This window comes from Anguilla anguilla, chromosome 19, assembly GCF_013347855.1.
Source record: "Anguilla anguilla isolate fAngAng1 chromosome 19, fAngAng1.pri, whole genome shotgun sequence".
Taxonomy (NCBI): Eukaryota; Metazoa; Chordata; class Actinopteri; order Anguilliformes; family Anguillidae; genus Anguilla; species Anguilla anguilla.
Window position 1 is genome coordinate 4254095 of NC_049219.1, and position 144179 is coordinate 4398273.

At 43.1% G+C, this 144179-nt stretch overlaps 3 protein-coding genes and 4 long non-coding RNA genes across 12 annotated transcripts; 5 read left to right on the top strand and 2 right to left on the bottom strand.

Moving 5' to 3' along the window:
- Positions 1 to 4661: 4661 nt before the first annotated feature.
- LOC118218883 (NLR family CARD domain-containing protein 3-like) lies at positions 4662 to 26227 on the top strand. Its single transcript, XM_035401610.1, has 12 exons — positions 4662 to 4844; positions 5330 to 5440; positions 5749 to 5859; positions 6785 to 6895; positions 7381 to 7450; positions 10741 to 11035; positions 12340 to 14116; positions 16385 to 16555; positions 17589 to 17762; positions 24212 to 24373; positions 25289 to 25335; positions 25585 to 26227. Exons 1-12 carry the CDS (start codon positions 4786 to 4788, stop codon positions 26211 to 26213), a joined length of 3717 nt encoding a protein of 1238 aa, XP_035257501.1. The 5' UTR covers positions 4662 to 4785; the 3' UTR covers positions 26214 to 26227.
- LOC118218968 lies at positions 21076 to 21643 on the bottom strand. The gene is made up of 2 exons (XR_004763612.1): positions 21554 to 21643; positions 21076 to 21367 (listed from the first exon to the last, which is right to left on the bottom strand). It is a non-coding gene; the product is annotated as an uncharacterized LOC118218968 (long non-coding RNA).
- A 10912-nt stretch (positions 26228 to 37139) lies between the features above and the next one.
- On the bottom strand, positions 37140 to 42797 carry LOC118218969. Its single transcript, XR_004763613.1, has 4 exons — positions 42715 to 42797; positions 40726 to 40793; positions 40268 to 40385; positions 37140 to 37607 (listed from the first exon to the last, which is right to left on the bottom strand). It is a non-coding gene; the product is annotated as an uncharacterized LOC118218969 (long non-coding RNA).
- Positions 42798 to 42837: 40 nt separating this feature from the next.
- LOC118218958 lies at positions 42838 to 68534 on the top strand. Of its 2 annotated transcripts, none has more exons than XR_004763602.1 (3): positions 42838 to 42965; positions 43894 to 43980; positions 68501 to 68534. It is a non-coding gene; the product is annotated as an uncharacterized LOC118218958 (long non-coding RNA). The 2 variants fall into 2 exon arrangements; XR_004763601.1 differs by lacking the exon at positions 68501 to 68534 and adding an exon at positions 48389 to 48588.
- Positions 68535 to 71273: 2739 nt separating this feature from the next.
- LOC118218947 (Bardet-Biedl syndrome 10 protein homolog) lies at positions 71274 to 82566 on the top strand. The gene is made up of 3 exons (XM_035401725.1): positions 71274 to 71314; positions 80546 to 80760; positions 82446 to 82566. Exons 1-3 carry the CDS (start codon positions 71276 to 71278, stop codon positions 82465 to 82467), a joined length of 276 nt encoding a protein of 91 aa, XP_035257616.1. The 5' UTR covers positions 71274 to 71275; the 3' UTR covers positions 82468 to 82566.
- Positions 82567 to 88037: 5471 nt separating this feature from the next.
- On the top strand, positions 88038 to 116706 carry LOC118218901. Of its 5 annotated transcripts, none has more exons than XM_035401644.1 (18): positions 88038 to 88142; positions 88476 to 88539; positions 88652 to 88806; positions 89205 to 89263; positions 90140 to 90233; positions 91566 to 91832; positions 96709 to 97011; positions 100147 to 100398; positions 101419 to 101766; positions 102496 to 102617; positions 103132 to 103231; positions 108333 to 108470; positions 108969 to 109159; positions 111142 to 111293; positions 111680 to 111937; positions 112970 to 113156; positions 114567 to 114675; positions 116573 to 116706. In XM_035401644.1, the coding sequence occupies exons 3-18, from the start codon at positions 88713 to 88715 to the stop codon at positions 116689 to 116691; spliced, it is 2793 nt and encodes a 930-aa protein (XP_035257535.1). In that variant the 5' UTR covers positions 88038 to 88142; positions 88476 to 88539; positions 88652 to 88712; the 3' UTR covers positions 116692 to 116706. The 5 variants fall into 5 exon arrangements, with proteins under 5 accessions (XP_035257535.1, XP_035257533.1, XP_035257536.1 ...); XM_035401642.1 differs by having other exon boundaries at positions 88047 to 88142; positions 103012 to 103231; XM_035401643.1 differs by having other exon boundaries at positions 88059 to 88142; positions 103012 to 103231; positions 112970 to 113123.
- Positions 116707 to 131078: 14372 nt separating this feature from the next.
- LOC118218971 lies at positions 131079 to 133984 on the top strand. The gene is made up of 3 exons (XR_004763615.1): positions 131079 to 131123; positions 133059 to 133125; positions 133957 to 133984. It is a non-coding gene; the product is annotated as an uncharacterized LOC118218971 (long non-coding RNA).
- The last annotated feature ends 10195 nt before the right edge of the window (positions 133985 to 144179 follow it).

The window sequence follows — 144179 nt, forward strand, 5'->3', positions numbered from 1 at the left end:
TTATCGGCGTTTTTACTATCTGGTTAGCTTGCTAAGATGACGCGTGACTAGATGACACACTCGCTTGCAATAACGCGTTGGCTATTGACACAGCATCATATAGTAGCTAATATCATTATCTCAGATAAAAAAACAAATGTGTGATGCATTCAATCACCGTTTTATTTTGGCTGGTTATTTATTTGAGAATACAGCGATGTCCTCTGGAAATGTAGATCCTACGCTGCTTATGTGCTCACTGCCACTTCATAAAGGCTTGCTAGCCAGCCAGCTAGCTTGCTAAAGTGAACCAAATATGTTAGTTAGCTCGCTCGCTTGATAATGAGGATTGATAAACATAGTGGTCGTATAAACGCATTTAATTAAAAACTTTCACTAAGTATACATACCTTTATTGCGGCAATCGAATCTGTGCAGACAAGTCTTGCAGTGGAGAATATTGGATGAGGCACAAGACAAACGTCTTATTACAGAAGTAGCGCGTCAGCTGCTGCAGTTCACACTTGTATTAGAGCTTTCTCTACTGGATAATTCTAGTAAAAAGCAATTACAACGTTCGAACAGACAAGTACAGATAAATAATCAATGTTTTTTTTTGTTTATTATACATATTTAAAAATCGGGACACATCGGCTGCATAACTGCCGATCCCGATGTCCTCAAAAAAGTCAAATAATGGCCGATATGTCGGCCAAACCGATATATCGGTAGGGCTCTAAACAGCACAGCCCATAAGCACAGATCAACAAAGACTTCAGGATCTGGAAAGATTGTGGGTGGAGGAAGAGTCTAAGATCCCTCCCAATGTGTTCTCTGGTCTTATAACACGTTATGTATAAAGACTCAGTGCCATTATCCCTGCGAGGGGAGGGTGCACACAGTACCAAATACAGGGGTGCCAATAATTGTGATGCACAATTTTTGTAAAATTGTTGTATCATCTGAGAAATGTGTCATTTTGGTAGTTTCCATTATATAATTAAATATATTCCATATGTTGGACAATGAAAATATACCTCAGCACTGGTGATCTTTATATTCAACGGTCTTAGTAATTGTTATCTCATAAAAAACACGTTTTCAACGTACAAAAATGCCAAGTTACTAAAAAGTATTGATATCAAAATGACGCCAAGTTACGATACTACAAACAATATAGGCTATCTTGCCTCACCGAAATGACATAAGATGTATCTCAAAGCAATGCTACCCAATATTTCCTCAGTTCTTTCAAGTCACTTGGCCCTGTGTATAAGCATGCACTACATGAACAGGCCAAATATATGTGTGGATGGCTCTCTCACAGTCAAGATTGATTGAATAGGTGTGTGTATGTCCAATTTGTATTGGTATGTAGGCCTATGTATTTCGCTGCCCAGGCTTTCTGTTGCGTGAATGATAGTATGTTTCTTGGTACAAGTGTGTTCGTGAATGTGAATGTAAGATGCTTGCCAGGGAAATGTCCCCATGCGGATAAAGAAGTTCTCTATGTATGTATGTACAATATGTGTTTTACATGCAGTATTTATTGTACGTAGCAAATATACAATAACTTGCACATGTACTCAAATTCAGTTCAGAAGCAAGTATAAACATGTTTTCTGGAGAAATGTGCTTCCTGTCGTTGCTCAGCAGCAGTTCTGTACATTAATTAATTTATACATTAATTTCAATGTACAATGTTCAATGTGTTCCATGAGGCAATTCGAAATATTTGTCTCTTTGATCTGACAGAAAGTTTGCATGACATTGAGAAATGGTAAGATTAGAAAACACAGGGCCAAGTGACTTGAAAGAACTGAGGAAATATTGGGTAGCATTGCTTTGAGATACATCTTATGTCATTTCGGTGAGGCAAGATAGCCTATATTGTTTGTAGTATCGTAACTTGGCGTCATTTTGATATCAATACTTTTTAGTAACTTGGCATTTTTGTACGTTGAAAACGTGTTTTTTATGAGATATCAGTTCTTTTTGCAAAGCGTTTTATTATGAGAGTGAGAAATGCGACCCTGCAAGAAACGGTTGTGGATTATGGCTATCGTTGTGTGAATCTGTACAGTCTGATGAGCGTGTACCGTTCAGCAGTTTCGGTTTGCTATATATGTAAAACAGTGGCTGTGAGATAGGATGCAGTGGCGTAAGCGTAAACGCATCAGGAACGCAGATGGAATATGGTATGTACTCACGGATTTGACGTCCATCCAACGAGCCTTGACTGACAAAATAATCAACACGCCCGTAGAATTATAACTCCCTAGGTCGCAACTTGTGTAGCCTTCTGTCCTGCTCCGTTGTCTGTTATTTCGTGGAGATGCACTATTAGTGTTTGTAAGGTTTATCCTTCTGTCCTGCTCCATTGTCTGTTATTTCGTGGAGATGCACTTTTAGTGTTTGTAAGGTTTATAAGGCATTTTGATAGGCTAATCTGCAGGTAGGAATCCTCTTCGCCGTTTTGCTAAACTAGAACCGGAAAACATGATAGTGGAGAATAGGAGCAGACGCATATGTCCCAGCAGGCTTTGCATATGAGAGAATAACAACAGTGCGAGAGAAATTAAAATGAAATTACGAAATTCCGTAGTTGAAACAATATGTTTTTAGCAGAATGGGCATGTAGGTGAAGGTTGACATGATCACGGAGTATAGTGCGAAGTAAATGGAGTGACCATGAGCGAGCTTATATTCCTTATCAAATGGTATATATAACAGTCGGTATTGAACATTGGTTGTTGAAGTGGAGGGTCAAATAACATTGCACACATTATTTACCTGTAATGTAATCTATTGCACGAATGTGTTTTTCTCATGTTCAGTGCTAGTAGTTATACTTATGAGTGAATCATGATTTTAAATGTAATGTTTTAATGCGGAGTTGCAGAACGTACATACGTAGTAATTGTGTGTAGCCTATGTGGCTAGATAGAGAACAGGGCGAGGTAACATGAATGTAGAAACGTGGCGTTTGCTGATATTAAGGTTTTGTACGGTAGCCAAGTGAAGAAATATAGTTAGTAGAAATGGCACAGTGGTGAACTGGTGTAACTTTTAAATAAAAGGAATACATTTGCGTCATGAAATGCACATGGGTGGCCGTGAGTGAGTGAGGTTTACCAGTCTGTGACTTCGTTAGCTAATGCCATAGCTATGCAATGCGTGAAATATCATTAGCGAACCTGCCGGTGGTTTTAAAGAAGAACACAAGCCAGTAAGCACAGAAGAGCTTCCGTTGAATCCATATGGCTTAGCAATATTGTAGCCGGTTAATAACTGAACGTACAGACGGTAAGTCATAATGCATATATCTTAGCAATATTGTAGCCGGTTAATAACTGAACGGTCAACGGCGGGTAGAAATGGTGCAAAAGCAATAATTAAGAAGTAGTAGACAATTATTAGTGAGGATCGAAGCAGGTTAAAGAAACGTGTTTCAAGCTGGGCTTGAATATACGACCCAGTGTTCCCAAGCCTGTAACCTTACCCACTAGGCCACGGATGGATTAGCTGTTCAAATTGCGGAGTTGCAGAATGTACATAAGTAGTAATTGTTTGTAGCGTATGTGGCTAGATAGAGAACAGAGCGAGGTAACATGAATGTAAAAATAGAAACGTGGCGTTTGCTAATATGAAAGTTTTGTACGGTAGCCAAGTGAAGAAATATAGTTAATAGAAATGGCACAGTGGTGAACTGGTGTAACTTTTTAATGAAAGGAATACATTTGCCGTGACTTCGTTAGCTAATGCCATAGCTATGCAATGCGTGAAATATCATTAGCAAACCTGCCGGTGGTTTTAAAGAACACAGGCCAGTAAGCACAGAAGAGCTCCCGTTGAATCCATGTGGCTTTTAGCAATATTGTAGCCGGTTAATAACTTAACGGTGAACGGCGGGTAAATATGGTGCAAAAGCAATAATTGATAAGTAGGCTAGTAGACAATTATTAGTGAGGGTTGAAGCAGGTTAAAGAAACGTGTTCTAAGCTGGGCTTGAACCTAAGACCCCATGTTCCCAAGACTGTAACCTTACCCACTAGGCCACAGGCGGACTACCTGTTTGAACGGGAAATGTTTCAGAATAAAAATGTATGGGTATTTTTCGTGTGTATGCGCGTTTTTGATTGGGTCGTGTACGGCAGATTTGGCTGGTGTCAGTGAAATGTCCAATGGGGAGACATGTTGTTAGTGGGATAGGCGGCAGGAAAAATAAGAATGAGAAGAAGAAGAAGAAGAAGAAGAAGAAGAAAGAGAAGAAGAAGAAGAAGGAGAAAACGCAAAATCCCCTTAGTTTGGGGCTTTATTGTGTGGACATGTGAAGTTGTTTATGAATTCTGTCTGTTGAAATGGGGTCAGAATGTACAGAATTTAATGTTTTTAAGGGCTGAGTGTCTGTGGCTGTTGTGGTTATTTCTGTGGGGAACCCTGAAAAGTGCCAAACTCTCGGTGCTGTATAGGTATGGGGGCATGCCCCCGCCAAGGCGTAACTTGGCGGGATGGCATACCTGCCATCCCAATATTCAACGGTCTTAGTAATTGTTATCATGGGTGCAGAACATTTTGGAGGGAATTGTATTGCTGTACAAGTTTATAGCTCAGTTAAATTCCAGATTTGTCCCTGTCTGTTCTGTGAGATCTGATGTATGTGTGTGTCTGTGTGCATTATTATGTCTGTGCGTTATCATGTTCTTCTTGTGTGTATTTACAGGTCTGCCAATTTGGGTCAGAACCCACTTGTGAATCTGATCTGGTGTGTTCAGGTGTCCTGAGACAAGAGGCGCTGTTTCTCAAATGAGTTCCTCAGAGGAGACCGAGACTGACGATGGAACCCACGGGCCTGCGAGAAAGAGGTAAAAATGCATGAACAGGGAGTTAATGTGCTGTGAATTAGAGCTGCAGTAAGAGGATGAGTTTAACTGGAAGCTCTGTCTCCATGTGCTGTGAGTTGGAGCTGCAGTCAGACGATGAGTTAACTGGAAGCTCTGTTTCCATGTGCTGTGAGTTAGAGCTGCAGTAAGACGATGAGTTTAACTGGAGGCTCTGTCTCCATGTTAGAGCTCCAGTAAGAGGATGAGTTTAACTGGAAGCTCTGTCTCCATGTGCTGTGAGTTAGAGCTGCAGTAAGAGGATGAGTTTAACTGGAAGATCTGTCTCCATGTGCTGTGAGTTAGAGCTGCAATAAGAGGATAAGTTTAACTGGAAGCTCTGTCTCCATGTGCTGTGAGTTGGAACTGCAGTCAGACGATGAGTTTAACTGGAAGCTCTGTCTCCATGTTAGAGCTCCAGTAAAAGGATGAGTTTAACTGGAAGCTCTGTCTCCATGTTTTGTTCACAGGGTTCGGGTAGAGAGGGCTGGGTCACCTGTACCCAGCTGTCTGTCTATGAAGAGTGACCGTTCAATGAATCATCCATTCAACTTAAGAGGAGAGGTCACAGGTGATCAAAGGTAATGATCTACGATTGTATTGAATTAGACCTGCAGCAAGAGGATGAGTTTAACTAGAAGCTCTGTCTCCATGTGCTGTCAGTTAGAGCTGCAGTAAGAGGATGAGTTTAACTGGAAGATCTGTCTCCATGTGCTGTGAGTTAGAGCTGCAATAAGAGGATAAGTTTAACTGGAAGCTCTGTCTCCATGTGCTGTGAGTTGGAACTGCAGTCAGACGATGAGTTTAACTGGAAGCTCTGTCTCCATGTTAGAGCTCCAGTAAAAGGATGAATTCAACTGGAAGCTCTGTCTCCATGTTTTGTTCACAGGGTTCGGGTAGAGAGGGCTGGGTCACCTGTACCCAGCTGTCTGTCTATGAAGAGTGACCGTTCAATGAATCATCCATTCAACTTAAGAGGAGAGGTCACAGGTGATCAAAGGTAATGATCCACGATTGTATTGAATTAGACCTGCAGCAAGAGGATGAGTTTAACTGGAAGCTCTGTCTCCATGTGCTGCGAGTTAGAGATGCAGTTAGAGGATGAGTTTAACTGGAAGCTCTGTCTCCATGTGCTGTGAGTTGGAACTGCAGTCAGACGATGAGTTTAACTGGAAGCTCTGTCTCCATGTTAGAGCTGCAATAAGAGGATAAGTTTAACTGGAAGCTCTGTCTCCATGTGCTGTGAGTTAGAGCTGCAGTAAGAGGATAAGTTTAACTGGAAGCTCTGTCTCCATGTGCTGTGAGTTGGAGCTGCAGTCAGACGATGAGTTTAACTGGAAGCTCTGTTTCCATGTGCTGTCAGTTAGAGCTGCAGTAAGAGGATGAGTTTAACTGGAAGCTCTGTTTCCATGTGCTGTCAGTTAGAGCTGCAGTAAGAGGATGAGTTTAACTGGAAGCTCTGTCTCCAAGTGCTGTGATTTAGAGCTGCAGTAAGAGGATGAGTTAACTGGAATCTCTGTCTCCATGCGCTGTGAGTTAGAGCTGCAGTAAGAAGATGAGTTTAACTAGAAGCTCTGTCTCCATGTGCTGTGAGTTAGAGCTGCAGTCAGACGATGAGTTAACTGGAAGCTCTGTCTCCATGTGCTGTGAGTTAGAGCTGCAGTAAGAGGATGAGTTTAACTGGAAGCTCTGTCTCCATGTTAGAGCTCCAGTAAGAGGATGAGTTTAACTGGAAGCTCTGTCTCCATGTGCTGTGAGTTAGAGCTGCAATAAGAGGATGAGTTTAACTGGAAGCTCTGTCTCCATGTGCTGTGAGTTGGAGCTGCAGTCAGACGATGAGTTAACTGGAAGCTCTGTCTCCATGTTAGAGCTCCAGTAAAAGGATGAGTTTAACTGGAAGCTCTGTCTCCATGTTTTGTTCACAGGGTTCGGGTAGAGAGGGCTGGGTCACCTGTACCCAGCTGTCTGTCTATGAAGAGTGACCGTTCAATGGATCATCCATTCAACTTAAGAGGAGAGGTCACAGGTGATCAAAGGTAATGATCCACGATTGTATTGAATTAGACCTGCAGTAAGAGGATGAGTTTAACTGGAAGCTCTGTCTCCATGTGCTGTTAGTTAGAGATGCAGTAAGAGGATGAGTTTAAATGGAAGCTGTGTCTCCATGTGCTGTTAGTTAGAGATGCAGTAAGAGGATGAGTTTAAATGGAAGCTGTGTCTCCATGTGCTGTGAGTTGGAGCTGCAGTAAGAGGATGAGTTTAACTGGAAGCTCTGTCTCCATGTGCTGTGAGTTAGAGCTGCAGTTAGAGGATGAGTTTAACTGGAAGCTCTGTCTCCATGTGCTGTGAGTTGGAGCTGCAGTCAGACGATGAGTTTAACCTGAAGCTCTGTCTCCATGTGCTGTCAGTTAGAGCTGTAGTAAGAGTATGAGTTTAACTTGGATGCTATGTCTTCATGTGCTGTGAGTTAGAGCTGCAGTAAATGAGTTTAACTAAGTTGTGTCTCATGATTTATTCACAGGATTCACTGCTCACTTGATTTAAGTCGTTCAGATGAGATGAGTTCAGATAAACTGTTCTCTTCAAAACAGGTATGATATGTTCTTTTTATATTTTAATATTTGAAGTTAATATGACTTTCAGACGGTCAGATTGAATATCTAATCAGGTTTATTAAAGTTTATAAAATGTGCTCTGGCCCTCTTTGGCTCACAGATAGACCGGATTCCTTTTTAGGATCCATAAACGATGGCAGTGGATGACTCCAAACAGAATGTTTTAAAGTTCAAAGGCTTTATTTGTCACATGCATGAAAATACTTATAGTGAAATGCTGGTGCGACAAACTCCTTGTAGACTGTGCAACATAACGCTTCAATAATAATTATATACAGAAAAAATAAATAACTAAATAAATACATAATAATAATATAAAATAATATAAGATATGAATACAAATTAAAAGAGAGAAGAATATAAAGAGCAGTTATATAAAAAAAAGCGAGCAATACAAATAAGTATGAAAAAGTAAGTCCTAATATAAGTCCTAAAATAAGTCATAGGAAGTAGTGCAACCTATGATATATCATACAATAAGTACAAGAAAGAAAAAAGAAAAATACAAAGTAAACTGTGGGACGGTAAGGTGCTGCAGTGTACATAGAGGTAAAGGTGCTATGTGCTTGAGGTGAAAATACTATTTCAGGACAGTTGTCCAGGCAGTGCAGTTAAAAGCACTGATGGCCTGAGGGAAGAAGCTCCTCCTAAGTCTCTCAGTGCTGGTCCTGTGATTGCGTAGGCGTTTGCCTGACCACAGCAGCTCAAACAGTCCGTTGTTGGGATGGAAAGAGTCCTTCCTAATCCTCTTTGCTCTGCTTAAGCACCTCCTGGGGTACAGGTCCTGCAGAGTGGGGAGTGTTGACCCCATGGTACGCTCAGCCGACCGCTCCACCCTCTGCAGGGCTCTCCGGTCCAGAGAGGAGCAGTTCCCGTACCAGACGGTGATGTTCCCCAGCAGGATTCTCTCAATGGTTGCAGAGTAGAAGGTTTTCAGGATCTTCTTGGAGTCTCTGAACTTCCTCAGCTGTCTGAGGTGATCCAGGCGCTGCCTTGCCTTTCTCACCACAGTTTCGGTGTACAGTGTCCATGTCAGGTCCTCTGTGATGTGGACACCGAGGTATTTGAAATTTATCACCCTCTTTACCAGTGACCCATTGATCTGTCATGTGTGTACAGGGAGTACAGCAGAGGGCTCAACACACACCCCTGGGGGGCTCCAACACACACCCCTGGGAGTGAGGGGGTTTGAGGTGTGCTTACCCACTTTAACCACCTGGGGTCTGGCGGTCAGGAAATCCAGTATCCAGGCACAAACGGTGTTCAGTCCCAGGTCAGTCAGTTTAGCAGCCGGTCTGGAGGGGACTATGGTATTGAAGGCTGAGCTGAAATCAATGAACGGCAATCTTACATAGCCCCCCCTCTGTTGTTGAGGTGAGAGAGTGGCATGCAGAACTTGACAGACCGCATCGTCCGTGGATCTGTTGGGGCGGTAAGCAAACTGCAGAGGGTCCAAGGTGCTGGGGAGAGAGGAGCCGATTTAGTCCTTGACTAGCCTCTCAAAGCACTTCATCACCACCGAGGTGAGTGCTACCGGGTGGTAGTCATTCAGGCAGGCTGGGGAAGCGTTCTTGGGTACAGGGACAATGGTGGACCTCTTGAAGCATGTGGGGACCACGGACTGGGCCTGGGAGAGGTTGATTATGGTGGTGAACACAGGAGCCAGGAAATCAGCGCAGGTCTTGAGGACTTGAGATTCCGGAGATTCCGTCTGGCGCTGCTGCTTTCCTGGTGTCCACACGTTTCAAGGCTCCCCTCACATAGTGCTCTGACAGGACAAGTGAGCTTGCAGCTCCAGGGGGGGAACTCGTGTTATACACGCTAACTGTGCTAGCCGCCGGGCTAATGTTAGCATTGTTAGTCTTGAAACGTGCATAAAAAGAGTTCAGCTCCACTCTGTCCTTGTAGCGATGCTTTGCATCATTGATTGCTCGCTTCAGCCTGTAGGACACCGCCTTGTACTCCATCATGTCCCCAGACACCAGTCCCGCGTTATAGGCAGTGGTGCGTGCGTTCAGAGCAACGCGGATGGATCTGTCACCCCACGGTTTCTGGTTAGGAAAACACTTAACTTTCACCGTGGGGATAACTTTGTCCACCACCGTTGTAATGAAGCCGGTCACCACTTCCGTAAACACGTTGACGTCATCAGAGGTGGACTGGAACCTGTCCCAGTCGACGTCATCCAGCGCGTCCTGTAGAGTGGCCTCTGATTGGGCGGTCCAGCGCTTGACCTCTCGCGACACCACCTCTTCCCGTACCCTCCGTTGTTTGTATTCTGTTATCAGGAAGATGGCGGCATTGGTCTGATTTGCCAAATGATGGTAGAGAGGTAGCCTTGTAGCTCTCCTTGAATGGTGAATAGCAGTGATCACGTATCTTGTCCTTTTGGGTAGGACATTTGACATTTGACATGTAAAAGTTAGGCATAACTTTTTTAAGGTTTGCCTTGTTGAAGTCCCCTGCCACGATGAGGGCAGCGTCTGGGTGCTTGGTCTGTAGTCCGCTTAGCACATCATGTAACACCGACAAAGCCTTGTCGTGTCCGCTTGTGGTGGAATGTAAACGGCCCTAGTGATCACTGCGGAAACTCCCGGGGCAGGTAGAATGGACACTCAGCACTCGGTTTGAATAGTTAGCATTAAAAAATGTATTGCACTGAGAAACTTAATTCAACTCAACAACTAAATTATTCCAGGGAAATTCGTGATTCATCACAAGTAGTGTCCCTAAAAAACATAAATCAGGAGCAAAAGCTGCATTTCAAATATAGGCTTTAGACCTGTTGCATGTTGTGTTCTAAAGTATCTTTTCCTGTTCTGGCCTTCCTACAAGAGAAAACATGAGACATTGCAGGCATTTAGCAGTCACTCTTATTCAGAGCGACTTACACAACTTTTTACACAGCATTTACATTGCTTCCTTTTATACAGCTGGATATGAACTGAAGCAATGCAGGTTAAGTACCTTGCTCGAGGGTACAACAGCAGTGTCCTACCTGGGATTCAAACCTCTGACATGACCAGCGCCTTACCCATTATACTACACTGCCACCCATAATAAAGCAAGGCTTTGTTTCCATGGCACTGACACAGCACACCTCTTCATGTGTTTATTTCACACTGATACAGCACACCTCTTCATGTGTTTATTTCACACTGATACAGCAAAACTATTCATGTGTTTATTTCACACTGAGACAGCATACCCATTTCATGTATTTATTTCACTCTGATACAGCACACCTCTTCATGTGTTTATTTCAGTCTCTCCTGCGCACTCTGATGAAGCTGAAGAAGACTGAAAAGTTGAAACTGTTTCAGAGCCATCTGAGTCAGGTTTGCCCAGAATGCTTACATAGTCTTCCTGAAGATCCTTCTGTACTGGATATGCACCCAGAATGCACTGAGAGAGGGCAGGAGGATCCTGAGGCCCTGTACATAGTTGAGAAGATGCTGGAGACCTGTGGCATTGAGGGGTCTCTGAAGATCACACTCCATATCCTGAGGAACATGAAGAAGAAGGATGTCACTGACGCACAGGAGAGAGACAAGCAGCACAGTAAGAATTTTCTCTCATTGCTACTGTGGCCATTAGAATGCTGAAATGAGTTTAGTCAACAAATATAACAGAGTACAAAATAACAGAGTACTGATTTATAGTATTCACACTTTGATAATAGTGTTTTACATCAACAGTCTTGCATATAAAAAACATCACACACAACATGTACAGGAAGGCATTTCAATTCCAATATAGCATCCAGCAGTAATAATGGGGGCAATCAAATGCACATGAGATTAAATGTTTCCGAAAGACTTTAAAACCAGGAGCCTTGGGATCAAAAGCCAGTTACTAAACCACTGTCCCATCAGACTGACTGCCCTGAGGTTTTATCCTGGATTAAAGAGCACCGATCATAATAATTATAAGATAATTAAATTACTGCATGACCCATGAAGACCATATTTACCATAAAGACACATCATACTATGAACAATTAAGAAATTGAATGTTTAAATGGAAATGAATCTGTGGCAAAAGAGGGCCACCCCTCCTAAACCAAACACACTCACGGGAGACACTGTTTCCGTTTCTTAGCACTTCCGTGCTATTTTATTTAAGCTCTTGGCTTTTCTTTGTACAAGCAGTAATAACAGGGCTTTTTCTCGCCTTCTCACCGGCGCTCCTCTCGCTCCCTCCGGCTTCCGGTCGTGCTTTTAAAAACCCCAGGCTCACTGTTGAAAGCAATCAGAGGCAATCAGCGCAATTAAACAATTAACAATTATCGGCGCTGATTACCTCCAGCTGACAGTTGTGACGAAGGATCCGAGAGCCGCTCCTCTCACTCTCTCTCTCTCTGCAGCCGACGCTCAAACCACGCCCACTCCACCACAGAATCCTTTTTATGTTTTCATTGTTGTGTGTACAACAGTTTGTGAGAAGTGTGAAACACTACTAGAGGTATGGGCAACACTTTACTTGAAGGTGCAGTTATACCATATAGGGCATATCTTCATGATACATAACAAATAAACCTTGCTTGTTAATTTCACAATGTGTCCTCATGATACAGAATTATTTCATATTAACAGAAGAGATGTAACAGGGCTGGCCTTGTTTCACATGTGTAATCAAAAATATTGTTAACTGTTCCATGTTTCCTACATTGGCGTTAATCAGTAATAACCTCTTGTTACCAAATTAGTTACAGTTTATCTACATAGGTATAGCTACAACTTAATGTGCAACACTTTCAGAGCTGTGTAAAACATTGTGAAAACTTTCTGCGTAAGTATGTTTTGTCTATTTCTGTTATTTTAAACATTGGTTCTCATATTTCCTCTCCTCAGATGAATTCAAAGAAAATGCCCAGCAGGCACTGAAAACTCATCTGAAGAAGAGGTTTGAATGTATATTTGAAGGTTTAGCAAAGCAGGGCCACCAGACCCTCCTCAATGAGATCTATACAGAACTCTACATCACAGAGGGGGGAAGTGGGGGGGTCAATGATGAACATGAGATCAGACAGATTGAGATAGCATCCAAGAGACAAACCACACATGAGACTGCAATCATCTGCAATGACATCTTTAAGCCTTCACCTGGACAAGAGAAACCAATCAGAACTGTGCTTACAAAGGGCATCGCTGGCATTGGGAAAACAGTCTCTGTGCAGAAGTTCATTCTGGACTGGGCAGATGGAAAAGCCAATCAGGACATTGATTTCATCTTCACTCTTCCTTTCCGAGATCTGAATCTGAAAAAGGAGAGAGAATTTAGTCTCATGGAACTTCTGCAGCAATACTTTCCACAACTGAAAGAGATCAAAAGTTTTGAAGATGATGAAGTCAAAGTTGTGTTCATCTTTGATGGTCTGGATGAGTGTCGACTTCCTCTAGATTTCCAAAGCAATGAGATTTGCTGTGATATAACAGAGTCATCATCATTGGATGTGCTGCTGACCAACCTCATTAAGGGGAATCTGCTTCCATCTGCCCTCCTCTGGATCACCTCCCGACCAGCAGCAGCCAATCAGATCCCTCCTGAGTGCGTCCACCAGGTGACAGAGGTACGAGGATTTAATGACCCACAGAAGGAGGAGTACTTCAGTAAGAGAATCAGAGATGAGAAAAAGGCCAGCAAAATTATCTCACACATAAAGTCATCCAGGAGTCTCTACATCATGTGTCACATACCAGTCTTCTGCTGGATTTCTGCTACTGTTCTGGAGACAATGTTGGATAAAGTGAGGGGAGACCTGCCCAAAACTCTGACTGAAATGTACACACACTTCCTGCTCATTCAGACTAATGTGAAGAATGAGAAGTATCATGGCCCCAATGAGACAACCCCAAAGAAAATGTCAGCATCAAATACAGAAATCATCCTGAAACTGGGGCAGCTGGCTTTACTACAGCTGGAAAGGGGCAATCTGATATTCTATGAAGAGGACCTCAGAGAGATAGGCATTGATGTCAGTGAAGCTTCAGTGTACTCTGGGGTGTGCACAGAGATCTTTAAAGAGGAGTGTGGGTTGGGTGAGGAGAAGGTCTACTGCTTTGTGCATCTGAGCATTCAGGAGTATCTGGCTGCCTTGTTTGTGTTTCATTCATGTGTGAATGAGAACAGAAATGTACTCAGAGCAGAAGAATCAAAACCTCGCAGTGACGGAGTGCAGCTGTCTGAGTTACACAGGACTGCAGTGGATCAGGCCTTAGCGAGTAAGAATGGACACCTGGACCTTTTCCTCAGATTCCTTCTAGGCCTCTCTCTGGACTCCATTCAGACTCTATTAGGAGGAATACTGACAAAGACAGGAAGCAGATCAGAGAGCATTGAGGAAACAGTATTGTTCATAAAGGAGAGGATCGAAGAGGAATCTTCAGCAGAGAGGACCATAAATCTGTTCCACTGTCTCAATGAACTGAATGACAACTCTCTAGTGGAGGAAATCAAGAATTTCCAGAGAACTGGAAAACTCTCTAATGAAAAGCTGGAACCACACCAATGTTCAGCCCTGGCCTTTATGTTACTGATGTCAGAGGAGATCCTGGATGAGTTTGACTTGACGACCTACAACACATCAGCAGCAGGTTATCAGAGACTGGTACCAGTAGTCAGGCACTGCAGGAAGGCCATGTGAGTATGGTGTAATAATTAAAGTAGATAGTGACAGTATGTTTTTATAAACACTTCATAGTTAAAGTGAAAATAGAATACAATAAAATTGTCAGGCAAGTGAGAATTATGATTTTTGAGTCAAGCTGTTTTAACAGATTGTGCCCTCATTTAATGAATACAGAAGTACCATCAAATGTAAAAAATGTATCCAACATGTAAAATGTATTTTATTAGATTTAATTTACATATTATCATTAAAGATACCAGTTATTAAATAATTAAATAATGGTCTGATAGCACAGGGGTTTTAGGCATAACTGCTATATTTGCTATTTCTGTATCATAAGTTAAGACCAGATCAAGAGTATGGCTATGAGAATGTGTGGACTGATGTATATGTTGATCGAAGACAGTAGATTCAGTGATAGACAAGAGTGCTGATCTGAGAGGATCACCTTCACTATCCATGTGAATATTGAAGTCCCCTACAATTACTACTTTATCTGAATGAACAACCAGGCTGGAAAGGAAATCAGCAAACTCAAGTAAAAAGCCACTGTGTGGCCCTGGTGGCCTGTATACAATTGCAAGGATAAAACTGACTGCTTTTTTGTCTGGATGTGCAAAACTGAGAACAAGCACTTCAAAAAAGTTACATTTGAAGCCGGATTTCAAAGTAGCAAAAAAATTAAAATGATATACAGCCGCAACACCACCGCCACAACCCGTCAGACAGGGAACGTGAGTATAGCTGTAACCAGGAGGGGTGGATTCATTTAAGGCAATATACAGTTTTAAGCCAAGTTTCAGTTACACATAAGATTTCAACTTGGTGATCAGTAATTAATTCATTTACAAGAGTTGCCTTAGGGGCTAGTGATCTGATATTAATTTATCCAATTTTTAGCTGAGTTTGGTCAGCCGCATTATTAGTAGAATTACAAGGTCTGATTTTTTGCAGATTAGGCATACAACCACCCCTATGGTCTTTATTGAACTAACATTTGTCCTTAACTTTGACTTGGACAAGTAAACACAAGTGTCACTTATTCTTATCTAACTCAGTTTGGTAAAGTAGTTTGAACTGTGTTTGTGTAGAAAAAAGAATCCCTTCTTTTAAATGTCATTCAGTTAAGGACAAATGTTGATTGAATAAAATCCATGTTTTTTCAAAAGGGGGGAAGAATCCCCCTTTTATCCCTAGTCCATGCATAGATAATTTGTGAGTGGGAGATGACCAGAGAGTGCCTGCTCCATCTGTACCCCTCTTAAGAAATAAGATGAGAGATTTTTTCAACATTATGATTAATGTAATGCTGGGTTTGGTTTGGGAGAGGCAAGTGTGGTTATGAATGAAATGTTTGTGTTACTGTATTGTGCGATTAGGTCAGGCAGTAAATGCACCATGTTAGAAGGCCAGTAGTGCCACCCTGGTCTCTGCTTTATTCTGGTGTAGGCTGATCCAGAATCCAATAGTGCCTATAGACAGAGTGAAAATAGGAAGGTAGAGGAATTGTAGGATATAAGGGATGTCAGGGTGAGGTCTTCTCAGGGGACTGTTAAAGTGCCTGTTTTTGAGGTAATTCGGTGGCTTATCTCAGGCTAAAGTCTGGCCTGTACAAGGTTCTGAAGTTTCCTAAAGCCTGGAAAAAGCTACACGGTGTCTCCTTGGACAGCACCATCAAATGTCTCACTATTCCAACAAAAGGAACTCAAAGGGATCATTAACAGTTCCTACATAGCTTTGGTTTCACTACCTGGTTATATGTAACACCAGCAGAACAGACAGACTGCACTACATGGTTATATATAACCTCAGCAAAACAGACAGACTTGCACTACAGTACCTGGTTACATGTGAACAGATCACTTTTTTGCATTCTTGTTTCTAAAGTGAATCTGGCTTTTGCTGTGTATTGGCTTGCAATGCTGTTTCTCACAGTTACCAGCAAAAGTAAAGAAGCAGAGCCTAACTCACTATCCATCCTGAAAGATGTGTGTTATTTCTTGCATCTTTACTTTTGGTTGTATCTGTGCCAAATGTCAGAAGAAAGGGGGCCATTTGGGTAAGAATTTCATCTGTAGAACTGTCAGAGTTCTGTCCAACAGGACGTCTAATTCTCAGGCCTAAAGTGCTGCAGTTTGAGATTGTAGCAAAATCATTTTCCTCGGAGTATCAGTAACTTTAAATCCTCAATATCATTCTTCATCACTCAATGTGATTTCTGTTACATTGCACTTATCAGATTTTACAGTATACAATAATATATCAACTTTCTTTTGCAGACTGAATGGCTGTGGCCTCACAGAGAAGTCCTGTGAAATTGTGGCCTCTGCTCTTCAGTCATCAAACTCACCCCTGAGAGATCTGGACCTCAGCAACAATAACCTGAGAGATTCAGGAGTGAAGCTGCTCTGTGCTGCACTGAGTCCAAACTGTAAACTGCAGAAACTGGGGTGAGTAGTGCTGTGTAATTCAACAGCAGTTGGCTTTACTTATCTTGCTAGGCAGAGGGTCATTATATAGCAGGGACACAAGGATACTCCTCACTGCTATATAGAGCACCATGTCATTATATAGCAGGGACACAAGGAGACTCCTCACTGTCCTATATAGAGCAAAGGGTCATTATATAGCAGAAACACAAGGAGACTCCTCACTGCTATATTGAGAACAGGGTTATTATATGCACCTTTAGCTGCTCCAAACAAAACTGGCACCAACCCACCATACTGTCCATAGCCCAGCTCCCAAACACAATCTAAAAGCACCCTCCCATAGGCTTGGAAGCTAGGCCTCTTATAGAGCCCATGGTTAGGTAATGGGCCACAGCTGATGTGATTGCAGTGAACCACAGCTGCAGCTATACCCGTCTGTAGGGCCGATGCTGCCCCCTGGTGGACAGCACCCCAATTCCCTTCCTGGCATCACATGTTAAACAGGCAAAAGCTTTGAGGATATGCTGTGAAGCACTCAGAACAACACCAATTAATGCATTACTAATGAGATGGGAGAAATACCACTGAGGCATAGATGGATAAAGCTTGCTTTGCATAACTGGATTAAGTTTAAATGATCTAGTGTAGATCACCCTGCTAAGCATCCTATTGATGACACATGGGAAGTGGACATGCAAGGGCAGAAAGAGGAGAAAAGCTCTTATTAATTGTGCAAGTATGCAATGGGGAAAGCTACAATTAGAGGGGAAAATACATGGCTCCTTCAACCTGCTGGTCTGTCATCTCCCCATGGCTTCTTCTGGATCCTGTAATAGACCTAGCTGTGTTAGAAAAGAACAGAACTGACACAGAGGGCCTCTTACAGTAAGTTCAGCTGAAGCACAGCTGCAGCAAGTGTGGGGTGGATATCTGCAGATCCTCAGTATCACTCTTCATCACTCAACATGATTACTGTTACATTGCACATATCACATTTTACAGGATATTGCACTATTTAAAAATACAATAATATATTAACTCTCTTTTGCAGACTGAATGGCTGTGACCTCACAGAGAAGTCCTGTGAAATTGTGGCCTCTGCTCTTCAGTCATCAAACTCACCCCTGAGAGATCTGGACCTCAGCAACAATAACCTGGGAGATTCAGGAGTGAAGCTGCTCTGTGCTGGACTGATGAGTCCAGACTGTAAACTACAGACACTGTGGTGAGTAGTGCTGTGTACTGTGTGACCTTAACTAAATAGAATTAGTGATTATGGCTCTGTGCAGTGAAATATAGGGTTGGCAGGTTTGTGGTTCCTGACTATAACGTAAGGTTTCAGTGGAGTCTGTAGTATCAGGTCACAGGTGATGACTGAATGCTGAATGCATGATTGACATTGTAAAATATTGACCACTTCAGTACAGTAATATGTTTCACTTCTATCATAACATAACAAAAATAACATAACATAATGACGAGAATAGGCCATTCAGCCCGACATGCTCGCCATCTTCCTACCTACCACATAATTTAGTTAGACCCAAAATTTTTCACCGTGCCTTTTGGCACCGTAATAATACATTTTAAGTGTTACCTTTTTTGTCAGTTCCCATACACATTGGTCATTTCTTAACACGTTATTGTAAATGAATGTAAACAGGAATAAATGTGCAGATAAATGTTTTTTCTTTATTTAAATGACAGCACAAACAAGAAATTGCAATAACCTCAATTGTTTAAAAAGTAAACTTAAAAAGTACTGATGTTTAAAGTGCTTGACAAACTCAAGTTAATAAATCAAACTCAAATAACTCAAATAAAAGTGTGCGCTGCTCCGGAGGATTACAGGGCGCGGTTTCACACATACACACTATTGATGCGCTCTGACGTCATCCCAATCCACATGTACGCATAAATCATCCACCCGCCACCCACCCGAACAAATTATTTTCTCTGATTTAGAGACCCGCACCCGATTACACATTACCGCTATTTCTCATTATTTCGCAGCTGTTGCATATGACATATCCAGCACTTGACTCGTCATTCACTAAATTGCACCCACACGGAACTTTTCTGCCCTTCCTTTTTTTAATTCTCCTTTTTTAATTTTCTCTCTGATCTTTTTTGCCTCCATTGCTGCTTAAGACAAATGGACGCCGCAATTGGCGCAACGAGAGTCTAGTCTGCTAATTCGCGCCTGACGAAAAATGAAGCTTAAAATATGTTCACATTTTAGAGAATGTAATTAATATTTTCCTCATTAATGATGTATTATTTCACCCACCCGCAACCCATCCGCTATTAATCAGAATGTTAATTTTTATGACTCTGCTCGCCCGATCCGCAGATTAACCGTGGTGCCCGCGGATTTCACTGCGATCCGCACATCACTAATACATACATGCCTTATTTTTTTCCACACCCGCATTCAGCGAAGAAGAATATCAGGGTCAGAGCCAATCAGAGGCAGAGTAGGGACAGGTCTTCGCAGAATGCGGGTGGGGTAAAAAATAACGCAACACACACACAGACAGACCTGCTAAATATCAGGCGCACCGGTGCGACCAATGAAAATGTTTAGTCGCACTTGACAGATTTTTGGTCGCATGTGCAACAAAATGGTCGCACTCTGGAGCCTTGATTTATACTCACTACTATCCCAGCATCCTGTTGGCTTTTTTACTGCAACAGCACAGTGCCTAGAACCTGAAAGGTTTTGATCAACTATTACTCCCAAAATTGAGCACATTCCAAAGTCGTTCTTCCCGAAGTTGGGGCGACATGGCTCAGGAGGTAAGAGAGATTGTCTGGCAGTCGGGGGGTTGCCGGTTCAAACCCCGCCCTGGGCGTGTCGAAGTGTCCTTGAGCAAGACACCTAACCCCTAACTGCTCTGGCGAATGAGAGGCATCAATTGTAAAGTGCTTTGGATAAAAGCGCTATATAAATGCAGTCCATTTACCATAAAGTAATCTAGCCTGATGTTTTTATTTCCCACATGTACATGGACACTGAGACGTGGAGAAACCTTTCACAGGGTGATGTGAAGGCGATTTGTGGTCGTGTGCATGTGCAGGAGTCTAGTGACAGTGATGTGTACTTGCCAGACAAACTAGGTGTTCCAGCAGAAGGTGTTCCTGAGCTGTATGCTTTTGCAACTCATCTCAATTCGGGTCAGCTAGAACAGTTCACCCGAGAAGACGCAGCTAGAGGACAGTGTTCTCAGGGTAGTTAGAGAGGCTTTGAACACAGGTCAGTGGCCAGCAAACTAAAGCTGCCGCGGTTACTGCATTACCGTGGTAACGCAATCACGTCACGTCCACCGCAGAGTCAAGCTGATCACCGCTTCACCGCTGGGTTTTGTTTTTTTCCCGTTTATTTTAGGCCAATTGTTTATGTTCCAATTTTTACTTGTAAAAGTTGTGATCTGAAATAAATGCAATGCAATTTTTAAGATAATTATAATTATAATTGTGTAGCCTATTTTCTTCACTCCATGTGTTCGAAAGTTTACACTCACAGTTGCGCAGTTAACGTTCTGATCGGAGAACGTGTTACCCAGAACGTGCTTTGCAACTGTTGGCTACAGAAAGTTTTCGCTTCAAATTAGGCTAAAAACATGGATCGTGTAGCGAAACCCAACGTTACTTCATCTGTTTGGGAACATTTTGGCTTTGAGCCCGATGAACATGGAAAGCCAAATAATTTGGATGAGGCAGTGTGCCGCATTTGCAGCAAGAAAATCAACATCATGTGAGGAAACAGAACAAATCTAGCATCGCATCTTAGGACCACTCATCGTCCGTTATACGATGCAATGAAAGGCACCCCATCTACCTCGGGAGGTACCGGCTCGGCACTACGTCAGTTAGGAGTCTCAGAGGCATTTGCCAGAGTGACTAAATACAACCGGGACAGCAACAAGTGGCGAGCACTTACAACAACTGTAACAAAGTATTTGGTTGTGGAGATGGTGCCCTTCCGGACTGTAGGAAAGCCATCATTCCGAGCTATGCTTCAGTCCTTCGACAAGCAGTATGAACTGCCGGGCAGAACCTATTTTTCGGAAACAGCCATTCCAGAAATGTACTTGTAAAAAACAAAATCGTAGCCCGGAGGTTTAAATTATAATTTTTTTTATGGCGGTTACCGCAATGGTTTGAATGGCTTCGCTAATTTTTGCGGTAAGGAAAAAAATCACCTGTCCATAGCCACGCTCCCAAACACCATCTAAAAGCACCCTCCCCTAGGCCTGGAAGCTAGGCCTCTTATAGAGCCCATGGTTAGGTAATGGGCCACAGCTGCAGCAATACCTCTCTGTAGGGCCGATGCTGCCCCCTGGTGGACAGCACCCCAATTCCTTTCCTGGCATCACATGTTAAACAGGCAAGAGCTTTGAGGATATGCTGTGGGGCACTCAGAACAACACCAATTAATGCATTACTAATGAGATGGGAGAAACACCATTGAGGCATAGATGGATAAAACTTGCTTCGCATAAGTGTATTAAGTTTAAATGATCTAGTGTAGATCACCCTGCTAAGAATCCTGTTGAGATCTCATGGGAAGTGGACATGCAAGGGATTCATTGTTAATTAATTATGCTGCAACATGATGAACAGACAAACCAACTAATAAATAACTCTCCAGTGCAAAGTAAAGTTTATCATAAACTCTTTTATGTGGTCCTGTTCTTTTCCCTTCTGAAGTTATCCCAGCATTATTCTGCAGTTCCCGTTGAATGTCTTCCCTTTTCGATCCTGTTATGTTCCCTTGCTCTGTGAGTCTGCGTGCATGTCTTAATCCTGCAGGTGGAGCTGATTGCTCTATCAAAAATATGCGATCTGTTAGTCACGAAAAGACTGTTTACGATTACATACATTTGGATCCTTTGATATGCACAAACATTACAGCACCCAAAAAATACTTATGGTAAAACAATGTGCTTTCATATCACCAAAACAAACTTTTATTTGGCAATATCTCCCAAAATGTTTATCTAAATTCCTTACCTTTCGTTGGAGAGAAAGCAAGGGTCATTCTGAGTGTTTATCCTGAAATACGTCACTCAAGCTGCACTACCTAACCAAAAAAATAAAATCTGTGTTACGTTTTGCCCCGCTCTGCCCAACTAATGTAAATGTGGTAAAAAGCAACCGGTGTTGAAGCAAGGCATGTACAGTGAATCTACGTACTCTGGTATCGATCAACCAATGGAAATATTGTGACACTATGACATATTTTCATTGACAGCCCCCTCATTAACATATGGATGAAAAAATACAGAAATAAATATATATATATATACAGACATAAATTAATCAAAACATAAATAAGGAAATAAATATATACAGAAATAAATGAATCAAGCAATAAATAAATATGGAAATGAACATACACAGAAATGAATGAATCAAGAAATAAATATGGAAATAAATGCAAATACCCATTTGTCAGATTTTGTCTATTAATTTATTTCTGTGTACATTCATTTATTTTTACATTTTCTTGCTTTTGTTTTTATTTATTTATTTATTTATACATTCATTCATTTATTGAGTCATTCATTTATTTATTATTTTTACATTTTTGGTCCTCCATATACCTGTAGTACCAGTCAATGGCAATAATCAGTTGTGGTGTTTCTCTGCAGCCAGTAGATGGCGCTGCAGTGTATTTCATTTGCCGCCTTGGTTACATTATTAGATGAAGATTGAATGTTTTTAAAATATAAAGATGTTTGTAGACTGAAGGTGAGGTAAAGTACACCATAGTGATCATACTAGTGCTGTTTCTTGTGTTTGCAAATGAAATATGTTTGCAATCATGTTGTGTCCCATGTGATATCATCACAACATGGAACAGTTTTGTTAATGAAATCCTTGCAGGAAGCCCCCAACTTTGAGTTGAATTGGCTCCTTATTTTTAGTTATTTTTTGTTAATTGAGCGAAGTGATAACCTTTTTTTTGTGGATTAGTCAGAATACTTTATGAACGTAATTAATATAAACTCTTCCTGTTTTTGTGTGTACTGTGTACATCCCAGGAATGCTCGTACTGTACAAATAGGAAATTCCACATGTATCTGCTACCAAGGTGCACAATGTGACAATTAGCAGTGAATTTCAATTGTGTGTGTTTGTGTGTGTGTGCACGTGCACGTATGTGTGTGTGTGTGTGCATGTGTGTTGTGTGTTGTTGTGTGTGTGTGTGTGTGTGTGTGTGTGTGTGTGGTCTCTCCACAGGCTGGGTTGGTGTAATCTCACAGAGGGCTGCTGTGATGTTCTGGCCTCAGTCCTGCGCTCTCCTCACTCAGAGCTGAGAGATCTGGAACTCAGAGACAATGAGCTGCAGGATTCAGGAGTGAGAGCGCTCTCTGCTGGACTGGAGGACCCACACTGTAAAGTGCAGAGACTGGGGTGAGTACAAACACAAACCCCTTCAATCAAAAAGGGTTCCAATGTGACACAATACAGCACTAATGATAATAATGACTAAATATAGCACTGATATTACTAATGTTTTTAATGTTAAAATAGACAAGAGAGTTATTTTTCTTCCTCTTGGTAGAAACACATTTTAAATCTGACATCAGTTGGGGAAAAAACTTTTTTTTGAGAAGCGTCAAATCGTTTCTATTCATACAATCTTCAAAATTATGAAAATTAATTGAATCTGTTCAAATTTAGTTTAACTGGTCATTTTCTTAAATAGGCATGATTAATTCCAGAGCCCTGTTATTTTATATTGAGCTGTAGAAGGGGTTTGACACACACAGCCCTGTTAGTTTATATTAATGTGTGTAAGGTGTGTAACACACTGCTATGTGTCTGACACACACAGCCCTGTCAGTTTATATTCATGTGTGTAAGGTGTGTAACACACTGCTATGTGTTTGACACACACAGCCCTGTTAGTTTATATTAATTTGTGTAAGGTGTGTAACACACTGCTATGTGTTTGACACACACTGCCCTGTTAGTTTACATTAATGTGCTGTAAAGTAGCACACTGCTAGGTGTTTGGCACACACAGCCTTGTTAGTTTGTATTAATGTGTGTAAGGAGTGTAACACACTACTATGTGTTTGACACACAAATCCCAGTTAGTTTATATGAATGTGCTGTAAGGAGTGTAACACACTACTATGTGTTTGACACACACAGCCCTGTTAGTTTATATTAATGTGTGTAAGGTGTGTAACACACTGATATGTGTTTGACACACACAGCCCTGTTAGTTTATATTAATGTGTGTAAGGAGTGTAACACACTGCTATGTGTTTGACACACACAGCCCTGTTAGTTTATATTAATGTGCTGTAAGGAGTGTAACACACTGCTATGTGTTTGACACACACAGCCCCGTTAGTTTATATTAATTTGTGTAAGGAGTGTAACACACTGCTATGCGTTTGACACACACAGCCCTGTTAGTTTATATTCATGTGTGTAAGGTGTGTAACACACTGCTTTGTTTGACACACACAGCCCTGTTAGTTTATATTAATGTGTGTAAGGAGTGTAACACACTGCTATGTGTTTGACACACACAGCCTTGTTAGTTTATATTAATGTATGTAAGGTGTGTAACACACTGCTATGTGTTTGACACACACAGCCCTGTTAGTTTATATTAATGCATGTAAGGTGTGTGTGTCCTCTCTGCAGGCTGTCAGGCTGTGGAGTCACACAGAGAGGCTGTGATTCTCTGGCTTCAGCTCTGTGTTCAAACCCCTCACACCTGAGAGAGCTGGACCTGAGATACAATCACCCAGGAGACTCAGGAGTGAGAGCGCTGTCTGCTGCTAAACTGGACACACTCACACTGCTGTAAGTACAGAGAGTTTCCACACTGCACCTCACACACACACACACACACACACACACACACACACACCTGAGAGAGCTGGACCTGAGATACAATCACCCGGGAGACTCAGGAGTGAGAGCGCTGTCTGCTGCTAAACTGGACACACTCACACTGCTGTAAGTACAGAGAGTTTCCACAATGCACCTCACACACACACACACACACACACACCTGAGAGAGCTGGACCTGAGACACAATCACCCTGGAGACTCAGGAGTGAGAGCGCTGTCTGCTGCTAAACTGGACACACTCACACTGCTGTAAGTACAGAGAGTTTCCTTAGTGCACCACACACACACACACACACACACAAACCTGAGAGAGCTGGACCTGAGACACAATCACCCAGGAGACTCAGGTGTAAGAGGGCTGTCTGCTGCTAAACTGGACACACTCACACTGCTGTAAGTACAGAGAGTTTCCTTAGTGCACCACACACACACATGGAGGGGGGGGCATGGAGGGCACTGTACAAACCAGCGTTACTCAAGAGAGTTTGGGATCTCCAGTGGAGGGTGCTGCACGGGATCACTGCAGTAAATAAGATGTGGTTGTTGTAGTTAGGGGTTTGATCAGGGACACAGTGATGGTGGAGTTTCAGTATTACAAAGCAATGGAGAACCTGAGTGTGTTTCAGAGTGTGTGTGTTATAAGGGTGTTTTATGTTCAGTGGAGGGAGGGGAGATATTTTTGCACATGGAGCAGGGTGAGTTAATGGAATAAGTTTCCTTTCTGACAGATTTGTGTTTTTTTCATATGATCGTGGTTTTGTGTTTTATTGTGCCTTTGTTTTTATATATGTGATGTCATTGGTGTGTTAAGCGTGGAAATAAAGGATGGTTAAAATTCAAAATTCTGTTCTGCTGTTCTTACAGTGTGGACCATGGAGGAGAGAACAGGACCAAACCAGGACCCAGGAAATGTGAGTCTTTATCACTGTAACACTTTCCATAGATATACACTCTGTGTGTGTGTGTGTGTGTGTGTGTGTGTGTGTGTGTGTGTGAGAGAGAGAGAGACTTCTCTCTTACACACATAAACACACAAACAGAAACACACATGTACACAAACACACACACACATGTACTATGGCAGTCCTTTCTCTCTCACACACATAATAAGGTGAATATTAATAATGATAATTAATCTCATTAATGTCTCTGGTGTGCAGACGGCTGTCAGCTCACACTGGATCCAAACACAGCGCACAGAGAGCTGTCTCTGTCTGAGGGGAACAGGAGGGTGACACGCTCATCGAGGAGAGAGCAGCCATATCCTGATCATCCAAAGAGATTTAAGCGTGTGCCCCAGGTTGTGTGCACAGAGAGTGTGTGTGAGCGCTGCTACTGGGAGGCTGAGTTCAGTGTGTCTGAGGGGGGAAGGGTTGATATAGCAGTGACAGATAAAGGAATCAGCAGGAAAGGACAGGTTTATGACTCTGGGTTTGGACTGAATAAAAACTCCTGGATTCTGCGGTGCTTTGATGATTACGGTGACTCTGATAAACTCAGTTACTCTGTCTGGCACAATAAGAACCGAACAGACCTACCTGCCCCCCCCTCCCCCTACCACAGAGCAGGAGTGTGTGATGATGATGATGATGATGGTGGAGGAGTGTGTGTGTACAGGGTAGGAGTGTGTGTGGACCGTCCGGCCGGCACTCTGTCCTTCTACAGCGTCTCTGACTCTGACACACTGACCCTCCTGCACACATTCCACACACACTTCACTAAACACACACCCCTCTGTGCTGGATTTTATGTGTGGAGATCCTCAGTATCCCTCTGCCAACTGGAGTAGAGACACACACACACGCACGTGCACACACACACACGCATACACACACACACACGCACGTGTGCACACACAAACATGCACACGCGCGCACACACAAACATGCACGTGCACACACACACACACACTCATGTACACACACACCACATTCATATACCCACTGACACACACACACACCACACACACTCATATACACATACACACACACACACTCAGATACACATAGACACACACACCCACACCTACACACACACATACTCTGACACACACCCTTTCTCTCTCACACTCACACTCATGCACACGCACTCACACACCTATGCACGCACACACTCGTGCACACACACTCACACTCTTACACACACATACACACCCTCTCACACCAAATCACTCACACACCCAGTCACACACATGCACACACACACACCTACACACATGAACACACACAATCTCTCGCACACATTCACCAGTGCACTCTCACGCGCACACACATGCATGCATATGTACACACGCTCATAACCGTATGCACACACACTTTCTCTCTCTCTCATACTCAGTCACTCATACACACACACACCCTCTCTCTCACACACACACACACTCACATCCACACACATTCACACAAACGCACGCACACACACACAAACTCATGCACTCACGCACACACACACAAGCCTGCAGAGACACAAACACGTGTCAATACACACACTTCTCAGTGTCCCTCTCCTAACTGGAGTAGAGACACACACACATGTGCGCACACACAAACATGCACACACACACACGCATACACACACACACACATGCGCATACACACTTGAACACATGCACACACACACACACATGTATATATACACACGCTCATGTACACATACACACACTCAATCACACACACACACACTCACACACACACACACATGTATACACACACACACACTCATATACACACACACACACTTATATACACACACACTCATATACACATACACACACACTCAGTCACACACTCACACACATATATACACACACTCATATGCACCTAGACTCACACACACGCACTCACACACCTACACACCCTCTCACACACCCAGTCACACAAACACACCCTCTCTCTCTCACATACACTCCATCACACACACACATGCTCTCACACACACCCTTTCTCTCTGTCATGCACACGCACTCACAAATACATACACTCATGTTTACTCATGCACACACACTCACAGACCTATGCACGCACACTCTCTCACACCCAGTCACTCACACACACCTACACACGGACACACACAATCACACACACACACGCGCGCATGCAAACATACACACGCTCATACCCGTATGCACACACACACACGCTCATACCCGTATGCACACACACACACTCTCATTCCCATACGCACGCACGCACACACATGTATAAACACACACATTCTCTTACCCATACGCACACACACACACACACACACACACACATACTCATGCACTCACACATGCACACACATGCATACACATACATGCGTGCACACACCATATACACATGTATACACAAACATTCTGACACCCATACATACACACACACACACGTATAAACACACACACATTCACAAAGGCACTCTCACGCACACACACATACGTACACTCATTCTCTTGCACGCACACACTCAAATACACAGTCACACATTCCCATACGCACGCACGCACACACATGTATAAACACACACATTCTCTTACCCATACGCACACACACACACACACATACTCATGCACTCACACATGCACACACATGCATACACATACATGCGTGCACACACCATATACACATGTATACACAAACATTCTGACACCCATACATACACACATACACACGTATAAACACACACACATTCACAAAGGCACTCTCACGCACACACACATACGTACACTCATTCTCTTGCACGCACACACTCAAATACACAGTCACACATTCACACAAACGCACGCACACACACTTTCTCTTATCCATACACACACGCACCCGTGTGTACACACACACATACTCATGCACTCAATCATACTCTCACACATGCACACACACATACATGCGTGCACACGCACACGCATTCTCTTACCCATACACACACACAATCCGGGCACACACATACTCATGCACTCACACACATACACACACATGTTCACATCCACAGTCACTCCCACAAATGTACGCATGCATGCACACACATTCACAAATTCACACACACAAACACACTCTCACCCAATCACACACACACACACTCATCGACACACTTGCAACCTTCCTTGACCAATGCCTTACCAGTGCAATTTCAGCTGTGCCCAATATTATATATATATGTGTATATATATATATATATATATAAAACCTTAGTACAGCCTAACCCCTGTACATAAGAGTATTATCTTTTAGCAGTTCAGGTTAAGCACTTGCTGTCTAAATGTGATTTTTTTACATTTTAATACATTTATATTGCAAATGTTCAAGGTGTGTTTATGTACTTTTATTAAAACATTAATATAACATTGAGAGTAATAATGCCAAAAGATGGCAGGGTAAAATGTTTTTGAAGTAATAATTCTATCTCCTGTATCTGCATCTTTTTTAAAAGAATCCAGTGGCAAACTCCTCCACTTAAATGTGCATTTTACTAGTTTTTACAGTTGCTTTCATTAATTTTCACAAGAGTTCCAATGTGCAAATTTCTGTTGGCAAATGCAGCTGATAGGGAGAATGCAGAATGATCACTGCAGTGTACTTATTTCCTTTCATTACTGTAAACAATGATGGATTGAGTTTCCTTATTAATTCTTTTATGATTGTTTTTTTTTTGTTTCTTTTTTGCTTTAATTTTCTGTATTTTCAGACAATAATATGGAATGATTAAACCTGAATTATAAAAATATCGAATGTTTTGCTGTTATGATTTATTATTGTGTGATGTATTGAACTCCTGTGACACAGTAGTACTTATTTCATATTCTGTATGGGATTATGTTTGGGCTCAATTTGAGTAGATCAGCATGGGGCTAAAATCTGCAGTTGAAGCAATGACATTCATCTACAGTAGTGGAAATAAAATCCATTATAAGAGAAGTTGTGGAGTGTCTGATGAATGCTTGCTTCTGTTACTGTAGTGTAACCACAACTCAATACATTCTGAAAAGTCACTGCTTGTCTATTGAGCTGGTATGTTTATGTTACCTCTCAAAGAAATGGTTTTCCTGTAGGTTTGACCTGGATCTGCTGCACATCAGTTGAATGGATTAGACCACTAAGCCAAAACCAGGGCAGAAGTGTGGTTTGCATGACATCCAGTCTCTGAGATGTTCCTGAGACCCTACAGTTTTTCTCATTTTTTCAGATGCATTTCTGATATCTGCAGTCACACATTACAAATGCATTACAGTATGTTATGATTGCTTTGGCTCAATGTGGAAAACTCAATTTGCCAAACTGACTGGCAAAATTCTTACCCTAAGACACTAATTGCAGTACCTGCCCACAAAGTGCACAACTCTAAATCACACTCAGTTTTCACAATACAGTCGTCTCGTATTAGTACAATGTTCCAGTGATTATTGCTAGACATGCGGATTGTGAAATGAAATCAAGATGTTTGCAATTCTGTCTCATCACTTCCAGCAACATTGCCCAGGTGAGTCGCATTGCAGCACGATTGGTAATCCCAACATAAAAGGCTGTTTTACAGCACTACATTCAGCAGTGTCTGACAACATGGAGCAGCCCAATGCAGTTGGTACTGACGGACGTGTCGTGGCTGAGGCTGTGGCTGAGGTTGTGGTCAAGCAGGTAGAAGAAATGCTGCTGTATTGAATGAATTTAGAGTCACAGTGATTGACCATGTCATAAATCCAGGCATAACAATGGGAGAAGCTGGAAAGAGGCCAAACTTTAAAATGTCAACAGTGGCATCTAATAAGAGCTTTTGCACAGAACATTGATAAGCCAATAATTTACTGCAAAATGTGATACTGTAATTACATTACAGGATTGTTGTATTGGTGTCATTTTATATTATTTCTGTTCTGTGACGAGCCTGTAAGCCATGCTAATCATTTTTATTAGAGACCGCGCAACTCTGTTTATCCAAAATGCCGGCTTATTCCACATGGGGGAAAATTGCGTTTGTGTTAGGTATTTGTGTGGCAATGTCTGTTCTGTCTGAATAGAACACAAAAGCTGTTTTTCATGCCGGAGGAAGACCTTTCATAAGCAGCTCTGACATGCAGTCATATGAGCGCCCAAGGGGGATCGCTAGAGAGCGATGAAACGCAGATCCCTGTCTGACTGAACCCTCCCGTACCCTGGGCAACACAGTCGTGCGTCGCCTTGTGGAGCTACCGGCCACAGTCGGCACTGGCACGGTTCGGATTCGACCCGAGGCCGTGAGGCTCATCCATGCACCTCAGCATGGGGCCTTAACCGAATGAGCCATCCAGCAGCCCCAAGCCTAATTTCAATAAAATTACACCTTACCAGCATCTATAAGAAATGCTAACTACCATACAATATGCCAAATAATCTCTGAATTGATAGGAACCACTCAAAGCAGGTACATGAGGCAGACAGGAAATCATCAGGTCAGACGACATGTTCCCACTGTAACAGAATTTAGTACAATATGCACCAGGGAAATACCCACTACACAGCATGCAGTGGCATTCTCCAAAGACTCACTAAGTTATCTCAGTCTTGATAGTAGTTTATAAGCATCACACCTCATATGGTCACATCTCACAGGCATGAAGGCTCTGTCTGTGGTCACACACGCATGTTACATCAGTAATTAGGCATCTCAGCACACAACACAACAGCACACTATAGTGCCTGGGACGGGGGCGGTATGTCACCATGGTGGGTGCCAGAGCATTTCGGGTCCTCTCAGGAGTGCACTCGGGACGGCCCTGAGCTGCATTCCATCCTCCCCGTAGCTCTCCATCGCTCCTCTCCCTCATCGCCATGGTAACTGGGAATGTGGAGACTGGGACGAGGCTGCAGGCCTAGACAGAAGTGGCCAGGAGTGCATACAGAAATACAGAAACATACACTTCCCTTCACTACCTTAAGCCTCCAAGCAGCTGTACACCGCAGAACACAGTCTGAAGTGCATTAATCACTGCAGGTTTGCCACTGAATCTACAGGAACTGAGGCAGAGCAGTGAAAGAATGGGCAGTGATTCACTATGTGTGCTCATATAGACATGAAAACTGTTTCTCTGATCGATCAAACATTGTCTGAATTATTTGTAAAACATTTTAGTTCACAGCCATATCTGCTGCAATTACTAAGGCATAAGTACACTTATGTAGTTGTGGAAATGACTGAGTTTTGGTCTGATGGGCACTTCCTCACTTGAACCAGAATCCACTGTTTGGGCTGTTCACAAAGGCCGATAACAGAATAAGCACAGCAAGTACATGAAGCTGTAACGTTCTGAGAGTTCTGAGAGCTAGCCTTGTCATAACTTGTCACTAGATGGGTTACAGTAGCTTTCTCTGGTCAGAGCGTCACAGGCATCAGCATGAAGGTTGGCTTTTTGTGTATTACTGTTGCTCTACGAGTATCATCAAATTATCATTGTTGTAGACATCATAAATGGTTGTATGCTTTCAGCAAGAACAGGGACCTTCTATGTTTTTAGAACTGATCTATATTTGGCCGGACCGCAACAGCGGGGCCAGCCCTACAAACGCGAATGTCTGTGACTGACTGACTAATGATAAGATCTCTTCCTGCCTGGCTGACATCTCCACCTGGATGGCCAGCCACCATCTGAAGCTCAGCCTCAACAAAACTGAGCTGCTCTTCTTCCCGCACAAGACCTCCTTGCTTCGTGAACTCTCAATCACGGTTGATGGCACCACAGTGACTGCCTCTCACTCTGCCAAGAGCTTGGGGGTGGTCCTGGATGACCAACTGGACCTCAAGGAGCACATCAAGGCAACATCAAGGTCCTGCAGATTCCTCCTATACAACATCAGGCGGATTCGACCATACCTGACGACGCACTCCACCCAGCTGCTCGTCCAGGCTACGGTGACCTCTCGCCTTGATTACTGCAACTCTCTCCTTGCAAACCTGCCAGCTTGTGCCATACAGCCACTACAGATGATTCAGAATGCCGCTGCCCGGCTCATCTACAACCTCCCCAAATTCTCCCACGTCACTCCTCTGCTGCGATCGCTTCACTGGCTACCGGTCGCTGCCAGGATCCGATTCAAAGCCCTGACCCTTGCCTACACTGCCGCCAACAGGACAGCCCCCATCTACTTGCAGGACATGACTCAATTCTATGTGCCTGCTCGACCACTCCGCTCTGCAGCAGCAGGGCGTCTTGTAACCCCTCCCACCCGCCCAAAGGGATCACAGAGCTTCTCCACCCTAGCTCCCCAGTGGTGGAACGAACTCCCCGTCCCTCTCCGAACCTCCCCCTCACTATCCATCTTCCGCCGTGGCCTGAAGACTCATCTCTTCAGACTATACCTAGAATAACCACCACCATGCTGTGTATATATATATATATTAAAAAAAAAAAAAAAAAAAAAAAACCTTTTCCTTGTCACTTGTTACATGTTGCCCCATCCCTGCACTTCTTGGTAAATTGTATTTGTCCTAATACTCTAGCTTAATCTTCTGCCTAGTTTGGCTTTGCAGATGTTAGACCAGGTTAGTGTTCATTGTTCTCAGCTAGAAATAGCTGTACAAAATAAGTAATTGTACCTTACTGAACCCGTGTTCAGCAGTTGTCTACGATCATGAAAATGCACTTCTTGTACGTCGCTTTGGATAAAAGCGTCTGCCAAATGAATGTAATGTAATGTAATGAGTGATTGATAAAGTTACACCGCGCCTGTCTGTGACGTCGGCCGGTTCGGTCCAGCAATATACTGTTTTAACCTGGTCTTGTCATACGGTCGATGGGTGGCACCCATTTGAGTTATGTGTAATCTAATTGAGCTAATTTTTTCTGGAAAATATACACTCAATTCAACTTTTTTTCTGAAGTTATTATTATTACTACTACTACTACTTCTACTAATAATAATTGTAGGAGCCATTAATTTATGTTAGTTTAGAACCCCAAAAAGGTATTATGAAGTTTATTTATTCTGTTCTACATTTAAATTGAAATTATAATGGAATTTATCATGTATTTGTTATTTATTGTTTAGTGTGCATTGATTATTTTATGAGTGTGTCCCTCTATAGGAGAAGGGGGAATAAATTATATTTAAGATGGTGCGGTGAGGCGGGCCCGCGGGAGTAGACGGGTGCGAGCGGAAACGGTCATTGACCGTGTTTTGCACAACCAAAGTGGACCCGTGGAATCTGGAAAACTTTAAATGAACTTTAATTCTAAGTTTATTATTGCAGTTTTATGTTAATTTATTTTGTAAATAAATTCAACAAGAACAACAACAATAATGCATTTTTATTTTCATTACAACACACGTCAGACAACTGCGCCCAACTCCCAGTGAAGTGGATAAAAGTGGGAAACGTTTACTGGAACATAGGAAACAAAAGGACAGAAACTTAACCTATTTTTACCACTACAATAATAGTAATAGTAATAATCATAATAATAATTTGTTTTTAATGACATTTAACATGATATACATTTGATGGTAGGCCTACCATAATGTGAAGGCATTCAAAACCTGACAACCTTTTATAAAACCTATTAAAGAAACCACCACTAGATGGAGCCATATACTGAATAGTCACTGAAGTCAGCATTCAGATTATGGATAATGTTTCTCAGTTTGACAGTTGCTTTTGCAATAAAATGTCTTCATCTGCATATGAATTGGTTCAAGTAGCTTAATAGCAATCTTATCTTACTGTAAAATATTGTCTCGCAGTTATGTCAAGTTATATATTTCTACTTTCAAAAATAAAACTGGAACTCACTCAGACACCAGAGAGCCATCAGGCACCAGTCACGCCTAATACCAGCTGATCTGGCTGCTCCAGCTGTCTGTGTCACACTGGGCTGCCTGTGTAGCACCCCTGCATATTGTATACTCCTGTGCTACTATTACTGTGACATTTGCAATGTTTATAACTTTCTATTGTCTGCGTCTGTGATGCCCTTTAACATAACACAGTGCTGCAATCCACATTTCTCTACAGGGACAATAAAGTCAAGTCAAGTTCAGTAGAGATGGCTTATATGAAATCCACTCTATTTTCCATGTGCAAGTAATTTCTGTCACAAAGGTCACATAAGTATTTATCTATAACCTTTATATGCATAGTTAAAACTAGTTTTAAGTGCATCAGGTTAAGGCCATTTTAGAAAGTGCCATGCGATTTCTGAAAACATTTTAAGAACATTAAACATACTCTCCACACTGGAAGACCTCTTGTGCATGTAGAGGCATTGTTATGGGCTCTGTTGTGGAGTTTCATGATTTTCCTCCATGATCAGCGTCTCACTTTGCAATTCTGCTAGATGATTTGCTATATGTGAGAAGGAATCTGAATAAGATCATCTAGAAATTGTGTATATAAAAATAAGCTTCATATTATAATTGTTGGTGTTACATTGGTCATTTGCGGTCACTCTGCACAACAGAACTGAACAATGCCTTTAGCATCAGGTTTCTGGGGAGCTTATGATATGCCTGCTCCTAGGATAAAAAGTCAGATTATTAAAATATGAATAAAATCCAACCGGTTTATGAGTGAAGACCACACAGCACCGAGTGCCCCCGAAAGTACAGGAAGCATAGATAAACCCTTCAGACATGGCCTTAAAACCATTTGAGCATAGATTTTGTACATGAGATGTGATGCACAAGTCAGCATTTGCCCGTTTACTCTGTACATTCAGATAAACCAGCCTGAGTCCATGTTCAGAGCAGGAACGCTGTAATGTGTGTGTGCTTACACGCCGATATGAATCATCACTCCTAAGAGACAAGCAGGATGGCTGTAGGATGGTGTTAACTCTGCTCCTGTTGTCTGTCATCCACGTTAGCCAGGGGGAATCCCCTGGAAACCAGCTACGACGCCGGGAAACCCCCTTGAAACTGATGTCAGATCAGGGAGTCGCAGACAAGCAAATTCATTACAAACTACAAATTTATTCAATCAATTACTCATTCAATCGGGACCACAGACCGGACATGTACAAATAATTTAAGAAACGGAACCCTATGTGTTCGCGGCGTCAGTGTGTGCACTGAGTCGAGGAAGGACTACTACTCTACAGGATTCCAAAAAAAACTGCCACGTTATGGGGTAATAATGGGGGGAAACAATATTTACGACAACGTTATCACTGTCGCCTCCAATCATGAAATTCAATTTTACTGCTGTAAGCAACCCAAACTCCAACTAACCGTTGTACTGTGGCAAGGTGAGTGCCACCGCTCGCGTATAGCGAGAGAGACAAGTTCGAAGTAATCAAACCATTTCCCGGCAGCTTTTTGGTACCAACAACTGGGTCGTTTCTTCACCGGTCTGAGCGTCACGACCAACTCGATACAACCTGTCCCTAATGATAGAAAAATAAGGGTGAGAGAGTACTGCGTCGGGGCGCACCTGCTGACCATCAATGCGCATCACTTGGTCATAGGCAAAGCGTAAGGTGTCGTCCCGAGACTGCTCGAGTGGGAAATCCTCCATGGGATGGAACACCGGGACCCGGGGAGTCTCAACCTGAGGCTCACCTGGGTCTGCCCCCCCCTCGGCCGTGTCGGACAGACGTCACACATCCCTATCAATCGTGGTCAGACCCCAAACAGGTTCCCAGAAATCTTTCGAAACCCCGCCCAATCAGTGCCCAAAATTAGGGGGTGCGAGAGCCGGGAGCTAACCGCAGCCTTCAGAATATGCGTTTTTCCCTGGTAACGAATTTCCACGGGTACTACAGGATACTCGTGCACATCCCCGTGCACACACCGAACGGAAACCCAGGACGCCTTCACCAATGCCTCGGATCGAACCAGGCTTTGTTGTATCATGGACTGCGTAGCCCCCGAGTCCAACAGCGCCCGGTGTTCACTCCCTTGCACCCTTACCGGGATGCAGTACGCTCCCTCTGGATCGGAGGCGGAAGTGGGCGGTCCGACCACCCGGACCAGCTGCCCCACTTCCACGATCGGACAGTCGCGGCGCAGATGACCCGGCTGCCCGCACCGCCAACACCCCGGTCCGAGCGCCTGAGGAGCCCTCAGTGAGGCGGAGCCCCCTGCCACTGAGCCTGGGTCTGTAGAGGGAAAATAAGAAGAGGGGAAATTAGGTCGAGGGAGGGGAGGGGTCGAGGCACGGGGAAGAGGAGAAGGGCCAGCACGAAGAGGGGGTCTCCTCCGGGGAGCCGGTTCCGGCCGCTCTTGCTGCTGGGAGCCAGGGTAAAGCGCCAAGTGGTCCTCCGCCAGCGTGACTGCCCCGTCTAAATTGGTTGGTCGATGGCACCGAACCCAGTAGCCGTCCCTTCCGGCAGCCCCTCCACGAACCGCTCCAGGACGACCTGCTTGACGACCCCCCTGTGGACCGGATTTCTGGCTGTAGCCAATGCCGGCCTTGTCGGTCAGGCGTTGCACGTAGGCGAAGGGCCGGTCTCCCGCCCTCAAGTTTGCCTCCTGGAACCGGCGCCTCTGATCCTCCGGGCTGCAGCCCAGCCGGTCCAGAATCGCCCTCTTGACGGAGTTGTAATCAGGCGGGAGCGCCGGGAGGCAGCCCATGCGCCGCCTGTTGAGCATCGCCAGTTAAGAGGGGCAGGAGACGTACCACCCACTCCACCAAGGGCCACTGGCACGCCTCCGCTGCCACCTCAAAACTTTCTATGAACGCCTGGACATCATCCTCGGCGGTCATTTTTGTGGATCTGGATCCGGAGTTGGGGACGGGACTGGTGGTCCCGGGAGCTGGCTTCGCTGGCGGCGGCCAGCTGTCGCAGCGCCTGCGTCTGGAGGGAGGCTTGTGCACGCAGCGCCTCCATCTGCTCAGCGTGCACCGCTGCCTGCCTTTCCTGCATCTGAGCCATCCCCTCTAGCATCCGCGCCAGCGCTACGAGAGGCTGTGCTACCTCTCCCCGGTTCAGGTTAGGATCCATCCCGGACTCTACTTCGCGTGGCTGGTGGGCTGAACCGTTTCTGCTTTCTTCTCTCGATACCAGACTCTCCTCCCCGTATGGGCCACCACTGTGGCAAAGTGAGTGCCACCGCTCGCGTATAGAGAGAGAGAGAGAGAAGTTCGAAGTAATCACTTCTTTTTTATTTGTAGCCGAACACACGGCTTTTCGTTCACCCGGTTACATGGGGTTTTTACAATACAATCGCCGTACTGCCGTACTTCCTCCGTCACCAGCCAGCCCGTCTGCCTCGGCGAACGCCTTTTAAAACACCCAGGCTCACTGTCAAGGTAATCAGCACATCGTTAAACAATTAAACATTTAAAGAGCGGTGCTGATTAGCAACCTCTAACAGCTGTGGCGCAGAGTCCGAGAGCCGCCCCGCCCACTCTCTCTCTGCAGCCAACGCACAAACCACGCCCCCCCACCACATCTATATATACAGTTTAACTTGTAGGCTACAGTTGAGGCCAAAAGTTTACATGCACCTCGGCTAAAGACATTCAAACTCAATTTTTCACAACTCCACACATTTCATGTTACCATGCATTTCCTGTGTTAAGTCAATTAGGGTATCTACTTTATTTCCATAAGAGGTCATTTCAAAATAATAGCTAAGAGACATTTATTTCAGCTTGTATGTACTATATCAGATTTTCAGTGGGTCAAAAGTTTACATACACTTTGTTAGTATTTGGTGGCATTGCCTTTTAATTGCTTAACTTGAATCAAACACTTGGGGTAAGCTTCCACAGGCTTCTCACAATACTTTGCCAGAATTTTTGCTCATTCCTCCTGCCAGAACTGGTGTAACTCAGTCAGGTTTGTGGGCCTCCTTGCTCGGACACGCTTTTTCAGTGCAGTCCACAAATTTTCTATGGGATTCAGGTCAGGGCTTTGTGATGGCCACTCCAATACTTTCACTTTGTTGTCTTCAAGCCATTTTGTTACAACTTTGGAGGTATGCTTAGGATCATTGTCCTGCTGGAAGACCAAGTTCTGACCAAGTTTTAACTTTCTAGCTGATGTCTTGAGGTCTTGCTTCAGTATTTCTAGTTCATTCTGGATTTTTTATGCCGGCCTTGGAGTAGGGGCTTCTTCCTTGTACAGCAGCCTTTCAGGCCATGGCAATGTAGGATTCTCTTAATGGTGGATGTAGATACTTTGGTACCTGATGCTGCCAACTCCTTCACCAGTTCCTTTGTTGTTGTCTTGGGGTTCAGTTGAACCTTTCTGACCATAGTTTGTTTAGCCCTAGGAGTTAATTTGAACTCTGCAGTGTCTGTGGTCCCAAGGTTTTTATATTTGTATACAATTGTTTGTACAGATGTTCGTGTTACCTTCAGTTGTTTGGAAATTGCTCCTAAGGAGGAACCAGACTTGTGGAGGTCCACAATATTTTGGCAGAGTTGCTTGGATTTTCCCATCGTATCATGGGCAAAAAGGCAGTGGCTCTAAAAGTAGGCCCTTAAATACAGCCACATGTGCCAATTAACTCCCAGTTAACTCCTAATTATGACAAAAGTTATGGTAAAAAGTAATTGCATCAATTTCTGGAATCTTCCAGACTGTTTAAAGACACACTAAACTAGGTGTATGTAAACTTTTGACCCACTGGAATTTGAATATAGTGAATTAAAGCTGAAATAAATGTCTCTAATCGATTGTTTTAAAATTACCTCTGATGTGAACAAAGCAGATGCCTTAATTAACTTGCCAAACTAAATGTATGGCAACACGAAATGTGCAGAGTTATGAAAGACTGAGTTTGAATATCTTTAGCCTAGGTGTATGTAAGCTTTTGGCCTCAACTGTATGTATGTGTATACATATGTATGTATACATGTGTATATCTCTCTCCAGATTTCATTATGGTACATACATTTATATGCATTATTATTATTATTATTATTATTATTACCAGTTACTCATAGAAAACACAGTACATAATGAAATCTCAACAAAAACACGTTTTCAATGTACAAAAATGCCAAGATACTCACCCATACAAAGCACTGTCTATACGCCTATAATTATAACTTGCAAAATCTAGGCCTTTAAAAGTATTGACATCAATACTTTTGATATAAAAAAGGGGTGGGGCGGTGAATAAATAAATACATATAATAATGGAAAATATTTTGGCCTATTAAAACATTTTTTAATCTTACAAAACTATCCAGACATATGTTTGCCCAATTAATGTACTGTATGTATGTGGGTTGCATAAAGTTTAGCACAATAGTACCATTTATTTTACAATGTAAAAATCATATTTGTGAATAATAATAATAATAATAATAATTTTATTCCAAACAGCATCCAAAGCACTGGAGTCAGACAACTGTTCAAACATAGTGTCGCCATTTTCACAATTTCAAGTGTAACAACTGCATAGCTCAATTTCCGTGATTGGCGTTTCACTTTCATGTGACACATAAACTTTGAATGACAACGTTCTCAACATAGAATGAGACCATCTAACAGCTCATGATATTAGCTCTCCATCAACACCAAACATGACTTTACTGCATATTAGATTGGCTAAATAGTTTAGACAAAGACCGTGAAACAAAGTCCTGGTCCCAAAAACATTTAAGTGTGCCAGGAATCTGCTAAGATAACAAGAACCTGCTGGAAAGAGACCTCGCCAATTTAAGGTGGAGCGGAATTTTCGAGTCGGGAGCTGCGAATCGGGAGCCAACTTCAGCGTCGTAATCACTGACGATCAAATGCCATTTTCAAATAAATTGTGTAAATTAACAGATTACACAAATACCACAACTTTTGTTTTCGCGCATAATTTATGCACCGACATAGCCTACTATTCACCTCCAGGACCGACAACAAAAACAGATATGCCGTCTCAGAAACGTCAAAACCATCTTGATACATCTACGCCTTTGGATCATGCTTTTGATTGGATAATATACGTGACTCACCGAATCATTGACCAATAGAAACATGCTTTTGATCCGTCCATTTTGCTTTTGACACGTCCCGTCTCCAGATACTCCCGACTGGAGAAAGAGACTGTGGGTCAGATCTCACATTTCAGCCCTGAAATGCAAATAAAATAAAATAAAGTGTCTTGTGACGCATTTTGAATAAAATGAAGTGGAACTGGTAAGAGCAGGTATCGTGGAAAGTCAGCTCTCGTTAGTTTTTTATTATTTTATTTTAATACTTCACAAACACATTTGATGAGTATACGAAGGGCAAATAACCTTAAAAATTGTCAACAACAAAAAAAAAAAAAGAGAGAAAAGAAACCGTTGATTCGGGAAGGCACAAGAAAATGTACAGACAAAATACCAAAAATTACACATAAACTTATAAACAAAAGCACATGCTTGTTATTTCTTATTATTTTGTAATAAGAAATAAAAAAATTACTTACCTCACACTTTAGCATGTTACATAGGGCCATCATTCAGGATGTTAATGGGTCAGTGACTGGCAGGGAGACTGGTGGAGCATTAAATAGTTTATTTATTTATTTTTTTATTTAATTTTCTGTCTGTAGTAGGCTATTTGTCTTGAGATGGTTTGTTATAATCAAAAAGGCTTATTTCTGTGTTCAGCCTACAGATATTGGAGAACTCTAAGTCCCAACATCAATATAATTCACGAGTTGTTGAATAGGCCTGATATATGTACAGTAAGCACCATAATTCATTGGACAGTGACACATTTTTTGTTATTTTGGTTTGAAAGGATACAATGACAATGAGGTTGAAGTGCAGACTGTCAGCTTTAATTAGAGGCTATTTTCATACATATCGGATGAACCGTTTAGAAATTATAGAACCTTTTACACATAGCCCCCCCCCCATTTTCAGGCATCAAAAAATATTGGACAGTTTAGCATAATGTAGAATAAAGTAATCATTTTTAATATTTGGTCGCACATCCTTTGCATGCATGACTGCTTGAAGTCTGCGATGCACAGACATCACCAGACGATGGGTATCTTCCCTGGTGATGCTCTGCCAGGCCTGTACTGCAGCCATCTTCAGTTCCTGTTTGTTTCGGGGACTCTTTGCCTTCAGTCTCCTCTTCAGCATGTAAAATGCATGTTCAATTGGATTCAGATCCGGTGATTGACTCGGCCAGTCAAGGATTTTCCACTTTTTGGCCGTCAAAAACCCCTTCATTGCTCTAGCAGTATGTTTCGGTCATTGTCTTGCTGCATGATGAAGTGCCGTCCAATGAGTTTGGAGGCATTTGGTTTGATCTGAGCAGATAAAATATTTCTGTAGACTTCATAATTCATTGTTCTACTTCTGTCTGCAGTCACATCATCGATGAAGACAAGTGAGCCCATTCCACTGGCAGCCATACAGGCCCAAGCCATAACACCCCCTCCACCATGTTTCACAGATGAGGTGGTATGCTTTGGATCATGGGCATTTCCTTTTTTTCTCCACACTTTCCTCTTTCCATCACTCTGGTACATGTTAATCTTTGTCTCATCTGTCCACAAGACTTTGTTCCAGAACTCTTGGGGCTTTTTTAGGTGCTTTTTAGCAAACTGTAATCTCGCCTTTCTGTTCTTCAGGCTTATCAGTGGTTTGCATCTAGTAGTGTACCCTCTGTAGTCCTGCTGGTGTAGTCTTCTACGTATGGTAGACTTTGACATATCTACACCTGCATCAAGGAGAGTGTTTTTGATCTGTTGGGCTGTTGTCAGGGGGGTTTTCTTCACCATAGAGAGTATTCTCCGGTCATCCACTACAGTGGTCTTCCTCAGTCTACCGGGTCTTTTGACATAATTGAATTCACCAGTTGTTTTTTTTCTTGTTAATGATGAACCAAACTGTTGACTTGGGCATGCCCAGGGTTTTTGCAATGTTCCTGATTGATTAATTTTCATTTCTGAGCCTTATGACGGCCGGCTTATTTTGCATCGACACTGCTGTCTTCCTCATGTTGTCACACCCCAACAACAATCTCCAAAGGCAATTGCAAAGTCTAGAATCAAGACTAGACATCAACAGCTCTCTTCTGCATTCACTAACGACACAAATTAATACACCTGCCTAACGAAACACATCTGTGAAGCCAATTCAACAAATACTTGTAGTACCTTAAAATGGGGGGACCATGTACAAAAGGTTCTGTCATTTCTAAACGGTTCATTCGATATGGATGAAAATGCCCTCAAATTAAAGCTGACACTCTGCACTTCAACCTCATTGTCATTGTATCCTTTCAAACTCAAAGTGCTAGAGTACAGAACCAAAATAACAAAAAATGTGTCACTGTCCAATGAATTATGGTGCTCACTGTATGTGCTAAAATTTGGCAAAGATCTACATGGATGAAATATTTGTTTATTCTGCATAACTTATTAAATACCGTGACTGATGCAGCTAATAAATTATACCTGCAGATTCCCATTCCTCCCCGCAGCCCTTTATCTTCAGCTTCTCTTACCTCAGTTCCACTCCACAACAGATGACTCCACCCATCGAACATTCAGTTGAGCAGGTAAACAGGTAAGTAAGGAAAGGTCCAAAACAGAAACGGAAGCTTAACGGCCATTTTAAAAATGGAGGAGAAAGAAATCCTAGGAAAGAAGGAATAAAATGAAATGTAAAAAACGGAGTAAACAGTCTGTTGTGGAGTGGAACTGAGGTAAGAGAAGCTGAAGGTAAAGGGCTGCGGGGAGGAATGGGAATCTGCAGGTATAATCGCATTAACCCGCGTAATTCAGAAAAACGGATAACTGGCAATAAAATAGCGAGTTTAATGCGTAGCCTAACAAGCTAAGAGCTCATACGGAATCCAAACATACCTTTTAGACCAGAAAGTAATTTAAAAATAACCTTTAAAAGAAAGTTTACTTCAGTTTTTTGATATTCCATGACCACTTCTACCATGTGAGGAGGTAGCCTAGTGAGACGGACGTCACAGGACTTGTCGCTTGTTGTTGACATTTTTACACTTACTGCACTATAAACCCTGATTTTGTTTTAAATTAAACAATTAAGGGGTTGTTACTTTTTTCATGTTTTAGAGGGAATCATTCCCATTAGCCTACTAAAATTAAGTGGTTTGCAATATTGAGGAAAAATATACAGTGGAGTGATTATGTTAGGCAGAGATTACTCTAGGCCTATATGATATCATTTTACTCATAGTCGGACACCCTCAAGAACCCGGACACGCTTCTTTGCGGCGTTGGTCCCGTCCTTTTTATTGAAAATTTCGAAAAGATGTGGGGGTTGGAAGTAGCCTAGGTGTCCGGTATTTAGGGTAATTAAACTACCTTTGTGTGAAATTCCATGTCCATCCAAACATATATGAACATATTACGACGACTTTAATAAACATTACCCTGTTCGAGTGAATAAAATGGGGCAATTCGGCATTGGATGACGATCTCGCTACAGTTTACTGTCTACTCTCGCAGGCTTTGACTGGGGGTGTCCGTCTATCTTTGACTAGGCTAACCGACGAAGGTCTTCTAGTTTTCCCACTAGGAAAAAAATAAGGTTAGCTGACCTTACAATTCCTATACGTATGTGTTTGTGACAAGTTGTCTGTTGTTGTCTGTTGTCAGTTGCTGTGTTTCAAGCTGCTTATATATCGGGTGAACGGACAAGGAAGAACGCAGGCACCTATTACGCGAAAAAGCGTCCATCTACAGGTAAGCGGACGAAAAGGCTGCGTCCGAATCAAGCGGCCAAAACCAGACTTCGTTTTTGAAGCTCATTTCCTGGTCTTGTTGTTCCTGGTTGCTCACTAGCGCCACTACGGTTGGCTCCAGTATAGGTGTTTTCATATCCGGTTTCCATGTAAGTCTACGGTACAAATGCGGTCAAAATACAAAGTCAATAATTTTTTCTCATGAGAACAAATAGTCACAATATGTGTATTTTATTCGTCTTATGACTGTCCATGGGTCGATTTCATGATTTATTGTGTCATTTGGGCACTGTTATAATATTTGTTGTGGACCAATGAGGTACAGTTTGCGTCACTTCCTGATTACTGCGGAGGACTAAGCTACAGTAGGGGCTACAGTCTGTGGTCACTGGGGTGGGAGGTGGCGCCTCTTGGCCTTGACATTGCGGCTCCTACCACGGTAGCATTGCTTTGGAATAAATCTTATTTAATTTCGGTGAGGCAGGATAGCCTATATTGTTTGTAGTACCGTAACTTGGCGTCATTTTGATATCAATACTTTGAATGGCAGGCCTGGATTTTGGCAGTCTGAATGAATGAGTTATAGAATCATGTATGTCTTGTATGTGTGAGTAACTTGGCATTTTTGTACGTTGAAAACGTGTTTTTCATGAGATATCATTTCTTTTTGCAAAGCGTTTTATTATGAGAGTGAGAAATGCGAAGTGACCCTGTAAGAAGCGGTTGTGGATTATGGCTATCCTTGTGTGAATTTATACAGTCTGATGAGCGTGTACCATTTGCTATATATGTAAAACAGTGGCTGTGACAAAGGGTGCAGTGGCGTAAGTGTAAACGCCTCAGAAACGCAGGTGAAATATGGCCAGTGTATGTACTCACGGATTTGACAGCCATCCAACGAGCCTTGATTGACAAAAGAATCAGCAAGCCCGTAGAATTAGAGCTCCCTAAGTCGCAACTTGTGTACCCTTCTGTCCTGCTCCGTTTTCTGTTATTTCGTGGAGATGCACTTTTAGTGTTTGTAAGGTTTATAAGGCATTTTGATAGGCTTATCTGGAATGAATGAATAGGTAGGAATCCTCTTCGCTGTTTTGCTAAGCTAGAACCGGAAAACTTGATAGTGGAGAATAGGAGCAGAAGCATAGGCCTATGTCCCAGCAGGCTTTGCATATGAGAAAATAAGAACAGTGTGAGAGAAATTAGGAGATGTGATGAAATTGCGTAGTTGAAACAATATGTTTTTAGCAGAATGGGCATGGGTAGGGTAGGTGAAGGGTAGGTGAAGGTTGACATGATCATAGACTATAGTGCGAAGTAAACGAAGTGACCATGAGCGAGCTTAGGTTCCTTATCGAATGGTATATATAACAGTCGGTATAAAGTACTAATTATTAAAGTGGAGGGTTAAGTAATGTGTGAAATTCGTTACACTGATGTGCTTTTTTCATGTTCAGTACGAGTAGTTATAGTTATGAGTGAGTCATGATTTTAAATGTAATGTTTTAATGGGGAGTTGCAGAACGTACATACGTAGTAATTGTTTGTATGTGGCTAGATAGAGAACAGGGCGAGGTAACATGAATGCAGAAACGTGGGCGTTTGCCGATAAGAAGGTTTTGTACGGTAGACAAGTGAAGAAATATAGTTAGTAGAAATGGCACAGTGGTGAACTGGTGTAACTTTTTAATAAAAGGAATACATTTGCCGTCATGAAATGCATATGGGTGGCCTTGAGTGAGTTTTGGTAAAGCAAATATAAGCGTAAGAAAACGTTAGTGTAAAAGAGGAAATTATCTGCCTGAAGGCGAGGCGGGATTCAATCCTTCAACCGGAGGTTTACCAGTCTGTGACTTTGCTAGTGCAGCACCATGACATAGCTATGCAATGCGTGAAATATCATTAGCAAACCTGTCCGTGGTTTTAAAGAAGAACACAGGCCAGTAAGCACAGAAGAGCTCCCGTTGAATCCATATGGCTTTGCAATATTGTAGCCGGTTAATAACTGAACATGCAGACGTTACGTCATAATGCAGTGTAGCCTATACGTTCGGTGAACGGCGGGTAGATATGGTGCAAAAGCAATAATTGAGAAGTAGTAGACAATTATTAGTGATTAAAATTATGAATTATAAAATGCAGGTTAAAGAAACATGTCCCTAGCTGGGATTGAACCTAAGACCCCATATTCCCAAGACTGTAACCTTACCCACTAGGCCACAGGCCGATTAGCTGTTTAAACTGCAAATGTTTCAGAGTAAAAATGCATGGGTATTTTGCGTGTGTATGCAAGTTTTTGATTGGGTCGTGTAGGTCAAGATTTGGCTGATGTCGGTAAAATGTCCAATGGGGAGACATGTTGTTAGTGGGATAGGCGGCAGGAAAAATAAGAATGAGAAGAAGAAGAAAGAGAAGAAGGAGAAAACGCAAAATCCCCTTAGTTTGGGGCTTTATTGTGTGGACATGTGAAGTTGTTTATGAAATCTGTCTGTTGAAATGGGGTCAGAATGTACAGAATTTAATGTTTTTAAGGACTGAGTGTCTGTGGCTGTTGTGGTTATTTCTGTGGGGAACCCTGAAAAGTGCCAAACTCTCGGTGCTGTATAGGTATGGGGCATGCCCCCGCCAAGGCGTAACTTGGCGGGATGGCATACCTGCCATCCCAATGTTCTGAAGATGGACTACTAAAAGCGCATCTTAATTACTTCGCCCCGTGCATTCTTACAGTGATGTTTCATGCAGGCTATATAAACGTGGACAACCCGGTGAAAAATATTACTTCATTACCAGGGTTGGAATTGAATTAAAAAAGGAATATAGGCTACCAGTCACAAAAGTGAAACGAAATGGTTGTCACATTGAGAATGGTTGCTCACGCTCATCCTCCTGTCCACTCATATTTATCGACATGAATCCCAATTAATTTGATTGTATGAAAATAATTCATTAAATTTAATGCAAGATAGGCATACCATGTTAGGCCTACAAATTTACTACTGTACATATCATCATTCATAAGTTTTAAACATGTGGAATTAAAAACAATCTAGCTAAAAACGTCTCCTATCCCTTTTTCTTGAAAGACAGACTTCTGTGTTATGATTAATATGCTGATTATGATCTGATTATAAGCCTATGCATATAATAGCTTAAGAACCACCGCACAACTCAGTCATGTTGATCGTTTGTTTTCGTGAACGGCTGAATTGTGCTTCACTTTAAATGTTGCTGCCGTAAGGAATTGTGGGGCGGCATTATCTCCTTTCCTTTCGTAAAGGACGGTCCAGTGTGCCCTATGCTAAAGGAGATAAGATAGGAAGCATTGAAGCACCTTTCCTTAGCATTTAGAGAATTCGAACAGCTCTTATCATGGCTGCCACTTAGATACTTCCGGGTTATTTCACTTAGTTAGGAACCTTCCTAAGCACAAAAATTTTGTCCTATGTCTTTTCCTAACCACTGTTCCTTGACCTCGATGGAAAACGTCATGAGGTTAAGGAAAGATGTTAAGGAGAATTTTTTAAAAACTTAGGAAAAGACAACCGCGGTGCCCGTGTTTCTGCCCGCGTTTCTGTCTGTGAGTTCTGCCCTGCCTGAGTTCTGTTTTTTTTTTTTTGAAAATTCAGCTGTTTTTGTTTTTGAAAGTGCCCTGTCTGGCCTTGTTTTTGTTCCCTGTTTTCTGTTACCTGTATGAGAGTAAAGTCTTTGATTGTATTTGCCATTTTGGAGTTCCTGGTGTTTTTCCCCACTCTCCGTTTGGGTCCTGGTCCCCCGTTACCTGACATATCTTAAATCCGGAGGAATTAAAGATCTTTAACTGAAATTATGACTAAGTCAGAGCTAATGTGGAGATCTCTAATTTGAGTTATGACTAGTCATAATTGAAATGGCGATACAGTATCTGGAGTTCACGTTTTGGATAGTCAAAACTGAATTGTAGATATCTTAATTGGAGGTCCCATACAACTGAATGGCGAAAGTAACTTCAATCTTACTAGCAAAATGTAATTCGAGATTAAGTTTTTTGATGAGTGAAAATTCAGTTAGAGATCTTAAATTAGCTCTTTGACTAGTCATAAATCAGTTACAGATACCTGTAATCTGAATCTGGTCAGGCTATTAAATGTTTGCGACACAACTCCTTAATTAGCACTAACCAGGCACAGAAAACAAACTAAGATTGGGGGAATTGCCGCCCTCTAGTGTGACGGTTGGATTCAGGTAGAGTTGTTGTTTCCCAAAAATATATAAAAATAATTGGCACCCCTAAAGATTCTTCTGAATAAAATAAAATCAAATGAAATCTACATCAATATTAAGAGAAACTCTTGTGGCCTTCCATGGCTTCCTGTTTCACTGGAGGATTAAACTGAGAACCTGCTTCTGAAACCCATTTTTCATCTTCGCCACAGAGAAAGACAAAGAACTGACGAACGAAATGAAAATGGTTGCTGACCTTTGAAAATCAGGCAATGGATCAAAAAATAAACTGAAGATGCTAGTTACTACTGTGAGGGCAATAATGAAGAAGTTTAAAACTGCTGGAGGGCAGCATGGTGGTGTGTGTGGAGTTTGCATATTCTCATCCCATGTCTGCATGGGTTTCCTCCCACAGTCCAAAGACATGCAGGTTAAGCTAATTGGAGACACTAAAGTGCTTGAATGTATGAGTGTGTAAGTGCATGGTGTGTGTGCCCTGTGATGGACTGGTGACCTGTTCAGGGTTTTTTCCTGCCTCTTGCCCAATGCATGCTGGGAGAGGCTCCAACCCCCCTCACAACCATGTCCAGGAATATGATGTAGGATGGATTTAAGGATGCATATACTGAAAAGAAAAATACGGTGGTGGATCTTTAATGTGCTCATACTGGTCCTGGGGCCCTTGTTAAGGAAAGCAGCATCGTGAACTTTACCCAAGTACCAGGACAATTTAGCCCTAAACCTGACTACCTCTGCCAGCAGACTGAAACTAGTGGATCTTTCAGCATGACAATGATCCCAAATTCACGTTAAAATCGACAAATAAAAAGGTTAATGATGCAGAAGCATCATTGTGCAATGGCTACAACAGTCTAAAGACTGCTGAACTCCCTGAAAACCTGTGAATCAATTGAACAGCACAGCCCATAAGCACGGATCAACAAAGACATCAGGATCTGGAAAGATTGTGGGTGGAGGAAGAGTCTAAGATCCCTCCCAATGTGTTCTCTGGTCTTATAAGACGTTATGTAAAAAGACTCAGTGCCATTATCCCTGCAAGGGGAGGGTGCACACAGTACCAAATAAGGGGTGCCAATAATTGTGATGCACATTTTTTGAAAAATTGTTGTATCATCTGAGAAATGTGTAATTTTGGTAATTTCCATTATATCATTATATATATTCCGTATGTTGGACAATGAAAATATACCTCAGCACTGGTAATCTTTATATTCAACGGTCTTAGTAATTGTTATCATGGGTGCAGAATATTTTGGAGGGAATTGTATTACTGTACAAGTTTATAGCTCAGTTAATTTCCAGATTTGTCTGTTCTATGAGATTTGATGTATTTGTGTATCTGTGTATTATTATGTCTGTGCGTTATCATGTTCTTCTTGTGTGTATTTACAGGTCTGCAAATTTGGGTCAGAACCCACTTGTGAATCTGATCTGGTGTGTTCAGGTGTCCTGAGAATGGGGGGCGCTGTTTTTAAAATGAGTTCCTCAGAGGAGACCGAGACTAACGATGGAACCCACGGCCCTGTGAGAAAGAGGTAAAAATGCATGAATCAGAGAGTTAATGTGCTGTGAGTTAGAGCTGCAGTAAGAGGATGAGTTTAACTGGAAGCTCTGTTTCCATGTGCTGTGAGTTGGAGCTGCAGTAAGAGGATGAGTTTAACTAAGAAGCTCTGTCTCCATGTGCTGTGAGTTAGAGCTGCAATAAAAGGATGAGTTTAACTGGAAGCTCTGGCTCCTTGTGCTGTGAATTAGAGCTGCAGTAAGAGGATGCGTTTAACTGGAAGCTCTGTCTCCATGTTTTGTTCACAGGGTCCAGGTAGATAGGGCTGGGTCACCTGTACCCAGCTGTCTGTCTATGAAGAGTGACCATTCATTGACTCATCCAATCAACTTCAGAGGAGAGTTCACAGGTGATCAAAGGTAATGAACCATGTTCGTATTGAATTAGACCTGCAGCCAGAGGATGAGTTTAACTGGAAGCTCTGTCTCCTTGTGCTGTGAATTAGAGCTGCAGTAAGAGGATGAGTTTAACTGGAAGCTCTGTCTCCATGTGCTGTGAATTAGAACTTTCGTCGGAGGATGAGTTTAACTGGTTGCTCTGTCTCCTTGTGCTGTGAGTTAGAGCTGCAGTAAGAGGATGAGTTTATCTGGAAGCCCTGTCTCCATGTGCTGTGAGTTAGAGTTGCAGTAAGAGGATGAGTTTAACTGGAAGCTCTGTCTCCATGTGCTGTGAGTTAGAACTTCCATAAGAGGATGAGTTTAACTGGTTGCTCTGTCTCCTTGTGCTGTGAGTTAGAGCTGCAGTAAGAGGATGAGTTTAACTGGAAGCTCTGTCTCCATGTGCTGTGAGTTAGAGCTGCAGTAAGAGGATGAGTTTAACTGGAAGCTCTGTTTCCATGTGCTGTGAGTTGGAGCTGCAGTAAGAGGATGAGTTTAACTAAGAAGCTCTGTCTCCATGTGCTGTGAGTTAGAGCTGCAATAAAAGGATGCGTTTAACTGGAAGCTCTGGCTCCTTGTGCTGTGAATTAGAGCTGCAGTAAGAGGATGCGTTTAACTGGAAGCTCTGTCTCCATGTTTTGTTCACAGGGTCCAGGTAGATAGGGCTGGGTCACCTGTACCCAGCTGTCTGTCTATGAAGAGTGACCATTCATTGACTCATCCAATCAACTTCAGAGGAGAGTTCACAGGTGATCAAAGGTAATGAACCATGTTCGTATTGAATTAGACCTGCAGCCAGAGGATGAGTTTAACTGGAAGCTCTGTCTCCTTGTGCTGTGAATTAGAGCTGCAGTAAGAGGATGAGTTTAACTGGAAGCTCTGTCTCCATGTGCTGTGAGTTTAAGCTGCAGTAAGAGGATGAGTTTAACTGGAAGCTCTGTCTCCATGTGCTGTGAGTTAGAGCTGCAGTAAGAGGATGAGTTTAACTGGAAGCTCTGTCTCCATGTGCTGTGAGTTAGAACTTTCGTCGGAGGATGAGTTTAACTGGTTGCTCTGTCTCCTTGTGCTGTGAGTTAGAGCTGCAGTAAGAGGATGAGTTTATCTGGAAGCCCTGTCTCCATGTGCTGTGAGTTAGAGTTGCAGTAAGAGGATGAGTTTAACTGGAAGCTCTGTCTCCATGTGCTGTGAGTTAGAACTTTAGTAAGAGGATGAGTTTAACTGGTTGCTCTGTCTCCTTGTGCTGTGAGTTAGAGCTGCAGTAAGAGGATGAGTTTAACTGGAAGCTCTGTCTCCATGTGCTGTGAGTTAGAGCTGCAGTAAGAGGATGAGTTTAACTGGAAGCTCTGTTTCCATGTGCTGTGAGTTGGAGCTGCAGTAAGAGGATGAGTTTAACTAAGAAGCTCTGTCTCCATGTGCTGTGAGTTAGAGCTGCAATAAAAGGATGAGTTTAACTGGAAGCTCTGGCTCCTTGTGCTGTGAATTAGAGCTGCAGTAAGAGGATGCGTTTAACTGGAAGCTCTGTCTCCATGTTTTGTTCACAGGGTCCAGGTAGATAGGGCTGGGTCACCTGTACCCAGCTGTCTGTCTATGAAGAGTGACCATTCATTGACTCATCCAATCAACTTCAGAGGAGAGTTTACAGGTGATCAAAGGTAATGAACCATGTTCGTATTGAATTAGACCTGCAGCCAGAGGATGAGTTTAACTGGAAGCTCTGTCTCCTTGTGCTGTGAGTTAGAGCTGCAGTAAGAGGATGAGTTTAACTGGAAGCTCTGTCTCCATGTGCTGTGAGTTTAAGCTGCAGTAAGAGGATGAGTTTAACTGGAAGCTCTGTCTCCATGTGCTGTGAGTTAGAGCTGCAGTAAGAGGATGAGTTTAACTGGAAGCTCTGTCTCCATGTGCTGTGAGTTAGAACTTTCGTCGGAGGATGAGTTTAACTGGTTGCTCTGTCTCCTTGTGCTGTGAGTTAGAGCTGCAGTAAGAGGATGAGTTTATCTGGAAGCCCTGTCTCCATGTGCTGTGAGTTAGAACTTTCGTCGGAGGATTAGTTTAACTGGTTGCTCTGTCTCCTTGTGCTGTGAGTTAGAGCTGCAGTAAGAGGATGAGTTTATCTGGAAGCCCTGTCTCCATGTGCTGTGAGTTAGAGTTGCAGTAAGAGGATGAGTTTAACTGGAAGCTCTGTCTCCATGTGCTGTGAGTTAGAACTTCCATAAGAGGATGAGTTTAACTGGTTGCTCTGTTTCCTTGTGCTGTGAGTTAGAGCTGCAGTAAGAGGATGAGTTTAACTGGAAGCCCTGTCTCCATGTGCTGTGAGTTAGAGTTGCAGTAAGAGGATGAGTTTAACTGGAAGCTCTGTCTCCATGTGCTGTGAGTTAGAACTTCCATAAGAGGATGAGTTTAACTGGTTGCTCTGTCTCCTTGTGCTGTGAGTTAGAGCTGCAGTAAGAGGATGAGTTTAACTGGAAGCTCTGTTTCCATGTGCTGTGAGTTAGAGCTGCAGTAAGAGGATGAGTTTAACTGGAAGCTCTGTCTCTATGTGCTGTGAGTTAGAGCTGCAGTAAGAGGATGAGTTTAACTGGAAGCTCTGTCTCCATGTGCTGTGAGTTAGAGCTGCAGTAAGAGGATGATTTTAACTGGAAGCTCTGTCTCTATGTGCTGTGAGTTAAAGCTGCAGTAAGAAGATGAATTTAACTGTAAACTTTGTCTCATGATTTGTTCACAGGATTCACTGCTCACCGGCGTCCAACCGTCTTGTAGAGAGGAGTTCAGAGAAACTGTTCTCAAAACAGGTATTATATTTTTTCTATTTTAATATTTGCTTGTGTGATTGTCTTGTACTGTACACTGCATTTCCTTTGAATATGATCGCATGATAAAAAATGAATTAGTAGCCTTTAATTGATAAGATTGAATATGTAATCAGGTTTTTTAATTTTGTAGAGTGCTACCTGGCCCTCCTGGGCTCACAGAAAGACGCAAATTATTTTTTAGGACCCAAACACAATGGCAGAGTAAGACTCCAAACAGAGTGTTTGAAGCATGCAGTTTATAGTCAGAATTTTCCAAATGTATTGCACTGAGAAACTGATTTATTCTATGGGAACTCTTGATTTATCACAAGTAGTGTCTCTACAAAACCACACAATAAAATGTCCAGTGTTAATTCAACTCTCAACTCTTAACAGATAATGTTTCATCCCACTCTGCAATGTGGGACCAAATGTTATCTGTTAAGAGTTGAATTAACACTGGACATTAACTGGACATTTTACTGTGCATTAATCAGGGATAAAAGGTGCACTTCAGACTCAAGGCTTTGGACCTTCTGCATGTATTCTGTTTAAAAGTATCTGTCCCCATTCTGGCCTTCCTATAAGAGAAAACGTGAGATATATTGCAAGAATCTGATTGTTTCAATGGCTCCGATACAGCACACCACTTCATGTATTTATTTTACACTGATACAGCACACCTCTTCATGTGTTTATTTTACACTGATACAGCACACCTCTTCATGCGTTTATTTCACACTGATAGAGCACACCTCTTCATGTTTTTATTTCACACTGATACAGCACACCTCTTCATGTTTTTATTTCACACTGATACAGCACACCTCTTCATGTGTTTATTTCACACACTGATACAGCACACATCTTTATGTGTTTATTTCACAGTGATACAGCACACCTCTTCATGCGTTTATTTCACACTGATACAGCACACCTCTTCATGTGTTTATTTCACACTGATACAGCACACCTCTTCATGTTTTTATTTCACACTGATACAGCACACCTCTTCATGTGTTTATTTCACACACTGATACAGCACACATCTTCATGTGTTTATTTCACAAATTGATACAGCACACATCTTCATGTGTTTATTTCACACTGATACAGTACACCACTTCATGTGTTTATTTCACACACTGACACAGCACACCACTTCATGTATTTATTTCACACACTGATGCAGCACACCTCTTCATGTCTTTATTTCACACTGATACAGCACACCTCTTCATGTGTTTATTTCACACTAATACAGCTGACCAGCAGCCCTGTGAAGCAGAAGGATCTCACTGACTCACTGGAGAGAGATGAGCAGCACAGTAAGAGTTTTCACTCATTGCTACTGTGTGTCCATTTGAATGCTGAAATGAGCTTAGCATTCAAATATAACGGAGTACAATGTTTTGTAATGTTTTGTTGATTTATAGCATCTACACTTTCATAATAGTGTTTTACGTCAACAGTCTTGCATATAGAAAACATCACACACTACATGTACACAAAGGTGTTTAAATTAAAATATTGCATCCAGCAGTGATTATGGGGCAAGCAAATGCATATGAGATTAAATGTCCCTGAAAGAGATTCAAATCTGGTCTGAGTTTTTATCCAGGATTAATGAGCACTGAGCATAAAAATTATAAGATGATTAAATTACTACATGACCCATGAAGACCATATTTACCACATCATACTATGAAAAATTAATAAATTGAATGTGATAAAGGAATTGAATCCTTTTTCATTGTTTGATATGTTTTCATTTTGTGTGTAGAACACACTGTGAGAAGTGTGTAACACCTTAAGATGTGTGTAAACCATTGTGAAAATTGACTGCATATGTATTTTTTATTATCTGTTCTGTTATTTTAAACATTGTTTCTCATGTTTCCTCTCCTCAGATAAATCCATAGAAAGAGCCCAGCAGGCAATGAAAACTGCTCTGAAGAAGAAGTTTGAATGCATATTTGACGGTTTAGCAAAGCAGGGCAACCCAACCCTCCTCAATGAGATCTATACAGAGCTCTACATCACAGAGGGGGGAAGTGGGGGGGTCAATGATGAACATGAGATCAGACACATTGAGACAGCATCCAAGAGACACACCACACAGGAGACTGCAATCCTCTGCAATGACATCTTTAAGCCTTTACCTGGACAAGAGAAACCCATCAGAACTGTGCTTACAAAGGGCATCGCTGGCATTGGGAAAACAGTCTCTGTGCAGAAGTTCATTCTGGACTGGGCAAATGGAAAAGCCAATCAGGACATTGATTTCATCTTCACTCTTCCTTTCCGAGATCTGAATCTGAAAAAGGAGGGAGAATTTAGCCTCATGGAACTTCTGCAGCACTACTTTCCGCAACTGAAAGAGATCAAAAGTTTTGAAGATGATGAAGTCAAAGTTGTGTTCATCTTTGATGGTCTGGATGAGTGTCGACTTCCTCTAGATTTCCAAAGCAATAAGATCTGCTGTGATATAACAGAGTCATCATCAGTGGATGTGCTGCTGACCAACCTCATTCTGGGGAATCTGCTTCCCTCTGCTCTCCTCTGGATCACCTCCCGACCAGCAGCAGCCAATCAGGTCCCTCCTGAGTGCGTCCACCAGGTGACAGAGGTACGAGGGTTCAAGGATCCACAGAAGGAGGAATACTTTAGGAAGAGAATCAGAGATGAGATAAAGGCCAGCAGAATTATCTCACACGTAAAGTCATCCAGGAGTCTGCACATCATGTGTCACATACCAGTCTTCTGCTGGATTTCTGCTACTGTTCTGGAGACAATGTTGGATAAAGTGAGTGGAGACCTGCCCAAAACTCTGACTGAAATGTACACACACTTCCTGCTCATTCAGACTAATGTGAAGAATGAGAAGTATCATGGCACCAATGAGACAACCCCAAAGAAAATGTCAGCATCAAATACAGAAATCATCCTGAAACTGGGGCAGCTGGCTTTACTACAGCTGGAAAGGGGCAATCTGATATTCTATGAAGAGGACCTGAGAGAGATGAGCATTGATGTCTGTGAAGCTTCAGTGTACTCTGGGGTGTGCACAGAGATCTTTAAAGAGGAGTGTGGGTTGGGTGAGGAGAAGGTCTACTGCTTTGTGCATCTGAGCATTCAGGAGTATCTGGCTGCCTTGTTTGTGTTTCATTCATGTGTGAATGAGAACAGAAATGTACTCAGAGCAGAACAATCAAAACCTCGCAGACGCAGAGTCAGAGTGCAGCTGTCTGAGTTACACACGACTGCAGTGGATCAGGCCTTACAGAGTAAGAATGGACACCTGGACCTTTTCCTCAGATTCCTTCTAGGCCTCTCTCTGGACTCCATTCAGACTCTATTAGGAGGAATACTGACACAGACAGGAAGCAGATCACCTGTACCAGATCCACAGACACATGACAGGAAAGCAGATCAGAGAGCATTGAGAAAACAGTATTGTACATTAAGGAGAGGATCAAAAAAGAATCTTCAGCAGAGAGGACCATAAATCTGTTCCACTGCCTCAATGAACTGAATGACAACTCTCTAGTGGAGGAAATCAAGAATTTCCAGAGATCAGGAAAACTCTCTAATGAAAAGCTGAAACCACACCAATGTTCAACTCTGGCCTTTATGTTACTGATGTCAGAGGAGATCCTAGATGAGTTTGACTTGAAGACCTACAACACATCAGCAGCAGGTTATGAGAGACTGCTACCAGTACTCAGGAACTGCAGGAAGGCCATGTGAGTATTATGTAATTATTAAAGTAGATAATGACAGCATGTTATTATAAACACTTCATAGTTAAAGTGAAAATGGAATACAATAAAGTTGTGAGGCAAGTGAGAATTATGATTTTTGAGTCAAGCTATTTTAACAGATTGTGCCCTCATTTAATGAATACAGAAGTAGCATCAAATGTAAAAAATGTATCCAACATGTAAAATGTATTTTATTAGATTTAATTAACATATTATCATTAAAGATACCAGTTATTAAATGCATCATGAATTCCTTGTTAGGCAAACCAATGTGATGGATCAATAATGGTCCAAACATACAACTCGCAGATGCCCAGAGCCGAGGACAACGAGGAAAAAAAACGTTGTTAGGGGATTCAAATGGTAGATTAGCAAGCAGAGCAGAAGAAACAGAGGTGCCCACGTGCGATAAGGAAAACCCCGGCAGAATAAGGCTATGGGAGCATAGCTAAGGGAAACAGAGGCAGGGGCCAACGCAGCCACGAGGGCAGACTTGAGACAGCCATCACCAGACCATGACCAGTTCAGCTTAACACAGCACTACCAATGATGATCCAGTGACAGCACTAACCGCTCAGTCTGCCAGAGACTCTATGGCTATGCCTGCCACCCACTCCTGCCCCTCAAATATAAGAGAGACTAAAAATATATGGTTTGAGCCTAGCTTTAAATAAGGTGATAGTGTCTGTGCCCGGAACATGGGCAGGCAACTTGTTCCACAGGAGGGGAGCACGATAGGAGAAGGCTCTACCACCTATGGTACTTTTAGATATTCTAGGAATAACAAGGAGGCCTGCACCCTGTGAACAGAGCGTTCGTGAGGGAATATAAGGAAGAAGTAAATCATTTAAGTACAAAGGGGCAAGCCCATGTAAGGCTTTAAAGGTAAGAAGTAGTATCTTATAGTCTATTCGGAATTTAACTGGCAACCAGTGAAGCGATGCTAACGCTGGGCTGATGTGCTCGAATCTCCTTGTTCTAGTGAGAATACGAGCTGCTGCATTTTGAATTAGCTGGAGCCCTTCAGATAGGAATTTGCACATCCAGACAAAAGAGCATTGCAGTAATCTAATCTTGAAGTAACAAAAGCATGAACTAGCTTTTCTGCATCATGTAAGGACAGTATTTTCTGAATTTTTGAGATGTTTCTCAAGTGATAAAAAGCAACCCTGAACCAAGAGAGTGCCTGTCCAAGGAGGCCTACAAGATTTTCAAGTCTATCCAGAAGGATGAGGTGATCAACTGTGTCAAATACTGCACTTAAGTCTAAAAGCACAAGTACAGAGATGCAGCCATGGTCGGAAGCGAGGAGTAGGTCATTGAGTACTTTGACCAGGGCTGTTTCAGTGCTGTGAGAGGGTCTAAAACCAGATTGAAAAACTTCCAATATATGATTGGAGTGCAAAAATGAACCAAGTTGTTTTGAAATGGCCTTTTCTAGTATTTTAGAAAGAAAGGGAGGTTCGAGATAAGCCTGTAGTTAGACAGGTCATTCACATCCAAGTTTGGCTTCTTAAGAAGGGGTTTGATGGCTGCAAGTTTAAGAGTCTGTGGTATGTGTCCAGATGCTAAAGACACATTGACAATATGTAACATTGGTGTTCCAATCACTGGTAATAGCTCCTTGAAAAGCTTCTTAGGGATAGGGTCTAGAAGACAAGTAGAAGATTTTGAGGAATTAACTATGGCATTAAACTCCATGAGATCTATTGGAGCAAAAGAGTTCAGATAGGCCGCCCGTCTTTCTGAAGATTCTTCTGAAGATTCTGCATCCATGCGTTGAGCGGATGGAAGGGCAGACCCTATATGAGGGGTGGTAGGAGAACTTTGAATCTTGCCCCTGATTTTTATAATTTTGTCATCAAAGTAATTCATCAATTTGATTCTTGGTCAGTCTGGCAACAGTGTTAAACAGGTGCCTAGGATTGTTTCTATTTTCATCAATTAAAGTAGAGATGTATGAGGAACGTGCTGTGGAGAGGGCATGTTTATAAGTTAGTAGACTGTCTTTCCAGTCCTGGAGGAATACCTGCAATTTAGTAGAACACCATTTGCTTTCAAGTTGGTGTGAAGCTTGTTTGAGAGCACGAGTATGGTCATTGTACCAGGGTGCTAATTCCTTATAGCGGACTTTCCTCTTCTTAAGCGGTGCGATAGTATCCAGGGTTCTGGAAAGTACGTAATTTATGTTGTCTGTCAGCTGATCAATTGAGCTAATGCTTGCATTTTTGTATGCGTTTGGGTGGGAGCCACAGTGCACAAATGAACCTGGGAGCTCATTAATAAAAGCATTTGCAGTCCTGGAGGAAAGCTTACAGATAAGGTAGAATGAAGGATCTGGTGACACATGACAGACTTGTGAAAGTTGGAAAGTAATTAAATAATGGTCTGATAGCACAGGGTTTTTAGGCATAACTGCTATATTTGCTATTTCTGTATCATAAGTTAAGACCAGATCAAGAGTATGGTTATGAGAATGTGTGGACTGATGTATATGTTGATCGAAGCCAATAGATTCAGTGATAGACAAGAGTGCTGATCTGAGAGGATCACCTTCACTATCCATGTGAATATTGAAGTCCCCTACAATTACTACTTTATCTGAATTAACAACCAGGCTGGAAAGGAAATCAGCAAACTCAAGTAAAAAGCCACTGTATGGCCCTGGTGGCCTGTATACAATTGCAAGGATAAAACGGACTGCTTTTTTGTCTGGATGTGCAAAACTGAGAACAAGCACTTCAAAAAAGTTACATTTGAAGCCGGATTTCAAAGTAGCAAAAAGATTAGAATGATATACAGCAGCAACACCACCGCCACGACCCGTCAGACGGGGAACGTGAGTATAGCTGTAGCCAGGAGGGGTGGATTCATTTAAGGCAATATACAGTTTTAAGCCAAGTTTCAGTTACACATAAGATTTCAACTTGGTGATCAGTAATTAATTCATTTACAAGAGTTGCCTTAGGGGCTAGTGATCTGATATTAATTAATCCAATTTTTAGCTGAGTTTTAGCTGAGTTTGGTCAGCCGCATTATTAGTAGAATAACAAGGTCTGATTTTTTGCAGATTAGCCATACAAACACCCCTATGGTCTTTATTGAACTAACATTTGTCCTTAACTTTGACTTGGACAAGTAAACACAAGTGTTACACTTATTCTTATCTAACTCAGTTTGGTGAAGTAGTTCGAACTGTGTTTGTGTAGAAAAAAGAATCCCTCCTTTTAAATGTCAGTCAGTTAAGGACGAATGTTGATTGAATCAAATCCATGTTTTTCAAAAGGGGGGAAGAATCCCCCTTTTATCCCTAGTCCATGCATAGATAATTTGTGAGTGGGAGATGACCAGAGAGAGCCTGCTCAGTCTGTACCCCTCTTACATTGTTCAAGAAGATGAGATATTTTTTCAACATTATGATTAATGTAATGCTGGGTTTGGTTTGGGAGAGGCAAGTGTGGTTATGAATGAAATGTTTGTGTTACTGTATTGTGAGATTAGGTCAGGCAGTAAATGCACCATGTTACAAGGCCAGTAGTGCCACCCTGGTCTCTGCTTTATTCTGGTGTAGGCTGACCCAGAATCCAATAGTGCCTGTAGACAGAGTGAAAACAGGTATGTAGAGGAATTGTAGGATATAATGGGTGTCAGGGTGAGGTCTTCTCAGGGGACTGTTAAAGTGCCTGTTTTTGAGGTAATTCTGTGGCTTATCTCAGGCTAAAGTCTGGCCTGTACAAGGTTCTGAAGTTTCCTAAACCCTGGAAAAAGCTAAATGGTGTCTCCTTGGACAGCACCATCAAATGTATCACTATTCCAACAAAATGAACTCAAGGGCATCATTAACAGTTCCTACATAGCTTTGGTTTCACTACCTGGTTATATGTAACACCAGCAGAACAGATGCACTGCACTACATGGTTATATATAACCTCAGCAAAACAGACAGACTGCACTACAGTACCTGGTTACATGTGAACAGATCACTTTTTGCATTCCTGTTTCTAAAGTGAATCTGGCTTTTGCTGTGTATTGGCTTGCAATGCTGTGGGAAGTTTCTCACAGTTACCAGCAAAAGTAAAGAAGCAGAGCCTAACTCACTATCCACCCTGAAAGATGTGTGTTATTTCTTGCATCTTTACTTTTGGTTGTATCTGTGCCAAATGTCAGAAGAAAGGGGGCCATTTGGGTAAGAATTTCATCTGTAGAACTGTCAGAGTTCTGTCCAACAGGACGTCTAATTCTCAGGCCCAAAGTGCTGCAGTTGGAGAGTGTAGCAAAGAACTTCCTCAGAGCATCACAAACTGAAAATCCTCAACATCACTCTTCATCACTCGCGATTACTGTTACATGCACATATCAGATTTTACAGTATATTGCGCTATTTAATCATGTAATAATATATAAACGCTTCTTTGCAGACTGAACTACTGTGACCTCAGAGAGAGGTCCTGTGAAATTGTGGCCTCAGCTCTTCAGTCATCACACTCACCCCTGAGATATCTGGACCTCAGCAACAATAACCTGAGAGATTCAAGAGTGAAGCTGCTCTGTGCTGGACTGATGAGTCCAAACTGTAAACTACAGAGACTGGGGTGAGTAGTGCTGTGTACTGTGTGACCTTAACTAAATAGATTTTGTGATTATGGCTCTGTGCAGTGAAATATAAAAAGTGCTTTCTCTCTGTTTACTCCTGTGTCCACCAGCATTCTTTCTTTGTCCACATTGTTCTCATCCCTGTCTTCTAACTGCTCTAGCACAACAAAGAAAAGCAGGATAAACCCTCATGAGTCTTAGGGTTGCCAGGTTTGTGGTTCTTGACCAGAATGTAATTTTCAGTGGAGTCTGTAGTATCAGGTCACAGGTGATGACTGAATGCTGAATGCATGATTGACATTGTAAAATATTGACCACTTCAGTACAGTAATATGTTTCACTTCTATCATAACATAACAAAAATAACATAACATAATGACGAGAATAGGCCATTCAGCCCGACATGCTCACCATCTTCCTACCTACCACTAGTGCTTGGTTTACCTACAAACTAGATAGTATCCAGCATCGTATCAAGCCCGGTCTTGACAACCCCCAGAGTTTCTGCCTCTACTACATGACATGCGCCAAGCTATTCTACACAGTGACTACTCTCTGTGTGAAAAAATACTTCCTAACGTCGGTGCGGAATTTACCTTTTGCTAATTTCCTTTTATGCCCCCTCGTCATACTAACAGAGCTGAACCTGAAGAATCTCTTGTAGTTCACTTTGTTGATCCCCTTTATGAATTTAAAAGACTCAATCAAATAACCCTGAGTCTACTTTTACTAAGCTTGAAGAAGTTAAGCATCTGAAGTCTTTCCTCAAAACTTTTATCTTTCATACCAGGAACCAATTTGGTTTCCCTTCTTTCAGCCTTTTCCAGATCCTCTATATCTTTCTTGTAGTACAGTCCCCAGAACTGCACACAATTCTGTAAGTGTGGTCTGACAAAGGTATTGTATAAAATAAGTATAACTTCCTTGGATTTACAGGGCTCCAGACTAACTTTTTACATTGGATGCACTGGTGTGCCAAACTTTTTCATTTAGGTGCAGCAGCACATAATTTAGTTAGACCCAAAATTTTTCACCGCGCCTTTTGGCGCCGTAATAATACATTTTAAGTGTTACCTTTTTTGTCAGTTCCCATACACATTGGTAATTTCTTAACACATGTAAATGATTGTAAACAGGAATAAAGGTGCAGATAAATGTTTTCTCTTTATTTAAATCACAGCACAAACAAGAAATGGCAATAACCTCAATTGTTTAAAAAATAAACTTAAAAAGTGCTGATGTTTAAAGTGCTTGACAAACTCAAATAAATAAATCAAACTCAAATAACTCAAATAAAAGTGTGCGCTGCTCCCGGAGGAGTACAGGGCGCGGTTTCACACATACACACTAGTGATGCGCGGATCGGCTCTGACGTCATCCGAATCCGCATGTACGCATAAATCATCCACCCGCCACCCACCCGAACAAATTATTTTATCTGATTTAGAGACCCGCACCCGATCACACATTACCGCTATTTCTCATTATTTCGCAGCTGTTGCATATGACATACCCAGCACCTGACTCGTCATTCACTAAATCGCTGCCACACTTAACTTTTCTGCCCTTCCTTTTTTAAATTATCTCTCTGATCTTTTTTGCCTCTATTGCTGCTTAGGACAAATGGACGCCGCAATTGGCGCAACGAGAGTCTAGTCTGCTAATTCGCGCCTGACGAAAAATGAAGCTTAAAATATGTTCACATTTTAGAGAATGTAATTAATATTTTCCTCATTAATGATGTATTATTTCACCCACCCGTAACCCATCCGCTATTAATCAGAATGTTAATTTTTATGACTCGGCCCACCCGATCCGCAGATTAACCGTGGTGCCCGCGGATATAACTGCGATCCGCACATCACTAATACACACATGCCTAATTTTTTTCCCCACCCGCATTCAGCGAAGAAGAATATCAGGGTCAGAGCCAATCAGAGGCAGAGTAGGGGCGGGTCTTCGCAGAATGCGGGTGGGAAAAAAAATAACGCTACACACACAGAGAGACAGACCTGCTAAATGTCAGGCGCACCGGTGCGACCAATGAAAATGTTTAGTCGCACTTGACAGATTTTTGGTCGCATGTTCAACCAAAATGGTCGCATTCTGGAGCCTTGATTTATACTCACTACTATCCCAGCATCCTGTTGGCTTTTTTACTGCAACAGCACAGTGCCTAGAACCTGAAAGGATTTGATCAACTATTACTCACAAAATTGAGCACATTCCAATGTCGTTCCTCCCATAAAGTGATCTAGCCTGATGTTTTTATTTCCCACATGTAGAACTTTACATTGAGCTGTATTGAGTTTCATTTGCCAGGTTTCCACCGACTTCTGGATTCACTTCTGTCATATATTGCAGTCTTCATCCATCCCCATTATTCACTACCTGCTCTGCACTCTAATGAAATCCATACTTACACTAGAGCTACCGCGGTTACTGCATTACCGCGGAAACGCAATCACGTGTTGACGACAGGGAAACTTAATGCTACAGGGCATAGGTGGCTTGCTGCCCTAGCCACATACGATTTTGAAGTAAAATATCGCCCTGAGAAGGTCAATGTTGAGGCTGATTTGCTTTCCCGAAACTGGACACTGAGACGTGGAGAAACCTTTCACAGGGTGATGTGAAGGCGATTTGTGGTCGTGTGCATGTGCAGGAGTCTAGTGACAGTGATGTGCACTTGGCAGACAAACTAGGTGTTCCAGCAGAAGGTGTTCCTGAGCTGTATGCTTTTGCAACTCATCTCAATTTGGGTCAGCTAGAACAGTTCACCCGAGAAGACTTGCGAGAAGCGCAGCTAGAGGACAGTGTTCTCAGAGTAGTTAGAGAGGCTTTGAACACAGGTCAGTGGCCGGCAAACTAGAGCTGCCGCGGTTACTGCATTACCGTGGTAACGCAATCACGTCACGTCCACCGCAGAGTCAAGCTGATCACCGCTTCACCGCTGGGTTTTGTTTTTTTCCCGTTTATTTTAGGCCAATTGGTTATGTTCCAATTTTACTTGTAAAAGTTGTGATCTGAAATAAATGCAATTGCAATTTTAAAAATAATTATAATTATAATTGTGTAGCCTATTTTCTTCACTCCATGTGTTCGAAAGTTTTACACTCACAGTTGCGCAGTTAACTGTTCTGATCAGGAGAATGTGTCACCCAGAACGTGCTTTGCAACTGTTGGCTACGGAAAGTTTTCGCTTCAAATTAGGCTAAAAACATGGATCTTGTAGCGAAACCCAATGTTACTTCTCCTGTTTGGGAACATTTTGGCTTTGAGCCCGATGAAGATGGAAAGCCAAAGAATTTGGATGAGGCAGTGTGCCGCATTTGCAGCAAGAAAATCAACGTCATGCGAGGAAACAGGACAAATCTAGCATCGCATCTTAGGACCACTCATCGTCCGTTATACGATGCAATGAAAGGCACCCCATCTACCTCGGGAGGTACCGGCTCGGCACTACGTCAGTTAGGAGTCTCAGAGGCATTTGCCAGAGTGACTAAATACAACCGGGACAGCAACAAGTGGCGAGCACTTACAACAACTGTAACAAAGTATTTGGTTGTGGAGATGGTGCCCTTCCGGACTGTAGGAAAGCCATCATTCCGAGCTATGCTTCAGTCCTTCGACAAGCAGTATGAACTGCTGGGCAGAACCTATTTTTCGGAAACAGCCATTCCAGAAATGTACTTGTAAAAAACAAAATCGTAGCCCGGAGGTTTAAATTATAATTTTTTTTATGGCGGTTACCGCAACGGTTTGAATGGCTTCGCTAATTTTTGCGGTAAGGAAAAAAATCCCACCTGTCCATAGCCACGCTCCCAAACACCATCTAAAAGCACCCTCCCCTAGGCCTGGAAGCTAGGCCTCTTATAGAGCCCATGGTTAGGTAATGGGCCACAGCTGCAGCAATACCTCTCTGTAGGGCCGATGCTGCCCCCTGGTGGACAGCACCCCAATTCCTTTCCTGGCATCACATGTTAAACAGGCAAAAGCTTTGAGGATATGCTGTGGGGCACTCAGAACAACACCAATTAATGCATTACTAATGAGATGGGAGAAACACCACTGAGGCATAGATGGATAAAACTTGCTTTGCATAACTGGATTAAGTTTAAATGATCTAGTGTAGATCACCCTGCTAAGCCTCCTGTTGAGAACTCATGGAAGTGGACATGCAAGGGATTAATTGTTAATTAATTGTGCTGCAACATGATGAACAGACAAACCAACTAATAAATAACTCTCCAGTGCTTCCTCAGGCAGTATGTGAGAAGGTCATCCAATTGATCTGGCGTAATCTGAATTATGGAGTGAAACATTCAGGCGAAGAGCCACTTCCTCCAAATGGCTGAACACTACAGGGTCAATCTCTGTGATGCAGCTACCTGGAACAAACTGTCAAGGCATCCACACAAAAGAGCACATAATGAGGACTAGCATTTTCAGCTAGGTCAGCCAGGCTCAAGCCTCTGGCTATCTCTTGCCTGTATAGGAAACAACAGTTTTCCTATTTGGCTCAATCCTGAAAATATAACTAGAACTAGATTAATCATTTTTAATACAAACCATTCACACCTACATCCTAATTATGATTTAATACCATAATGGAATTTCTGGGACATGCCATTCAGAAACTGACATGGCGAGCTAACCTAAGTTTTAATACCTTTAAAGGTTCACACAAAGTAAGGTAACTCAATACAGTTTGATGTTTTAGGATACAAACACTGTTTCTAATCTATCTATTGATTACATTTAAATGTTTTTCATAGCCTATTGCCAACTGGTGAAAACTTATCACAATACTGTACATTTGTAGTGTAGTCAGGTTATCCACTAGGTGGAGCCCTAGGCTTTTCGAAACAGGATATACCAACCAATGTAAGACGTCAGTGAGGTAGTGAGGTAGCTTGTACAGGAGATTGAGTGCAGCCGTACTGTATGTATGCCACAGTTCTTTAAGCTCCAAAGTAAAGTTTATCATAAACTCTTCTATGTGGTCCTGTTCTTTTCCCTTCTGAAGTTATCCCAGCATTATTCTGCAGTTCCCGTTGAATGTCTTCCCTTTTCAGTCCTGTTATGTTCCCTTGCTCTGTGAGTCTGCGTGCATGTCTTAATCCTGCAGGTGGAGCTGATTGCTCTATCAAAAATATGCAATCTGTTAGTCACGAAAAGACTGTTTACGATTACATACATTTGGATCCTTTGATATGCACACACATTACAGCACCCAAAAAATACTTATGGTAAAACAATGTGCTTACATATCACCAAAACAAACTTTTATTTGGCAATATCTCCCAAAATGTTTATCAAAATCCCTCACCTTTCGTTGGAGAGAAAGCAAGGGTCATTCTGAGTGTTTATCCTGAAATACGTCACTCAAGCTGCACTACCTAACCAAAAAAATAAAATCTGTGTTACTTTTTTCCCCGCTCTGCCCTACTAACGTAAATGTGGTAAAAAGCAACCGGTGTTGAAGCAAGACATGTACAGTGAATCTACGTACTCTGGTATCGATCATCCAGTGGAAATATTGTGACACTATGACATATTTTCATTGACAGCCCCCTAATTAACATATGGATTAAAAAAATACAGAAATAAATACAGAAATATATTGTGGCACCGCACTGGGCGTGACGGTGCAGGCGGGGCGGCACAGAAATACACAGACCGGAGGTTTGGGGAAAAATAGCCCAACAGGGCCTTTTATTTACCAAAAATTATATACAAAAAAACCAAAACCAAACTCGACAACTAAAGTCTCTTGTCAGAATTAACTTAAAGTAAAGCAACCAAAATTAGGAGTAACAGCGTCCGGGAGACCGCTGAGGGGATCCCTCTTCAAAGCAGGAAGAGGGATGTGGTCCTGCGTCTCCACCGGATTCTGCAAAGTAGGGAAAAAGTTATCAACAGTTTTCAACAGCTCTCCTGCAGCCCAAAACCCCCTCTCCTCAAGGGAGACAAAAGGCCTCCTTTTAAGCTCCCAGCCATCTCCCTGGAGTGGCGGCAGCTGTGTTGCCTCATTGATTGCAGGTGTGTTGACTGCAAAGGAGGGAGTTGAGGAATTTCCAGTTTGCCGCTCTCCAGGGTCCTGTGGCTGGGCTTCATAGTGGGGCGCTGTCCTGGGTCCTGAAGAGCTGGCCTGGTGGCAGGTTTTAGCTGATGCCTATAAGGCTGGGAGGGGCACTGTGGGGGCATGCCCCGATCCACGTCACTATATATATATACAGGCATAAATTAATCAAAACATAAATAAGGAAATAAATATATACAGAAATAAATGAATCAAGCAATAAATAAATATGGAAATGAACATCCACAGAAATGAATGAATCAAGAAATAAATATGGAAATAAATGCAAATACCCATTTGTCAGATTTTGTCTATTAATTTATTTGTACATTCATTAATTTTTACATTTTCTTGCTTTTGTATTTATTTATTTATTTATACATTAATTTATTTATTGAGTCATTTATTTATTATTTTAAAATTTTTGGTCCTCCATATACCTGTAGTACCAGTCAATGGCAATAATCAGTTGTGGTGTTTCTCTGCAGCCAGTAGATGGCGCTGCAGTGTATTTCATTTGCCGCCTTGGTTACATTATTAGATGAAGATTGAATGTTTTTAAAATATAAAGATGTTTGTAGACTGAAGGTGAGGTAAAGTACACCATAGTGATCATACTACTGCAGTTTCTTGTGTTAGCAAATGAAATATGTTTGCAATCATGTTGTTTGCCATGTGATATCATCGCAACATGGAACAGTTTTGTTAATGAAATCCTTGCAGGAAGCCTCCAACCTTGAGTTGAATTGGCTCCTTATTTTTAGTTATTTTTTGTTAATTGAGCCAAGTGATGACCTTTTTTTGTGGATTAGTCAGAATACTTTATGAACATAATTAATATAAACTCTTCCTGTTTTTGTGTGTACTGTGTACATCCCAGGAATGCACGTACTGTACAAATAGGAAATTCCACATTTATCTGCTGCCAAGGTGCACAGTGTGACAATTAGCAGTGAATTTCAATTGTGTGTGTGGTTGTATGTGTGTGTGTGTCTGTGTGTGTGTGTGTGTCTGTGTGGTGTGTGTGTGTGTGTGCGCATGTGTGTTGTGTGTGTGTGTGTGTGTATGTGTGTGTGTGTGTACATGTGCGTGTGTGTGTGTGTGTGTGTGTGTGTGTGTGTGGTCTCTCCACAGGCTGGGTTGGTGTAATCTCACAGATGGCTGCTGTGATGTTCTGGCCTCAGTCCTGCGCTCTCCTCACTCAGAGCTGAGAGATCTGGAGCTCAGAGACAATGAGCTGCAGGATTCAGGAGTGAGAGCGCTCTCTGCTGGACTGGAGGACCCACACTGTAAAGTGCAGAGACTGGGGTGAGTACAAACACAAACCCCTTCAATCAAAAAGGGTTCCAATGTGACAAAATACAGCACTAATGTCTAAATATAGCACTATATAGCACGACCCCCTGGACGATGAGGCAGCCCTCCTCCCTCTCGGAGCGTAGGGAATCCTGGGCTGCTCGGCTGGCTGGTGGGGGTGTCACCGGCTTGGGCTGTTCCAGGGGCTGTGGTGGGGTGGCTGGGTTGGTGGGCTGGTTTCCTTGTGGCGCTGGGGACCAGGAACCCTCGTGGCTGAGGTGGCCGCCAGTCGGCTCTGCTGGCAGGCTGCTGCAGGCTTACCCCCTCATGGGCTCCGGGCAAACCAACCAGGCCAAAACAACAAACTAAAACAACAAAAGGGACAAAAAAGGAAGCAAAACGGCGCGGCCACCGCTCGTGCGCCGCCCGTAGCTGACCCGCCTTCCCGGCCAAGTCCAGCTCACGGCGCGACCACCTCTCGTGCACCGCCCGTAGCTAACCTGCCTTCCCGGCCAGGTCCAGCTCCCCAGCGTCCCAGCTGAGGATCACTTCCTTCCCCTCCCTGATCATCTCCCGCTCCCTGTCTTTGGCCTGGAGGATCTGTCTGAAGCCATGTCGGGAACACCTCAGTTGCACCTCCTCCAGTGTGCCTCCAGGCTGGCCCTCCTGTGCCTCTTCCCTGTGCCGGAGCAGCCCCACGTTGGGCGCCACTGTGGCAAACATGCCTGCCACAGGCCACCGAAGTGGCTTTCCTAGGGGCCCTCCAGCACAGAGACACAGGGAGATGATGTTCAAACCGTCCACATTTATTTACGAGGTTGGCAAGATGTTACCGCCAAGGAGCAGATATAAAACTGTCATGACAGAGGCTCCCTTCTGTGAGTGGGGATGGCAGATTTAACCTGTGCACACTGATTACCTCACTACGCACAGGTGCAGCCACTCCTGTTCCCGGGTCCAATTAGCCTGGCCAATTATCTCATTCTTAACCAATTATCCAATTGGCCAGGTCTAATTAGCTTGACCCAGGGCAGGTGTGGCTGCTTAAACCAGCCATCCCCACACCACAGGTGTATAACACACTGATATGTGTTTTGATACACACAGCCCTGTTAGTTTATATTAATGTGCTGTAAAGTAGCACACTGCTATGCGTTTGACACACACAGCCCTGTTAGTTTATATTAATGTGTGTAAGGTGTGTAACACACTGCTATGTGTTTGATACACACAGCCCTATTCGTTTATATTAATGTGTGTAAGGTATGATACACACAGCCCTGTTAGTTTATATTAATGTGCTGTAAGGAGTGTAACACACTGCTATGTGTTTGACACACACAGCCCTGTTCGTCTATATTAATATGTGTAAGGTGTGTAACACACTGCTATGTGTTTGACACATACAGCCCTGTTAGTTTATATTAATGTGTTGTAAGGAGTGTAACACACTGCTATGTGTTTGACACACACAGCCCTGTTAGTCTATATTAATATGTGTAAGGTGTGTAACACACTGCTATGTGTTTGACACACACGGCCCTGTTAGTTTATAGTAATGTGTGTAAGGTGTGTAACACACTGCTATGTGTTTGACACACACACAGCCCTGTTCGTTTATATTAATGCATGTAACGTATGTGTGTCCTCTCTGCAGGCTGTCAGGCTGTAGAGTCACACAGAGAGGCTGTGATTCTCTGGCTTCAGCTCTGTGTTCAAACCCCTCACACCTGAGAGAGCTGGACCTGAGATACAATCACCCGGGAGACTCAGGAGTGAGAGCGCTGTCTGCTGCTAAACTGGACACACTCACACTGCTGTAAGTTCAGAGAGTTTCCACAATGCACCTCACACACACACACACACACACACACCTGAGAGAGCTGGACCTGAGACACAATCACCCAGGAGACTCAGGAGTGAGAGCGCCGTCTGCTGCTAAACTGGACACACTCACACTGCTGTAAGTTCAGAGAGTTTCCACACTGCACCTCACACACACACACACACACACACACATACACACACCTGGGAGAGCTGGACCTGAGACACAATCACCCAGGAGACTCAGGAGTGAGAGCGCTGTCTGCTGCTAAACTGGACACACTCACACTGCTGTAAGTAAAGAGAGTTTCCTTAGTGCACCTCACACAAACACACACACAGAAGGAGTTGGGGGGGGGGCATGGAGGGCACTGTACAAACCAGCATTACTCAAGAGAGTTGGGGATCTCCTGTGGAGGGTGCTGCACGGGATCACTGCAGTAAATAAGATGTGTGGTTGTTGTAGTCAGGGGTTTGATCAGGGACACAGTGATGGTGGAGTTTCAGTATTACAAAGCAATGGAGAACCTGAGTGTGTTTCAGAGTGTGTGTGTTATAAGGGTGTTTTATGTTCAGTGGAGGGAGGGGAGATATTTTTGCACATGGAACAGGGTGAGTGAATGGAATAAGTTTCCTTTCTGACAGATTTGTGTTTTTTTCATATGATCGTGGTTTTGTGTTTTATTGTGCCTTTGTTCTTATATATGTGATGTCATTGGTGTGTTAAGAGTGGAAATAAAGGATGGTTAAAATTCAGAATTCTGTTCTGCTGTTCTTACAGTGTGGACCATGGAGGAGAGAACAGGACCAAACCAGGACCCAGGAAATGTGAGTCTGTATCGACAGAACACTTTGCATAGATACACACTCTGCTGTGTGTGTGTGTGTGTGTGTGTGTGTGTGAGAGAGAGAGCGAGAGACTTCTCTCTTACACACATAAACACAAAAACAGAAACACACACGTACACAAACACACGTACTATGACAGTCCTTTCTCTCTCACACACATAATAAGGTGAATATTAATAGTGATATTTAATCTCATTAATGTCTCTGGTGTGCAGACGGCTGTCAGCTCACACTGGATCCAAACACAGCGCAGAGAGAGCTGTCTCTGTCTGAGGGGAACAGGAGGGTGACACACACACCGGGGAGAGAGGAGCCATATCCTGATCATCCAGAGAGATTTGAGTCTGTGCACCAGGTTGTGTGCAGAGAGAGTGTGTGTGAGCGCTGTTACTGGGAGGCTGAGTTCAGTGTGTCTGAGTGGGGGGGAGGGGTTTATATAGCAGTGACAGATAAAGGAATCAGCAGGAAAGGAGGGGATTATGACTGTATGTTTGGATTCAATAAAAACTCCTGGAGTCTGGAGTGCTTTAAGCCCGGTCCCTCTGATAAACTCAGTTACTCTGTCTGGCACAATGAGAACCAAACACACATACCTGCCCTCACCTCCCCCTACCGCAGAGCAGGAGTGTGTGATGATGATGATGCTGGTAAAGGAGTGTGTGTGTACAGGGTAGGAGTGTGTGTGGACCGTCCAACCAGCACTCTGTCCTTCTACAGCGTCTCTGACTCTGACACACTGACCCTCCTGCACAGATTCCACACACACTTCACTCAACACACACCCCTCTGTGCTGGATTTTATGTGAGGAACTCCTCAGTGTCCCTCTGCCAACTGGAGTAGAGACACACACACACGCACGTGCGCGCACACACAAATATGCACGTGCACACACACACATACAAACACACGTGCGCATACACACTCGCACACATGCACGCACACACAAATACATATACTCATGCACACACACACACACCGCATTCATCACATTCATATACCCACTCACACACACACACCACACAAACTCATATACACATACACACACACACTCAGATACACATAGACACATACACCCACATACACACATCCACACACACACATACTCTCACACACACCCTTGCTTTCTCACACTCATGCACACACACTCACAAATACACACACTGATGTACACTCATGCACATGCACTCACACACCTACACACGCACACACTCGTGCACACACACTCACACTCTTACACACACATACACACCCTCTCACACCCAATCACTCACACACCCAATCACACACATGCACACACAAATACATGCACTCATGTTTACTCATGCACACGCAGTCACAGACCTATGCACGCACACTCTCTCACACCCAGTCACTCACACACACCTACACACGGACACACACAATCTCACGCACACACACACACACATGCACACATACACGCACTCATACACACACGCTTTTTCTCTCACTCACACACTCACATACAGTATGCAAACACACACATTCGCAAACGCACACACACACACACATGCACACATACATGCACTCATACACACACACTTTTTCTCTCTCTCACACACTCACAGTATACAGACACACACATTCGCAAACGCACACACACACACACACATTTATGCAATCACGCACAAACACAAACGTGTCAACACACACACATTCTCATTTCCATACGCACGCACACACACATGTATAAACACACATATTCTCTTACCCATACGCACACACACACATACTCATGCACTCACACATGCACACACATGCATACACATACATGCGTGCACACACAATATACACATGTATACACAAACATTCCCATACATACACACACACACACACATGTATAAACACACGCACATTCACAAAGGCACTCTCACGCACACACACATACACATACAGTTGAGGTCGAAAGTTTCCATACACCTGCAAAGCAAATTTACTTCATGGCAGTTTTGAGGTTCCAATTATTTCTACAAGTCTTATTTTTCTGTGATGGAATGATTGGAGCTTAAACTTGTTTGTCACAAAAAAAACATTCATGAAATTTGGTTTTGTAATATATTTATTGTGAGTTTTCTGAAACAAAAATATACAAACAGGTTCAGAACTAAACATACAGCGCTTCTAATATTAGGGTCGCATGACCTTTAGCCATCTAAACCTCAAGTAGACGCTTTTGGTAGCCATCCACAAGTTTCTGGCAAGCTTGTGGTTGAATCTTGGACCACTCCTCTTGACAAAATTGGTACAGTTCGACTAAATTTGTTGGCTTCCTGATACGGACTTGTCTCTTCAGCAGTGTCCACATGTTCTCGATGGGGTTGAGGTCGGGACTCTGTGAAGGCCATTCTAAAACCTTAATTCTAGCCTGGTTTAGCCATTCCTTCACCACTTTTGAGGTGTGTTTGGGGTCATTGTCTTGTTGGAAGACCCAGCTGCGTCCAAGACCCAACTTTCTAGCAGATCGTTTCAGGTTGTCCTCAAGGATTTTGAGGTAATCCTCCTTTTTCATGATTCCGTCTATTTTTTGTAATGCACCAGTTCCACTGGCAGCAAAACATCCCCAGAGCATAATACTACCACCCCTGTGCTTGACGGTAGGGATGGTGTTCTTGGGGTTGAAGGCCTCACCTTGTTCCCTCCAAACATATCTCTGGTCATTGTGGCCAAATAACTCAATTTTTGTCTCATCTGACCACAGGACCTTCCCCCAGAAGGTTGTATTTTTGTCCATGTGGTCATTTGTAAACTTGAGTCGAGCCTTAAGGTGCCGGTTCTGGAGCAAGGGCTTCCTTCTTGCACAGCAGCCTCTCAGACCATGGCGATGTAAAACACGTTTGACTGTGGACTTTGATGTCTGTATTCCATCAGCATGCAATTCATTGCAGATCTGCTTCTTGGTGATTCTTGGTTGCATCTTGACCAGCCTGACCAATTTTCTCTCAGCAGCAGGGGAGAGCTTGCGTTTTCTTCCTGTTCGTGGCAGTGACACAACCACTCCATGCACTTTAAACTTGGTTTGCACAGTAGATCAGCTTTGCAATGGCTCCGAGTGACTTTCCTGACTTGTTCAAGTCAATGATATGCTTTTTCAGATCCTTGACCTTCCCATTGTAGTGCAGGCTGGTTGTGACTAACGAGCCCTTTTTAAATTGCCTCAGAGAAGTCATCAGCTGTAGTCAATTATGATCACTCACAAGGAGTTAAGGGGCCATGCCACAAAGGAAATTTGATTGTCACAACTTTCTACATCATCAAAATAGATAATTTAAGTTGCTGTATGTTTATTTCTGAACCTGTTTGTATATTTTTGTTTTCAGAGAACTCACACTAAATATATTACAAAACCAAATTTCATGAATGTATTTTGTGACAAACAAGTATAAGATCCAATCATTCCATTAAAGAAAAATAAGACTTGTAGAAATAATTGGAACCTCAAAACTGCCATGAAATAAATTTGCTTTGCAGGTGTATGGAAACTTTCGACCTCAACTGTACATACACTCATTCTCTTGCATGCACACACACTCAAATAAACAATCACACACACATTCACACAAAGGCATGCACACACACTTTCTCTTACCCATACACACATGCACCCGTGTGTACACACACACATACTCATGCACTCAATCATACTATCACACATGCACACACACATACATGCGTGCACACGCACACACACATTCTCTTACCCATACACACACACAATCCGGGCACACACATACTCATGCACTCACACACACACACACACACATGTTCACATCCACAGTCACTCCCACAAACGTACGCATGTATGCACACACATTCACTAATTCACGCACACAAACACACTCTCACCCAATCACACACACACACTCATCGACACACTTGCAACCTTCCTTGACCAATGCCTTACCAGTGCAATTTCAGCTGTGCCCAATATTATATATATATATATATATATATATATATATATATATATATATATATATATATATAACCTCACTACAACCTAACTCCTGTACATAAGAGTATTATCTTTTAGCAGTTCAGGTTAAGCACTTGCTGTCTAAATGTGATTTTTACATTTTAATACATTTATATTGCAAATGTTCAAGGTGTGTTAATGTACTTTTGATTATTAAAACATTAATATAACATTGAGAGTAATAATGCCAAAAGATGGCAGGGTAAAATGTTTTTGAAGTAATAATTCTATCTCCTGTATCTGCATCTTTTTAAAAAGAATCCAGTGGCAAGCTCCTCCACTTAAATGTGCATTTTACTAGTTTTTACTGTTGCTTTCAAGGACACTTCGACACGTCCAGGCCGGGGCTTGAACCGGCAACCTTCTGACTGCCCGACAATCGCTCTTACCTCCTGAGCCATGTCGCCCCATGTGCAAATGTGCATTTTACTAGTTTTTACTGTTGCTTTCATTCATTTTCACAAGAGTTCCAATGTGCACATTTCTGTGGGCAAATGCAGCTGATAGGGAGAATGCAGTGTACTTATTTCCTTTCATTACTGTAAACAATGATGGATTGAGTTTCCTTATTAATTCTGTTAGGATTGTTTTTTTTTTGTTTTTTTTCCCCTTAATTTTCTGTATTTTCAGACAATAATATTCAATGATTAAACCTGAATTATAAAAATATTGAATGTTTTGCTGTTGTGATTTATTATTGTGTGATGTCTGATGAATGCTTGCTTCTGTTGCTGCAGTGTAACCACAACTCAATACATTTTGAAAAGGCACTGCTTGTCTATTGAGCTGGTATGTTTGTTACCTCTCAAATAAATGGTTTTCCTGTAGGTTTGACCCTGGATCTGCTGCACATCAGTTGAATGGATTAGACCACTAAGCCAAAACCAGGGCAGAAGTGTGGTTTGCATGACATCCAGTCTCTGAGATGTTCCTGAGACCCTACAGTTTTTCCTCATTATTTCAGATGCATTTCTGATATCTGCAGTCACACATTACAAATGCATTACAGTATGGTATGATTGCTTTGGCTCAATGTGGAAAACTCAATTTGCCAGACTAACTGGCAAAATTCAAGATGTTTGCAATTCTGTCTCATCACTTCCATCAACATTGCCCAGGTGAGTCGCATTGCAGCACGATTGGTATTCCTGTGGCAATGTCTGTTCTGTCTGTTCTGATAATGTGATTTTTCTTATATCAGATAAGACCTGCTGGTGCAAGTTTGTAATGTTGCATTTTTATGTGTTATTTTTACTGTTTACATGTCAAATGTCTAGAGTGTAAATGTTTCTGTTTAAATGATTGGTTGAATAACACATATCACCACTATTTTCACCGACCATGTTAAACGTACTCACTCAGCTCCAAGGGCATGCTGATGTTAAACCCATATTCCAATCTGTTTGAAATGACACAAATTCTGCCTAGTCTGTTCAAACATCAGACATTTTTTTAACTCTACATATTTTTTATACATATAGGTTATAGCAGTTTGCTAAAGTGGTCTGGGAGGATGGACAGTGTGGGAAAGTTTGGAGGACCGATCGCTCAGTGGGTCAGACTGGTGGAAGATACCACAAGCCAGGCTTAGCTTCCTGATCAGGGCCAATTATGACACCCTGATTTCTCCTCAGAACCTGCGCTAATGATTTGGTGCAGATGAGACCGTCCGCTCTGTGCTGCCCCCAAACGAGGCATTTACAAAAAATGTTATATTAGACAGAGGGAACTGGAGTAAGCAGTCAACGTTCTGTCAGACTGTGAGGCAGCTCCAGCACAGGGACACAGAGGAGGCCTCCGGCACAGGGACACAGAGCAGGCCTCCAGCACAGGGACACAGAGGAGGCCTCCGGCACAGGGACACAGAGCAGGTCTGTCAGGCTGTGAGACCGCTCCAGCACAGGGACACAGAGCAGGCCTCCAGCACAGGGACACAGAACAGTACTCCTTATATGGAGACGTGGTCCTCTCGGGCGAAGGTGGTGCTCCTTATATGGAGACATGGTCCACTCGGGCGAAGGTGGTGCTCCTTATATGGAGACATGGTCCACTCGGGCGAAGGTGGTGCTCCTTATATGGAGATGTGGTCCACTCGGGTGAAGGTGGTGCTCCTTATATGGAGACGTGGTCCTCTCGGGTGAAGGTGGTGCTCCTTATGGAGCTCACCCTCCCATGGGAGGAGGGGGCAGAAGCAGCCTATGAGCGGAAACGCCTGAAGTACTCCGACCTGGCAGCGGAGTGTGAGAGTGTAAGGAGTGTAAGGAGGCCGGTTAGACAGCGACAGTATATCCAGTGGAGGTGGGACGCTGGGGGTTCACCCGCCAGTCAGTGCTCTACCTTCTGGAGAACACGGGCATGGCAGGGGCAAGGCTGAGGAGGGCAGCTAGAGGGCTGGCCGAGGAAGCAGAGAAGGGGGGCTGGCTCAGAGGGGGGGGGGGAGTCGGCAAACACCCAGTGCACCCAAAACAACAGCAGAGGGTAGCAGCTGGCCTTATGGATCAGTTTGAGCCTCTTTGTGTCCCTGCAGTAGAGGTTCCCATCCCAGCACACACAGGTGTAGAACAGGACACCGGCCACAATGATCTGGTAGAGCATGGCCAGCATCCTGCTACACACACCGAAGGAGCGTAGCCTCCCCAGAAAGAAAAGAGCCTTCAGTCTAGTAGGGCCTCCAAAGACACAAACCACAGTATCAAACCATCTATCTATATGATCGGGTGAACATGGTGTATATGTGTTTGTGTGTGTGTTTGTGTGCGTGTGTGTGCATATTGTGCATGTGCGTGCATGTGTGTGTATTGATGCGCTGTGTACGTGCTCTGTGTGTACAATAAAAATGAGCATCTTCAGTGCATCAACCAGTGCAGTGTTTCTTTGAAATTACACCCCCATCCTCATGCTAAATGGAATTTAATAAAACCATTATGTGCCGTGGCAGGAGCTTGAAATAGTCGAAAATATCAGAGTATTTACTTTTGCTATCAGACCTGTGGGCTGTACTGGAATACTGGAAACACAAAGTGGATGCTTTCCGCCATCCGGTGGTCTTGTGACGCTACTACAAGGGACTGAACTCCAGAGGGTGAGACTCCAGGCTGAAGTTGGGAGTTTCTAAATCGTTGACTGCTTACTCCAGTTCCCTCTGTCTAATATAACATTTTTTGTAAAGATCTGAAACTAGGCCCTAATTTTTTTTTTTTTACAATTGAGCACACACTTCTTAACCTTTTTCTGTCTAAACTAAATATAAATTAAATTTATGAAATCAAACATTCTATTATTGATGGCCATTATCAAAGGCAAACTCAATGTAGACAGATAGGGTTCGCAGTAGCAGCGCCGCAGCAGCAACGCTGGCGGTGTGGACACACACATGCGTGCGAGCCGCAGCAGTTCGGCGAGGTAGCCGTCACACGTAGGCGGTGTAGACCAGGTGTAAGGCAGTGCAGTGTGGGGCCACATAGCTCAGGAGCTAAGAGTGGTTGTCTGGCAGCCGGACGGTTACCAGTTTGATCCCCCGCCCTGGGCGTGTCGAAGTGTCCCTGAGCAAGACACCTAACCCCTAATTGCTCCCAACGAGCTGATTGGTACTTTTGCATGGCAGCCTTTCACCGTTGGTGTGTGAGTGTGTGTGTGAATGGGTGAATGAGAGGTGTCAATTGTAAAGCGCTTTGGATGAAAGCGCGATAGAAATGCAGTCCATTTACCAGAAGGCAGCTGTGATGAACACGATGCACCTAATAATCGTGTGCACCCCCAGCCTCTGGCAAAACAGTCACACACTGTTAACCCTCATGCTGATATTAATATATAATGCAAACATATGATATAATTCATATAATATATAATATTATTATATTCAATAATAAATTATTATAGATAATTATTATAGATATCAATACATTATTATAGGAAATTATTATATTTAATAATAGAGTTTAAGGTTAGAGTTTAATATTGGTATTTAATTAATTTCTTAATTTATTATTTGTTTATTATTATTATTATTATTATTATTATTATTATTATTAATCCGCCATCAGACCCCTGCAGCTCATCCAGAATGCCGCAGCTCGTCTGGTCTACAACTTCCTCAGACATTCCCATGTCACCCCCCTGCTCACTGACCTCCACTGTCTGCCTCTTATGGCTCGCATCAAATTTAAGACTTCGGTGCTTGCATACCAGGCAGCTAAGGGGTCAGCACCAGGATACATCCAGAGGATCATCAGACCCTACGCACCAGCCAGACCTCTCCGTTCTGCCACCTCTGGACGCTTGGCACCTCCCCCTCTTCGTGTGTGTACTTCCCGTTCGTGTCTGCTCTCTGTCCTGGCCCCTCGCTGGTAGAATGACCTTCCCGTGGCGGTCAGAACAGCAGAGAATCTGATTACCTTCAAGCGCAGACTAAAGACTCATCTCTTCAGGCTACACTTCTCCCCACCCCTCCCTAGCCTCTAGTTTAGCTCAATGTACCTAGTTAGGCTAATGCGATCATGTTAGTTTTGTATTTGGCAGGATTGTTTTGTCTGATTCTGATTAGGCAAATGTGATTTCAGTGCTAGTTTTGTACTTGGCAGGATTGTTTGTTTGTTTGCTGAACAGGTTACCCTACAGGGTTGGAGTCCTGCATTTCAGTTTGAGTACGCTGTGTCTTTGTTGGAAATGCACCGTGTGCATTTCAGTTTGAGTATGCTGTGCCTGTGTGGGAAATGCACCGTGTGCATTTCAGTTTGAGTACGCTGTGCCTGTGTGGGAAATGCACCGCGTGCATTTCAGATTGAGTACGCTGTGTCTTTGTTGGAAATGCACCGTGTGCATTTCAGTTTGAGTACGCTGTGTCTGTGTGGGAAATGCACCGTGTGCATTTCAGATTGAGTACGCTGTGTCTGTGTGGGAAATGCACCGTGTGCATTTCAGATTGAGTACGCTGTGTCTGTGTGGGAAATGCACCGTGTGCATTTCAGATTGAGTACGCTGTGTCTGTGTGGGAAATGCACCGTGTGCATTTCAGATTGAGTACGCTGTGTCTGTGTGGGAAATGCACCGCCTGCATTTCAGTTTGAGTACGCTGTGTCTGTGTTGGAAATGCACTGTGTGCATTTCAGATTGAGTACGCTGTGTCTGTGTGGGAAATGCACCGTGTGCATTTCAGATTGAGTACGCTGTGTCTGTGTGGGAAATGCAGCTCAGTGATTGCGCCCTGTGTGTACAGCAGGCCCCTGTTAAAGGCAGTGTGGAGATGAAGGGGGTGCAGAGGGTGGAGTTGGGGACCCTGCTGCAGGTCACCCAGGCCTTGGAGGCGGTGGTGGGCCCGTGCTTCGGTCCGTCCGGGGGCCAGGTCCTCTTCACCCGCGACTCTGGAGAGGTCCTCATCACCAGGGATGGCCGGAGGATCCTTACCTCGCTTCGGCTTGACCATCCCGTTGCCAGGTAACAGGCCCCAGAACCTGTTCTCCCTCTTACTGAAATACAGCACAGCCAACAACCTGGGGCTTCTTCCATTCATCCAGCTCAGAAACGGTTTTTCACCACTACGTCGTACTGCAGTATGGACAGTTCGATGTTGAGGATGTGACGTTTGCACTATAAATGAGAAACGAAAGTATACAAGTGGAAAAAGCTGTTTGATTAACAGTGTGTAAATAATACTGCGTGTATAACAGTGTGTGAATCATACTGTGTGAGTAACAGTGTGTAAATAACACTGTGTGAGTAACAGTGTGTGCATCATACTGTGTGAGTAACAGTGTGTAAATCATACTGTGTGAGTAACAGTGTGTGAATCATACTGTGTGAGTAACAGTTTGTAAATCATACTGTGTGAGTAACAGTGTATAATCATACTGTGTGCGTAACAGTGTTTAAATCATGCTGTAGTAACAGTGTGTTAATCATACTGTGAGTAACACTGTAAATCATACTGTGTGAGGTAGAGGGTGTAAATATTGTGTGATTAGCAATGTGTATGAGTAACTGTATAAATCATACTGTATGAGTAATAGTGTGTATGAGTTACTGTAAATCATACTGTGTGAGTGACAGTGCGTAAATAATACTGTGTGATTAGCAATGTGTATGAGTAACTGTGTAAATCATACTGTGTGAGTAACAGTGTGCAAATCATACTGTCTGAGTAACAGTGCGTAAATAATACTGTGTGATTAGCAATGTGTATGAGTAACTGTGTAAATCATACTGTGTGAGTAACAGTGTGTAAGTTATACTGTGTGAGTAACTGTGTGTAAATCATACTGTGTGAGTAACAGTGTGTGAATCATACTGTGTGAGTAACAGTGCGTAAATCACACTGTGTGAGTATCAGTGTGTAATTCATACTGTGTGAGTATCAGTGTGTAATTCATACTGTGTGAGGAGCATTGTGTAAATCATGCTGTAGTAACAGTGTGTTAATCATACTGTGAGTAACACTGCATGAGTAACACTGTAAATCATACTGTGTGAGTAAGAGTGTGTAAATATTGTGTGATTAGCAATGTGTATGAGTAACTGTATAAATCATACTGTATGATTAATAGTGTGTATGAGTGACTGTAAATCATACTGTGTGAGTAACAGTGTGTAAATCATACTGTGTGAGTAACAGTGTGTAAATCATAATGTGTGAGTAACAGTGTGTAAATAATACTGTGAGTATCAGTGTGTAATTCATACTGTGTGATTAGCAATGTGTATGAGTAACTGTGTGAATCATTCTGTGTGAGTAACAGTGTGTAAATAATACTGCGCAATTAGCAATGTGTATGAGTAACTGCAGTTCATACTGTATGAGTAATAGTGTGTCAAATATACTGCGTGAGTAACTGTGTGTAAATAATACTGTGTGGTTACCAATGTGTATGAGTAACTGTGTAAATCATACTGTATGAGTAATAGTGAGTAAAAGACTATGGATAGAGATGTGTGTGCTGATAATGGTGTTGTGTTGTGCCTGTGACAGAGTTCTGGTGGGATGTGTATCAGCACACTGTAAGATCATGGGTGATGGAGCCAAGTCCTTCCTTCTCCTGCTGGGGGCGCTTCTGCGGGGTATCCACGGCGACCATCTCCACGGCATTCAGGCCCGCCGCGTGGCTCACATTCTGCTTTCCTTCCAGACGCTCGTTTTGGATGGCGTGATCGGGCAGGGCCTCGCCCCTCGCGCCCTGTCCCTTCTCCAGGACCCCGCCCACCTGCGCCCGCTCACGGACGCCTACTTCCGGGGAAAGACGGCGAGCTCCCACTGGGGGGTCCTGAGCCAGACGGCCTGCGAGTTCTACCGCAGGTGGCGGTGTGAGCAGGACTGCACCGGCGTGACCCTGATCGCCCGCCACTTCGCCGCGCTCCACACGCCCGTACCAGGCCTGCCCGTGAGCCGGTCCCGGGTCCTCCAGGGCCTGGTGATCCACAGAGACTTTGCGGTGCGTTGCCCTGGCGACGGGCCGCTCCGAGCGCTGGCCACAAGCGTGCCGCTCCAGTCCCCTCTGGCGCCCCCTGGCGTCTCTCTGAACTTGGCGAGCGCGGCGCTCGGCAGCGAAGCAGTCGGAGCTGGCGCTGGACCTCGCTCGGTGGGCCGGCCTGTCCGTGGTGGAGTGCGTGGACAGTGACGAGCTGGCGCTGTTCTGTCGGCTGGCGGGGGCGGAGCTCTTTGCCGACCCCGGTGACTGGAGCCTGACTGGAGAGGAGCACGTTGCCACGGTGACATTCTGCAAGCCCGTGGTGCTGGGTCCCGACAGGTTGGCCCACGTGGGCTTCCCAGAGGGGCGGGGCTTGGCACCGCACTACCTGGTTCTGTGCGGGCCCAGTCCCGGCCTGGCGGAGCAGTGCAGCACGGCCTTCTGCGGACTGTTCCAGATGCTTCAGCGCGTGTACGAGCCTGTCCTGTCGCGTCACGCACAGGGTCCTGTCCAATCACATCACCCGCAGGGCAGGGAGGAGAACAGAGAGAACGTAGCTCATTACATGGTCAAACAACCCGGCCTACACAATGGCACAAGGTTAGATAGAGCACCCGCCAGCATGAGGGACAATGCCCACCTGAGCACTGACAGCACAGAGGCTGGAGGGCCACAGGCCATTATTGGGGACCCAAACAGGGGTGAGGGGCCACAGGTACTCATTAGCGATCCAAACTGGGGTGATTGGACACAGGCCCTTATTAGGGACCCAAACAAGGGTGAGGGGCCACTGTGTGCAGGCCAAAGCCAAAATCCTGACAGCACAGAGCCCGAAGCAGAACCTGAACATCCAATTCCGGACTGGCTACGAAATGGCAAGGCATCAGGAGAGCGGCCCGGCGTCCATTTTGGGGAAGGGAAAGAAGGAGCATTGGGGACCCGTACCCGAGAAACAGGCCCACGCCTTCAGGTGTCCTAATAGAGGCAGGCAGCGTGCTACCAGCAGGGGGCGCGTTTGAGTTCGTACTGCACCACTGCCTCCTGCAGCAGGCCTCCCAGCGGCGCTGCCCCGACCTGCGCGCGGCCTGCCGGCTGGTGGCGGGCGCCATACTGAGCGTGCCCAGGCGGCTGTACCCCGGCCCACGCTTCCTGGATGCCCAGTCACACTTCCTGAGGGCCTCTGGGGCCGTCCCCCCCAGCTGGAGGGTTCGGGGGCTGGAGTCCCTGGCCTGTAAATACCAGCTCCTCCTCTCCGTCCTGCACACTGCGCCAAGCCTGCTGTCCGTGGACCTCATCCTTCACTCCCACATCCGCAACCAGGCGGAACACAGCCAGGAGGAGGAAGAGGAGGAAGAAGAGTAGATATGTTTTGTCAATCCTGTTATTCATTATGCACAAATTTGAATGGCTGTATGTATTTATACAAGTTCCAGGTCCTCCCATGTGATAGTATATTCATACCTTAAGTATGTGAAATTGGGGTGGCAGGTATGCCATCCTGCAAAGTTACGTGTTGGTGGGGTGGCATGCCCCATACATATACAGCACCGAGAGTTTGGCACTTTTCAGGGTTTCCTTACAGAAATAACCACAATGACCACAGACTCAACCCTTAAAAACATTCATTTCTGTATCTTCTGACCTCACACGTCGACAAAATAAAGCCCCAAACTTAGTGGATTTTGCGTTTTCTTCTTCCTGCCTGATTACATCATCACATGCACCAGAATAGGTTGCCTCATTGGACATACATAAAGGTGCATACGTTTAAAAGACCAAGAATATGCAGCCCCGACATCTGTTTTCCTCATAGTTCACTGGGTAGCAACGTTTACCAATGGAACATTATGGACGAGTGACAAACCCAGGTTCAAATCCCCCCTCAGACTCAAGCAAACCTCTAACTCTAAACTGGCTTGCTAGCTAACTAAAAGCAAACGTTTAAGCTATTGCTTTTGCATCGGTTATGTCTTTGCGGGAAACATTTATTTCTGAAATCCAAATAAAATACACCCACTTTAGACAGTTCCGCTTTCTGCATTTTCACTGAGTTTAATGTTATCTACCTTGTTAACGAGACGACCGACCGAGTGTATTATGTTAGTGGAGATAGACGCCTCTGAAATTAAGTACAATCTGTGTTGCAATTCGGTATAGAAACTGGTGCAAGATAATGACTTCCTCACACCACGTATATCGATTTTCTTTAAATCAAAATGGTTCACGTTCACTGTTGCGCCTGTACTGATAAGTACTTTTCAACTACTGTATTTACCCACATTTCTAAATGAATGTTATCTAGCCCTATAGATCCTCTGCCAATATACAAACAATTAGTAGGTCTGTTGTGTACAATAGTCCATTAAAAAACACTTCAGTCTAAATAATATGACCGACACCATTTGAACTAATGACCTACTGACAGTTCTTTGCATGTGTGAGTAACTTGCTGGTTGAGGAACTGTGCTTGCATTCTAAAGGTTTCAGGTTCGATTTCCAGGTAGGACACAGCTGTTATACCGTAAGCAGAATAATTCACCCGAATTGCTTCAATATGTACACAGCTGTATAAATTGATACTATGTAAAAATACCGAATATAGTGTGAAATTGCTCTAAATAATGGCATGTGGTAAAAATGGTTGTAATATCTGGAGTATTTTAAAAGGGATCTGTAGTTACAATTGTTGTCACTGATTATTTTTCCTCCCTGACAGTTAATTTTCTGCCCCATCCCACATCTTCATGGAAGTGCAAGAGAGAGTGTATGTGTGTGTGGGTTCGTGCGTGTGTGTGTGGGCACATCTGTGTGTGTGCGCAGATGCGCACCTGGATTACACCTCTCTGCCCCTGTACCGGACATTTTATGACTACCCTGTACCGACCCTTTATTCCAGGCCATCATCACCTATTTATACTACGTATAATCACCACTGGGACCACTGGTTAGGCAGTATTTATATTACCTATATTCTTATAGTTCTTATAATTACACATACTGCATAATTTATATTTATCACTGTTTTTATTGTGCTTTTATTCCGTTTTTATGTTTCGAGACTGTTGTATTTTGTGTTAGCACCTTGGACCGTGAGGAACGACATTTCGTTCCCGTATAGTATGTATGTGGGAATGACAATTAAACTTGAAACTTGTTTGTGCGCATTTCTGTGCATTTTTTGTGGGCGCACGTATGCGCATCTGTGTGTACGTGTACGTGTATGCATGTAAGCGTGCGTTTGTGCGTATGCGCATCTCTGTGTGTGGGTGTGCATGTATGCGTGTAAACGTGCGTTTCTGAGGGATTGGTTATGCTGGCTCAGTGAGGGATTGCTAGAATGTAGACATTTAGCAGAAACTTGTCCAGAGCAACTTCAACACACGACCTACATTTTTTATATATACTGCTTTCCAGAATTATTTTTACACTTGATAAAAGTGAAACAAAAACAAAGAAGGCTCTATAAATAAGCAAGCAATGAGCTATATGTATAACATGTTTAAAAATGGGGATATTTTCTTCAAAATAATAATTAATATAAATATTATTATTATTTTGAAGAAAATACCCCCCTTTTTTTAAACATGTTATACACATAGCTCATTGAGCTCATTGCTTGCTTATTTATAGAGCCTTCTTTGTTCACTTTTATCAAGTGTAAAATAATTCTGGAAGGGAGTATATATAAAAAATGTACACCCTTATAATTTTTAATCCATCAAAATCTACATGTTTTTTCAGGTTGGCAAATTCCATGATCACTAAAATTAACTCACCAAACAGAATTTCTGAAAGAAGTGTGCCGTTTTTGTTGAAGCTAAGGGCGAATGTGGATTGATTACAGACCAAAGTCTTCAAATCTAACATGAGCCGCGATCTCAATATCAACAGGCTTCTGGGAAGGATTGCCAGAAATTAGCTTCTAATTAGGGCAATAAAAACATAAGCCTTGAGTTGCCAAACAGCATTCAAATTTAAGTCCTTGGTGCTCGCATACCAGGCAGCTAAGGGGTCAGCACCAGGGTACATTCAGAGGATCATCAGACCCTACACACCAGCCAGACCTCTCCGTTCTGCCACCTCTGGACGCTTGGCACCTCCCCCTCTTCGCGTCTGCGCTTCCCGCTCCCGTCTGCTGTCTGTCCTGGCCCCTCGCTGGTGGAATGACCTCCCCGTGATGGTCAGAACAGCAGAGAATCTCACCACTTTCAAACGCAGACTGAAGACTCATCTCTTCAGGCTGCACCTCTCCCCACCCCTCCCTAGCCTATAGTTCAGCTCATTGTACCTAGCTAGGATAATTTGATTATGTTAGTGTATCTGGCAGGATTGTTTTTGTATGATTAGGTGTGATTCCAGTGCTAGTTTGTACTTTGTACTTGGTAGGATTCTTGCTGCTGAACAAGCTTACTCTACAGGGTTGGAGTCCTGATCGATGTGGTCACTTCTGGCACTACGATCCTTACTTCACTCTAGTGTTTCTTTTGCGCCTCTACATCATGAAACCTATGCACTTGTTGTACGTCGCTCTGGATAAGAGCGTCTGCTAAATGCCTATAATGTAATGTAATGTAATAATGTACCTACTGAGTGTTACGGTCAGATAAGAGCAAAATTCAGCTTTTGACCACGCAGTGTCGCATTTGGGTTAGAAGGATCCTTTAAGAATTCTGCATGGCGACATGCCCTACGATTCAATTAAACACATCGCCAGATTTACGGCATATGAAAGGACTCAATATGTAATTTGTAACTATTTAGCTTTTATATTTACCTGACACGTGCATTCTGTGTTGCCCTACCAGTCAGCCTATCTTCAACACAATAGGATGCTTGCAAACAATAAGGGTTATAACCTAAATGTATTGCCGCGTTTAATGTCCACAAAAACCAACAGAGCCTGTGTGAAAGGATATATGATTAAGTTGTTCCTGGCAATAGAAAGAAACATTCAGCATGCACTACCATGGGAAAATGTCCTGTTTGTTCAAATGTTTTTTTTTAACCTAACACAGAGATTCTGACGAATTGTCGTTTCACTCATCTTACTTTTTTAACTGAGTGAAAAGGGTGGTCAATATTTTAATTGAAAGGTGTAGCTAATTGTCTAATTACTCGGTCTGATTTTAGAATCAGAGGGTTTTCAGAGAATACGCCCAATATCAGTATTAGTAGGTCTAATGTGTTGCGAAATTATATCGACAGCTGAATGTTTTGTTTCGTTTCGGTCATATCGCTTTCTCACAGAGGGACAGTAGTTCAACTATTCTCTGAAAATTTTCTGTGGGTTTATATATTAAATAAATACGTCCTCGTAATACGCGCTCCACTAATGCAATCTACATCTGTACATTTGCAGGTTTGCCTCCGCGTTTATTCTCTCATTACTGATAGCACTGCAGCTTTCTTCTTCTTTGGGTGAGTACATATTTGTTTGTTTATTTATTTAATTGTTTATTTGTTTATTTTTGCATGACTCGTTTACATGAACCAGTTTCAGTGAATCACAGTGGCGGTACAATTAGAATTATATTTTAAATTACAGCTGTAGTGGAGTGAATCAGCTGGTGTTGGTAACGCGTAAGGGAAATGTCATTTTGGCTTTAAATTGCTATGGCTTGAATGGCCATATGCATGTGTAGCCTATAGGTAACGTTTACCTTTTGTTTTTAAAATTGATTAATGGGTGTGTCCATTCAGTTAGGCCTATAGGCCTGAATGTATAGTCACACGAATACGTGCCATTTTCAGGAAGGTGCAGCAGTCCTGTCTTCTCTGTCTGTTGGGTTCTAAACGTCAGCGCCTCCGCGAAGAGGTATTAAGTTCAGAATATCAGAACCTTCGGTTCATAACTTCTCAAAGCACATTTACTTGAAACCTATGCACCTCGTTGTTTGTACGGTGACATTGTTCTCAATCCTTATCAGACCAGATACCAAGATATGGCTGGACAGCAATGAACTTACACCCATAGGAAGTAAAGGCTAAATGGTGTCGTTGATGGTAACGACACTGGATGTGCATACATTACGCGCGGAATATGACGGAATCTCCCATGTGTGGAACTTTTCAGTTGTTTCCGGTAAGTGTGAAATTCAGTTGTTCACACGTTTGTGACTTTGACTTTGAAGCTGAATTGGAGAAGAAAACGGAAATCCATAATTGTAAATTGCATTTATAAGTGTATCGCTGTTTTGGCGATGCTTTTTAGGTTCATGTACGATCCGTGTACTTTTTGGGCAATCTCTTTCAAGAACATAATTTTTTGTTAAACATAATAACAGAAACGGACATGGTCATTAATTGTAATTCGAAGCTAATTGACCGTTTACAAATGTATGGTTGACACCGCAGTCCACCAATTCCTGTTTACGAATTTCCTCTGCCGAGTCCGACGTCTAGCTCCGACAATGTCTCCAACATTGTTGCTGACGGGGGGGATGTAGATGGATCCAATGCTGAACATGCTTTTCTCATCAGATTCCATCAATGTGAGCAGTGCGCACAGAACTGCGTATCTCCCCGCCAGCAGAAGTGGGGTGAGTGTTACTGACCTTTCAATCTAGCTGATGACTGTTGTCATGGTCAATAATAGAAACTGCTAGACATATGTTTTCCTAAATATGGTCCATTGCCTTGGTCTTGTGGCAGATTGATGGCTCTCTTAAATTATGCTGCAGGCCACTTAATTTGAACAACTACTTCTATAAAGATGGGAACTGGACTTGCAACCCAAAGGTTACTGGTTAAATTCCCAGGTAGGGTGCTGCTGCCTTGTTATATTCTCCACAAGTGGGCGAGTGCATGTGTGGGGTATGCCAAGAGAACAGTACAGGCCTGTATGCATGACCCCTACCATGAGGGCGTCCAGTGGCTCTGTTATGCTGTGGGGCGCAATTTCATGGTATGGTCTGGGTCCGCTTGTCCCCTTAGAGGGAACGATCACTGCAAATCAATACAAGGTTATTTTGAGTGATCACCTTTATCCTATGATGAATCATTTCCATCCTGATGCGAGTGGTCTCTTCCAGGATGACAGTGTCCCCATTCACTGAGCTCGAGGGGTCACTGAACGGTTTGATGAGTATGAAAATGATGTGAATCATATCTCAGCTGGTGAATGTGGGGCTTTATTTTGACACAGGGGAAACCAGAATGTTTAGCACTGTGGACCCTCTCATGGTTTGTGCTTTTGAATTGGAGCCATTTCAAATTTCTCATCTCAAGATATTTGAATGAACATGGAAACTATTGAAAAGTAAAACTGAAAAGTTTAGTGCTGTCGTCACTTTTCTCAAGTGCCTGTTTTCCCTTTTGCAGTCTAACAGAAGGGAGTTGATAATGTGGTTAATCGGACCCCTAAATTCTCCATTAGAACAGCTAATTGGGAATCTTCAATTTCTCTTTCACAACAGGAAGCTCTCAAGGCATTCCAGCCAAATGAAGTGTTTCCCTGTGAAAACGACACTCATTATCTCTACCAAAAGGAGGACTTTATCATTGCACTTGGTATGCCTCTCTTTACACTTATGGACATCAACAGAAACTGAACTTGACCAGATAAGGTTTTCAAAGATCTGAAGATTTAAACACATTCCAAATTGTTTGCATCGCAACAGCATTTAAATCTAACATTCTGAAAATTCTTTTTTTATTCACTTTTCTGCCAGTATGTTCCTCTATGTTTTACTACAATTAAAATTTAGCAGTTTTACTGCTTTTTCCAAGAGATTTAAATGGTGAAATGATGCCCCCATATAAGGAAATTGAGGGTGTTCACTTGGTAGAGTCATAAAGCTCCTTCACGAGCGTACAAGTTTAGGGATATTTGTGATCTATAAATAAAATCTGCATGTGTGATTTAAAACGTCATTCATTTCTAAGCAAATTGTACAAAATGTGCAAATGGTTGTACAATATAATTAAATCCACGCAAACTCTATGCATCAGGCCCCAGAACTTCTTTTTCCTTTGAATATGTAATTTACCAGAATATTTCTATTTTTACTATAATAATTTTAGGGTATTAAATTAATTTCTGTGCCAAATACATTGGGCTTTTTGCACATAACTTCAAAGCTTAGAATCAGTTTGTTAAATGGTCCACATCAGTGTATAAAGCTGTTTAACTCAATAGCTACATACATACTGATAATTAAATTGTTTCCATATGAATAATTGAAATGATCACTATACAAATGAAGAGTTTCTTTTTATTTATTTACAAGTTTAACAGTTATCAGAATGTATATATCTTTTGTTTGAATGCAGTTTAGCAGGTGTTATACTGTATCAGAAAACCAGTATTGCTATGATAAATACTAATGAATTTGACGTTAATTCAACATGTAACTTAAAAGCTTAGATTCAGGTTGCTGTTTAGATGTGTAATAGATGGAGTGATAGGTTCCATTAGGTCATAATTCAATATGACCTAATGAAACCTACTACTGTAGGTATATTGATAATTATTAGTTGTTGGTGTGGGCAGTTTTTCTGTGTAAAGTTGAAGTAACTGTAAATTTGGCTTTAATCCGTGACTTTATGTGTATCACTCTGCATATTAAATATAATATCAGAATGCTTTTGTATATTTGATGAATAATTTGTTTGCTGTGTATGACGCCTGAAAAATGAACATTGCCTCATTTCAGGTTTCCAGAATTCTAGCATAATCTTTTTATGGCTTAATATATTAGATGTTGGCTTACTGTTCTTCATTAACAGTAGCTTGTCTATGGTAACTGGTGTCTTTTGAAGGCTCCATCAGCAGTGCAGCTTGGCATAAATGACCTCCTGGGTTACAATGCCAGTTTCTCAAGCACACCCTGCCCTCCCCAGGCCACACCCACCGCTTTCCACTGAGGGCGGAGTCTCGGGGTGCCTCCACGCTATTGGTCTCCTGGCAAGGGAGCCCCCGTGTCCCCCCCGACCCCCTGCACAGAGTGGTGCTGTACCGGCCGGACCTGGACGGCCTGGCGGTCCTGTGCAACGAGACCACGCGCAGGTGGCACTACCGATTCGCTGGCCTGGACGGCTGCCGGAGCTACGTGGCGTGTGTGGAGATGGCGCTCGGCCCCGCGGTCCTGTGCCTCACCGCGCTGACCGGTAAGAGTGCGTCTGCCCCCTGCCCCCCACGTTCCTGTGCTTCACCGCGCTCACCGGTAAGAGTGCGTCTTTTTATTACTTCCGTTACTTCTCACAACAACCTTCATGCATATTATGAAACAATAGGCTATGTTGCAAAACTATTTTCTTGAAATAAAGTACACAGCTGGATCAGATCCAACAGTTGTATTTCTGAAGTATAGTGTTTTTGTAATATAGGCAATAAGAGATTCATTACCCTTTGAAATAATTGCACACGTGAAAACACCTTGCTTTATTTGACCACTGCCCAGTGGCAGAGCTTGAGTATTAGGACAGGGGGTGCGGAGCCAGTTTAGGGGGCCCCATGACCCGATTATTTCAGAAATATCGCTGTGACTGAAGGAATGCACACCTGTATCTGCATATCACACTTTGTTACAGAAATCTAGCTCATAGGCTCTGACCACAGTAATCGCGCAGCAAGGCTGTATCACAAACACGGTTAGGCTAACAAAAAACATCTGACTCACCAAATTATAGGTATCACCCTATGGGGACTCAGGAGGTAAGAGCGGTTGTCTGGCAGTTGGAGGGTTGCCGGTTCGATCCCCGCCGTCGAAGTGTCCCTGAGCAAGATACCTAACCCCTAATTGCTCCCAACGAGCTGATTGGTACCTTGCATGGCAGCCTTTCACCATTGGTGTGAGTGTGTGTGTGAATGGGTGAATGAGAGGCATCAATTGTAAAGCACTTTGGATAAAAGCGTTGTATAAATGCAGTCCATTTACCATTTACCCGTAGTCCTTGTAATGGTTTAAGATGCAGAACCCTGCAAAGGTGGCCACAGTTTTTGTTTGTTTAATCACCCTAGTTACCGTGTTCATACTCAGACAGGGTGATTGATTGCTGAAGGAATTGTGCTGTTTGCGCTTTTAGCTGAATTTTTAGATGCTATGCCTACATTTAGGTGAGGGAACAACAGGCGCACAATTGTAAAGCATCACATGCCCAACTTTTTAAGCACGGACGTGAAAATGCATCCATATCTGTGCTGCACTGGCCTTACTACCTAACACTATGGAGTTCATGGACCAAACGATGATGCTCTCCCAGTTGTGTCCTTGCTTGGTTTATTTTGTGTACCCAGCTTCGACGTCTGGCTTACAATCTACGCTGCAAAATAACGATAGCAAGAGGCTTCCTTCGGTTTGTTTCCATTTGTTTGAGTTAGCAGACAGGAAATGGAGGGGGGGGGGTTAAAGTTCACAACATGACATCACGCAATGGGCCATGTAGTGACACGCCCACACCTCCGCACAACCCTGCGGGAAGGTGCCGCATTGCCTGATCTGGTGTGAATGCAGCCTAAGTCTGACTGAATGACTAAAACTTTTTTAGGACTGTTTACTGGAGTTTGGCTTGTCTTCACACCCCCACTGCCTGACAATAGCCAGGTGCTGATACGGAATGCGGATGTGCGAATGTGTCGGTCTCTCCTCTGGCAGGCTATTTAGCAACTGAACCCTCAAACACCAAACATTATCAGTGGAATAAACTATATTCACACTGTAGGATACAGTGCTATTGAGGATAAATTGAAAATAAGTTTGCACAAGCCAGTATATTTGAGCAAAAAGGATTTTAATGGCATTGAAACGGCAACAACCACAGACAGCGGGATGAAATTTGCTCCAATGAAATTACAAAGGGCTACAAACAGCAGTTCAAACGCACGTCAGAGGAGAGGGCGAGACATTCGCACCTGACCGTCACCAAAACCTGCATTTTAAAATCATTGCACACTTTGACCTCTGTCAGTAAAAACCGTTGAATAATTAATACCTATTTTTTATTCAAACCCTACATGCCAGCCAGATCCCTCCGTTCTGCTACCTCAGGACGCCTAGCACCTCCCCCTCTTCGCACCTGCACTTCCAGAACACGTCTCCTCTCTGTTCTGGCCCCACGATGGTGGAATGACCTCCCTGTGGAGGTCAGAACAGCTGAGACTGTGACCCATTTCAAACGACGACTGAAGACCCACCTCTTCAGGCTGCACCTCTCCCCATCCCTTCCCCCCCTGTAAATGACTAAACTTAGGGTTGTAACTAGGCAGCTGTTTAATAGGTGACTTAGTTGATGCGCCAGTCTTAACGACTACTTGTATTTTTATTTATTTTTATTTTTCCATAGATTGCGTTGTTGCCGTTCTCGTTGTTAGTGTTAATCAGTTTAACCACCAGGGTCCAGGTTGAACTATGCGGTTGTTCCCTGTACTTGGACCGGTACTTCTCTCTAGGGGTTTCGTCATACTTGTTCCTGGTTATGGTTATACACTTTGTTGTACGTCGCTCTGGATAAGAGCGTCTGCCAAATGCCTGTAATGTAATGTAATGTAATTCAACCTATCATGGTGTCAGGTTTCACGTTCCCCTCGCTTGCTTGTAGCTGGTGTCTCTCGTCTGAGCACGTCTTTGCTGGTCTCTCTCAAAGATGCCTCGAAAGAAATAATTTTTCCCCACATGAAAATGTTAAACAATAATTGTTTATTTCAATAATTCAGTCATTTCAATAATTGTCAATTTCCCTATTTGGTAAACGAGGAACTAGTTGCTGACAGGAGAGACACAACTACGAGCAATTTGCCAATTTAAAACAATTCATTTTGCATTAAAAACTAACACAAAACCCAATAGCAAAAGCCTACTATACAGACTAATCTGGTGTGTGCTTATAATAAATGCATGTGATAAATGCTGTTTCTTTTCCATGAATCATTCGGTATTGGATTGAATTGCGCGTATACATTCCTCAAATGACGACTGTAGCAGCAGTGAACAAAAATATAATTACCGTGTTATATTTATGCCTTACGTTTATACCGACTCTCCCCTACATCATAAGTGACACTAATGTGTATGACGTTAGACTCTGTTCAAAACCCTGACTATTGTTAAGTTTCAGTCTGACCACAAAGTTTGTTGAATTACCATCTATATACATACATTTCACTCCAATACACACAAAAATGTTATGGGTAACAAGAATGTTCCTGTTTTCAGCTTGTCTTTAAAATGTATTTTTCGTACCAATTTTCATGCTTCCATCCACCACGTGACATTTTGTTCACTTAATTCTCCCTGCTAAATAGCCATTGTTATTAGTATCTTGTGCTTTCTACATTATGCGCATTATGGGCAGCACTGTTATCCATAGCCACTTCCAAGTACTGTACATTTGCACAGTAGATTCGTATGAGAACCTTTAGATTCATATGAGCACCAGTAGATTCATATGAGCACCAGTAGAATTATGAGAACCTTTAGATTCATATGAGCACCTTTAGATTCATATGAGCACCAGTAGATTCATATGAGCACCTTTAGATTCATATGAGCACCAGTAGATTCATATGAGCACCAGTAGATTTATAAGAGAACCTTTAGATTCATATGAGCACCAGTAGATTTGTAAGAGAACCTTTAGATTCATATGAGCACCAGTAGATTTGTAAGAGAGCCTTTAGATTCAAATGTGAACCAGCAGATTCGTATGAGCACCAGTTTTTTCATATGAGAACTTTTAGATTCATATGAGCACCAGTAGATTCATATGAGCACCAGTAGATTTATAAGAGAACCTTTAGATTAATATGAGCACCAGTAGATTTGTAAGAGAGCCTTTAGATTCAAATGTGAACCAGCAGATTCAGATGTGCACCAGCAGGTATATGTGAGCACCAGTAGATTCATGTAAGAAACCCCTCGGATACTCCATACGGCATGTGGAGGTCACCAACTGTAAGAAACCCGTCCGCAAACCAAACAGTGGAAGTATCTGAGTGGTGAAGGAACGTGTGTAGTCTTGCTGGAATGGGATTAATTTCATGTAATCTTGATTATCTGACTCCAAAATAGTGTTTTCACCTTTCCTCTGGTGCTAACAGTAATGCATGGCCAGAGGAAACTGCTTTCCACCAGTAGTGTGTCTCTATACTGATCGCTGTCTAAAACTTGGTAGAGGCAGATGTGTCTCTGGCTTGTGTAGCCTGCATAAATACAATTGAGTATGAACAGGTACAACACTAGTGTATAGGCCAGTAACTACGAGGTGCTGGTATCCTCAGTTCTATGTGTATGTTAGGACCTTAAACTGCTAGGTGTACAGTGGCAAGAGTCAACGAAGAATGGCAGGTTAAAATGAATGCAGTTTATTGTTCAGTGTGTCCAGTAATATTAACAATATACAATGGTGCAAAATGTGAGTGGTGAAATGGCTATACACATTTGCATATGCGCAGAGACGAGTTTAGACGAGTCTCCCTGAACCATTGCACCTTTCCCCATATATACAGAAAGATCAAAGCAAAACACCAAGTCATGAAATAAAGACACAATCAGGACCAAACAGTACAGATCAATGATCCTGCTTGTGCTATCTCTGTAAGCTTATCACACCGGGTTAACCTTGGTATCTGGCTGGCCACTGACCCATTTGTATCAAGATCTTTAGTCAGCACCCCACCACCGAAGACACCAACTTGTTTCCCATGTTATCAGGTTTCTACTGTAACGATACAAAACTTGATCACATTGTATTATGGAGAACCTAAGGTTCACATAATGCTGATCCAGTAGGGTATTTTGCTACTGAGCACTGTATCTATCTAATTTGCTGACTCCCTTCTTTTGGAGGTCTGATAAGTAGCACACTTCTGTGAGCTGCCCTATTGCCATATGAGCACCAGCTGGTTCATTAGCATTGTGCAATTACTGTAGCCGAACATGCATAGGCTCATGGGTTAGCCTGTTTGTGTGTATGATCACATTGTAAAGCTTGGCTGTGCTGGTGCGTGCTCAGAGTGCCGTGTTAAGTTCCCTGTGTGAATGCCCAGATCCTGACGTGCCCAGGAACTTCAGGATGACCGCTTGGGACAGCAACAGCGTGACCGTGGGATGGGACTGCCCCCCGAGCGACCCCGCCTCGGGCCTCACCGCCTTCCTGCTCACGGTCTTCCACGTGGACGGCTCTGGCCACGTCCTGGAGGAGAGGAGCTTCAGACACATGCTGGGCAGCCCGGTGTTCACCGTGGGCAGCTTGCCTCCCTGTAGCAGGGTGCAGCTGGGGCTTCAGGTGGTGTGCCAGTCTGTGGGCCAGTCCCGCCTCAGCAGGATGGTCCTCAGCGATGGAAACTCTGGTATAGCTACAGAGCGCCTCTGTCTGGCACCCACACCATATGACCAAAAGTATCTGGACACCCCTTGTTCTGGGACTGTTCTTCATGGTTTGGGCTAGGCCCAGTGACGGCAAATCTTAATGCTACAGCATACAATCACATTCTGGATGATTCTATGCTTTCCCAACGGTTTGAGAATGGTGTGGATGAACATGACTGGCCTGCACAGAAACCTGACTGCAAGTCCATCCAACACCTTTGGGATTGGAAAGCCAACTGTGAGCCAGACCTAATGGCCCAATCAGTGCAAATCCCTGCAGCAGTGCTCCGATATCTTGAATAGGGCCTTCCCAGAAGAGTGGAAGTTGTTATAGCAACAAAGGGTGGGCCAACTCCATATTAACATAAATTATTTTGGATAAAATGTTGAATGTCAGGTGTCCACATACTTTTGGCCATGTATTGGTTGTGTGGTGTACAGTACAGTTCAGGCCAAAAGTATTAGGCCATCTGTGGGTTTAAAAAAAAATAATTTTTAGAAAAAAACTTTAGGTACGGCGGAATTCAGTTAATTTATGGACATTTATTGAATAACAAACCAAAGTATAGACATTTTCAATTTCTACCTACAATAACACAACAATGAGTTTTACTTAAAACAACTTAAAACACAACTTTTCTCAAAATAACCTCCTTTGGCTTTAATTACAGTTAAAGAAATTATTGGAGGTCTATCTAATCTTTTTGGAGGCAGAGGAGTAAAATTGTTAAATTGACTGAAATCTCATTGATGCGTTTTTTTTAAACCACAGGTAGCCTAATACCATTTGGCTTGTAGTGTAAGTGAATTTGGCACTAAAGTTGTAAGAAATATGGCAAAGGAGGAGCAAGTTAGGCTTAGATTTGCAGAGCCAAGTAAATGTGCTGTATATACTGTATGTATATATGTATGTGTGTGTGTGTATATATATATATATATATATATATATATATATATATATATATATATGCCTTTTACCAAACTTTCTTGGTCCAGTATTGATGGTGCTTGGCCCACTGGAGTCTTTTCTTGTTAATAGTGTGCAGCAAGGGCTTTTTTGCAGATACACAACATTTTAGACCAGCAGATCATAGCCACTGTTTCACTGGAAAAACTGGTGTCTCTGTTGTTGCATTGAGCTTTTCCTGTAGTTGTGGTGCAGTTTTACTTTGCTATTAACTTTGACAGTTTATTTTGCTATTTCTTGGTCTTCTGGTAAAATAGCTGTCCATCAGCTGGATCCTGCCCTGCATGTACTGAACACTGCACCTGGAAATCTTAAGCTTCTTTACAATTTCTTACTGGGAATAACCTTTTTGCCACAATATGTTTACTTGGCCTGCACATCTAAGCCTAACTCCTCCTCCATTGCCTGCCAGTGAGATGAGCAGGAAACCACGTCAGGGCAGGATTCACAATGCCCACCCAGTCTGTAAGGCGGTCAATTAAACCATAACAACCATATCAAAGACAGCACTGAGATCTATAAAACCAGTACTGAGCAAGCACCGTTATCTGCGTTTAAATGAAAATTGTTAGTTACTTTGTGAAGAGCCGTTTTGGTATTATGCATTGCGTGAAAGTTAGCTTGGAATTTTGTAAATAGATTATTAGTAATTATAAAAGTCAATAACTGCTTTGACAACACCTTTTCAAATACCTTCTAAGGAAATGGAAACTTTGAGATTGGCCTGTAATTGTTTAGGACAGTGGAATCTAGATTAGGGTTCTTCAAAAGAGGCTGAACAATGGACCTCTGATATTAACAGAATTTGGAACTCCGATATTAATAATCTTATTGACAAAGAAAGGCAAACTTTTCACACAACAGATGATTTCAGATTGCATTTTGATTACGGATTGACAATGCTATCGATGGTATTGAAAAGGACTCTTGGGTTGTGGCTATTTTCAGATATCAGATTGGAGAATTACTTTGGTCTCGATTCTTACCTGTAGTATTAAAATTTTAGCATAAGATCCTTCAAAAGACTGTAATGAACTTGGCGCTCGGCCTTTCTACAATCCCATTTTAAGGGGTGTATATAATTATTGATCCAGGAGGTATTCCTAGAGTAAGATTTAGGGCTATTTAATGGAATCAGTGTTGCATGGGCGCAGTCAACGGTGTGACATGGTGTACTGGGTGCGGCTTGTGACTGTTGGTATTTTCGGGACCAGAGACGAGCAGTGCACAGTGTAAAGTGCATAACACACCTGCCAACACAGCGGGTTATACTGAATATACTATCAGTGGGTATGGTGCAGCTACATTATTGTCCAGTTTTAATTTCCTGTTAAACCTGTAGCTGGCTAGCTTAAATGATCTATGCTACAACTGAGAAATTATGACAACAGTATCACGTTTTATTAAACAAAATTAAACCGAAGAAGATCATACAATACCAGTGATCCCCGTTCACTAAAGTAAAATCTCTCTGTGTTGCTCCCGTGGAAAAGAAAGAAAAATAACACAAGTCCATCATTCACAACAATGGCACAGCTTAACTGAACTTTGCGGCATTGGAGTGGTGGTTTGCAACATATTTTAAAAACATTTTGATGATTCATTTCCTGATTCCCGGCATGGGAAGCTGCAGATACCACAGCACATTCAGCACTTACTGAGTAAATAATGCCGGAGCGAACAGATTAAATAAAAAGACGCCTATACACTACAATCCCACAGTTAGTCTTAATACGCTTTAAAAACTGCAGTTAGATGTATGGTGCAGTCCTACATTGATGCATTCTTTTATCTAGCCCCAAGGCAGAGGCTAGTGGAAAAAACCTCTATGGTTTTGCTGTCAACTTAATTAATATACTTGTAGGTTTCTTGGATTTTTCACCAGATGTTGCTGTCAGTGCAGGATTACCAAGCTCCTGCCAAAGGAAATCATGTGATTTTGTTAAGTGTGTCCCTGGCGCATGACCTGGCACATGATGGAATGTGCTGGATTAAGAGTTTGTGTGTCAATCTCTCCTCTAATTTTGAACAGTGAATCGACTTCATCACTTCCAACACATCTAACAGGGGAATGCTAATATTGCCTTGGATATTACTGTTTGAAAGCTTTGCCTGATGAAAGAGTTTTGTTTATTTTTTTGTCCCCTAGCAAACTCTGAAATCATAAACCTACACCAGTCCTCCTTTGGCTCACACAACTATACGGTGAGCTGGTCTGTGCAGAACATCTCCTCCATCTCCAGCTTTAAGGTGTACCACCAGGGGGAGCTCCAGAGCTCCACGTTCCTCACCTGGTACACAGTGACAGGCCTGCTTCCCTGCCACCAGTACAGCTGCAGGGTGGAGGCCCTGTGTGGGGACAGCACGGTCATGAGCGTTAGCACCATCCAGACAAAAACAGGTGGGCCAATAGGGTTGGGCGGCAGGGCTGTCTGTATTGGGAAGGGGCCTGGCTGTGTGGGGGAGGGGCCTGGCTGTGTGGGGGAGCGGCCTGGCTGTGTGGGGGAGGGGCCTGGCTGTTTTGCAGAGGGGATTGACTGTGTGGGGGAGGGGCCTGGATGTGTGGGGGAGGGGCTTGACTGTGTGGAGGAGGGGACTAACTGTTTGGGGGAGAGGCCTTGCTGTTTTGGGGAGGGGTCGGGCTGCGTGGGGTAGAGGCCTGGCTGTGTGGGGGAGGGACCTGGCTGTGAGGGGGAGAGGTCTGTTAAAAAATGGGCTACAAACAGTCAACTTTATGAAAAGGATGATCATCTGAATCCAGTGATTTGACAGGTGATAATTATGGTCCAGCTGACTTCCTCTGCTTTGAGGTGCAAATGACAAATAGTGGTGTGACAGATAGCCACACCACATCAGTAGGTTGAATGGATGGAAAACCTACACTTGTGGGTGAATGCACTTCTGTGGTGGGCTTAATTATCTATTGATCAAACACTTGTCGACTCTTATTGGAGAAATGTGTCAAATTGTCGGTCTCAACACTTTAAAACATTTTAAAGCCATTTTTCTCAGTTTTACCCTTAGTGTAGTTACTGCACTTAGGCTTTGTAGGGCAGAATGCTTGTCTCAAATATTTTTGGAATTTGGCGCAATGTATGTTTAAATAAATAATGTAAAATGTTTATTGCTCATGAACTGTTCTAGATGAAAACTGAGCATTTTGTTGAACTTGCACTTTTTCTCCATTTCTCCAAGTTTTGTTGTTGGTAAACTGCAGGTTGGAAAAATATTTTGGTCTTTCCACATGCCCTTTGTCTTCGGTGAGGCACCGTCAAATTCCACCCCACACCGTTCTGCGCCCTTTAGCAACCAACTCCAAGCTTGCGTTAGGCCAGGATAAGCCCAAAGTCATTTAGGAAGGAGCTCTGGTGAAGTGTTGGGGAGGCCCTGATGAATGTTTGCTGGTTTGCTCTGCCCACAGGCCCTGGTGAAGTGTTGGATCTCCGATTTAGGCAGAAGGACTCGATAGCCCTGTGGAGCGGCAGGTCTGGGGTGGGCGTGGCCTTCTTGTACCGCCTCTCTGAGAGGGGCGGCCCGAGCGTCCGGAAGGGGAGGCTGGCAGGCCCCCCCCTGCCTCTGCCGGGCCTGAGGCCTGGCTCCCCGTATGACCTGGAGGTGGTGCCAGAGTGCGAGGGTGGCGAGCGTGGAGCTCCAGCTGTGCTCTACTTCATCCCAGAGGAAGTCCCTGGCAGTGCCCCCAACGATGCCCCTGGAGACATCCTGCTACCCAGAGTTGTTGACTCTGCAGACCAAACAACAGATCGCCTCGGTCAATGTTAAAGCAGGCTGGTACTGACTTGGTCAGTGTTACAGCAGGCTGGTACTGACAAACCGCCTCAGTCAGTGTTAAAGCAGGCTGGTTCTGACTCGGTCAGTGTTAAAGCAGGCTGGTTCTGACTCGGTCAGTGTTAAAGCAGGCTGGTTCTGACTCGGTCAGTGTTAAAGCAGGCTGGTTCTGACTCGGTCAGTCTTAATGCAGGCTGGTACTGACAGACCTCCTTGGTCAGTGTTAAAGCAGGCTGGTACTGACAGACCTTCTCAGTCAGTGTTAAAGCAGGCTGGTACTGACTCGGTCAGTGTTAAAGCAGGCTGGTACTGACAGACCTCCTTGGTCAGTGTTAAAGCAGGCTGGTACTGACAGACCTCCTCAGTCAGTGTTAAAGCAGGCTGGTTCTGACTCGGTCAGTGTTAAAGCAGGCTGGTTCTGACTCGGTCAGTGTTAAAGCAGGCTGGTACTGACTCGGTCAGTGTTAAAGCAGGCTGGTACTGACAGACCGCCTCTTTGTTTTGAAGTTGGCCTGAATTATCTTATTAAAGGCTTACGTATGTGGTTGCATGCACAGGTGCAAAAATTTGACATTTATTCATAACCACGGACTCTGGTCAGGCCCACGGTAGGTCTGTGTCCTGAAGGCTGGTAACATGGGCTGGTTGCAGAAAGCTTTCATTCAGACACATTTTTACATCAGTGTTTGTGCCCCTAACCCCCCAACTGTAGGACTGCAGGTTCATCTCCCCAGCCATGAAATGTTCCTTGTTGTGCCATGGACAATGCCGCCATCGCTGGAGGATCCGAGGGCAGAAGCTCGAGTCCTGCTGGAGGGCATTATTAAAAGCAAGGTGGGTCCTGTTCCCGGGTCCTAGCAGTCATTGCCGCTTATCGCACCGTTCTGTTTATAGCGTTTTGTAGTACATGTTTTCATAGCATTATTTTAGTTGAACTTTTATCACCTTCAACAAAATTGAAAACAATCACTTTTGATAATCACTGCTGGTGTTTTTACAAATCTCAGATTAAGATTTGATCAGGCTAAAGTTTGCCTAAAATCCTGAAATGGACGGGCCCTTGTGCACCCCTGCTGTGGTTTGTACGAGCGAGACTATCCTCCTCTCACTTCTTCACTTGGGACAGGCCTCTGTTAGTCACCTGGGCACCTGCAGTCAGCCTGTGCCAACTGTGCATGATGGACCAGCTTTACAATTTTCTTTTTGGTTTCCATTTCCTTTTTACCAGCTGCAGAACTTACTGAGTAAGTTCTGGCCAAAAGCGGAGGTGCAGCTGATCTCGTTTGAAGACAGCGAGAGGAAAACAAAAACCAAGATCACTTTTGAAAGCTTTGATGTTTCCAGCCAGGATGGGGTAGTGATCCTCCGCCCTGAGGAGCAGCTGCAGCATATTATCTCTCTCGGCCACGCCCACATCACCGTCACAGACGACAGCATCTACTGGGACGGTAGGTGCGAGACATGCTGGGGGATTTGTGTGTGATGGGTAGCTGACAGAGGAATATTGGCTGTTCTGTTCCCAGTGAAATAAAACCCTTGAGACTGTGTGTGTGTGTGTGCGTGTGGACTGGTGGACTTGGTCCACAGGGGTGGTGTGATGTGCCTAGTGCAGCCCCCCTGAGCTAGCATAGCTGCATGCTTGTCTGCTTGCTTGCTTCTCGCTCCCAGGCACTGCCGCTGACTAACTCAACTGAGTTTTGGAAAAGCAGAGTGCGTAAGTCTTTCCTTGTCAGTACATAGCCTCTCCATCACCCAGATCTCTACTGTGCCTCCTCGTTGGTAACAGTGTGCTTTGCAGCCTCGGGCCAGACAGCAGGGGGTCTCGGAGCTGCAGTGGACCCCAGAGGTAGGCAGCACAGGCCCACCGGCGTGTGGACACATCCTGACTGCCACCATCCACTGCCCCAATGCCCAGTGGGTGCACTTGCACGTGCTATGGCTACGGGAGTAAACCCCTAATGATAAATCTGTGGAGAAAACCTGCATTAGGCAGTCACCAACAGACCGGTGTTCTGGCAGTCTTCTGCAACTCCCCTCTATAGAAGGTCGTCATGAGCTCTTCATGCCACTGGAAAACATAGGGTGGATCCAAGACAGTGAGGGTAGAGACTGCGCACAACTACCTTCACTCTAATCTATTAATTGCGCAAGCCTGCTCCAAATACCCTACCCCATTCCCACCCCAACCCCCACCCCCTAAGTCCTGCGGCGATGGGGAAGGGCGGTGGATACAGGTCAGGATGTGACTGGGAGTATCTAGTCTAACCCTGGCGTGGGAAAGATGGTCGCCGAGGCTCGGGATGGAACAGCGTGCCTCTCCGGCAGCTCCTCATGTGACTGAGCAGCTCCGCCCTGCTCACCCTGAGAGGGAAGGGCTTAGAAAATGTGGCCTATAAAAGGTCTGTTCCTCTTCAACCCGGGCAGCCTACCGCAGCTGCCGGGTCATCCCTCATCCGGTCGAAAATTAACAAAAAAAAGAAAAAAACCCACATAAAAATCACAATTGCGACCTGGAATGACCGAACTCTCCTGGATGTACGTGATGATTCCTGTCGTCCCCGAAGAAGAACAGCGCTGGTTGCGCACGAGCTGAAGAGGTACAACATCGACATTGTGGCCCTCAGCGAAACCCGCTTCCATGGCGAGGACTCTATAACAGAGATGGGAGAAGGCTGCACTATCTTCTGGAAGGGGCTTCCGGAAGGTTCTCGTCGCCTCCATAGTGTAGGTTTTGCTGTGAGGACAAGCCTACTTCAGAAGATCCCAGAATCCCCAGTTGGCATCAGTGAAAGACTGATGACCTGGCGGATTCCCCTCACAGACAATCGTTATGCCACCCTCATCAGCACATACGCCCCAACACTGGTTGCTGACCCTGAGTGCAAGGAACTCTTCTACGCCTCCCTGCACTCCGCCATAAATAAAACAGCATCCACTGACAAGCTCATTCTCCTAGGCGATTTTAACGCAAGAGTGGGCTCTGACAGTGGATTATGGAAGGATGTGCTCGGACTGCACAGTGTTGGCAAGCTTAATGACAACGGTCTTCGCCTCCTTACTCTCTGCTCTGAGCATCAACTGGTCATTACAAACACCTTGTTCCAACTCAAGAACAAATTCAAGACCTCCTGGCAACACCCCCGCTCTAAACACTGGCATCTCCTGGACTACATCATTGTCCACCAAGCTGACAGGAAGGAGGTGCGAGTCACCAGGGCCATGCATGGAGCCAACTGTTGGACAGACCATCGCTTGATCAGAGCCAAACTCAACCTGGAAATCCGCCCTCAACTGAGGAAAACACCACCATGCAGGAAGCTCAACTGTGATGCACTGAAGTCCACGCACTCAATCAACCAGCTCAGGGAACAGATTGCAAACCAACTGTCTAGGATCCCCGAAACACCAGCAGATCCCAACATCAGCTCTACCTGGAGCACCCTACGTACTACTCTCTGACCTCCCCTGCCTGCCCCCTGTCAACCATTTGGACTCACCCACCCACCCCCCCCCAGTTTCTCAGAGGTACACAAAGCCACTATGGGCCTCAAGAAACACAAGAGCCCGGGCCTTGACGGAATCCCGGCAGAAATACTAAAACATGGGGGATACCTCCTTACCCGTAGAATACACCAACTGATCACTGCCATCTGGTCATCTGAAGTCATCCTGCAAGATTGGAAGGATGCTAACATCATCACAATCTTTAAGCGCAAGGGTGACAAAGCAGACTGTGGTAACAGCAGAGGTATCTCCCTCCTATCAGTGGCCGGGAAGGTGCTAGCACGGATCATGCTACTCTGCCTAGCAACCCATGTAACTGAAGACATCTGCCCGAATCCCAGTGTGGCTTTAGGCATGATCGAAGCACTGCAGACATGATCTTTGTTGCTAGACAGGTACAGGAAAAATGCAGAGAACACCGCAAAGACTTGTAACTAGCGTTCATTGATCTGTCCAAGGCCTTCAACACTGTAAACCGGGAATTGCTGTGGGAAGTACTCGGGAAGCTGGGGGTTCCACCAAAGTTCAGGAACATCGTACGGCAGCTCCATGACGGGATGCAAGCCTGTGTGAGCATCGGTGGTCAACAATCCCCAATCCCCTGTGGATGTGGGGGTCAAGCAAGGGTGTGTTCTAGCCCCAACTATTTTCAACATGTTCCTCTCCACCATCACCCTGCTGTCTCACAAATCCCTGGATCCCACAGATGGGGTACAGATACAGTACAGACTAGATGGAAATCTTTTTAATATCCGGCGACTTCAAGCCTTCACCAAAACCACCACCCAACACATCCTGGAGCTACAGTACGCTGATGACTGTGCTCTCCTCGCCCACTCACCAGAATCCCTACTGCGGTTGCTTCCATATACAGCGCCATTAGTCTCCAGATCAACATCAAGAAAACGCAGATAGTCGTGCAAGAGTCCATCCCCCAACCACATGCGCCTACCTTCACCCTTGATAGTCATCCTCTTGCCATCGTCCCTCATTTCACCTACCTCGGTAGCATTCTGTCCCCCTCCTGCAACATCGACGACGACACCCAGGTTCGTATTGGTCTGGCCTCTGCTGCCTTCGGCAGGCTCAAGTCCAGGGTCTTCCAGAACAGGAACCTAACCATCTCCACCAAAGCAGCTGTGTACAAGGCAGTTTGCCTCTCCACACTGCTTTATGGTTCGGAAACCTGGACCCCCTACCAGAGGCACATACGAACTCTAGAGGCCTTCCACATCCGCTGCCTCCAAAGGATCCTGGGTGTGTCCTGGGAAGACAGGGTGCCCTATGTGGCAATCCACGACCGGACTCATACACCCAGCATTGCCGTGTTCCTTGCGCAAAGACATCTGCGTTGGGTCGGGCATGTGATCCGCATGCCTGCCCACCGGCTACCTAGACAGATCCTCTATGGCCAGCTCTTGGATGGTCAGGATCACCTAAAAACCCTCCTGAAGAAGTGCAACATCAAACCACCAGTACTAGAGTCCCTGGCTGCTGATCGCCACACCTGGAGCTCCACCTGCCACCAGGGAATCACTCACCTTCAGGAGCAGGCTACAGAGAGGAGAATGCAGCGGCGTGCACAGAGGCACCAACGTGCTGCAGGGCCCCCCCTTTCCTGTGCCGTATACCCCTGCCCCTCATGTGGCAAGACTTGCGGATCACGCATTGGCCTGCACAGCCACATGGCTATGCACAGGCGTAATACACCCCAATAAACCCCCAACAAATGAATCTGGAGCAACGTCATCATTGTCATCGATGGACTGCCATAAGTGCGTGTGTGCGCGTGTGTTAGCGCATGCACGTGTGTGCACATGTTCATGCGTGCATGCTTGTGCGCATTCATGCATACATGCATTTGTGTGTGTGTTTGTGCATGTGTGTGTGTAAGTGTTGGTGGCAGTGCAGTATAACATTTTGCTCCAAGGCTGTTGGTTCAAGGTTGTAGAGTGTCTGTGAAATGCCTGAAATGTAAATGAGAGACAGATGGACAGATAGACAGACAGCTCATGCGATGCAACATTGTTGTAGGGCGGGCACGGTGGCATAGTGGTTAGCGCTGTCGCCTCACAGCAAGTGGTTAGCGCTGTCGCCTCACAGCAGGAAGGTCGTGGGTTTGAATCTCGGGTTGGGGTCTTTCTGTGCGGAGTTTGCATGTTCTCCCCGTGTTCGCGTGGGTTTACTCCGGGTACTCCGGTTTCCTCCCACACTCAAAGACATGCATGTTAGGTGCGCTCCTGCAGGTGCCCTTGACCAAGGCCTCAGAACTGGAGTTGGTCCCCAGGCACAGCACAGAGAGGCAGCTGCCCACTGATCCTAAGTAACTAAGGATGGGTCAAATGCAGAGGAAAAATTACCCCATGGGGTTCAATAAAGTATATCATCTTCTTCTATATAATGGTGAGGAACTCCTAAACACTGCTGCCATATAACAATCCAGTCATGCTGAGGAGGCTCAACTGGTTTCTCCTGAGGAGGGAGTCATTGCCACATTGAGGGGAATGCAGGGTATCCCAGGCTCAGTAAAAACTGTGGGAGACGAGGTCTTCTCTCACCTCATGACAGTGAGTCTGGTGTCCAGAGGCTATAGCAACGCCCAGCATTCACATACTGTGTTCTCTGTGTGACTGAGTGGAGCAGCAGTAGGGGTGGACGGTATGACGATACTAGATTGTGAACGATTAAAATGTCTCCACGATCTGCCTTTCCAGAGAGATCGGGAGTATCGGGCTGCAGTGAAAGTACACATTCTATCAGTTGCTCTGCCCTTAGGTTTTGTTTCCTTGAAGGGCAATATTTTCTTAAATAGGGATATTAGTTTGATTGCACTGTTCATTAACTTCCAAAATAGTCTGAAAAACCAACATGAAAAAGAATCGTGATCATACCGTGGATCAAACTGTGATATATTTTTGCCATATCGTCCACCCCTAAGTGTACTTGTGTACTTGTGTTCCCTGTGTGACTGAGTGGAGCAGCAGTATACTGCGTACTTGTGTACTTGTTCTCTGTGTGACTGACAGTATACTGTGTAACCCACAGACCCAGATGAGTGTGACTCCCCCGCCCTGAACAAGTGCAGCTCCAACTCCGTCTGCATCAACACCCTGGACTCCTTCACCTGCGTGTGTGAGCCGGGGTACTACAGCCTGAGCCCCATCCTCAGCCCTGCCTGCCACGGTATACACGCACACACACACAAACCCACACACACACACACACATACACACACACTCGCGCACAAACTCACACACACGTGCACACAAACTCACACACACACACGCGCACACAAACTCACACACACGTGCACACAAACTCACACACACACACACACGCAAACAAACTTACGCACTCACACACATACACACACACCATTATACTCTCATACAGAGTATAATAGTGTATGTGACAGACTATAATGCTGCTCTTACACACACACACATACTCACACACATACTCACACACACACGCACGCACACACACACACGCTTGCTGCTCTTACACACATGCACACACCCTATGTGGTTTGCTGCGGTTTGCTGTGTCTGTTTCTGTATTACTTGTAAAATGGCAGCATTGGTATAGCCTAGCATTTCATGCACTTGTGTAAGTAATGAACCAAAGGCTAATCAAAACTATGTCTACATAATGCGACTAAAGAACATCATGTCTTAACAGAGAAGGGGATGTTCACGCTATGCCTGAAGGACCATGTATCTGGAGGCATCTCCAAGCCTTTCCTCATCCACTACTTTGGCGGGAATGTGACTGTTGTCCTCAATGATGGTCGCTGCTCCATCAACGAGACGGACAAGTTTTATTATTACAGGATAACTGGCGCCCCCTCCCAGTGTGGAGGCCAAACGCTCGTGAGTACCAGCACCAGATCCAGGTCATGTACACAGCTGGTGCATTCTGGGAATGCACATCGTCACAAAACTGATTCACTAAACCTGGCATAGCAAGCTGCAAATGCTACTGCTTCTTCCTCCCTTCAGACAATGATAACACCCTTTACTCTAGCAGACCTCTCCATTCAGCACCTCTCACTACCTCTACTTGTCCCATCTCTCCATTCAGCACCCCTCACTACCTCTACCTGTCCCATCTCTCATTCAGCACCCCTCACTACCTCTACCTGTCCCATCTCTCCATTCAGCACCCCTCACTACCTCTACCTGTCCCATCTCTCATTCAGCACCCCTCACTACCTCTACCTGTCCCATCTCTCCATTTAGCCCCCCACACTACCTCTACCTGTCCCATCTCTCCATTCAGCACCCCTCACTACCTCTACCTGTCCCATCTCTCCATTCAGCACCCCTCACTACCTCTACCTGTCCCATCTCTCCATTCAGCACCCCTCACTATCTCTACCTGTCCCATCTCTCCATTCAGCACCCCTCACTACCTCTACCTGTCCCATCTCTCCATTCAGCACCCCTCACTACCTCTACCTGTCCCATCTCTCCATTCAGCACCCCTCACTATCTCTACCTGTCCCATCTCTCCATTCAGCACCCCTCACTACCTCTACCTGTCCCATCTCTCCATTCAGCACCCCTCACTACCTCTACCTGTCCCATCTCTCCATTCAGCACCCCTCACTACCTCTACCTGTCCCATCGCTCCATTCAGCACCCCTCACTACCTCTACCTGTCCCATCTCTCCATGCAGCACCCCTCACTACCTCTACCTGTCCCATCTCTCATTCAGCACCCCTCACTACCTTTACTTGTCCCATCTCTCATTCAGCACCCCTCACTACTTCTACCTGTCCCATCTCTCCATTCAGCACCCCTCACTACCTCTACCTGTCCCATCTCTCCATTCAGCACCCCTCACTACCTCTACCTGTCCCATCTCTCCATTCAGCACCCCTCACTACCTCTACCTGTCCCATCTCTCCATTCAGCACCCCTCACTACCTCTACCTGTCCCATCTCTCCATTCAGCATCCCTCATTACCTCTACCTGTCCCATCTCTCCATTCAGCACCCCTCACTACCTCTACCTGTCCAATCTCTCCATTCTGCACCCCTCACTACCTCTACCTGTCCCATCTCTCCATTCAGCACCCCTCACTACCTCTACCTGTCCCATCTCTCCATTCAGCACCCCTCACTACCTCTACCTGTCCCATCTCTCCATTCTGCACCCCTCACTACCTCTACCTGTCCCATCTCTCCATTCAGCACCCCTCACTACCTCTACCTGTCCCATCTCCCTATTTAGCACCTCTCACTACCTCTACCTGTCCCATCTCTCCATTCAGCACCCCTCACTACCTCTACCTGTCCCATCTCTCCATTCAGCACACCTCACTACCTCTACCTGTCCCATCTCTCCATTCAGCACCCCTCACTACCTCTACCTGTCCCATCTCTCCATTCAGCACCCCTCACTACCTCTACCTGTCCCAAGGTCCTCACTGAGTACCTTTCCAGCTTAGCAGTGTGTAACACATCACACTGGGTATTATGAGCGTGTAATGCCTTGTGTGTGTAACACATCACACTGGGTATTATGAGCGTGTAATGCCTTGTGTGTGTAACACATCACACTGGGTATTATGAGCGTGTAATGCCTTGGGTGTGTAACACATCACACTGGGTATTATGAGTGTGTAATGCCTTGGGTGTGTAACACATCACACTGGGTATTATGAGTGTGTAATGCCTTGTGTGTGTAACACATCACACTGGGTATTATGAGTGTGTAATGCCTTGGGTGTGTAACACATCACACTGGGTATTATGAGTGTGTAATGCCTTGTGTGTGTAACACATCACACTGGGTATTATGAGTGTGTAATGCCTTGGGTGTGTAACACGCTTTCTGCTCATTTAGATTAACAGGACGCATGTGGAGTTGAGGAACGCGTTGACTGTGACGCTCAGCAGCGAGAGATCCATCACACGGAGGGACCTGAAGGTGCTGTGGACCTGTGCCTACCCGCTGCTCCAGACCAGCACAGCCCGCATGAAGCCTGGTCTGGACTGGTGAGAAACACACCCCTCTCTCATTCAGCCATCCAATCAGCATCCACGGCAGTAGCATGAAGGACATTAAGCCTCAAACTAGCATTTTCAGTAGTTATGCATGTACAACTGTAACAGAGCCTGGGCTCAATGAAAATACCTTAGTCGTTGTTAGCACTAAGGCTAATATAATGGCATGTGTGGTTCTTTATTGGTGTGTCATAATCCAGCCTGTTTGTTTGTCTGTTATTCCATCACACATTGTTGGTCATACATTTCATGTGCTGGTACTGTGGTTTATTTTTTAGCAAATTGCTATTTTAAAACAAATGTGCTTTTCTAGGAAATCTAGTGGATGTGGACACGGATGATGTGTCTGCTGTGTGTTCTGCTCTGCTCCTCTGCAGGGTTAGCTCTCACAGTGTGGTGCAGGTGAATTCGTCCCGCCTCCTGGAGATCAGCATGGCCTTGTACAGTGACTCATCTTACGCATACAACTACACTGGCCCTGTGGAGCTCCCTTCTGCAGAGAAGCTGTACATCCAGGTGACCCTGCACTGTGAGAACAGCCTGGCCTACAACATGAGCCTACAGCTGGAGTCCTGCTGGGCCACACAGACTGCAGACCCACAAGAGGAGAAGAAGGCTTTTTTCCTGAAGGGGGGGTGAGTTCTCTCATATTGAGGGGGGGGGGTGTGGGGGTGGGGTTGAGTTCTGTGTTCCTGAGTGGGGTGGGGATTATTTATCTGTTCCTCAGGGTGGTGAGTTCTCTGCTCCCTTGGGGGTGAGTCCTCTGTTCCTCAGGGTGATGAGTTCTCTGCTCCTGAGAGGGGGGTGAGGCGGTGTGTTCTCTCTCTTTTCCTTTACGTTTTGTCTGTGATTCGATTGTTGGGTTGATGCTGCCTCATTGTAATCATAATTCATTAATTTCCAGTGCCTGAAGCTCTGCTGACATGTACATGTGTAGTATTTGTCTCATTAACATGTACTTTTAAAACAGTGTATGAATAAGTTTTTATTGTACATGTGTGATAACAGTAGATGCCTTATAAAAAGGCTTTATTTTGGAGGCCCAAGAGTGCATCAGTAGTAGGTTGCATTTGATGCCCAGGCTGCCAGTTGAATAGCCCTATTACAGATAACATTAGGATTGCACTCTTTATACCAAAAACATGAACCTGGGTAATTTAATGGCTTTTGTTTTTTTAATGTAATTTTTATTCTTCATATTATATTTTGGTAGCAATTTCTGGTTTTATTATTTCTCTTTCTGGCTTATTAGGTGACGGTAGATGGCTTATTATCCAACTTGCTCGTTGGGAGCAATTAGGGGTTAGGTGTCCGGCTCAGGGACACTTCAACACGCCCAGGGTGGGAGATTGAACCGGCAACCTCCGACTGCCAGACAAACGCTCTTACCTACTGAGCTATGTCGCCCCATAAAAAAACACTAAAAAATCCTGTCCTGTTTGCCCTAGAGGCTATTTGGGTCCGCACAGTATTCCATATTGAAGGTTTGGTAATTGTTCTTTGAAGCTATATTGTCATTAGAGTATGTGCGTTGTGCTCCTAATAAATTTCAATGAGTGTGATAGGGGATTTTGTTCAAAAGGGGGTGGAAGGAAATGACAGTAATACAGGACGCTTGGATGTGTGTGAAAGGCTTTAATTAGGCACACAGCCCATTATTCTTTCAGCTGCCCAAACGACAGAACCTTCCGCTGGTACCTCCAGAGCAGTTCCCCTCAAAGGAAGAGGTTCTCCATTCAGATGTTCACCATGTCTGACCACTCCCACATCTACCTTCACTGCCTGAGCAGAATATGCAGCCAAGATGAGAACTGCACAACGGTAACTCCCCACCACTGCAAACTGTACACAATGGTAACTCCTCACCACTGCAATCTGTACACAATGGTAACTCCCCACCACTGCAAACTGTACACAATGGTAACTCCCCACCACTGCAATCTGTACACAATGGTAACTCCTCACCACTGCAATCTGTACACAATGTTAACTCCCCACCACTGCAATCTGTACACAATGGTAACTCCTCACCACTGCAATCTGTACACAATGGTAACTCCCCACCACTGCAATCTGTACACAATGGTAACTCCCCACCACTGCAAACTGTACACAATGGTAACTCCCCACCACTGCAATCTGTACACAATGGTAACTCCCTGCTGCCACAAACTGCACCTTGGTATATTCCCGCCAGGGAAGCCAGGTTGGGCTTTGAGTAAGAGGGACCCAGCCGCCTCATCCTCAGGCTGGGCTTTGAGTAAGAGGGACCCAGCCGCCTCATCCTCAGGCTGGGCTTTGAGTAAGAGGGACCCAGCCGCCTCCTCCTCAGGCTGGGCTTTGAGTAAGAGGGACCCAGCCGCCTCATCCACAGGCTGGGCTTTGAGTAAGAGGGACCCAGCCGCCTCATCCACAGGCTGGGCTTTGAGTAAGAGGGACCCAGCCGCCTCATCCTCAGGCTGGGCTTTGAGTAAGAGGGACGCAGCCGCCTCATCCTCAGGCTGGGCTTTGAGTAAGAGGGACCCAGCCGCCTCCTCCTCAGGCTGGGATTGAGTAAGAGGGCTGATAACGATGGGTGTGTTTGAGACAGGTCAGCCAGCAGCCTGGCCTGAGAGCTTCCTGCGTTCACTGCCAGGGATGTGACAGGCCTCATCTGAGCCCCAATCTGTCAGGACACACCCCTTTACTGACCATGCATGTGTTTACATTACACAATATTAATAAAACCTTGGGGTTGCTTTGGATAAAAGCATCTGCCAAATAAATATAATGTCATGTAATGTTACTATCATTGATAAACAGTCAATACATGGATGGATAGACCGCAGTTTAAAAAGACCATATAATACATGTTCACACTAAAACCACCATCATTGCATAAGCCAACCGTTTTGAGTGTTCAATATGTGGTGACCAAATAACAGGTATTTTTCAGTCATTCTTCTCAGTTCAATATTTATTTTTATTATCTAGATATTTACATTGCTCACTGTTTTTCTGATGCATGCAATTCAGTCCTTTCACTTTATCTAGTTTTCTCAGTGAGTTCTCATAGGCTCTTTTCTGAAGAATGGGAACAAACCCACCTCACACTAGTTCCTCCACTTCTACTTTCTGCGTGTTGCATAATTTAAATATTAAATCTTCCGTTAGCACAAGGTTTACAGATCTTGAATGTTAGAGAATGTGGAGAATATTTCAGCAATCATCCTACACGTTTGTTCTCATGCTGGTTAAACATTCCCCCTGTATGTATCTGTACAGAACTGCTCTCCCAGGCAAAACCAAAAGGTGAGAAGAGATCTACCGGACAAACTCACAGCTATTCTTTCAGCAGGACCCATCTCTGCAGCAAAGAGGAAACTGTCAAACTGTGAGTGCAGTGACATTGACAAATGGAATATACTGCTGTGTGTGTGTGAGAAAGAGAGAGAGAGAGAGTGTGTGTGTGTGTGTGAGAGTGTGTGTGTGCATGTGCGAGTGTGTGAGAGAAAATGTGTGTGTGTGTGTGCGTGCGTGCATGCGAATGTCTGTGTGTGTGAGTGTGAGTGAGAGTGTGTGTGCATTAGTGTGAGTGTGTGTGTGCGCGCGTGTGTGAGAATGTATGTGTGTGTTTGTGTGCGTGTGTGTGCTCGCGCGTGTGAGTGTGTGTGAGTGTGTGTGTGTGTGCATGTGAGAGAATGTATGTGCGTGTTTGTGAGTGTCTGTTTGAGAGAGAGTGAGCTTGTGTGTTCGTGAGTGTGAGTGAGAGTGTGTGTGCATTAGTGTGAGTGTGTGTGTGCGCGCGTGTGTCAGAATGTGTGTGAGAGTGAGTGTGTGTGTGTGCATGTGAGAGAATGTATGTGTGTGTTTGTGTGTGTGTGTGTGTGCGCGCGCGTGTGAGAATGTGTGTGAGTGTGTGTGTGCATGTGAGAGAATGTATGTGCGTGTTTGTGAGTGTCTGTTTGAGAGAGAGTGAGCTTGTGTGTTCGTGAGTGTGCGTCTGAGTGTGTGTGCATGTGTGTGTGTATGTATGAGTTGTTGTGTGCATGAGTGTGTGAATGTGAGTGTGTGTGTGAGAGCGTGTGTGTGAGTGAGTGTGTGTGAGTATTTGTGCGCGTGTGTGCGTGTGCGTGAATGTGAGTGTGTGTGAGAGCATCTGTGTTTCTGCGTGTGTGTGAGTGCGTTTGTGTGTGTGTGTGTGTACATGAGTGTGTGTGCGTGAGTGTGAGTTAGGGAGTGACTGTGAGCATGTGTATGTCTGCGTGTGTGAGTTAGTGAGTGACTGTGAGTGTGTGTGTGTGAGTTAGTGAGTGACTGAGCGTGTGTGTGTGTGCGTGAGTTAATGCGTGATTGTGTGAGTTAATGATGGACTGTGAGCGTGTGTGAGTGACTGTGAGTGTGTGTGTGTGTGCGTGAGTGTGTGAGTTAATGCATAACTGTGTGAATTAATGAGTGACTGTGAGCGTGTGTGTGAGTGAGTGAGGTTGTGAGTGTGAGTGCATACATGTGTGCATATTGTAGTTTATTATTATTGTTTCCGCTGCAAAAGCAGAAGTAGTGGTTCTAGTAAAAGTGGTAATGTTTAAAATTCACAATTTGGTTACTTGGAATATGTTTTCAACTAGCGTCACGTGGCTAGTTACAGCTATGGTTCAATCAGATGTCACTGATGGGCTGCATGCCTCAACTTGCATACGAAAAGAGAAGGGTTTGTTCTGTTTATTTAAAATAGAATAAGTAGTTAAGGGCTAGTTTGAATAGGTGGGCTTTCAGATATTTGCATTAAACAGCCAAATAATGAATGACTGAATGAATCATTGCATTTATATAGCACTTTTCCACAGGGGCGCAGTCAGGGATTTTCAGCCCCATGAAAAGAAATCATTTTGGGCGGGGCGGGGCGGGGCGGGGGGGGGGGGGGGGGGGGCGCTGGTAGATTCTGTGTTGTGATCGATTGTTGTTTAGACTGTTCTAGACTGAATTAGAATGTGTGTTGTGATTGATTGTTGTTTAGACTGTTCTAGACTGAATTGGAATGTGGTGTTGTGATTGATTGTTGTTTAGACTGTTCAAGGCTGAATTAGAATGTGTTGTGTGATTGTAGTAGAATGAATTAGAATGTGTTCTGTGATTGTACAGAATGAATTAGAATGTGTTGTGTGATTGTAGTAGAATAAATCAGAATGTGTTGTGTGATTGTAGTAGAATGGATTACAATGTGTTCTGTGATTGTAGTAGAATGGATTAGAATTTGCTGTGTGATTGGTTGCTTTTCTCACTCCTTGCAGGGCCTGGAGCCCAGATCATGCTATCAGTGGCCGGAGGATTGATTGGCCTCTTTTTTCTGACAGCACTGGGTGTGCGTGCAGCACACGCTATAACACAGCGCAACCCCAGACATCAATAAAGTGTGTATACCTGCGCTGTTTAGTCCGTCCTCTCTGTGCTACTGTACAAACAGCACTGTGTCCTTATTCCCTCTGTGTAACTGTGTACAAACAGGCACTGTTTCAAACACTGCAATCTAGAGATAAGGAGGGCATCTGATTTTGGTGTCCTCCCCTCTAACTGACTCTCTGGTTGTGTTCCAACCTTTATACTCTGTAACTTTGGCAGTGCGCCACCATGACATTGCTGTTCAATGCGTGAAATTTTTTGGTCAAACCTGTCCGTGGTTTTACAGAAGATATTGTAGCCGATTAAGTGAACGTGCAGATGGTACATCATAATGCAGTGTATACGTTCGGTGAAAGCTGGGTAGATTTGGTGCAAAAGCAATTGTTGATAAGTAATAGGCAAATATTAGTGAGCAAAAAAGCACAGTTCAGAAACTTGCTTCCGGCAGGGCATGAACCAGGGTCCCTGCGATCTATAGACCATGACATTGACCACTCGGCCACAAAGGAACTAGCTGTTGAGACAGGAAATGTTTTAGAGTAAAAAGATATGTCTATTTTGCATGTGTATGTGAGATTTTGATTGGATCGTGTTGGAGAAGGATTGGCTGGTGTTGGTAAAATGTCCAATGGGGAGACATTTTGTTTGTAGGCTAGGCGGCAGGAAGGAGGAGAAGGAGAAAACGCAAAATCCCCTTAGTTTGGGGCTTTATTGTGTGGACGTGTGAAGTTGTTTATGAATTCTGTCTGTTGAAATGGGGTCAGAATGTACAGAAATTAATGTTTTTAAGGGCTGAGTGTCTATGGCTGTTGTGGTTATATTTGTGGGGAACCCTGAAAAGTGTCGGTGCTGTATAGGTATGGGGCATGCCGCCCCGCCAAGGTGTAATGTGGCCGGATGGCATACCTGCCATCCCAATGAAGAAAGAAAAATAAAAATGTAACTAGCTATCGATCATTTCTAGGACATTTTATTTTCTTACAGTGTGAGCAAGATTATTTGATTAGCTATAAATGACAGAAAACGGAGTTCAATCCAGATAGCTAGTTACAAAGGATCATTCAGATGAATTAAAGGCATAAAACTGCTGAAAAAGCACTTAAAGGTTAAAAATATATTTTTACCTTGTTGCGCCTGATGTAAATTAAGAACAGTTCCTCAGATTAGATCGTCTACTGTAATTTAAACCGGTGAACGTTACTTGGCTACCTTGTTTGAAGCTGACTTAACTAATGTAAGACTAAAAATTAATATTAATATTATTAATTAATATTACATTTGGTAACATTACCATACTTATCCATAGCTTGTCGTAACTTTTTCCCAGTTATGATTCATTTAAATTTGCGGTTATCTTTACCTACCGACGCAGGAAAATAATACCGCGATTTACCTCATTCAATATTTGCGCGTCTCTCAGCCCGAGAGACTCGAGCAAGCGATTGGTCTTGGTAGACATACGCGCTCTGATTGGCTATCCTCTTCAATTCATTGGTAGATTCTTGGTAGCGAACGGGGATTTGATTGGATCTCTCTACCAACAATTACAGAGACTCACGGCTTTCTCGGAGTGCCTTTAGAACTGACCTATTTTTGGCCGGACCGCAACAGCGGGGCCAGCCCTACAAACACGAATGTCTGTGACTGACTGACTGACTGAGTGATAAAGTTACACCGCCCATGTCTGTGACGTCGGCCGATTCGGTCCACTAGGTTTTAACCTGGTCTCGTTATACGGTCTATCGGTGGCACCCATTTGAGTTATGTGTAATCTAATTGAGCTCATTTTTTCTGGAAAATATACACTCAATTCAACTTTTTTCTGAAGTTGTTACTACTACTACTACTACTAATAATAATAATAGTAGTAATAATCTTAAAAATAATTTATTTTTAATGACATTTAACGTGATATACATTTGATGGGAGGCCTACCGTAATGTGAAGGCATTCAAAACCTGACAACCTTTTATAAAACCTATTAAAGAAAGCACCACTAGATGAAGCCACATGCTCAATAGTCACTGAAGTCAGCATTCAGATTATGGCTAATGTTTCTCAGTTGACAGTTGCTTTTGCAATCAAATGTCTTCATCTGCATATGAATTGGTTCAAGTAGCTTAATAGCAATCTTATCTTACTGTAAAATATTGTCTCACAGTTATGTCAAGTTATATATTTCTACTTTCAAAAATGAAACTGGAACTCACTCCGATATCAGAGAGCCATCAGGCACCAGCCACGCCTAATACCAGCTGATCTGGCTGCTCCAGCTGTCTGTGTCACACTGGGCTGCCTGTGCTGCATCCCTGCATATTGCATACTCCTGTGCTACTACTACTGTGACATTTGCAATGTTTCTAACTTTCTATTGTCTGCGTCTGTGATGCCCTTTAACATAACTCAGTGCTGCAAACCACATTTCTCTACAGGGACAATAAAGTCAAGTCAAGTTCAGTAGAGATGGTTTATAGGAAATCCACTGTATTTTCCATGTGCAAGCAATTTCTGTCACAAAGGTCACAAGTATTTATCTATAACCTTTATATGAATAGGAAAAACTAGTTTAAGTGCATCAAGTTAAGGCCATTTCAGAAAGTGCCATGCGATTTCTGAAAACATTTAAATAACATTATACATACTCTCCACACTGGAAGACATCTTGTGCATGTAGAGGCATTGTTATGGGCTCTGTTGTGGAGTTTCATGATTTTCCTCCATGATCAGCGTGTCTCACTCTGCAATTCTGCTAGATGACTTGCTATATGTGAGAAGGAATCTGAATAAGATCATCTAGAAATTGTGTATATGAAAATAAGCTTCATATTATAATTGTTGGTGTTACATTGGTCATTTGCGGTCACTCTGCACAACAGAACTGAACAATGCCTTTAGCATCAGGTTTCTGGGGAGCTTATGATATGCCTGCTCCTAGGATAAAAAGTCAGATTATTAAAATATGAATGAAATCCAACCGGTTTATGAGTGAAGACCGCACAGCACCGAGTGCCCCCGAAAGTACAGGAAGCATAGATAAACCCTTCAGACATGGCCTTAAAACCATTTGAGCATAGATTTTGTACATGAGATGTGATGCATAAGTCAGCATTTGCCCGTTTACTCTGTACATTCAGATCAACCAGCCTGAGTCCATGTTCAGAGCAGGAACGCTGTAATGTGCGTGTGCTTACACGCCGATATAAATCATCACTCCTAAGAGACAAGCAGGATGGCTGTAGGATGGTGTTAACTCTGCTCCTGTTGTCTGTCATCCACGTTAGCCAGGGGGAATCCCCTGGAAACCAGCCACGACGCCGGGAAACCCCCTTGAAACCGTCAGATCAGGGAGTCCCAGACAAGCAAATTCATTACAAACTACAAATTTATTCAATCAATTACTCATTCAATTGTCTGGTCGGGACCACAAACCGGACGTGTACAAATAATTTAAGAAACGGAACCCTATTTGTTCGCAGCGTCAGTGTGTGCACTGAGTCGAGGAAGAATTACTACTCTACAGGATTCCAAAGAAAAACTGCCGCGTTATGGGGTAATAATGGGGGGAAACAATATTTACGACAACGTTATCACTGTCGCCTCCAATCATGAAATTCAACCACCTAAGCTACTGCTGTAAGCAACCCAAACTCCAACTAACAGTTCTAGTATACAGTTTAACTTGTAGGCTACAGTTGAGGCCAAAGGTTTAAATGCACCTCGGCTAAAGACATTCAAACTCAATTTTTCACAACTCCACACATTTCACGTTACCATGCATTTCCTGTGTGAAGTCAATTAGGGTATCTACTTTATTTCCATAAGAGGTCATTTCAAAATAATAGCTAAGAGACATTTATTTCAGCTTGTATGTCCTATATCAGATTTTCAGTGGGTCAAGGGTTTACATGCACTTTGTTAGTATTTAGTGGCATTGCCTTTTAATTGCTTAACTTGAATCAAACGCTTTGGGTAAGCTTCCACAGGCTTCTCACAATACTTTGCCAGAATTTTTGCTCATTCCTCCTGACAGAACTGGTGTAGCTCAGTCAGGTTTGTGGGCCTCCTTGCTCAGACACGCTTTTTCAGTGCAGTCCACAAATTTTCTATGGGATTCAGGTCAGGGCTTTGTGACGGCCACTCCAATACTTTCACTTTGTTGTCTTTAAGCCATTTTGTCACAACTTTGGAGGTGTGCTTAGGATTATTGTCCTGCTGGAAGACCAAATTCTGACCAAGTTTTAACTTTCTAGCTGATGTCTTGAGGTCTTGCTTCAGTATTTCTAGATAATCCTCCTTCCTCATGATGCCATTTATTTTCTGAAGTGCACCAGTCCCATTTCCAGAAAAACACCCCCACAACATGGTGCTGCCATCCCCATACTTCACAGTTGGGATGGTGTTCTTCGGATTAAAAGCCTCTCCCTTTCTCCTCCATACATAGTGCTGACCGTTATGGCCAAACAGTTCCATTTTTGTTTCATCTGACCAGAGAGCGCTCCTCCAAAAGGCTACGTCTTCATCCTGGAGATCACCTGCAAACTTCATTCTGGATTTTTTATGCCGGCCTTGGAGTAGGGGCTTCTTCCTTGTACAGCAGCCTTTCAGGCCATGGCGATGTAGGATTCTCTTAATGGTGGATATAGATACTTTGGTACCTGGTGCTGCCAACTCCTTCACCAGTTCCTTTGTTGTGGTCTTGGGGTTCAGTTGAACCTTTCGGACCAAAGATTGTTTAGGCCTGGGAGCTAATTTGTGCCTCCTTCATGAACACTGCAGTGTCTCTGTGGTCCCAAGATTTTTATATTTGTATACAATTGTTTGTACAGATGTTCGTGTTACCTTCAGTTGTTTGGAAATTGCTCCTAAGGAGGAACCAGACTTGTGGAGGTCCACAATTTTTTGGCAGAGTTGCTTGGATCGTATCATGGGCAAAAAGGCAGTGGCTCTAAAAGTAGGCCCTTAAATACAGCCACATGTGCCAATTAACTCCCAGTTAACTCCTAATTATGACAATTGGCTAATCAGAAGCTTCTAAAAAGTAATTGCATCAATTTCTGGAATCTTCCAGACTGTTTAAAGACACACTAAACTAGGTGTATGTAAACTTTTGACCCACTGGAATTCTGATATAGTGAATTAAAGCTGAAATAAATGTCTCTAATCGATTGTTTTAAAATTACCTCTGATGTGAACAAAGCAGATGCCTTAATTGACATGCCAAACTAAATGTTTGGCAACATGAAATGTGCAGAGTTATGAAAGACTGAGTTTGAATATCTTTAGCCTAGGTGCATGTAAGCTTTTGGTCTCAACTGTATGTATGTGTATACATGTCTCTCCAGATTTAATTATGGTACATTTATATGAATTATTATTATCAGTTGCTCATATAAAACACAGTACATAATGAAATATCTCAACAAAAACATGTTTTCAATGTACAAAAATGCCAAGATACTCACCCATACAAAGTACTGTCGATAAGCCTATAATTAAAACTTGCAAAATATAGGCCTTTGAAAGTTTTTTGACATCAATACTTTTCATATAAAACAGGGGTGGGGCGATGAATAAATAAATACATATGATAATGGAAAATATTTTGGCCTATTAAAACATTTTTTAATCTGACAAAACTATCCAGACATGTTTTCCCAATTAATGTACTGTATGGCTGTGGGTTGCATAAAGTTTAGCACAATAGTACCATTTATTTTACAATGTAAAAATCATATTTGTGAATAATAATAATAATAATAATACATTTTATTCCAAACAGCACCAAAAGCACTGGATGCAGACAATTGTTCAAACATAGTGTCGCCATGAAATAAAATAAAATGTCAGTGGAACTGGTAAGAGCAGGTAACATGGAAAGTCAGCTCTCGTTAGTTTTTTATTATTTTATTTAAATACTTAACAAACAAACACATTTGATGAGTATACAAAGAGCAAATAGCTTAACCTTAAAAATAGTCAACAACAAAAAAGTGAGAGAGAAAAAAAAGAAACAGTTGATTGGGGAAGGCACAAGACGTACAGACAAAATACCAAAAATTACACCTAAACTTACGAACAAAAGCACATGCTTGTTGTTTCTCATTATTTTGTAATAGGAAATAACAAAAATCACTTACCTCACACATTAGCGTGTTACATAGGGCCATCACTCAGGATGTTAAAGGGTCAGTGACTATGACAGGGAGACTGGTGGAGCGTTAAATGATGTATTTATTTAATTTGCTGTCTGTAGTAGGCTATTTGTCTTGAAATGCTTTGTTATAATCAAAAAGGCTTATTTGTGTGTTCAGCCTACAGGTTACACCATTATATTGGAGAACGATAAATCCCAACATTATAATTCACGAGTTGTTGAATAGGCCTGATATATGTAGGCTATGTGCTAAAATTTGGCAAAGGTGAACATGGATGAAATATTTGTTTCTTCTGCATAACGTATTAAATATCGTGACTGATGCAGCCAAGAAATAGCCTAGATATAAATATATAAAACTCCGCCCATCGAACATTCAGTTGAGCCAGTAGGCTACGTAAGGAAATGCGGTCCAAAAGACAAACTGAAAGTTAACGGTCATTTTTAAAACGGAGGAGAAAGAATCCCGAGGAAAGAAGGAATTAAATTAAATGTAAAAAACGGAGTAAACAGTCTGTTGTGGAGTGGAACTGAGGTAAGAGAAGCTGAACGTAAAGGGCTGCGGGGAGGAATGGGAATCTGCAGGTATAATCGCATTAACCCGCGTAATTCCGAAAAACTGACAATGACAATGCCTGATAAGCTAAGAGCTCACGCAGAATCCGAACATACCATTTATACCATAAAGTAATATTAAAATAACCTTTCAGAAAGTTTACTTCAGTAGCCTACTTTTGATATTCCATGACTAATTCTACCTCGTGAGGAGGTAGCCCAGCGAGTCGGATGTCACAGGACTTGTCGCTTGTTGTTGACACTTTGACACTGCAGTATAAACCCGGATTTTGTTTTAATTAAACAATTAAGAGGTTGTTACTTATTATTTTATGTTTTATAGGAAATCATTCCCATTACTAAATCAAATTAATTGGTTTGCAATATTGAGGCAAAATATACAGTGGAGTGATTATATTAGGCAGAGATTACTCTATAGCCTATATCATTTCATTTCAACTTTATTCAAGACTCATCTTAAAAAGAGGTCCATAGCAGGTAAAATAGACAATACAGATAATGGCACATGATACATGTTATCATCTTACTCAGGGGCGCCCGCAGGATTCTCGTTCATGGTACGCACACTCAAAAAAGTTGCCACGCAAAACCTACAAGTGGCAGCAGCTCATTTTCGGCAAACGTAGAGGAACCATCTAGGCCTGCAAAGACTGCACTACGAAACAAGCCACGTTTTGAAATGAAATCGGTTGATTGGAATATAGCTTATTATATAACTTAGCCTACTTTATGGTAGGAAAGGACTGATCCAGCAAAAACATGATTTGACTCTCATTTTGCCGTAGTTTTGAGTTAATAAACTTAGCCGTGAGTTTTTTATAAACACGTTTTCTTTTTATTTTAGATCACTTAGATGCCAGCTATCTAACTTGCTAGCAATGAACCCAATGACGGAGGGCTAGCATCCAAGGATTTTAAACGCATTTTGAAAGAAACTTTCCGCTAATTCCGCTTAATCAAATAATCAAAACCGCCGGCCAGCCTTGTGCCACTGCTAGGGTACGCAGTGTGCGTATTTGGCGTACAGGTGGGGGCGCCACTGAGGGGTGACGATATCGCGACAGTTTACTGTCTACTAATCGCAGGCTTATTCGGGGTGTCTGTCTATGGGCAGGCTAGCCGTGCGCCTAGGCTAACCGGCGATGGTCTTCTAGTTTTCCCACAAGGAAAAAAAATAAGGTTAGCTGACCTTACAATTCATAAATGTATGTGTTTGTGACAAGTGGTGCTTTGTTTCAAACTGTTTGTTTATAGGGTAAACGGACAAGAAACAACGCAGGCACATTATTATAAGAAAATAGCGAAAAAGCGTCCGTCCACCTTCCTCCGAACACTGGGTACTGGCTTCTGATTGGTGCGCGAGAACCAGGGGTTCTAACCATAAGCGTGCATAAACTAAACTTGATGGCACGGGTTTTGCTCGGTGGCGGACTATGGGTTATGACTGCTTCATACTTGCTAAGAGTCATGATTTAAGTGGTGATATCTGGAATTCACGTTTTAGATAGTCAAAACTGAATTGTAGATATTTTTAATTGGAGTTATATATTACAAAATACAATTAGAGATATCTTAAATTAGCGTTTTCACTAGTCATTAATTAATGATAAATATCTGTAATGTGAAACCGCACAGGTTATTAGATGTTAAAATGGGTTGCCATATTTTGGCTAGTAATATCTTAGATTCAATTATCCAAAAAGATAATTTAGATATTGTCAGGATTCTGCCCTTTTCTGTTTCTGTTTTTTCATTTTCTGGGCCGCCAGATGGCGGTACTTCAGTTTGTATTTCAGTTTGCTCACTCTTTAGTTACCCCTGTGTTACTTGTATTATTGTTTTCAATTATTCTGTCATTGTTTTTCTTTGTGTCTCGTTATCCCTCCCTGCTCTGGTTTGATTGTGCCTTCCTGGTGTTTTTCCCGTTTGGGTCCTGGTCCCCCGTTACCTGACATCTTAAATTGGGAGGAATTAAATATCTTTAACTGAAATTATGACTAAGTCAGAACTAATGTGGAGATATCTCTAATTTGAGTTATGACTAGTCATAATTGAAATGGCAATACGGTATCTGGAATTCACGTTTTGAATAGTCAAAACTGAATTGTAGATATATTTTAATAGGAGGTCCCATACAACTGAATGGCGAAAGTAACTTCAATCTTACTAGCAAAATGTAATTTGAGATATTAAAAGTTTTTTGATGAGTGAAAATGCAGTTAGATCTTAAATTAGCTCTTTGACTAGTCATAAATCAGTTACAGGTACCTGTAATGTGAATCTGGTCAGGCTATTAAATGTTTGTGACACAACACCTTAATTAGCATTAAACAGGCACAGAAAACAAACTAAGATTGGGGGAACTGGCGCCCTCTAGTGTGACGGTTGGATTCAGGTAGGGTTATTTCCCAAATATATATAAAAATAATTAGCACCCCTAAAGATTCTTAGAAATAAAATAAAATCAAAATAAATCTACACCAATATTAAGAGAAACTCTTGTGGCCTTCCATGGCTTCCTGTTTCACTGGAGGATTAAACTGAGAACCTGCTTCTGAAACCCATTTTTCATCTTTGCCGCAGAGAAAGACAAAGAACTGACGAATGAAATGAAAATGGTTGCTGACCTTTGAAAATCAGGCCAATGGATCAAAAAATAAACTGAAGATGCTAGTTACTACTGTGAGGGCAATAATTAAGAAGTTTAAAACTGCTGGACGGCAGTATGGTGGTGTGTGTGGAGTCTGCATATTCTCATCCCATGTCTGCATGGGTTTCCACCCACAGTCCAGACATGCAGCTTAAGCTAATTGGAGACACTAATGTTAACTAATGTCATTAACACTAAGGTTAATGATGCAGAAGCATCATTGTGCAATGGCTACAACAGTCTAAAGACTGCTGAAACTCCCTGAAAACCTGTGACTCAATTGAACAGCACAGCCCATAAGCACGGATCAACAAAGACATCAGGATCTGGAAAGATTGTGGGTGGAGGAAGAGTCTAAGATCCCTCCCAATGTGTTCTTTGGTCTTATAACACGTTATGTAAAAAGACTCATTGCCATTATCCCTGCAAAGGGAGGGTGCACACAGTACCAAATACAGGGGTGCCAATAATTGTGACACACAATTTTTGTAAAATTGTTGTATCATCTGAGAAATGTCGTTTTGGTAGTTTCCATTATATCATTAAATATATTCCGTATGTTGGACAATGAAAATATACCTCAGCACTGGTCATCTTCATATTCAACGGACTTAGTAGTTGTTATCATGGGTGCAGAATATTTTGGAAGGAATTGTATTACTGTACAAGTTTATGGCTCAGTTAAATTCCAGATTTGTCCCTGTCTGTTCTATGAGATTTGATGTATGTGTGTGTCTGTGTGTTATAACAAATTCAAACCAATTTAAACAGAATGAACACGCTATATTCACGGGAATCTAATCGAACGGAATTTATATATTACAACAGAGGCAACCAAACAATAAACAAACAAAAAAAAAAAACAACAAAATAACGATACGGCAAGTATTTGATCAGGAAAACATAAACCCAGGTACAATCATTACTCAAATGGCAATGTGAAATAGTAACTGATTGTCTATTGAATAACAGTTAAAGTTGAAGTCCGAGTTTAGTTTAGTTGCCAGGTATCCACGAAACACAAATCCAGAAAACGTGCCAAAAATAATAAGTCCCGAAACCAAAATTAATGCATAAGTGCAAAAATCTCGTTCCTCTCCAAAAACAAATAATTAAGCAATGCATTGCATTCAAAGAAGCAAAAAAAAAAAAACCCAAAAAGCATCGGCTCACCCTCCTGATGCAGTAGAAGAGAATTCTTTTAAAACGTAGGTTCAGCAGGTTACTCGTTTTCTTGTTTTGGAGCTGTGTTGAATAATTGTAGATTGAAAAAAATACAATCCAAACAAAAACACCAACAAATCTCAGGATTCTTGATTATTTTCTGCTGACTCCCCTTTACTCCATTCTCCGTTGCTACCTCTTGCCCCCAGTCTATTTCAAAAAACCTATCACCTGGCCAGTCACCACCTGTTTGCTGCTTGAGTGCAACTCTTAAAGAGGCAGCATACAAATTGCGATACTTCGCAAAGGACTCATTATTGGGATGGCAGGTATGCCTTGGCGGGGACATGCCCCATACCTATACAGCACCGAGAGTTTGGCACTTTTCAGGGTTCCCCACAGAAATAACCACAATAGCCACAGACACTCAGCCCTTAAAAACATTAAATTCTGTACATTCTGACTCCATTTCAACAGACAGATTTCATAAACAACTTCACACGTCCACACAATAAAGCCCCAAACTAAGGGGATTTTGCGTTTTATCCTTTTTCTTCTTCTTCTTCTCATTCTTATTTTCCCTGCTGCCTATCCCACTAACAACATGTCTCCCCATTGGACATTTTACCGACATCAGCCAAATCCTCACCCTCACGACCCAATCAAAAACTCGCATACACACGCAAAATACCCATACCTTTTTACTCTGAAACATTTCCTGTTTAAACAGCTAATCTGCCTGTGGCCTAGTGGTTAAGGTTACAGTCTTGGGAACATGGGGTCTTAGGTTCAAGCCCAGCTAAGGACATGTTTCTTTAACCTATTTTTACCCTCACTAATAATTGTCTACTACTTCTCAATTATTGCTTTTGCACCATATCTACCCGCTGTTCACCGAACGTATACACTGCATTATGACGTACCGTCTGCACGTTCAGTTATTAACCGGCTACAATATTGCAAAGCCATATGGATTCAACGGGAGCTATTCTGTGCTTACTGGCCTGTGTTCTTCTTTAAAACCACGGACAGGTTTGCTAATGATATTTCATGCATTGTATAGCTATGTCATGGTGCTGCACTAACAAAGTCACAGACTGGTAAACCTCCGGTTGAAGGATTGAATCCCGCCTCGCCCTCAGGCAGATAATTTCCTCTTTTACACTAACGTTTTCTTACGCTTTTATATTTTCTTTACCAAAACTCACTCACGGCCACCCATATGCATTTCATTACGGCAAATGTATCCCTTTTATTAAAAAGTTACGCCAGTTCACCACTGTGCCATTTCTACTAACTATATTTCTTCACTTGGCTACCGTACAATACCTTCTTATCAGCAAACGCCACGTTTCTACATTCATGTTACCTCGCCCTGTTCTCTATCTAGCCACATACAAACAATTACTACGTATGTACGTTCTGCAACTCCCCATTAAAACATTACATTTAAAATCATGACTCACTCATAAGTATAACTACTAGTACTGAACATGAGAAAAGCACATCAGTGCAATAGAATTCACACGTCACTTAACCCTCCACTTTAACAGCCAATGTTTTATACCGACTTATATATACCGTTCCATACCATAAGGAAACTAAGCTCGCTCATGGTCACTTCATTTACTTCGCATTATAGTCTGTGATAATGTCACCCTTCACCTACATGCCCATTGTGCTAAAAACATATTGTTTCAACTACGCAATTTCATCATTTCATCCTAATTTCTCTCACGCTGTTGTTATTTTTTCATATGCAAAGCCTGCTGGGACATATGTGTCTGCTCCTATTCTCCACTATCAAGTTTTCCGGTTCTAGCTTAGCAAAACAGCGAAGAGGTTTCCCACCTGCAGATAAGCCTATCAAAATGCCTTATAAACCTTACAAACACTAAAAGTGCATCTCCATGAAATAACAGACAACGGAGCAGGACAGCAGAGTACACAAGTTGCGACCTAGGGAGCTCTAATTCTACGGGCTTGCTGATTCTTTTCTCAATCAAGGCTCGTTGGATGGCCGTCAAATCCGCGAGTACATACACTGGCCATATTTCACCTGCGTTTCTGTTGCGTTTACACTTACGCCATCGCACCCTTTGTCACAGCCACTGTTTTACATATATAGCAAACCGAAACTGCTAAACAGTACACGCTCATCAGACTGTACAAATTCACACAAGGATAGCCATAATCCACAACCGTTTCTTACAGGGTCACTTCGCATTTCTCACTCTCATAATAAAATGCTTTGCAAAAAGAAATGATATCTCATAAAAAACATGTTTTCAATGTACAAAAATGCCAAGTTACTCACACATACAAGACCACTCCAGGCCTGCCATTAAAAGTATTGATATCAAAATGACGCCAGGTTACGGTACTACAAACAATATAGGCTATCTTGCCTCACCGAAATTAAATAGGATGTATTCCAAAGCAATGCTACCCAATATTTCCTCCATTCTTTCAAGTCACTTGGCCCTGTGTGTATAAGAATGCACTACATGGACAGGCCAAACATATGTGTGGATAGCTCTCTCACAGTCAAGATTGATTGAATAGGTGTCTATATGTCCAATTTGGGTTGGTATGTATGTATTTTGCTGCCCAGCCTTTCTGTTGCGTGAATGATAGTATGTTTCTTGGTATAAGTGTGTGTTCGTAAATGTGAATGTAACATGCTGCTAGGGAAATCTTGCCTCACCGAAATTAAATAAGATGTATTCCAAAGCAATGCTACCCAATATTTCCTCCATTCTTTCAAGTCACTTGGCCCTGTGTTTTGTACCATTTTACAATGTCATGCAAACTTTGTGTCAGATCACAGAGTCAAATATTTCGAATTGCCTCATGGAACACACTGAAATTCATGTACAAAACTGCTGCTGAGTAACTACAGGAAGCATATTTCTCCAGAAAACATGTTTATACTTGCTTCTGAACTGAATTTGAGTACATGTACAAGTTATTGTAGATTTGCTACGTACAATAAATACTGCATGTAAAATACATATTGTACATACATACACAGAGAACTTCTTTATCCCCATGGGGACATTTCCCTAGCAGCATGTGTGCATTCTTATACACACAGGGCCAAGTGACTTGAAAGAATGGAGGAAATATTGGGTAGCATTGCTTTGGAATACATCTTATTTAATTTCGGTGAGGCAAGATAGCCTATATTGTTTGTAGTACCGTAACCTGATGTCATTTTGATATCAATACTTTTAATGGCAGGCCTGGAGTGGTCTTGTATGTGTGAGTAACTTGGCATTTTTGTACGTTGAAAACATGTTTTTTATGAGATCAATACATACATTGAGTATATCAGTGGGATAAAATGCAAAAATATGGTGTGTACATACTTTAATGCACCAAATGTAATTTAATTACCTTTTTGTGTTACACATTCACATTATGTGGCCCTCACAGTGTATTATTATGTCTGTGCGTTATCATGTTCTTCTTGTGTGTATTTACAGGTCTGCCAATTTGGGTCAGAACCCACTTGTGAATCTGATCTGGTGTGTTCAGGTGTCCTGAGACAGGGGGTGCTGTTTCTAAAATGAGTTCCTCAAAGATGACCGAGACTGACGATGGAACCCACGGCCCTGCGAGAAAGAGGTAAAAATGCATGAATCAGAGAGTTAATGTGCTGTGAGTTAGAGCTGCAGTAAGAGGATGAGTTTAACTGGAAGCTCTGTCTCCATGTGCTGTGAGTTAGAGGTGCAATAAGAGGATGAGTTTAACTGGATGCTCTGTCTCCATGTTTTGTTCACAGGGTCCGGGTAGAGAGGGCAGGGTCACCTGTACCCAGCTGTTTGTCTATGAAGAGTGATCATTCAATGCGTCTTCCAGACAACTTCAGAGGAGAGTTCACAGGTGATCAAAGGTAACGATACAAGTTCACATTGACACTATTGTTGAACTAAACTTAAATTTAATTGCCAACTTTCAGGTGTAGTAGGGTGCAGGATAGCACGTTCAGGTCCACACAGGTGTATTAAATCATTTTAAAGTGTCATGATGTGTTTTAGGCCTTGTCCACACGTGTACGGATTTTTTTTTAAACCTAGTTTTTTCCCACTCCGTTTTGGCCTCCCATCCACACGAAAATGGCTTTTTAAGTCACTGAAAACTAAGCTTTTTGAAAACGCCTTCCAAGGTGGAGATTTTTCAAAACTCCGGGTTCTCTGTCTTCGTGTGGACAAGAAAAACGGAGCTTTATGAAAACGCTGACATCATGACGTCAACTTGTGCATCTCTTACCATGGCAATTGGTGTATTGCGCATGCGGAAATCGTTGTTTTAGTGTTCTCGTGTGGAGGGAGATATTTTTTAAAACACCGGTCATGTGGATGGGAGGGGGAAATAACTACTTTTTCAGATAAATCCATATAGGTGCGGACAGGGCCTTATATCACATTCGGATGTGCTGTGAGTTCGAGCTGCCGTAAGAGTATGAGTTTAACTGGAAGCTCTGTCTCCATGTGCTGTGAGTTAGAGCTGCAGTAAGAGGATGAGTTTTACTGGAAGCTCTGTCTCCATGTGCTGTGAGTTAGAGCTGCAGTAAGAGTCTGAGTTTAACTGGAAGCTCTGTCTCCATGTTTTGTTCACAGGGTCCGGGTAGAGAGGGCAGGGTCACCTGTACCCAGCTGTTTGTCTATGAAGAGTGATCATTCAATGCGTCATCCGATCAACTTCAGAGGAGAGTTCACAGGTGATCAAAGGTAATGAAACAAGTTCATACTGACACTACGGTTGAATAAAACTTAAATCTCTGTGGCTACTTTTTGGTTTAGTGGGGTGTATGATAGTACATTCTCGTCAACATGTGTGTATTAACTCATTTTAAAGTGTCATGATGTGTTTTATATCACATTCGGATGTGCTGTGAGTTAGAGCTGCAGTAAGATGATGAGTTTAACTGGAAGCTCTGTCTCCATGTGCTGTGAGTTAGAGCTGCAGTAAGATGATGAGTTTAACTGGAAGCTCTGTCTCCATGTGCTGTGAGTTAGAGCTGCAGTTAGAGGATGAGTTTAACTGGATGCTCTGTCTCCATGTACTGTGAGTTAGAGCTGCAGTAAGAGGATGAGTTTAACTGGAAGTTCTGTCTCCATGTGCTGTGAGTTATAGCTGCAGTAAGAGGATGAGTTTAACTAGATGCTCTGTCTCCATGTGCTGTGAGTTATAGCTGCAGTAAGAGGATGATTTTAACTAGAAGCTGTGTCTCCATGTGCTGTGAGTTAGAGCTGCAGTTAGAGGATGAGTTTAACTGTAAGCTCTGTCTCCATGTGCTGTGAGTTATAGCTGCAGTAATAGGATGATTTTAACTGGAAGCTGTGTCTCCATGTCCTGTGAGTTAGAACTGCAGTAAGAGGATGAGTTTAACTGGATGATCTGTCTCCACGTGCTGTGAGTTAGAGCTGCAGTAAGAGGATTATTTTAACTGTAAGCTCTGTCTCCATGTGCTGTGAGTTAGAGCTGCAATAAGAGGATGAGTTTAACTGGAAGCCCTGCCTCCATGTACTGTGAGTTAGAGCTGCAATAAGAGGATGAGTTTCACTGGAAGATCTGTCTCCATGTGCTGTGAGTTAGAGCTGCAGTAAGAAGATGAATTTACTGGAAGCGCTGTCTCCATGTGCTGTGAGTTAGAGCTGCAGTAAGAGGATGAGTTTAACTGGAAGCTCTGTCTCCATGTGCTGTGAGTTAGAGCTGCAGTAAGAGGATGAGTTTAACTGGAAGCTCTGTCTCCATGTGCTGTGAGTTAGAGCTGCAGTAAGAAGATGAGTTTAACTGTAAACTTTTTCTCATGATTTGTTCACAGGATCCACTGCTCACAGGTGTCCAAGCATATTGTAGAGAGGAGTTCAGAGAAACTGTTCTCAAAACAGGTATTATTTATATTTTTTTCTATTTTAATATTTGCTTGTGTGATTGTCTTGTACTGTACACTGCATTTCCTTTGAATGTGATCGCATGACATAAAATGAATTAGTACCCTTTTATTGATAAGATTGCATATGAAATTAGGTTTTTTAATTTTGTAGAGTGCTATCTGGCCTTCCTGGGCTCACAGAAAGACGCAAATTCTTTTTCAGGACCCAAACACAATGGCAGAGTAAGACTCCAAACAGAGTGTTTGAAGCATGCAGTTTATAGTCAGAATTTTCCAAATGTATTGCACTGAGGAACTGATTTATTCTATGGGAACTCTTGATTTATCACAAGTAGTGTCTCTACAAAACCACACAATAAAATGTCTGGTGTTAATTCAACTCTCATATCTTTTAACAGATAATGTTTCATCCCACTCTGCAATGTGGGACCAAATGTTATCTGTTAAGAGTTAAATTAACACTGGACATTAACTGGACATTTTACTGTGCATTAATCAGGGATAAAAGGTGCACTATAAACTTGAGGCTTTGGACCTTCTGCATGTATATGGTTTAAAAGTATCTGTCCCCATTCTGGCCTTCCTATAAGAGAAAACATGAGACATATTGCAAGAATCTGATTGTTTCAATGGCTCTGATACAGCACACCACTTCATGTGTTTATTTCACAGTGATACAGCACACCTCTTCATGTGTTTATTTCACACTCATACAGCACACCTCTTCATGTGTTTATTTCACACACTGATACAGCACACCTCTTCATGTGTTTATTTCACACTCATACAGCACACCTCTTTATGTGTTTATTTCACACTGATACAGCTGACCAGCAGCCTTGTGAAGCAGAAGGATCTCACTGACTCACTGGAGAGAGATGAGCAGCACAGTAAGAGTTTTCACTCATTGCTACTGTGTGTCCATTTGAATGCTGAAATGAGCTTAGCAATCGAATATAAGAGTACAATGTTTTGATTTATAGCAGGGGTGGCCAACCCAGGTCCTGGAGAGCCGCAGGGTCTGCTGGCTTTTGTTTTTACTCGGCACTTAATTGATCAATTAAAGCAGTTGATTACATAGTTGACGCATCTCACCTGGTTTATTTTGTGTAAGTGGTTGTTGTATTTAAGGTCAAAACAAAAACCCGCAGACCCTGCGGCTCCCCAGGACCGGAGTTGGCCACCCCTGATTTATAGCATCTACACTTTCATAATAATGTTTTACATCAACAGTCTTGCATATTGAAAACATCACACACTACATGTACACAACAGTGTTTAAATTAAAATATTCCATCCAGCAGTGATTATGGGGCAAGCAAATGCACATGAGATTAAATGTCCCTGAAAGAGATTCAAATCTGGTCTGAGTTTTCATCCAGGATTAATGAGCACTGAGCATAAAAAGTATAAGATGATTAAATTAATACATGTACCCATGAAGACCATATTTACCACATCATACTATGAAAAATTATGAAATTGAATGTGATAAAGGAATTGAATCCTTTTTCATTGTTTGATATGTTTTCATTTTGTGTGTAGAACACACTGTGAGAAGTGCGTAACACCTAAAGAGGTGTGTAAACCATGGTGAAAATGGACTGCATATGTATTTTGTATTATCTGTTCTGTTATTTTGAACATTGTTTCTCATGTTTCCTCTCCTCAGATAAATCCATAGAAAGAGCCCAGCAGGCACTGAAAACTGCTCTGAAGAAGAAGTTTGAATGCATATTTGAAGGTTTAGCAAAGCAGGGCAACCCAACCCTCCTCAATGAGATCTATACAGAGCTCTACATCACAGAGGGGGGAAGTGGGGGGATCAATGATGAACACGAGGTCAGACAGATTGAGACAGCATCCAAGAGACACACCACACAGGAGACTGCAATCCTCTGCAATGACATCTTTAAGTCTTTACCTGGACAAGAGAAACCAATCAGAACTGTGCTTACAAAGGGCATCGCTGGCATTGGGAAAACCGTCTCTGTGCAGAAGTTCATTCTGGACTGGGCAGAAGGAAAAGCCAATCAGGACATTGATTTCATCTTCACTCTTCCTTTCCGAGATCTGAATCTGAAAAAGGAGAGAGAATTCAATTTGATGCAACTTCTGCAGCACTACTTTCCACAACTGAAAGAGATCAAGAGTATTGAAGGCGATAAAGTGAAAATTGTATTTATCTTTGATGGTCTGGATGAGTGTCGACTTCCTCTAGATTTCCAAAGCAATAAGATCTGCTGTGATGTAACAGAGTCATCATCAGTGGATGTGCTGCTGACCAACCTCATTCTGGGGAATCTGCTTCCCTCTGCTCGCCTCTGGATCACCTCCCGACCAGCAGCAGCCAATCAGGTCCCTCCTGAGTGCGTCCACCAGGTGACAGAGGTACGAGGGTTCAATGACCCACAGAAGGAGGAATACTTTAGGAAGAGAATCAGAGATGAGAAAAAGGCCAGCAGAATTATCTCACACGTAAAGTCATCCAGGAGTCTGCACATCATGTGTCACATACCAGTCTTCTGCTGGATTTCTGCCACTGTGCTGGAGACAATGTTGGGTAAAGTAGGCAATAGAAAAATGCCCAAAACTCTGACTGAAATGTACACACACTTTTTGCTCATTCAGACTAATGTGAAGAATAAGAAGTATCATGGCACCGATGTGACAAACCCAGAAATGTCAGAGTCAGATACAGAAATCCTCCTTAAACTGGGGCAGCTGGCTTTTCTACAGCTGGAAAGGGGCAATCTGATATTCTATGAAGAGGACCTGAGAGAGATGGGCATTGATGTCAGTGAAGCTTCAGTGTACTCTGGGGTGTGCACAGAGATCTTTAAAGAGGAGTGTGGATTGGATCAGGAGAAGGTCTACTGCTTTGTGCATCTGAGCATTCAGGAGTATCTGGCTGCCTTGTTTGTGTTTCATTCATGTGTGAATGAGAACAGAAATGTACTCAGAGCAGAAGAATCAAAACCTTGCAGTGACAGAGTGCAGCTGTCTGAGTTACACAGGAGTGCAGTGGATCAGGCCTTAGAGAGTAAGAATGGACACCTGGACCTTTTCCTCAGATTCCTTCTAGGCCTCTCTCTGAACTCCATTCAGACTCTCTTAGGAACACTGCTGATGCAAACAGGAGGCAGATCACCTGTACCACACCCTCAGACACAGACAGGAAGCAGATCATCTGTACCAGTCCCACAGAAAGAGAGCAGTTCAAAGAGCATTAGGAACACAGTCCAGTACATTGGGATGAAGATCAAAGAAGAATCTTCAGCAGAAAGGACCATCAATCTGTTCCACTGTCTCAATGAACTGAATAAAAACACTCCAGTGGAAGAAATAAAGAAGTTCCAGAGATCAGGAAAACACTCTAATGAAAAGCTGGAACCACACCAATGTTCAGCTCTGGCCTTTATGTTACTGATGACAGAGGAGGTCCTGGATGAGTTTCACTTGAAGACCTACAACACATCAGCAGCAGGTTATCAGAGACTGCTACCAGTACTCAGAAACTGCAGGAAGGCCATGTGAGTATTATGTAATTATTAAAGTAGATAATGACAGCATGTTTTTATAAACACTTCATAGTTAAAGTGAACATAGAATACAATAGAATTGTCAGGCAAGTGAGAATTATGATTTTTGAGTCAAGCTATTTTAACAGATTGTGCCCTCATTTAATGAATACAGAAGTACTATCAAATGTAAAAAATGTATCCAACATGTAAAATGTATTTTATTAGATTTAATTTACATATTATCATTAAAGATACCAGTTATTAAATACATCATGAATTCCTTGTTAGGCAAACCAATGTGATGGATCAATAATGGTCCAAACATACAACTCACAGATTTAAATGAAGGGAGGGTATAGTATGTTACAGTATTAAGATGAACATATTCCCCATCAAATAAAAAAATACAAGCTACACTTCCTTTACACAAAATTAGACAGACATGGAAAATAAATAATATAATTGTGAAAAAAATGAATGAAAGGTACCGCAGAACCACAGCTTGTCTGTCCCACTGTGACCCAGGATGGTAAAATAAGCAGCTAAAGAATCAAGACCAGAGATCCAAGACTGTGATCAAAATAGACCAAGGCAGAGCTGAGAAGCAAGGCAAATGGCACAAGATCACAGGCTCACTTTTGCTTTACAGGCCAACACTTTATTTCAATTTTTTTATAATTTGTATTTTAACAAAGGAGCTTTGTCACTAAGCAGCTTTACAGAGAACCGGCCCCCAAAGAGTAAGGCTAGGGCAACAGTGGCAAGGAAAAAGTCCCTGACTGACAACAGGAAGAAACCTTGAGCAGAACCAGACTCAGAGGGGGAGCCCATCTGCCGTGGGCAGGCACCGGTTTGTTATGGAAAATCAACAGTGGCAGGAGGCGGGGTGTCCAGCTGGTCTAGCTAGTCTAGGGCTGGAGCTGCGGGCCAGGGGGGGTGCTCAGCAAACTTGGGCTAGAGCTCCGGGCAGGTGCCCAGAGCCGAGGAAAACAAGAATAAAGCACATTGTTAGGGGGTTCAAATGGTATATTAGCAAGCAGAGCAGAAGAGACAGAGGTGCCTGTGTGCGATAAGGAAAACCCCTGGCAGAATAAGGCTATAGCAGCATAGCTAAGGGAAACAGAGGCAGGGGCCAACGCAGCCATGAGGGCAGGCTTGAGACAGTCATCACCAGACCATGACCGGTTCAGCTTAACACTGCACTACCAATGATGATCCAGTGACAGCACTAACCGCTCAGTCTGCCAGAGACTCTATGGCTATGCCTGCCACCCACTCCTGCCCCTCAAATATAAGAGAGACTAAAAATATATGTTTTGAGCCTAGCTTTAAATAAGGTGATAGTGTCTGCGCCCCGAACATGGGCAGGCAACTTGTTCCACAGGAGGGGAGCACGATAGGAGAAGGCTCTACCACCTATGGTACTTTTAGATATTCTAGGAATAACAAGGAGGCCTGCACCCTGCGAACAGAGCATTTGTGAGGGAATATAAGGAAGAAGTAAATCATTTAAGTACAAAGGGGCAAGCCCATGTAAGGCTTTAAAGGTAAGAAGTAGTATCTTATAGTCTATTCGGAATTTAACTGGCAACCAGTGAAGCGATGCTAACACTGGGCTGATGTGCTCGAATCTCCTTGTTCTAGTGAGAATACGAGCTGCTGCATTTTGAATTAGCTGAAGCCCTTCAGAGAGGAATTTGCACATCCAGACAAAAGAGCATTGCAGTAATCTAATCTTGAAGTAGCAAAAGCATGAACTAGCTTTTCTGCATCATGTAAGGACAGTATTTTCTGAATTTTTGAGATGTTTCTCAAGTGATGAAAAGCAACCCTGAACCAAGAGAGTGCCTGTCCAAGGAGGCCTGCAAGATTTTCAAGTCTATCCAGAGGGATGAGGTGATCAACTGTGTCAAATACCACACTTAAGTCTAGAAGCACAGGTACAGAGATGCAGCCATGGTTGGAAGCGAGGAGTAGGTCATTGAGTACTTTGACCAGGGCTGTTTCAGTGCTGTGAGAGGGTCTAAAACCAGATTGAAAAACATCCAATATATGATTGGAGTGCAAAAATGAACCAAGTTGTTTTGAAATGACCTTTTCTAGTATTTTAGAAAGAAAGGGAGGTTCGAGATGAGCCTTTAGTTAGACAGGTCATTCACATCCAAGTTTGGCTTCTTAAGAAGGGGTTTGATGGCTGCAAGTTTATGAGTCTGTGGTATGTGTCCAGATGCTAAAGACACATTGACAATATGTAACATTGGTGTTCCAATCACTGGTAATAGCTCCTTGAAAAGCTTCGTAGGGATAGGGTCTAGAAGACAAGTAGAAGATTTTGAGGAATTAACTATGGCATTAAACTCCATGAGATCTATTGGAGCACAAGAGTTCAGATAGGCCGCCCGTCTTTCTGAAGATTCTTCTGAAGATTCTGCATCCATGCGTTGAGCGGATGGAAGGGCAGACCCTATATGAGGGGTGGTAGGAGAACTTTGAATCTTGCCCCTGATTTTTATAATTTTGTCATCAAAGAAATTCATGAAGTCATTGCCACTAAATGATATTGAGGCACATGGATCAACTTGACTCTTGGTCAGTCTGGCAACAGTGTTAAAAAGGTGCCTAGGATTGTTTCTATTTTCATCTATTAAAGTAGAGAAGTATGAGGAACGTGCTGTGGAGAGGGCATGTTTATAAGTTAGTAGACTGTCTTTCCAGTGCTGGAGGAATACCTGCAATTTAGTAGAACGCCATTTGCACTCAAGTTGGCGTGAAGCTTGTTGGAGAGCAGGAGTATGGTCATTGTACCAGGGTGCTAATTTCTTATAGTGGACTTTCCTCTTCTTAAGAGGTGCGATAGTATCCAGGGTTCTGGAAAGTACGTAATTTATGTTGTCTGTCAGCTGATCAATTGAGCTAATGCTTGCATTTTTGTATGCGTTTGGGTGGGAACCAAGAAAATCCCCACAGTGCACAAATGAGCCTGGGAGCTCATTAATAAAAGCATTTGCAGTCCTGGAGGAAAGGTTACAGATAAGGTAGAATGAAGGATCTGGTGGCACATGACAGACTTGTGAAAGTTGGAAAGTAATTAAATAATGGTCTGATAGCACAGGGTTTTTAGGCATAACTGCTATATTTGCTATTTCTGTATCATAAGTTAAGACCAGATCAAAGGTATGGTTATGAGAATGTGTGGACTGATGTATATGTTGATCGAAGCCAATAGATTCAGTGATAGAGTGCTGATCTGAGAGGATCACTTTCGCTATCCATGTGAATATTTAAGTCCCCTACAATTACTACTTTATCTGAATTAACAACCAGGCTGGAAAGGAAATCAGCAAACTCAAGTAAAAAGCCACTGTATGGCCCTGGTGTCCTGTATACAATTGCAAGGATAAAACGGACTGCTTTTTTGTCTGGATGTGCAAAACTGAGAACAAGCACTTCAAAAAAGTTACATTTGAAGCCGGATTTCAAAGTAGCAAAAAAATTAAAATGATATACAGCAGCAACACCACCGCCATGACCCGTCAGACGGGGAATGTGAGTATAGCTGTAGCCAGGAGGGGTGGATTCGTTTAAGGCAATATACAGTTTTAAGCCAAGTTTCAGTTACACATAAGATTTCAACTTGGTGATCAGTAATTCATTCATTTACAAGAGTTGCATTAGGGGCTAGTGATCTGATATTAATTAATCCAGTTTTTAGCTGAGTTTGGTCTGCCGCATTATTAGTAGAATAACAAGGTCTGATTTTTTGGCAGATTAGCCATATGGTCTTTATTGAACTAACATTTGTCCTTAACTTTGACTTGGACAAGTAAACACAAGTGTTACTCTTATTCTTATCTAACTCAGTTTGGTGAAGTAGTTTGAACTGTGTTTGTGTAGAAAAAAGAATCCCTCCTTTTAAATGTCAGTCAGTTAAGGACGAATGTTGATTGAATCAAATCCATGTTTTTCAAAAGGGGGGAAGAATCCATAGATAATTTGTGAGTGGGAGATGACCAGAGAGAGCCTGCTCAGTCTGTACCCCTCTTACATTGTTCAAGAAGATGAGATATTTTTTCAACATTATGATTAATGTAATGCTGGGTTTGGTTTGGGAGAGGCAAGTGTGGTTATGAATGAAATGTTTGTGTTACTGTATTGTGAGATTAGGTCAGGCAGTAAATGCACCATGTTACAAGGCCAGTAGTGCCACCCTGGTCTCTGCTTTATTCTAGTGTAGGCTGACCCAGAATCCAATAGTGCCTGTAGACAGAGTGAAAAGAGGAAGGTAGAGGGATTGTAGGATATAATGGGTGTCAGGGTGAGGTCTTCTCAGGGGACTGTTAAAGTGCCTGTTTTTGAGGTAATTCTGTGGCTTATCTCAGGCTAAAGTCTGCCCTGTACAAGGTTCTGAAGATTCCTAAAGCCTGGAAAAAGTGAAATGGTGTCTCCTTAGACAGCACCATCAAACGTATCACAATTACAACAAAATGAACTCAAAGGCATCATTAACAGTTCCTACATAGCTTTGGTTTCACTACCTGGTTATATGTAACACCAGCAGAACAGATGCACTGCACTACATGGTTATATATAACCTCAGCAAAACAGACAGACTGCACTACAGTACCTGGTTATATGTGAACAGATCACTTTTTTGCATTCCTGTTTCTAAAGTGAATCTGGCTTTTGCTGTGTGTTGGCTTGCAATGCTGTGGGAAGTTTCTCACAGTTACCAGCAAAAGTAAAGAAGCAGAGCCTAACTCACTATCCACCCTGAAAGATGTGTGTTATTTCTTGCATCTTTACTTTTGGTTGTATCTGTGCCAAATGCCAGAAGAAAGGGGGCCATTTGGGTAAGAATTTCATCTGTAGAACTGTCAGAGTTCTGTCCAACAGGACATCTAATTCTCAGGCCCAAAGTGCTGCAGTTGGAGAGTGTAGCAAAGTCATTTTCCTCAGAGCATCAGTAACTTTAAATCCTCAATATCACTCTTCATCACTCAATGCGATTACTGTTACATTGCACATATCAGATTTTACAGTATATTGCGATATTTAATCATACAACAATATATAAACTCTCCTTTCAGATTATACAGCTGTGGCCTCACAGAGACATCCTGTGAAATTGTGGCCTCTGCTCTTCAGTCATCAAACTCACCCCTGAGAGATCTGGACCTCAGCTACAATAACCTGGGAGATTCAGGAGTGAAGCTGCTCTGTGCTGCACTGATGAGTCCAAACTGTAAACTACAGAGACTGGGGTGAGTAGTGCTGTGTACTGTGTGACCTTAACTAAATAGATTTAGTGATTATGGCTCTGTGCAGTGAAATATATGAAGTGCTTTCTCTCTTTTTACTCCTGTGTCCATCAGCATTCTTTCTTTGTCCACATTGTTCTCATCCCTCTCTTCCAACTGCTCTAGCACAACAAAGAAAAGCAGGATAAACCCTCATGAGTCTTAGGGTTGCCAGGTTTGTGGTTCTTGACCAGAATATTTTTCAGTGGAGTCTGTAGTATCAGGTCACAGGTGATGACTGGATGCTGAATGCATGATTGACATTGTAAAATATTGACCACTTCAGTATAGTAATATGTTTCATGTCTATCATAACATAACAAAAATAACATAACATAATTACGAGAATAGGCCATTCAGCCCGACATGCTCACCGTTTTACTACCTACCACTAGTGCTAGGTTTACCTACAAACTAGATAGTAACCAGCACCATATCAAGCCTGATCTTGACAACCCCCAGAGTTTCTGCCTCTACTACAAGACATGCGCCAAGCTATTCTACACAGTGACTACTCTCTGTGTGAAAAAATACTTCCTAACGTCGGTGCGGAATTTACCTTTTGCTAATTTGCTTTTATGCCCCCTCGTCATACTAACAGAGCTGAACCTGAAGAATCTCTTGTAGTTCACTTTGTTGATCCCCTTTATGAATTTAAAAGACTCAATCAAATAACCCTGAGTCTACTTTTACTAAGCTTGAAGAAGTTAAGCATCTGAAGTCTTTCCTCAAAACTTTTATCTTTCATACCAGAAACCAGTTTGGTTTCCCTTCTTTCAGCCTTTTCCAGATCCTCTATATCTTTCTTGTAGTACAGTCCCCAGAACGGCACACCGTTCACTAAGTGTGGTCTGACAAAGGTATTGTACAAAACAAGTATAACTTCCTTGGATTTACAGGGCTCCAGACTAACTTTTTACATTGGCTGCACTGGTGCGCCTAACTTTTTCATTTAGGTGCAGCAGCACATAATTTAGTTAGACCCAACATTTTTCACCGCGCCTTTTGGCACCGTAATAATACATTTTAAGTGTTAGCTTTTTTGTCAGTTCCCATACACATTGGTAATTTCTTAACACGTTATGTAAATGATTGTAAACAGGAATAAAGGTGCAGATAAATGTTTTTTCTTCATTTAAATCACAGCACAAACAAGAAATGGCAATAACCTCAATTGTTTAAAAAAAAAACTTAAAAAGTGCTGATGTTTAAAGTGCTTGACAAACTCAAATAAAAAAATCAAACTCAAATAAAAGTGTGCGCTGCTCCCGGAGGAGTACAGGGCGCGGTTTCACACACACACTAGTGATGCACGGATCGGCTCTGACATCATCTGAATCCACACTGTAATCATCCACCCGCCACCCACCCGAACAAATTATTTTCTCTGATTTCGAGACCCGCACCCGATCACACATTACCGCTATTTCTCATTATTTCGCAGCTGTTGCATATGACATACCCAGCACTTGACTCGTCATTCACTAAATCGCTCCCACACAGAACTTTTCTGCCCTTCCTTTTTTAATTTTCTCTCGGATCTTTTTTGCCTCCATTGCTGCTTAAGACAAATGGACGCCGCAATTGGCGCAACGAGAGTCTAGTCTGCTAATTCACGCCTGACGAAAAATGAAGCTTAAAATGTGTTCACATTTTAGAGAATGTAATGAATATTTTCCTCATTAATGATTTATTATTTCACCACATTACTAATACACACATGCCTTATTTTTTTCCCCACCTGCATTCAGCGAAGAAGAATATCAGGGTCAGAGCCAATCAGAGGCAGAGTAGAGGCGGGTCTTCGCAGAATGCGGGTGGGAATTAAAATAACACTACACTCACACAGAGAGACAGACCTGCTAAATATCAGGCGCACCGGTGCGACCAATGAAAATGTTTAGTCGCACTTGACAGACTTTTGGTCGCATGTGCACCCAAAATGGTCGCACTCTGGAGCTTTGAATTATACTCACTACTGTCCATCCCAGCATCCTGTTGGCTTCTTTACTGCAACAGCACAGAGCCTAGAACCTGAAAGGTTTTGATCAACTATCACTCCCAAAATTGAGCACATTCCAAAGTCGTTCCTCCTGAAGTTGGGGCGACATGGCTCAGGAAGTAAGAGAGATTGTCTGGCAGTCGGAGGGTTGCCGGTTCAAACCCCGCCCTGGGCTTGTCAAAGTGTCCTTGAGCAAGACACCTAACCCCTAACTGCTCTGGCGAAT

Excerpts from the sequence above, each read along its gene's own strand:
- LOC118218883 (XM_035401610.1), top strand. The coding sequence starts at position 4,786 with ATGAGTTCCTCAGAGGAGACCGAGACTGACGATGGAACCCACGGGCCT. Across the intron at positions 6,896-7,380 it reads GAGGTCACAGGTGATCAAAG|GATTCACTGCTCACTTGATT; the intron begins GTAATGATCCAC and ends ATTTATTCACAG. Across the intron at positions 14,117-16,384 it reads AGGCACTGCAGGAAGGCCAT|ACTGAATGGCTGTGGCCTCA; the intron begins GTGAGTATGGTG and ends TTTCTTTTGCAG.
- LOC118218947 (XM_035401725.1), top strand. The coding sequence starts at position 71,276 with ATGGAGGAGAGAACAGGACCAAACCAGGACCCAGGAAAT. Across the intron at positions 71,315-80,545 it reads CAAACCAGGACCCAGGAAAT|GCCCCTGTTAAAGGCAGTGT; the intron begins GTGAGTCTGTAT and ends TGTGTACAGCAG. Across the intron at positions 80,761-82,445 it reads CTTGACCATCCCGTTGCCAG|ACGCTCGTTTTGGATGGCGT; the intron begins GTAACAGGCCCC and ends CTTTCCTTCCAG.
- LOC118218901 (XM_035401642.1), top strand. The coding sequence starts at position 88,713 with ATGGTGTCGTTGATGGTAACGACACTGGATGTGCATACATTACGCGCG. Across the intron at positions 89,264-90,139 it reads TCCCCGCCAGCAGAAGTGGG|GAAGCTCTCAAGGCATTCCA; the intron begins GTGAGTGTTACT and ends CTTTCACAACAG. Across the intron at positions 108,471-108,968 it reads CCTCAGCCCTGCCTGCCACG|AGAAGGGGATGTTCACGCTA; the intron begins GTATACACGCAC and ends ATGTCTTAACAG.